Here is a 143,108-nt window from a genome sequence, read left to right on the forward strand (position 1 = left end):
AAATTAAGATTAGTTTACATTCTTAGATTAACATTCACACCCACACAAGAGGTAGAGTTAAGATTTTAGTTACATCTTGGTTAGTAATTACTGAGCTGTTAGATAGAAATCACACATCCTTCCAAACAGCTTGTCAAGGAAATAGTTCATATCTTGCCTTCATTACACAGCATATTAAAGAGGTAAAAAAAAAGAAATCAAACCTTAGAAGTAAGTTTAATTCCACTCAACACTTTCAAGAATGGGTAAAATACCACCAATTATATACTCTGCTGTTGCCTGTAAAATACCAGTTTTATGCACTGCCGTTGTTTTAAAACATGAACTATATTCAAGTTAATTAACACATAAAAAAGAAAATGAGGTACCAAAAGTACAAGAGAGAAGAACTGAAGTGTTTTTCAGTACTCTTATTTATACATCTAGATGTGCCACATCAAAAAAAGAAATCCATGGATTTTCAACAGTCATTAGTGAGCATATGGTAAAAATCAGCAACAAAAGAGGGAAAAGAAATTTAAATTAGTAACATTTTGCTTTGCATTTAGCCATTTTCTAAAGAAGTAACTGTTAGAATTTTAAAAACAACTTTTTAAATCAAAGTTTAGTGGCAGAGTATTTAATTGAAAACACAAACAGATGTTCATAATCAAGGGGTACTTTATACTAGCTAAATCAAGGTCTTGGGAGCACTCTTATAAAATAATTGTTGGTCTCTTCTACCAGAAGAAGATGCCTCTCCCAGTCAGAAGAGACTTAAACTACATGAGCAGCTCTAGAGACTGGTGAGGGATGCAGCAACCCTGGGGGCTTGAATGAGATTTTAGCTAGGCAGTTGGAAGTTATGTTAGAGCCTAGGGCCAGCCAGACCTGCAGCAAGCCTGTGCTAATAAACGCTTCCCGAATTTAGGTAGTGAGCATCTCGGTTGGTGGCTGGGAATGCTGCCTACCCATTCAACACTAGCTGGGGCCTTGGGTTTGCATGCCAATCAACAGTGCTGTTGTGGTAAGCCTTCTCCTGGTTCCTGCACTTTGGTTGCCCTGGTTTTGGCTTATTTCTGGATTTTGGTTTTGGATTTCCCTGTGGATCTGTTTCTTGGGTCCTGACCCTGATTTGGCTCTGCAGTTGGACCTTGTCCTATGAATTATCATTTGGACTGGTACATGGCATCTGATTTTCTGAGTCCTGACCCTGGGCTGTGTTGTGGTCTGTGCCCCTGGACTTCCCTCTGGTTTTGGTAATATGGCTCCCACCCTCTGAGCCAGCCCCAGGCCCCTGCTTTCCATCAGTGGTCTAACCATTAGGTAAGACCATCTATACCCCCAGTCCCTTATATCAGAGTTGCACTGATTTGCTGTATTTGGGGTCAAGAAGGAATTTTACCTCATGGTACAGACTGGGGGGGTTTGCCTTTTTCTGTAGCGTGGGGAGTGAGCCTCTTCCTTGGATCTCGAGTGTATTTTAACAATCCTTGCAGTCGCAGGATGCTGGCTGTCACTGTCTTCCTGCCTTACATGTGGCAGGTTAGGGCATCATGCCCTGTAGTTGTTACTAAAATTACACAATCAACCATGTCACACAAGTTAGACAAGGATTTATAGACGGCGGTTCGGACAGGGATAAACCTAACTAAGCAGGGGGTTGGTCCAGATCAGTGGCTTTCAAACTTTTCTGTACCAGGACTCATTTGTAAACATGAATGGGCAGTCCTGACCCAGTGCCCTTCACTCCTGACCTGCTGCCTCCTGCCCCGCTTTGTGTAGGGCAGTGGGAGGGGGGTGGGGCCTGGGGGAGCTCCAAGCAGTCCCTTGTAGGCTGGAACTCTGCCAGCCTGCAAAAAAAAAGCCACCATTTCCCACATTTTTCTCCTTTTAAAGAATCCATTTTTAAAGTTTGTTGATCTATTTATAAAGTTTGTTCGTGACCCTTTCATGTATTTGTGTGACCCACTTTTGGTTCATGACCCACGGGTTGGGAAACACTGGTCCAAATAATCTCCAGAGGTCCTTTCCAACTCTACTATTTGATATATCTCTGATCATCTTGCTGCTGAGATCTTAAATGAGGTCTAGCAGCTCTATTTTGTGGAAGTTTCTCTGGGCTGCCTGCAGACTGCAAACCAGACAGAATCTCCTGTATTTCTTGGCACTGCACCACTGCTCATCTTGTCTCCCACAGACTTCTATGGGGGACTGTGATAGGCCTATTCAGCTGCTGTGCCAGTTTCCCTTGGCCACTGCAGCTTCTTTACAGAAGGGATAGAATCAATGTAGAATTTCTGAAGTGCAATGGCTTGTGAATATGAAATGTTTAATGATGGTAGGCAAGGGGGAGGGGTTTCACTCCTTCCTCCCCACCCCCCAATGCTTCTCTCTGCCTTTCAAATAGGTCAGTAACTTTGGAGTACAGTTGTTTCACTTTTAATCCAGCACCATTTTTACATTAACTCAATGCAATGTTGTGTAGAGTTTGCTGTGCAAGAGCCAAATCCTGCTGTTCTTGTTGCCTGTTTTAGCAATCCACAGGCAGGCAAGTAAATCCATTGACTTGGGTGGAAATACTGGAGAAAGCACTTTGCTTCTGATGAAAGGCTCACAGGTTGGTTTTCAACAGTTATACAAATACTCTGGATGATTTCTTGTTTGCCCATCACCTTGGATGTACAGTATTCCTTCTAGCAGTGTTCTCATGACAAGTGTACTGCCAGCAGCCTTCCCATACTGACAACAATCAAGCACCACTGGTGCAGATATTAGATTCATAGATGCTAGGGTCGGAAGGGACCTCAACAGATCATCGAGTCCGACCCCCTGCCTAGGCGGGAAAGAGTGCTGGGGTCGGATGACCCTAGCCAGATGCCTATCCAGCCTTCTTCTAAAGATCCCAAAGGTAGTGGAAAGCACCACCTCCCTTGGAAACCCATTCCACGTGTGCGAAAAATCTGACTAAGAGATTAAACTGAAAACTCAAGGTCAATTGATGGAATCTGAGAAGACACCAGAGGGCCTTCTGTCTAAAGCTATGGTCTGACCTAGTGTCCATATGGAAGAGTAGTAACAACAGTCAAGAGAAAAAAAATGCCCTCGCTTTCTGGTTTACATGAAACTAAAGTGGGGGGAAGGTCAGGAGAAAAAGAGAAGGTACTCTTTTGTCTTTCCCCATTTTGAAGCTAGAATTTGAATTGCATTTAACTTCCCCTCCATAACAAACATGGATTTGGTGAGTAAATCACTGTGTTACCCCAACGTTGAGTTCCTGTCTGAAGGCTTCATTTTAATAAGCCACAGCAGTTTTATTGAGTGTACTGCCATAGTCAGTTCTACAAGAAAGGGAAGGAATATTGATATCCTAGCTGAATGGCTCCTGAGAAAATTTAAGAGATGTCATAAACTTAGACAGTGATGCTTGCATATTGGCATGGAACTGGGAGAGGAAAAGTGAACTGTGCAAAGCGATTTTTTTTTTTTTTTTAAGAGAGAGCTTCAACAAAATCAAAGGGCTTTTTACACATCAGAATCTGCCCTAAGTGGAAAAGATGCCAAAGCAGCCCTCTCCTCTGCTGCAATAGCAGCACTGATGAGTGGTTTCTCCTCTAGAATTTCCACTGAATCGCGCAGGAGGGGGAAGTTTGTTCTCATTGTCCTGAGAAGAGACTGGTAGATAACTGGATGGGACATGGGTTGCCCATATCTTGTCTGGCACCATGAGTAATTTACTCATCCTGATGGCATTATTTTTAATATACTATTTGTTTTCAGAATGTTTCCACACTGTATGACTAAAACAATCCCTATCTTTACTGTCAGCTATAAACAGCACAATGAGTTTAGGGACAGAGATGGGGCAGGGTGTTGCCTGAACTGCTTGCAGACAAGCTACTTCCTGGGCTTAGCATGGGGTACTAGAAATACGGGGATTGGAGGAAGGAGAGGTAGAACCAGTTCCACCTGCTTCCAGAAACACAATCCCAGCCTGCCCCCAGTTCAGAGGGTCCAGAATATCTCCTCCCCACCAAAATGTAATTTAGCCCTTCCTTCCCCAATACCAGAAGTTTAGGCCCTAGCCTTACGCAACTGAGCCAGCTCTTCTTGCCTACATCTACACCATCTCCCTGTCCCTCAACTCCACACTCCCCGTGGTGTAGTACAGTTCACTTGCTGCCAGCACAATGCAGTGAAGCCTGGTCCAGCCCTGCCTCTCTGAAGGGCAAATGGGGCTCCTGCAGCACTCTTTCCCAGCTCTGAGCTGGCGTTGAGTTCCCAAGTGTGGGGCTGGAGGATGCTGGCTGGCATATGCCTTTTGAACGGGGAGGACCAAAGTGTCCCAGGCTGTGAAGAGTTCAGCAACTCAAGGCCTTCTCTGCTCCCCACTGGAAAATTATGCAAAACATCTTTTTTTAAAGGAAAAAAAGGCTAGATGTTTTGCAAAGCCCTAAACCTGCCGCCTCCTCATTTCCAATGAAAACAAGCGACTCTCCAGGAAGCTCCTATAACAATGAAAACAAAGAAATACAGTGAAATGCTGAAGCAGCCATATAAAAATCATCAATACTAGCCCTTCTTCCTCTTTGAGTTTCTCTTTCCAAAGAACTCAACTCCTTTGGGTGCCAAAATGACTACCCACATTACTCCAAAAGCTTCACCTCTTGGAGACTGAACTCAAGAGGGAACTCTAGCTATGAGTGTGACAATGGAGGCCAGAGGCAGCAAGATATTCAGGAGAATCTAAGTTTTCTTTGAGAGTTGAGTTCTCTCCTTCTCTCCTTCCCACTATCTACTTCTCCCGTCCCACAGCCATCTTCCTGTTCCTCCCTGATGCCTTTTCTCCCTTCCTTTTCCCACTCAAATTCTCCCTTTATGGTCCCAATAGTGTGAGAGCAGCATATTTCTCATACCCAAGACTCCACTTCTCAAGCACTTCCTTATAAACAGGCTCTGTTCCTGCACTGCAGCTGTGTTACTTGGTGAGGGCCCACGGATTAGGGGCAGCTGAGAGAGAGCACTGCTGCACTGGACCTTTGTGATCAGACTCCCACACTATCAACAGGCAGTATCAATGTGCAAACCAGCTTTGGAGTCTGGGAAACTTCCTGCATCCCCAGATGGTGCTTAGCCCTATAGAACGAATAGAAAATGATTTTTCTCTGTCTAGACAAAATCCAGTCCAGAAACAAAGTCCCTGGACAAACCTAGAGGCAGTTTATGAATTATTTTTACACTTAGATTTCATGGGTTATATTGCCACTAAAGGAAGTGAACTTTCAAGGAAAGCTTGAAAAGTGCTGAAAGAACATGTTTGGTGAATCTTAATTTACCAAACATCTATATTTTATATTGGACCAGCAGGTAAGTTTTAACTTGCAGATTTGCAGACTGAATATTTTCCATTTTCAGGTGTGAGACCAAAATGTAGAGTACATAACTGACCATATTACATATTACATTACATACAGAGTACATAACCTATTCATCATGCTTTGCATTGATACAATGCAAAGTCCTGCATTGCCTGGCAAATCTGAGGAGCATCTGAAAGGAGGTCAGGTAAGTCCTCACCTGTAGTAATATGAGGTATGTAATGATGGTGGAGTGAGGCCACAAAGATGTTTTGCTGGTGACACAAAATAAAATATGAAAGAGGGTGTTTTTGTTTCATAGTTTTATAGTTGGTAGGGTCGGAAGGGACCTGAGCAGATCATCAAGTCCGACCCCTTGCTATGGCAGGAAAGAGTACTGGGGTCAAACAACCCCGGCAAGGTGTCTATCTAACCTCCTTTGGAGCGAGCACCACTTCCCTCGGAAGTTGGTTCCAGATCCCAGCCACCCTGATAGTGAAGTAGTGCCTTCTGATATCTAGCCTGAATCTACTCTCAATCAACCTATGGCCACTATTCCATGTTACTCCCGGTAGTGCTCAGGGGAACAGGGACTCTCGCACTGTCTGCCGTTGGCCAGTTTATAGACAGCCACCAGATCCCCTCTCAGCCTTCTCTTGCGGAGGCTGAACAGGTTCAGGTCCCACAGCTTCCCCTCACAGGGGGCCTTGCTGTCCCTGGATCATGCAAGTGGCCCTCCTCTGGACCCTCTCGATGCTGTCCACATCCCTCCTGAAATGAGGCACCCAGAACTGGATGCTGTACTCCAACTGCAGCCTAACCGGTGTTGGACAGAGGGAGAGTATCACCTTGGACCTGCTCATGATGCATCTGTGGATGCATGACAAGGTGCAGTTAGCTTTCCTGACTATGTCCTCACATTAGTGGCCCATGTCCATCTTGGAATTGATAATGACTCCAAGATCCTTTTCTGCCTCTGCACTGATGAGAAGGGAGTTCCTCAGCCTGTAGGTGTGCTGCTGGTTCTTCCTCCCCAGGTGCAGCACCTTGCACTTGTCAGTGTTGAAACCCATCCTGTTCTCATCTGCCCACCCCTGTAACCTGTCCAGATCCAATTGCAGCTTGTCCCTCCCTTCTAGCATACCCACTTCTCCCCAAATCTTAGTGTCATCTGCGAATTTAAGCAAGGTGCTTTTCACCCCCTCGTCCAAATCGTTGATGATGTTGAATGGTGCAGGCCTAAGGACCGAGCCCTGGGGGACCTCACTGCCTACATCCCTCCAGGTCAAAAATGACCCATCCACCACCACTCTCTGGGTGCAGCGCTGCAGCCAATTTGTGACTCATCTGACTGTGTAGGTATTGACATCAGTCACCTAATTTTTTAATGAGAATGGTGTGAGAGACAGTGTCGAAAGCCTTCCTAAAGTCCAGAAAGACTATTTCCACTGTGACACCTAAGTCCAAGGATTTTGTGATCTGGTCGTAGAAGGCCACCACGTTAGTCTGACAGGACCTGCCTCAAATGAACCCGTGTTTGCCCCTAAGCATAATCTCCCCTGCTGGTCCCTTGCAGACGTGCTCCTGGATAATTTTCTCAAAGAACTTCCCCAGAACCAAGGTAAAACTAATGGGTCTATAGTTTCCTGGGTCCTTCTTCCTCCATTTTTTGAAAACAGGGACCACAGTGGCCCTTCTTCAGTCCTCTGGTACCTTGCCAGAGCACCATGAGTACACGTAAAGCTGTGCCAGGGGTCCCACAATGACCTCAGCTAATTCTCTCACCACTCTGGGGTGGAGATCATCAGGACCTGCTGATATGAACATGTCCAGTCTCTGCAGAAGTTCCCTGACTAGGTTGTCACTGACCCCGGGCCTGGCTGCGCCTCCCCTGGGTCCGTCTGGGATCCCAGTGTGGGGGGGATGACCCGGTCCCTGCTTAGAAAAATGGAGGCAAAGAAATTGTTAAAGAGATTAGCTTTGACATCTGGTGCAACCACCAGATTTCCTAGCGAGTTCTGCAGAGGCCTTACATTGCCCAGTACCTTCTTTTTACCCACTATGTATTTAAAAAAAGGTCTTCTTGTTATCTTTGATCTGGGTTGCTAGTTCCGGTCCCGTTTCCGCTTTAGCCTTCCTAACAGCCCCCCTACAATCTCGAGCAATGTTGGTATAATCCTCCTTGGTGATGGCCCCTCCCTTCCATTGGGTATACACCTCCTTTTTGGCTTTGAGACGTTCCTGGATGCTTTTGGTGAGCCATGGGGGCTTTTGAGCACTCTTGCCCCTTTGATCCACGTTGGGATTGTCACTCTGGGCTTGGAGGATCATCTCCTTAAGGAACGACTATCTTCCTGGACTCCCAACTCCCCTTCCCTTCGGGACCTCAGTGCCTCCCCGACTAATCTCCTTACCTCATTGAAATCTACCCTCCTGAAGTCCAGGGCTGGTCCCTGGATATACTGTAACATCTGTGACCATTATAGGTCCAGAGATTGTAAGATCATAAGGGCCATTTTCATCACACAGTCTGACCCCTGGCCATTGAAATGCCCTGAATTAATTCCTGTTTGATTGAGAATGTGTCTTATGAAAACATCCCCTCTTGATTTAAAAACCACTGCCAGACATTACTCACCCCAGCAGAAGCAGCCTCTGCTTATGACAGGCATTACGCGAGGTAGGAAATCTTTATCCAGTAGTGACCTTACTTCCTCATGCCAAATGCTATTTCACTTTTATGTGCAGTGGGCTTCTTCACACACTGAGATCAGGGCTGCAGGGTGAGTCCCACAGACTAGGAGAGAGACAAGAGTGGTGTGAAAAAAACATTAAAAAGACATGGTAAGAGTAAATAAAGACAGTTTTAGGTTATCTAGCAATCTTCCTAAAATTCTTAGAGCAGTGATTCTCAAACCTTTTAAATGCAAGGTACCCCTTATTAGATTCAAGGCACCCCTTGGACAATGACAGCTCTTAGCTTTCACTCATGACTACAGAAAAATAATAAAGTAATTCTTCTCTTGCAAAGATCTCAGAAAGAGGACAATAAGGCAGAATGTTTTTGATACTATGGATTCCTATTTGAAATCTCTGGCCATGTCCAGACGAGTGCTGATGTTTGATTCACTGAGGACAAGTAGCAGCTGTGTACCTTGCACCACAGATGCTTGTCCCCAGAGAACACCCATGCCACATATGCTTTAGCATGTGGCAAGTTACCCCGGGGTGGTGGGGAAGGCTGAGGCCAGCACTGTGCTGGCCCCAGCAGCTTTACCTGGGATCCTGGGGGCCTTCCAGGGCTGCAGTAGCGGCAATCCTGCCAAGCAGTCTGGCTGACAGCCACAGTACAACCTCAGGCAGCCCAGCTCTGCTTTTCAGCAGCACATGCTGCCCATACATACGCTGCTCTGTTTTTTTGACAGCATGCCTGTGCAGTGTGAAGAACGCTTGATTGTGCAGTATGTGGCGCTTCAGACGTGTCTGCAGCACCACATGCCACACAGCCATGCTCATCTGGATGCACCCTCTGTGTTTATCTTGTGAATCATGGGTAAGTGCTTTCACACCTACCTCACAACTACCTAACAGCACTAATACTGTGCAGCTCCCTGGGGCAGCTTTAAAAGGATCTTGTAGCAGCCCAGGGTACCCTACCACCCTTGATGAGAGTCACTGGCTTAGACTTACAAGACTGGAATAGCGAGAGGAGCATTTACAACTAGACTGAAAAATATACTTGTCAATAAGAGCCTTGTCCTTAGTCCAAGAACACACTTTTCCATCACTAGTATCTGCTTTTCTGAAGCTCTGACCACTTATCTGTTTCTTTGTTGGTGCATTTTGTGTCAGTTTTCAAAGAGCTTGGGTAAAGTATTTATTAAAAGACCTTGTTTCCTCTACATGCCAGAATGAACATGATGTACAGTATATGGAAGAAAAGGCAGATCCTTTTTTTCCTTTCCTATGTTTTTACCATATTTTAAAGATGGTTTTTAACTAAAACAAACCAGCTGAAATAGCAAGAAGCCCAGCAGCAGTTCAGGATATGGTGCAAGTGATGCCCTCTCGCTGATTAAAAGCACTGTGAGATGTTTCCCCTCAGTTTGCTGTGAAGGGTGATGCCCATTATGAAGCTCTGAGCTGCCAGGCTGGTACTTCCTACTAGGTTATGCACTTAACTCCCCAAGTGGACGCTAGGTTGTGTTAAGTCTTCCTGGACTTCCGGAAGGCTTTTGATACTGTCTCTCACCCTGTTCTCATTAAGAAACTGGGGGGCTGTGGTGTAGACACCCACACAGTCAAATGGGTCGCCAACTGGCTGGAGGGCCGCACCCAGAGGGTGGTGCTGGATGGGTCCTTCTCAACCTGGAAGGACGTGGGCAGTGGGGTCCCACAGGGCTCAGTCCTCGGGCCCACACTGTTCAATATGTTCATCAGCGATTTGGATGAGGGGGTAAAAAGCACCCTGTTCAAATTTGCTGATGACACCGAGATGTGGGGGGCGACGTGGGTACTTTGGAAGGATGCAACAGGAGGAACAACCAGCACCATACCTACAGGTTGGGGAACTCCCCTCTTGTCAGCACGGAGGCAGAAAGGGATCTGGGGGTCATCACTGACTCCAAAATGAACATGGGCCGGCAGTGTGGAGAGGCAGTCAGGAAGGCCAACCATACCTTGGCATGCATCCACAGATGCATCTCGAGCAGGTCCAAGGAGGTGATCCTCCCCGTCTATGCGGCACTGGTCAGGCCGCAGCTGGAGTACTATGTCCAGTTCTGGGCACCGCACTTCAAGAGGGATGTCGACAGCATGGAGAGGGTCCAGAGGAGGGCCACTCGTATGATCGGGGACAACAGGGCAGGCCCTATAAGGACAGGCTGCGGGACCTGAACCTGTTCAGCCTCCAAAAGAGAAGGCTAAGGGGGGATCTTGTGGCCTATTATAAACTAGTCAGGGGGGATCAGCAGGCATTGGGGAAGTCACTGTTTCCCCCAGCACCACCAGGAGTGACCAGGAATAACGGTCACAAGCTGGCAGAGGGTAGATTTAGGTTAGATATCAGGAGGCGCTACTTCACAGTCAGGGTGGCTAGGGTCTGGAACCAGCTTCCAAGAGAGGTGGTGCAGGCTCCTACCCTGGAGGTGTTTAAGAGGAGGTTAGATGAACATCTTGCTGGGGTCATTTGACCCCAGTATTCTTTCCTGCCATGGCAGGGGGTCAGACTAGATGATCTGTTCAGGTCCCTTCCGACCCTACAAACTATGAAACCTGGTTAAACAGAACAGCCAGTGACTGGTGCTTGGAACTGAGGTGAAAGCAAATGCATCCCCACCCAATGGCTCTATATAGGATCTGTACAGCAGGATCTGTATGGCTCTATATCTGTTTATGAAGTGAACTACAGATGCACTTTGACATGCCACTGAAACTGTGGGTCTGGGATAGCTTACCAGAGGCTGGGAAGCAGCAGAGGCTTTGAAGCTGCTGCTTCCCTACTTACCACTTGGGGCCAGTTTCTCCATTTGGAGGCTCTTGAATATACCAAGAGGCAGCCTCAAAAATATCTAAAGATACAGCATTCAGATTTAAAAATACAGAGGAAGGGTAAAAAAACCCTGAAGTTTATTGACTAAGCAGGGTGTTATTGAAGCACAAAAAGTGACTGCCTTTCCCACATATGAGTGGTGGCTGCATCCTGTTCCCTCCAGAAGCCTTTGTGCACTGCAGCCACCACTTTCTGGGACACCCCTGTATCACTTGGACCTGTGTGAGGCCAAGGCTGAGGAGTCACCACCTACTGAGGAAGCAAGACAATGCAATTGCTATGGCTAGGTGGGAGGCTGGAGGAAAGCTGGAGCTCTGGGTAGTTCTACTTCTAACCCAGAAAAAAATCCTTGAGCACTGATTCTCAGCCTTTTTAGATTCAAGGGCCCCCTTGGAAACTGCTAGCTCATCTCGCTCATTTTTTGGCTACAGAAATCAGGGCTGTCAAACTCATCTGTCTGGGTGAGTGGTGTAAAGCTAGTTCATGAGCTGGATCAGACCTACAGACCCCTCTTCCCCCTCTGCATGCCAGGTCCAGCACATGCAGCGTGCACTCCAGGCTCTGTACTGCATGTGACAGCTGCCCTGGCTACTCCAGGATCTGTCACATATGGAGCCTCCCTGCCTCCCTGCCATTGGTCTGGGATGTGCTCCAGCTGGTCCAGGGCCCACACCACATGCAGCACCCCAGACTGGCTGGTACAGGTGCTGTAGGCAGTGCACACTCCAAACCGGGTGGAGGGCAGGGGGTGCCATATGTTGTATAGATCCCAGACGGGCCAGAATGAGGGCTACATGCAGCATGGATCCCCCCCCCCACACACACACACACATTTCTGCGCTGCTGGCAGGGTGCAGGGCTACAGCCAGGCCAGAGCTAGCACTTGGCAGCAGCAGGGGTAATGGCATGGAGTTGTATGTGTCATCCCCCCCCTGCCCATCAACACTTACACATCAACAATGGTTGACCACCTGGGGTGGGAAGTTCACACTCCTGGGGGTGGGAGGGGGAGATGGCTTGGTGCCAAAACATCCTCCCCCCTCCCAGCAGAGTTCAAGGCATGGAAAATTTTTCCACACAGAACAGGAGAGTGGAGGAAGAGGACACTGGGATGCTGGGGGACTGCAGCTTGGGTGGCTCATCTGTGGAGGGTGTCCACACATTAATGGAACAGGAACTGGGTAACAGATCAGAGATAAACCTGCCCTGGAGTGGTGTAGCTCTAAGATGCCTAAAGTGCACTTAAAACTACTTTCCAGGTGTTAGTGTGTGAACAATACAGGGGTTAAGAGCCACCTGAAATTAATGTGTAAAAAGGGGGTTTCAGGTGTTTCCAAATCCTTTGGCAGCACGGGCGCCTGGTGCCTCCCGAGTCGGGGGGGGCACCCGGGGGGCCCCCCCAAAGGCTTCATGGCTGGCGCTTCCAGAGTGTGAACAGACGATCTCGGGGGGTGCACGCGCACCCCTTCCATGTCACCCATGTTTGGCAGGCATCCGTGATCTCTTGTATTAAGCAGATTTAGTTGCTCTGAGAAAAGAGAGCCCTCCTACCCAAAGACCCCCGTCTGCCCGCTGTGAGGGGTGCTGGTGGCAGCGGTCTCGGGTCAGGGAAAGGCACGGCTGTTTGGGTGCCGGGCTCTCTGTTCTTACACCAGCTGAACAGTCGATGTCTTTTATGAAACAGACTGAGCCGGCCTGAGACAGGCGCGCCCCGCTACCCGAAGAGCCTCGTCAGCGCGCCCGCCCTCCCTGGGCTGCCCTGGCCCCGCAGGGCCGGCGCGGCGCGGGGTGTGGCCCGGCCGGGAGCGGCTTTAAGGCGGGCGGGCGGCGCGGGCCGGCAGCACCATGCTGCTGCGCCTGCTGCTGGCTGCCGCGTGCGCGGGGCTGGCGCCGGGCTGGGCCGAGGCCCCGGCGGGCGCCGCGTGCGGGCCCTGCGAGGCGGCGCAGTGCCCGGCGCTGCCCGCCCGCGGCTGCCCGCTGGGCCGGCTGCGGGACGCGTGCGGCTGCTGCTGGCAGTGCGGGCGCGGCGAGGGCGAGGCGTGCGGCGGCGCCTGGGGCCGCTGCGCCGCGGGGCTGGAGTGCGCCCGCAGCCGCCCGCGCCGCAAGGGCCGCAGCCCGTCCCCGCCGCCGGCCGCAGCCGCCGCGAGCGGCGTGTGCGTGTGCAAGAGCCGCTACCCGGTGTGCGGCAGCGACGGGCTCACCTACGCCAGCGCCTGCCAGCTGCGCGCCGCCAGCCTGCGCGCCCAGAGCCGCGGCCAGCGCGCCCTCGCCCAGCGCAGCAAGGGGCCCTGCGAGCAAGGTGCGCGGGGCGGCGGGGGGGCGCGGCGGGCGCGGGGCCCCAGCCTCCCGGGCAGCGCTTCCCAACCCACAGTGGTGGCGAGAAGATGGGCAGGGGTCGGGAGCAAACTTGGGAAACGGATTTTTAAAAATGGATTCTCCTTGAAAGATGAAAAGAAGACGGCAGAGTCCCAGCCTGCCAGGGGCTGGCTGCTCGGGCCCCCACGCCCCCGCCTGCCTCGCACACCCGCCCCGTGCACCACACACTGAGGGCACTGGGTGGGGACTGGTGCTCGAAGCTTACAAATAGGTCCTGGTACAAACGAGGGTGGGAACCACTGCTCCAGGGCTCACACAAGTTCCTGCCCCCTGGCTCTCGAGAGCTGCTTGTGCTGTAGGGCAGCAGTTCTCAACACGTGGGTTGGGAACCAAAAGAATATATGAAAGGGTTGCAAACAAACTTTAAAATTGGATTTCCCTTTAAAGAAGAAAAATGTGGGAAACAGTGGCTTTTCCCTTTAAGGCTTGGGGCCTCTCATGCCCCACACCCACCCTTTGCCCCACACACTGTGGGGCCAGGGCCTGGTGGCATCAGGTAGGGAGCGAGAGGCACTGGGTGGGGACTGGCCACTGATGCTTACAGATGGGTCCTGGTACAAAAAAGGTTGAGAACTGCTGCTCTGCGTGTTCCTTCATGCACAGTAGTTACTGCATTCAGAACTCTTATCCATTATCTTACCAAGTAAATAGTTGCAAAAATTTTCTTTATTTGTAAGCTTTCAGACTCATGCACCTTTCGTCAAGCAAAGGCGAATGCACAGATTGTAACATTTCTCCCAGGTAGAAATGAAACTTCATATTGTACAGGAGATTAGAAAGATGTTATAGGTTCCCCTGGGTGCAAAAGTTCTTTGTAGTTACTGCATGTTTCAGACAGTACTTAACAGGTGTATCTGCATGTGTGCATTTACTCGCAGTTACCAGAATTACTGCACGTTGCGGGCACACATCTACACTTGTGCATACATACTGTGTAGTAAATATGGCGACTTATGCCGAGTTGAGCATAAATTTGATACCTGCATTATGCAGGCATCAGATTTATGCTGAGGTAGTTATTGTGCGCTAACGCATGTGTAGTTGCCTTACTGTGTAGTAACACTGTGTGTGTGTTAGTTCCAAGTCAGTGCACACACAACATTAATGTGCTTTGACACCTGCATGTGTAGATGCCGGCCTATTCCTGCTTACTGTGCAGTAAATTTAAGCTGGCATAAATGCACGTGCCCAATGAAGTACAAACTAAATGTGCAGTAACTCACACTACTGCGCAGTAGCTCCAATGCATGGGTTTTTTTGTGATGCTAACTGTGCAGTAGCCTAATAACACCTCACAGAGTATGGTTTTTTGACTGTTGTGCTGCTGCGCAGTGTTATTAGGCTACTCCACAGTTAGCATCTTGTGCAGACGTGCTTGAGGGCTCACAGAAGCTCGTGCTGTGTGGCTGGTAGAAGCCCACATGTCCTGTGGCCTGCTGAAGCCCAGGCTCTAGGCTTCACTGAAGCTCATGCTCCAAGGTCTCACAGAAGCCGGTGCTGTAGGGCAGCATTTCTGGACCCACAAATGGGTTGCAAGAAATGGTTGTGATGAAACTTTAAAAATGAAAGGGTTGCAAACAAACTTTAAAAATAGATTCTCCTTTAACAGAGGGAGAAGTGGGAAACCATGGCTTTTCCCTTGCAGGCTGTCAGAGTTCCAGCTTGCAACGGGCTGCTTGGAGTTCTGTGTTCCCCATGTGCACCCCACCCCACACAGTGAGGGGCTGGGGCCTGGGAACAAGGGGCAGCGGGTCGGGAGTGAGGGGCATTCGGTTGGGACTGGCCATCAATGTTTAAAATCGGGTCCTGGTACAACAAAAACTGAAGCTCATACTTCAGGGGCTCACAGAAGCCCATGCTCTAGGGCTCACAGGACCTCATGCCTTGTGGCTCTTGAAAGCCTGTGCTGCATGGGTGTGGAAGGTCATGAGCCGTTCATTATGCACTAGGTTCACAGGAGCTCTTGCTCACACTCTATAGTTCTTGAAAGCTTGTGCTTTAGTCTAGGGCTCAACAAAGGTTATGGTTCATGGCTGGTGGGAGCCCGCATGCTGTGGCCTGTGAAATCTCCTGCTCTACGGCCCACAGGAGCCCATGCACTGTGGTACACAGAAGCCCCCACACTGCCTTGCAGAAGCTCATGCTCTGTGGTTTGTGAGAACCCATACCCTGTGGTTCAAGGAAGCTCATGGTCTGTGGCTTTTGAAAGCTTGTGCTCTGACTAGCAGGAGCCCTTGTGCTGTGACTTATGAAGGCTCCTGCTCTAGGGCCTGTGGAAGCTTATGCTCCATGGCCTGCAGGAGCCTATTTGCTGGGGCCTACAAGAGCCTGTGCTCTCAGGCTCTGATTCGGGTAGTTGGTAAGGTGCAAGTCTTCCCTGCCTCCCACCTGACAGGGAGACAGTAGTTCACCCTGTGATTGTCAAGTCAGGCAGAAGGCAGGGTAGATTCCCATCTCATAGACCAGTGGTACCCTGTGTTTCGGTCCTTCCGGCTGAGTGAGTGGTGCAGGGTCAGGCTGTGGGCCAGGTTGAATGTGTCCCAGAACACAGCTACAGTGGGACAGGTGACACCTGGTGAAGCAGGAGCCACCTTGTAATTGAGCACAAGGTTTGAGCTGCATGTCCCAGGACTTGTGTCCTCTCTGGGTGGCTTTTGATGCAGCATTTTTCGGGCCTGGGGCTAACTCATTGCTAGAACATTGGTAGTGTCTGCAGAGATCCCCATGTGCCCAGTTCACCCCCTGGATAGCTCCACCTGTGGTACCATAGCCAGGGTCCTGGTCTACAACTACCTGAACCCACCAGAGACCTATCTACAGCACTTCTGATAATGAAGCACAGCAAGGGAGGCCCCTTCTTCTAACAAAACACACTGGCAGCTGAGCAGAGCCATGAAGTACATGGCTCTGTACTTGCCCCGTGGGCTACAGTGACATGTAGCACCCCCTGGCAGTGTGTAATGGAAACTGCCCTGGAGATGGTGTGGGGTGTGCAGGGAGGTTCAGATGAAAAAAAACTGGGGGCACAATGTTGAATCAGCCCATGTTTTGTGCATGTTCTATGTTACCTAGCTGTTCCTCTGGCAAAGGTGAAATTGTTCATGAAAGTCATGGTTTGGAGGAAGACTGAGATGAAAATATTCCATGTAACACCACGGTCCAAACAATTTAATTTAAACTATACTCATTCCTGGACATAAATCTTCATTATTTTTATGTGCCTGAAAAGTGATCCCTGTATAATCATTATTTTAAAAAATGAAGGAGGCATCGATACGCATGTCGGGATGCCTCTCCCCGAGGCAAGCTTGTTGTGGCAGGGTGGAGCACCCTCTCTACAGTCTTTCAAGAGCGGGCAATTTTTCTTCAGTAACCTCAGTAATTCATGACTGTTCTCTGCCCACAAAGCCAGAGGGAAACGCATTTTATTTCTCCTTCACGTTCATTTTTATAACTGTGGGTTATGGAATTTAATAATTTGATTGTCTGCTGCCTAATTTCCTTTTATACTCAAACTGTCCCCTGACACCTTCTGTGGTGCGCAAATGGCAGGGACAGAGTTACAATCATTCAGCTAGCTCATCTCTCTGATCGTTCTGTGTAACGAACTGTCAGTAACAAACGGAATGAAGTATTGCCACCTTAGCAGTGGGACCTCCAGATGTCCAGAGAAGAACATAAATAATTAAACTAGGTCAGCTGTACCAACACTGCAAGTGGCATTTTTTTGAACTATTACAATGACTTTAAGTGGAAAGCTAATCTCAGATAATTCATAGTTGAGGAGCAAAAAAAAATTTAGCTAAGAGCAGTAAACCTTTTTTGAGGGAATTTATTGCTTTGAAATGTGATGTGTAGTCAACTGTGTAATGTAGCATCAACTGCAAAGTATATGCTAGTGCTCCTGACAAATATTTCAGAAGGGGAATTTTTTTAAACAAGTTTGTTCAAGAAATCTGATGTTGCTAATATATCAAGGATTTAATGTCCCCAAATCAAAATCCAGAGATCAGCAGAGAAAATTGAAAAGCATCACATTGTAGCATGAATTATGTACTTTGTGGATGTCATCTAATTTCTCTTACTAACTTTATTAAAACAAATTGTGTGTTACATACTGAAGTGCCCACAACTTAATCTAAAAAAAAGAGAAAGTCATCTTCAAATCTTAGTTGCATACTGCAAGACCTAGAAGGAGAATTACACCTGCAGCTTGAAACCAGTCTCATTCCATATAAGTGAAGAGTAGACTGTAGCATTGTAGATGTCCATTGATACTTCATATAATTGCATGCTCCTTAGACCCAGTCCAGAGAAGTTAGATGGTGTCCATAGACTTTGGATCAAATCTAGTTGCGAGCAGTCTGGGATATATTCTCAAATGATAAAGCCTCATGAATTTATTTAACTTACTGAGTTGCTTATACATTAAGACCAAAACGTTTAAAAAAAAGACATGATTTTGAATACATGTATATTTGGAACGTATAAGCCGAGACACTGGAGCCTGATTTCTAGAGGTGCTGGGCACCGACAAATACAGTGTGCCTGAAAGCCACTGGAATTCTGATACAGCTTTATCTACAAACATAAATCCACCTGTCTAAATCTAAATTGGAGTATTTCAGTGAAATTATTTTGTACATTTTTAAAAATCCCTGGGAGCAGAGACTGCAGCCCTGCATAACTAGTGGCTTTCTCGCAAGTCCTGCAAGCATGCCTTGTTTTGCGTTTTACAGTGTTTGAAATCAGCCATAATAAGACTAGGGCTGCCCCATAAAGTGCTTGAAGCTTTTGTTTTGAGGAAGTGCTCTGAAAAAGGGATTGTCTTAAGCACGCGATTGATAGAAATGCCAGTTACTAAGCTGCCCCCAGGTTCTGTGGTCAGTGGAGTGTTTCTGATAGGGGAAAAAATGTACCAGCAATACTGTGCAAGGCACGTCCCAAGGACAGAACTGCAACTCTAATCCCATAGTGCTGGAAAGATGTTTTTGTAAGCAAAGTGTGTGAGGGTCATCAGCCTCCACCTACTCCTTCCCACAATCGAGGCCAAGAATCTCTTGCGAAACAGAATGTGTTTTTGGACTTGTGAATCCAGAAGAGAACAGGAAAGCAAGAGTAGCCATATGGTTATGCTGACTACTTTACTGTACTTGTATAGATTAGTAAAATGGTTCTTTACAACCCATGTAGAAAAGACCAAGTCACTGCCATTGGAGACCTTGCAGTCTATCCATCTTCCCCATGATACTGAGCATTAATCCCTCCCTGCACATCCTACCTCTCGCCAACTTCCAGTCTTCATGTGGCCTTTCATAAACATGCTGCTAAATGTACAGATCTCAGGGCATTGAGGGTTGTATTGTGTGTCAAAGCTCTTTTCACTTGGGATGCAGTGGATATCTGCTCTGCTGACCAGGCACCAAACTGGGGCAGACATGCCATCTTCCATTACAGAGGCTATCCTTATGCCACCACAGTGACACAGCCTGCCCCTGTGCCATCAGGGATGTCCTAAAAACATCCCTGCTGCAACCACACAAGTAGCTGATGGGACAGCCTGACAGCCTGTACAGGTTTCTTGGATGTTTTGCCATCAGCGCCAAGTAGGAGAGGACAAATCCAGGCAAATTCAGCTTTACCCTGCGTCCAAACGTTGCCCCCTCGTGTTGAAAAAGACCTTTTACTCTTTTGTAGAATCAGAAGCTGGCTGTAGCAGTTGGAGAAAACACCCTACTGTTGTCCAGTGACCTGACAACTTGCATGAAGTGAATAGATGTGTTTGGAAGATGATACTGAGACTACATTTTCTCAGCAATTTGCAACAGGTGGTTACACTCCAGTGTGAAATTACTGTGTTCTTTTTTACACTGGCTGAGCTCCTAAACAACAGATGCTATTTGGAGCCAAAAAAGCTGGGCTTGCTGAGGTTTTTCTGGCTAGCTAAGTATGTCCAGGAAGTGCTCTGCCTCTGACAGTTCTATGATGACACCCATCCCCCATGTCTGCAACATTTAAATGTCTTATCTCTGATGTACTGAGCGTCATGGTAACCTTGTGTGCATTCTCTCTCCTTGCAAATCAGCAAGCAGGCAGCATGAAAGGCCTTACCTAGAAAGTACTTAGCCAGCTAAACTGAGCTTAGCCAGAATGTAAATTGCCAAATCACAAATATCAGCCCAGAAAACTCCTGTCCCAGTGACCACGAAACCATCTAGATGCCCACATTTGTTCAGCACCTATGTTTTGATCTGTAATGTTCCTTAGATACTGAAATCGAGACTACTACATGCGGCAGGAACCACCCTGGTATGAGCAGCCCACTGGTCACTCCAGCCTAAATATTTCACTCCTTACCTTTTTTCAGCCCTGTAGACATGCTTAGAGCACAGCAACCAGGGTCATTTTTGTTCAAAAAAGGAGCGGTAATTGGTGTTGCTTCCCAGCTTTATGGCACAGTCCAATGGTTAGACTTGGTATCTAGGCTTTCCTCAGCCTACCTTTTCCATATCAGTCATCTTGGGAAGAACTGAAGGCTGATCATAGCCTGCTGTCAGCTCTGCTGCTGCTGCAGAGACAAAACCAGGAGTTGCCATGGAGAGATGAGCTGGGGAATTGGCTAAGGAGGAATAATGAAAGGCCAAAGATGACCCTTCAGGAAATGGCCCATGTTTGTAGAAGGGCAGACTCAGACATTTGTTTGCTGCTATGGAATGGGTGGCTTAAAAACTATATGGGAGCTTGTAGTGCTAATCAGTGCAACTGCTCTCTACTACCCAGCTTACAGAAGAACCTCTTATCTGGCATCCTGACTGCACTCTAAAGGAAGACTATCAACAACCAAGCATTGTGGATGATGGGAGCAAGGGAGGTGACTTTCTTGCCAGCTGTGGTGCTGCAAGGAACTGTGCTTGGCTGTCCTTCAGCCAGATGAGCTCCCCATGGGATCGTCACTCTCACCATGGAGTCCAGATGTTCATTTCTTTACAGCTCATGGTGGAGGTCTGGCATGCTAGAGTTGGGGTCCATCATACACTTGCAGAACACTGGAGCATCTGCCGGTGTTTTGCCAGCTATTGGGATGGCCTGCATGCTGTCAAACTGGTGATGGGGTGGATAGGCTGCCCGCAGTGTCTCAGTGATGCAAGCAGTGCTGGCTGGAGTAGCTAGAAGAGCCACAGAGGGATTTGTCTGTTCTAGGATTTTCACATGAGACAGTCCTTGTCCATGTTCCTGTGCCCACAAGGAAGGGAGACTTGTTTTTCCTGATTTTTGATGGGTTGATGTCAATGGCAAAGGCAAAAGTATGATGAGGAATTGCCACAACACAGATCCTGAGGCTCCTATCACAGGTAAACTGGAGCAAACTCTTCCTGTTGAAGCAAGGTGGAAGACTGCATACTACTGAGGAAACAGGCCAGAAAAAACTTCTGCCCGGGACGTGATACAGTGACTTCTCATGCCTTCAGGGTGGAGGCAGGCATTGCTGTGTATTTTCCACAGGAAGGGAGCGGTTGAAAAGTTCAGACATCCTCACGATAGCATGCTGAACCTTGTTGTGTTGGCTTCTTTGTCCATTTTCTGTGTTGGCTTCTTTGTCCATTTGCTGAGATGTTGTTGCCATGTCACAGAGTTCCCAGAACTGGGACATTAACAGGCGTCCCCTGAGTCTCAGAGTAGCACTCCAGAAAAGCACGTTTGCAGCAGAAAGGCTGGATTACAATTATTGCTATATGCAGTTTGAGATTTATTCTTTCTCTCTTGTTTATGTCAACATAGATTACATTTAAGAGCTAAAATAGGGGAAAAAGAAGAGGAAGTACAGGCTGTTGTCTTTGAAAAGGAGCTAATATTGTCATTAAAGGGAAGAGGCAGCTCTATAGATGTACTGTCTACACAGCATTGTTGGAGCCCCCAAAGCTTCATGTGTTATCTGGCAGGGGGACTTGCATTCTGAGGGTTTGATTCTTTGAGGTCCATAGTTTCTGTGATTTCAGTTAAAGTTAGGGCTGAGTGCATCAGTTTACAGGGTTTGTGCCCTGATTCTGCAAATGGAGAAGCTGTCTGAAAGGAGAAGGGGCTTTGCATGTGGCAGGGACATAAGGATTTGCCTAGTGTTGTGTTAATCAGTCACTTCCTGAGAGCATGCAGGTTTGTTCTGACCCTCTAGTGGTTTAGATGCAACTCCATGCCTGCACCAGCATTGCTGGGCTACTATCCACAATCACTGCTTGTATGCATAGTTCGCTCATGGAGGCAAAGTGGGGTATAAGGCTCAGAAATTGCTATCTGGCGGTGAGGGGGAGCACAGAGTTGCTTGCAGGGGAAAGATACAAAGGCAGGATGAAAGTGAAAGACTCGTAGACAGCCGATTGCAAGAGGGTGAGTGGGAAAGGCAAGAAGGGAGTTCTGGACTGTGAGTTGTGGAAGCAGAGCCATATTGAGGAGAAGTCTGTATCTGAGGAGCGTGCCAAGGATTCAGGAGTGGGCAGGAACACAGCTCTGCTGTGATAGTAGTAGAAAGGTTTGGGTTTCCAGAAGGAGCTGTTTATTGCTAAACAGCCAGCATGGGGTGAGATCGGTGGCATGATGAGAGATGGATGAGCGAGGATGTGACTTGCTCCCAGTTGCCTTAGGCACACATCTCCCATTCCCCCTGCCATTGAGCAGAGCCCACAGAGTTTCACTGAAACAGCCGTTGTGTGCCCAAACCTAGCCTTGGGACTGATGTGGAAGGAAAGAGGTTTTCCATCTAACCTCCCCCTACTCACCTGCCGCCTAACCTTAAGTAGCTTGTCCCCTCCTTCACTGCCTCCTGTCTTCAATTCTGCACCACCCCTGAAATATAGAAGTTACCCCTGTGAGCAATCAGTGACAGGGACCCTGCATTTGTTTAACTGCACAGGCATCTTGTGGACCCTCTAAATGCCCACAGGGTTGCATGGGGTGGGATACCCCTTTGGTTGCTGTGCAGGTTGAGGAAGGTTCAGTCCCAGTTGGCTTTACCTTGGGCAGCATGGCACTAACATGATAAGCAGATTAAATTACCTCCCCCACTCACACCACAGCAGGTACCGTGCATTTTCCTGCTTTGGGGAGATGTTCAGTTCCCCTCTCACCGAAGCAAAAGAGAAAAGTCTTGTATATGTACTTGCATTTTTGCTATATGGCCAGTTTTTTTGGTGATAAAGATCAATTTGCATAGTACTGTATATCAAAATAATCAGTGATTGAAAGGCATAGGCAATGTCACTTGACTACTTATGTTGGATTTCACAAGAGATTATTTTCAGGCCTGGTAAAGCAGCCTGGAAACAAAGAGCTTATTATAGAGGGGGTTACATAAGATTTAACATGCAAAATACTTCTTAAGATGCACATATTTTTCATTGTGGATTTACTTCCAGGAGAATAGAAGTTCATTAAAATGCTATTTGGCAAAATACATGCCCGATTGAACTTTCCATATTCATCACCATGCATATTGCAGCTATAGGTGCACAGTTTTCCAAAGCTTTTGCTTACAAAGATATTGTCTTCCACTTGGGGATGACTTGGGCATCTCCTACTTATTAAACAACCAAACAAAGGAGCCCAGCTCCCAAGTCTGCATAATTTGTCCTGACCTTGTCCTTGGGACTGTGTCTTTATGCAGCTGGTTTTCTAAAACCATCTAATCTGGACCTTGTATTCTCTATGCTAAAGCAGCTAAACTGTGCAGAAAATATATTTCCAGAGCAGCTGAAGTTTCCTGTTTTAAACAAAGGAAACTGGAAACTTTTGTGAGAAACAGGAGTGCTGAAACTGTGCTAAGTCAGTCTGGGCCGTATCATTCTTTCCTGGGATAAAACAGGCAAGCATGACACAAAGCTGAGGAACTAGAGTTCACTTCGCTGTGTTTCCACTTTGTTGAAGAGTTCGAGGGAACTGTGGGGGGTCATAATTCACTGAATCTTCGGAGTGGGAGTGTGTGTAGAGAATTGTGTTCCTCATTCCAAATCCCCACTCTGGACTACATGAGAGCCTCTTGGAGAGGCTCTGTGTAATGATAGGTTAGGGTGGATCATGAAATTCAGAGATACACAAGGCAGTTGGCCCCAACACCATACCTAGCTGGCACACGGACTTGTACAGCCTGGCTCTAGGCAGACACTGGAATTTACCCACATCCTGTCCCAGGGGAGTTGCTGCAAAGGGAGGTTTTATGCTGACTATGTTCACAAGAGAAGGTTGAGGGGGGATCTGGTGACCATCTATAAACTTAACAGGGAGGAGTAGGAGAGTCCCTGTTCCCCTGAGCACAACCAGGAGTAACTAGGAATAATGGCCACAAGTTGACTGAGAGTAGGTTCAGGCTGGACATCAGGAGGCAGTACTTCACTGTCAGGGTGGCTAGGATCTGGAACCAACTTCCAAGGGAAGTGGTACTCACTCCTACCCTGGGGGTCTTCAAAAGGAGGCTAGATAATCACCTAGCCAGGGTCGTTTGACCCCAGTACTCTTTCCTGCCATGGCAGGGGTTCGGATTTAATGATCTGCTCAGGTCCCTTCCGACCCTACCAACTATGAAACAGGCACAGACCTGTTATCAGACTGGGAAGGGTGGGGGACCCACACCCTGCTTCTTCCATTGGCTGCTTCACAGAGAAAGTGATGCTAGCACTAACCAGCATTCCTCTGTGTGGGCCAGTCCTGGTCCCTTCTTCATGGGTCTGTCCAGGCCCAATGCTGAGTGATGGAATTGCAGGTCATCAGCTTTCCCTTCATGCAGGGAGTTGAGGGTTTGTTGACCTCCCTCTGTGCCATCGCTATGGCTGGATGCCAGAGGGCCTCAGCCTTGAGGACAGATGGGAGCTAAGACCATGCACAAATCTGGACCCAGTGGTAGGTGCTGAGTTTCGAATTCTGGGCCTGACTTAAGAAGGGCCCTGCAAAGAACTAAGAAGTGATGATGAGAGGGGTGAAAGCCCAAGCAGCAAAGGGGTGGGGTGGGGATTTTTTTCACCACATAGTTTAAATTACATTGCTCCTTTCTCACCTCCCTTTGAGACAGAGAAGATAGTAAAATGTAGTGCTGATTCTTTGGAAAACTGAGGTAATGTGCACCAATTCTTTTGGTTCATTAGAACAAACACTGTTTTACTGTATCTGAGCCGGAGCCATTTTCTAATAAACTAGGATAACTGGGGGGAAATACGCAAGCTGCGTGGGCCGTTTGGTTAACAGGAGACTTTGCCAGCTTTGCTTGCCAAGCAGCCAGCTGGAAGTGTAATCCTTAGGGGTTCTCTCCTCTTGCCATCTCTAAAACACTTATCAAATAATGGGCCTTTCTTGGCTGACAGCAAAGTGAACGTTTGCATTCAGATTGGTGCTGCCCCTCTACTAGTACCCATGTTTCAGAGAACTTGCTTATGATGAGAGGCATGACTCTTGACCAGTGGAAACCCTAGCTCAGTACCTGTGTCCTTTGGCCCTGTGTTAATGCCTGCACTTCCAAAAACCATTAAATAGCAAGGGGCTTTGTGAACCCTCCCCCCAACCCCATGTATTTCTGCTGATACAGCCATCCTGAGGTGTCTCATTCCCCACTGAAGTCACCAGGGCACTTACAGGGATCAACCCCTCACCGGAGATACCCAGCACCTTGCAGGATCCTGCCCAGACAGTATTATTAATAAGGATGTGACTAACAGAGAAAATGACTTCAGGGCCTCTGCATTTAAGTTGCTCCTTGTAAATATTTGTACAGGGGTCACATCTGTTTTCTTTTGCAAAGGGGAAATATGCAGGGCCTGTGAAAGGGACACAGGTCAGTAATACAACCAAGCAGATGTTCCTTCCCTAACACAGGACCTAATTCTGACTTCATGGACAGTAGGTTTACAACTGTGTACTCACAACTGTCACTCTTGATTGACAGCACTGAGATCAGAATGAGGGCTCTGGTGCTACTTGCTTTCCTGTGCTGGGACATACTTCTTTCCTCTCTAGAAGCGAGAGCCTTCTGGGAACGGACAGGTTTTTGCAGGCAAGAGTTTTGTGTGTACAGCACCTAGTATACTGGGAGACCTGCTCAGAAACTAGGAACTTTTCTGCCGGCTGCTAACAAGTGGTGCTGCTACTACTACAGTATTGAAGTGTCCTCTGAAAAGGCAAGAAGATGTGACTGTGTGTGGATATGGCTTTGTCACCCTAATACAAGTCTAGTCTTTGTGCTGGCAGAGATGGATGTGCTTCAAACCTGCCTAGAACTAGGTGCTGATCTGAGTAGGAAAACACCTTTCTTCCTGGAAGCCCATGCAGAAGGAAACACTCTCTGTTTAAAAGCACTTCCCACCTCTTTGACATGACTAATATCTCATCCAAGGTGTTCTAGTCCCAGTTCAGCAATTCACTTAATCAAGAACTGAGTTGTAAAGGTGCTGACATTTGCCTCTGTTAACCTAAAGCATGAGCTAAGTAGGCCTTTGGTGGGACTTAAACATATGCATAAGTGCTTTGCCATCCCAGGCTTTTCTGCCCAGTTCATAGATTCTGAAGTGGGATGTGTATATCTATTTGTACAGTGCTGGACTCGCAGCCAGCTCCTAGTGACCAGCCAGTGGCTATACTGGTTTGAGGAGAATCTTGTTTCATTGGGCTAATGGTTAGGCACTCCCCTGAATTCCTTCACTTCTGCTCCTGTTGGCAGTTAGGTTTGACTGTCACAAAGTGCTTGTCTTCACATTTCATAAGGCTGGTCCTGGAATGTAAGAAACCATCAGTTCCTATAGGTCATTTTAAAATTAGACATAAATGCATATTTGCTAGTGTATTCTCTCTAAATGCAGCCACTGACAGTGCTTTGCCAAGGATTTTTTTTACCCATCCCCTGCGTTAAACAAAGGCTGAGATTCTTAGGCAAAGGCCTCTGACGGAGGCAGGCTTCTGCTAGTGCTCTTTTGTGTGTCTGTAGCAAATATCAATGATAGATCTTTAAAACTCTGGAGGGTTTGGTTCACATCAGACTGAAGCTTGCACTAACTGGACTCTCATTCTGGATGCATGTCCTTTAATTAAAGACATAGCTTTAAAATGCTTTAGCCATTTTTCTTCCCCTATCTCAGTGCAGGAGGTTTAACATTGTCCCTCCTTCCCCCCATCTTAGAAAGTTTCTTTTCCCACTTTTTACTTAAAAGCAAAGGATTAGGGCCTGCTTCAGTGTGTGGTCAGGAGGAAAGGATTGTATTTCTCCAGAAACTCCTGCCTCAGATCTTTACTTAAAAACAAAGCCAGCCTCACTGAGATCTGTGGCAGCTGATGGAAGCTCAGCACTTCTGAAAATCAGACTACTTTTAGCCACCTAAATACAGATTAGCCAATTAAATATATCGTATTCACAAAAGGGAATGTGCATCTCTACCCAGCCAGGCACAAAGCTAACAATGGATGTACTGCACTGATCAATGCGTGCTTATATTTCCCGTATTAACATTACATATATTCACTTGCTTGCATGCAGCTAAGATTAAGAATCTGACCACCAAATTGAAACATACTGCTAGCCACCTGTTAGAGCCAGACTACTCTATTGCATGTATTTTATTTGTTCTTCTGTATCCACTTGAAGTAAAGACATTTCTTCTTTTGCTTGCCTATCATCATGCTAATGATGGCTGTATACTGTGGACTAATCCTTTTGCCACAAAGGGGCATTCTGGTTTAACTGTATCATCTGTATGTGTGAATTCAGGGACAGGGTTTTTTTTTAATTGTCAGTTATACGTCACTGCATCAATCTGTTATCATTACTCCAGTTATTCTGTCTTTCACAACATAGGCTAAGGTATAATATCCAAGATTTCCTTCCTAGAAACAATTCCATACTTTTCCAATATATGACAAGCATGGATAGCTTCAAGAGCTGCAATCATGCACTTGCTGCTTTGTGTTTTTCCACTCTTATAAACTAGGTTCTTATCTACCCTCATGGCCATGCAGTTGTTTTGAAATGTTTTGGTTCACTGAAGCTCAGTCTGATTCAGGTTTTTACGGTTACCTTACTAAAATCTCATTAGAGGGGCTGTTTAATGTGTTCCCAGGCATTTCAGAGTCCAGGACATTTCTAGTTCATTACTCAGCATGGCTCCTCGAGCCCAGAGTAATGGCCATTCCTTAGTGTACACACAGTGCTTACAGAGCATTGAGTCATTTCCACTAACAGCATCTCCTTTTTTGTTTGTAACAATTTTCAGTATGCCAGCTTTTAAAAAACATTATGGAATAAAAATGACTCTGGATTCAGGTAATTCCCCTAGTGCTCGTTATTCCTACTGCTGGGAAGTGTGTGCTGTGTACAAGAATGTGTTTAATCCATTGTTGGGTGAAGGTTGGTTGAGGAACATACAAAACACAGATTACTGCGTAATGATTCTAATCAGGATGGACTTCTGAAAGCCACGCTCATTTCACCATGAATAAATATGATCAGATCTCATTCCTGGTCTCCACGTTCCAGCCCGCAAACTGCAAGCTTTACAAATTCTTTAAAGGTTTAGGCCTCTTTGACAAAAGGACTCTTAGAAGGGGATAGCTGCTTAGCAAATGGCATCTACCTGCTAGCAAAGCATTGCTATTTCTGCTGTAGTTTGCACAGTGCACAACAGGTGTATCAGCCTCAGAACCAGCAAAACAGAGTTAAGTTGTTAGCTGGCTTTCAATGGCAGGCCTCCAGGCACATGGAGTTACACTCCTCAGCAGTCTTAATACAGATGAGTCTTGTGGCCATCTCATCTCCTTCACTCTGTAAGCTGAAATGGTTTAGACCAGACAGGGTTTGCTGTCAAGCAGAAGCATCTTACCCCCTCAGACCTCACAGGAATTCAGAAGGCACATCAGTGCAACCTTTTCATAATCTTTCCTCCACCTGCCAAAAACCCCTTGCCCAGAGAAGGAGCAGTCCTAGATGCAGCAGGTAGCAGGGAAGTCCACCCTACCCTTCCAGCACAGTTACTGACAGCCAAGGGGGCTTGAGGTGTTATTGGGAGCAACATATATCAGCCACACTCATTTTGTGGGAGGGTAGCAAGTCCTACCTGGGAGGGTAGGAGACAGAAGCTGCTTAGAGGTCAGGCTCTGATGGTAGTAGCTGGTGTGGTGGAAACACACAACCTTTAGTGAGGAATAAATCTGAGCCAAATGTGACAGGATGGACATGTTCCACCCCCTTGCTATAGCTTCGTGGAATTAGGCCATAGCCTGTGATCTGCAGGCATTTCCTGTTCCATTAAAAATGACAATATTGAAGTAATAGATGGAATTAAACAACAGACAAGACTACTAATGCTTGCAGTATTGCAGATCACTTATGGTGAATGAGGCCAGCAGTCCAGTCCGTATCTCAGCCTGCAGACTCTGCATACTATGTAGGCAGCAACAGACTCTGGGAAAGAGCCTGCCAAAATTGAGATCCGTTGCTGCAAACACTTTGCTAGGAGGCCCCCCTCCAGCTTCTCTGAGAGTCCTTGGGTGTGGAAAGCCCAAGGTATCAGCCCTATCCACTGGAAGGCATGATCAAATTATTACCCGTAGAACTAGCAGGTGGCCCACCAAGTTTCCCTTTAAGAAAAATTAAATGAGGAAATTATGCCTATAAATGAAGCAAATTTGAATTTGATTTTTTAATGATATTCTGGAACAAATAACCTAGTTACATTGCCTAGACAAGTGTTAACTTCAGATGTCTGAAGCCTGGTTAACTCAAACTCTTTTACAGGAGTCAATTTTTATCAGTAAACGTTGATAAACGTTGATTTCATGTTGCACTTGCAGACTGATGAAAACATATTTCCATTGTTAATACTAAAAATTTATAGAAAGGGGACATAAGGAAAATGATGGCTGATGGAGCGTGTGATGACAGGAGGAGCAGTCCTACAGAACTGTGCTGACTGTAGTTTGGACTGCAACTCCCAGAAACCCCAGGGGACTGGAAGCTAAGGGAAAGGAAGTAAGCCAGGGTCTCCTTTGATACTCCAAGAGGAGAGACTGTGGTACCTCCTGTCTCTAGAGGAGAGAAAGGAAGCATTTTCCAAAGTTATGGTTTTTTTGACACTTGGCTGAAAGTTTCAACATTCAGATTTCTTTAAACACATATCCACACACAGAGACAGCACAATATTCTGCGGGGAAAAAATAAACTTTCAGTCAGGTCTGATTGCATTTCATCTAGTGCTCAGTCATTTCAGGGCCCCATTGTCCTAGATACTTAAGGTACATGGTACTGTAGATAGTTGGACACAGCTTCTCATCTGTGCATGCTGCATACCAAAGTGCACTTTTGGTGTGCACCATGCGGATGGTCGTTTTCAGTGTTTGGGCATGCACTTCTGACTGCGCACTTCTGCAAATTGGGCATGTCTTCACACTGGTGCTCCCGAGCACTGACATGCTACAGACACATTTGCACCAACGATCAGGAGCTAAGGATCTAAAACCCAGACAGAAGAGTAAGAGGCAAACCAAGGCACAGAAAGGAAAAGGGACTTGCTCATAGTTGCTCAGCAAGTAGTAGAAAATTAGGGCTGTCTGTGGAACCCCTACTTTGGTGTAGAGCCTCCCCCAAGAGTTTGCAGGCAAGAGCCAGCTGAGATGCCGTACACTGAAAGCATAGGGTACAATATCATTTCTGAAAGTGTACACAATCAACCCCTGACAGTAAAGGGAATTGCTAGAAGTGCCAGGCATGAAGCTGTAATCAGTGATGCATGAACAACTTTGTACTTTGTTAATTGAAGTAAATTAAATTGATTAATCTTTTCCATCATGTAAAATAGTAACACTCTTCTGATGACTGTCCATTCTCATGTTTGTGGCACTTCACAAACACTACTCAGCAAGCCTGCCACACAGCCCCTGGCACTAGCCATCAAACCAAGATATATTGGCTGTAACTTTTCTAAACAGAATAACAGTTTAAGTATCACGATCGTACGTGGCATGTGGTAAATGGAGCCTGATAATGATTCCTGTGTATCCTGTGACAGTTTGACCCAACTTGTCGCTGTGGCAGTTGTTTCCCTAAACACTGCAAAGAACAGAGGCTCACTATGATGTGTACAAAAAGGGCAGGAGTCTAATGTTTCTTCAGTAGATGCAGTACATGGGTTGAGCCTTCAGTCTTTGTACAGCAACAGCAGGAGGAGGAATGAGAGATGGAAATAAGGGGTCCCATTCATTGGCTGCTTAAGCTGTTTGGAAGGGGCAAGTTTTGCCACTGTGTAGAGGCCCTGTACCAGGACCATCTATGCAACAGCTCAACCTTACTTTCTCCTTTCAGAAGCCACAAGCAATTCAAATGTCTGTTGCTGGTTGGCGACAATTGAGTTTCATTGCAAGATTGCAGTGCCCCTGCTGAGTGTGCCCAATAGATCTGACTGGGTGATTACTTCCAGGAAATTTTAAAGCTGGGGTTAACCTGCAGGCCACACCACCTGCTGTGGGATTCAGCTTGTGGAGTGCGGGCAGGATCACTTTGACGCTAATATCTTGCAATTCACACAAACTGCAGCCATGCATCTCTCCTCCATTAAGTGTTGCAGACACGTTTTGTTAGTTGTTGGGGATTTTGTTTTATTTTATTTTTTGAAACTCCATCTGCTCCTAAACATAGTTTTGTTGCCCTCCTACACAGATCCCTGGCTTACAGTTGTAAACAGTTATATCAAGATCTGTAAGCAAGCCCAAATGATTCTAATCAGTTCCAGGACTGTCTGCCAGACTCATTATCCTCCCATGGAAATCAAAGCTGAAGACAGGCAGGGATTGGGAGGGATTTTAGTATGCGGTTTTGTTCTCTGTGCAAAGCACTGGACGTGCTTTAAGCCCTGTTGGCAGCCTGATGTGTGTGTATATGTGTGAGCTGTGTTGCAGGGCAGCAGGAAACACCTGTGTCCTTCCCTTTGTCCAAGGGAGAGAAATAACTGCCCCAGTCTGTGCAGCCAGTCTCACAAGTCATTCTTACCAGGTGTTTTTCCATCTGCCCCCAGTGTCACCAGACCTCATAGTCCCATCTGCAGAATGAAATTGACAGAATGGAGCCTGCCCTCCCCATCTCCTTCCAGCCTCACAAAATTCATTGGGATAAAAAGCCCCAAGTGTAAAAACAGATGTCGTCAGACAAAGCAGACCAAACTGATTTGGTTTATTGGGAGAAACACGTTGCCAATTGTCCCACATCAGAGCGGGGGTCTCAGTGCAGGACAACAAGCAATACATTCCCATTGCCTGTGAATTCCTTGCATCCCTCTCTGCCCGCACCTCCTCGTCGGGACTTGGATCCCACACTGACCTGTGCCTATGCAGAGAAACAGGATGGTGAACCCTTGGCACCCCAGGCCTCCACACTGGGACCTGCACTGACTTATTCATAAGTGTGGATGCAGGTCCCAGGGAATTCCCAGTGCCCCATGCCTCCATGCTTGTACCTGTGCCAGGTCCTGTGCTGACCAATGCTTCACATGGAAGCACAGGCCAGTGAGGGTCCCGGTGTAGAAGCACAAGAAGCCAGGGCTTCCCCCAGTTCTGTGCCGCCCTATGCCTCTACCCCATCCCACACTGAGACTTGCACCAACCTTTGCCTCTGTGAAACATAGGTTGGCACGAGTCCCGGTGTGGAGGCATGAGGCACTGGAGATTCCCTGGTCCTGCGCCTCCATGCCAGGATCCATGTGGGCTTTCCCTTCTTAATGGAGAGACACTCCTGGAGATCCTGGTGTGAGTTTCTGAAAGTGGGGAACCCCAATTTTCCCTGTCTATAAAGAGGTTCCGTGAGATTCCCAGGGACATGTCTCTACAGGAAGGGAAAGTTGGGCGGATGCTCCTGGACCTTGAGGGACCTGATCCTGCATTGGATTTCCCACAGTGCACAGAATTGGCCCCCTCAACCTCACTAGAGACTTTTTGACTTCCCTGAGCCCCCTGTTTCCCTGCCCCAGATTGGCCCGAGCAGCAGCAGCATCCACCCCAGCTGCTCCACCATCACTTCCCGTGCTGCAGACCAGGGTCCCAGCAGGACACGGTTGACTCCAGTCCCAAGTTCACCAGACTTCCCGCGTCCCATGGGAGCAGGTTGTCTGCCCCTCCCAGCCAGCTGTTGAGCGCTCTCTTACTTAAATCTAGCACCCACCAATGCAATGGGCAGGGCAAGTGAAACAGCTGGCCAGATCAGGGCCAGGCTGCCCTGTTACAGCTGCCCATGTGGCTGCAGTGGAGATAGATGAATGTACTCTCTCTCTGTCAACTATGGCCAGGACAAAGGCAGTGCAGCATCTTCTCTAGCACACTGTTCTTTTGGAAATAGCCTTTTTTTTGCAAGGCCTTCAGATGCCTGAGATACAGCCTGCTTATGGCCTGTGGCATCCCAAAATGCCTCCCTATGAATGCTTTTCTGCCTCTCAGCAGTTCATCTATTGCCACTGAAGGAAGTAGCACCTCTCCCCCTATGCAGAGAGAGGATCCCATGTGCTGGCCTGTCATGGTCATGGAGATGCAAAGCAAGCACCCCTGGCAGCTGACCTCTAGGACAACAGCAAGCTTCAGCTCATGCTTATCCCAGGCCCCATTGAGCTGTGAGTGCTGTGCTGAGTGGGGCTAAGGAGCAGGCTGGAAGGCAGAAGCGGCTTGGGGTGCCAAAGTGAGAAGGGTTCAGGGTCTATCACTGCACTCAGCACAGGACCCTGGGAATCCTACCTTTTCCCATGGCCCCCTCTCCACATGCAAAATCCCTGCTGGGGACAGTGGTGACAAGGCTGACCCTCAGCATTCGCTCCTGTCCCCAGTTGAGAGGTCAGCTGTGTCCTGTATTATAGACCCAAGGGCAGAGGAAAGCAGACGGGTCACCACAAAGGATCGTTGGTCATTTCCACAGTGTTCAAGTGATGCAGCCGCCTTGGAAACTGCTGGCCTGTTTGAAGGTCCCAGCAGATGTTATCAGGGACCCCCACAGTGTTTATGCCTCAGTGGGTGGCTGCCTGATGGGGCTGAGCAGATTCTGCTCGCCTTGCTCCTCCACTATGGGGCAGGAGTAAAGGTAGTCCATGCCTCGGCCATCCCCAAGTGATAGCCTATAGCTGCCCTGCTCTGCCATGGCTGAAACATAGCCTGGGTCCGGCCAGCTCCTTGCTGTGGAGGGAACAGCCTGTGCTAGTGCTCTTACCACCAGCAGTGACGTCCCCTGTATCCTGTTCTCTTCCCTGGTGAGTCAGAGCCGAGCTCTGCACACTGTAAACCCACCCATCCACCTCCGTCAGAAGGGCAGGACAGCCTGGCATTAGCTTCTCCTCCCTGCTTCCTCTGTAGAGGGAAGAGAGTAGAGGGCTTCCTCATACCACCTGTCTACCTTCCAGCCCTCATCCCCCTCTCCTGCCCCCAACAGGGTACACTGTAGAGATCTCAGTGGAGCTCAGTCCTGGTTGTGGAGGTCTTACATGGCCATGAGAGAGAGAAAATATCCTTGGAGATTGGGAAACAGGGTGGTAAAGCTTTCAATATAAGCAGGGGGTAGGAGGGCAGATGGACTCCAGGGGCAGGTCTGGAAACCACCTCACCCCACCTTTTTTAAGGCTGCCAGGGTTTGAGCTAATAGTGCCGCACTCCCCTGTTCTGAAGGGAAACAGTTGAATGCACATAAAATTAGCTGCCACTGTTTGCAAAAGATTCTCCTTCTCCATATAAAGCCATTTCCAAGTGAAAACAGCTTCTTGGCAGCTTGAGAAATACGAGAGTCTATTTTCAGATGCAGATTGTTGGGAGTGCACGGAGGAAAACAGAATCTAAATCCAGCCTGAGAACAAAGAGAATTCCCAGATTGCTTTTTTATTCCTTGATTTAATTTTAACTGATGCTGCCTGGAGCTGGGGAAGCTTGACTGGAGAGCAGGCTAAGGTCCCTGTGGCATTCAGTGTGTGGTAAATGATTTCCTCATTCTCTAGGTGAAGAGTCCAGAGGAGTTATGTTGAACTGCAGATGTGCTCTACTTGCCTGCAGCTCATGGAGTCCTTTACACACGTGCACAGTGGGTGTTACCAAACACAAATGTAGCATTTTATACCCACTTGGGGCTCACTTTGGAGAGGTGGAGAAGAACCCTTCAAGATACAAGGCAGGAGACAATTGGGCCTGTTCAACAGCTCCAGGGGGCACTGTTCAGAGTTATGCCATGGATGAATTTAGTCCAGAGGCCCAATTCTTCCCTTAATTACATGCTTACAATCCCACTGACTGCAGTAGCAAGCAGATGAATGTAAGATTTGCCTTTCCACAAACAGATTTGCCTACATAAACGGTATATATAGCCTCCAGCTGCATATTCTGTAGTCAGCTGTTTTCTTGACATGTTGTGTCTTTGGTTTCATCTGACTTCTAATGGCATTACTATTGATAGTGTTTTCATTCTTTTCAAACTCTGGGTTTAACCTGATACAGACTCAGTGTAGCAGATGGCATTCTTACTATCTCACTAGCAGGTTCAAAATGAATGGGGGAAAGGCAGGAGAGTTCAAACAATAAACTCTACTAAGTGACTAAGTTGCATCCAAGTGCTAGCCCTAAGGAAGCTAAGTGTCAAGCCGTTCATATCTTAGATGAAAGCTAATCTGTGCAATCATCCAGTCTCTCAGACATTGCTTATTGCCTGTTCAAATACTCTGTGTATTGCCAGCTCTCAGGATTTCATCGCATGCCTTCAAATATTTGATGGGTTTTTAGGCCCTAGCTCCTACAGTCCTGTGATGACCTGAGGACCTCAGTTTTTGTTTCTGTTGGTGCTTTCGTTTTTTGTTTCTCTTTTAAAGGGAGCTTCTAGCCCCCATTGCTACGATAAAAAAATGATCCCATTCTCCCTGGCCAGAACCAGGAAGAATGGCATAAGTTTGGCAGAAAATCAGGGGGAAGTTCCTAGCAAAATGGAGAGGAAGTCTGATTCACTGTATTGGGGAATGCAGGACATTTGAATTCCATTCCAAGCTCTGCTTCCTGACCTGGGGCAAGTCCATCTATTCTCTGTGTCCCCTCCCAACTTTGCTTAGGACGTCAGCCCTTTGGGACAGGATCTCCATTTATGTGCAGTAATCTAATACAGGGATGCGCAACACACAGGGCAGGTCCAGCCCACAGAGCCATGCCATCTAGCCTGCAGGAGTCCCCAAGGGTCTGAAATTTGGTTAGGGGGGAGTGGTAGCAGCAATTGCCACCTCCCTGATGCCAAATTTCTGGATCTGTGGGAAGCCTCATAGGCCAGATAGCATACTGGCTCCATAAGCAGAGGTGGCCCTGATCTGGGGACACAGGGGCCAGCCCCAGGAGACAACATGAGGCTGAAGGGGGCAGTGTGGAGCCCTAGGAGGCAGCACAGAGCCTGTCCTGGCTTATGGGGCCTTAGCTGGTCCACGGACCAGCTCTGAGTTGCTTGTCCCGCCCGTATGAGCAAAACATTGACCACCCTGCAAGAGGGCTGTGATGTAAATGGGTGGGAAGCAGTCTCCCCAGGATGAGTGGAAGGACCTCTTCTTGAGCTATTAAAACACTAGAGATATCCTGCTTCAGCAGAGGGATGAGCTAGGTGGCCTGTTAAGTTGTTTTCCATCTATTACTTCCACCCTAATGCAGTGTAGGCACGTAGATCTGGAGAAAGCTGAGCTGCAGGTGTCACCCAGGAAGGATTACCTCACCGGTGCCATCTGCTCTTCTCTCCCCACTACCAGCCCCACAAGGAACAAAGCTATCTGCAGTATGAAAAATCCAGTGCTGGTTTTAGAAAGAAATCTTTTCCAGGTGCCATGCTGCACTTTGTTGTGGAGAGCAACAAAAATGATTAGAGGCCTGGGAAGCAAGACTTATGAGGAAAGGCTGAAAGAGCCAGGGTTATGTTATTTAACAAAGAGAAGACTGAGGCCGGATTTGATACCAGCCTTCAAACACCTGAAGGATGATTATAGAGAGGATGCAGATGGGGTTTTCTCTGTGGCCACTGGGGACAGGACTAGGATCAATGACCTAGAGCCACTCTAGTTAATCAATGACCTAGAGCTACTCTGAGAGCCACTCTAATTAAAGTGCCACAGTGTCTCGTGTGTCAGTGTCCTCACACTTTAAAATGATGGTGAAGGCTCTTGAACTAAAGCTTGTTCAACAAGCTTTAGTTCAAGCTCCGCCATCACTTTTTTTAAGTGTGAAGACACTGATACACAATATGCAAGAGGCTGCTGGAGCACAGTAATTACCGTGCTCCAGTGGACTTGATTAATCATGTCTGCTAATACGCATTTTCCTAGTATCTCACAGTGGAGGTACTAGATTTAATATGCATTAACTAAAGCGTGTTAATGTATGTGTAGACATGTTGTTTAACAGATAAGAAAAGGCAACAATGAGGTGTGCTGTGCTCTTCTCTGCGTCAAACTTGTTCTCTGCAGCCAGACCTGTCATTCTTTCTGTGTGGCTTTTATACACCCAACATTTTTGTATACAACACACAAGGCAGATCACCAGGATCCTTTCAGAGAGGTCAGAAAGGGATGGTCTGGGTCTTCTCTGCCCCAGGAATTAGAGTTTCTGAAGCATTGCTGTACATTGTTAGCAAGCGGCTTGAATGACTCTTAGTCATGGCTGTGGCCCTGGGATCCAGACATTCAACAAGTGTGAGGGGAGGGTTGTGCTCACTGTTGTCCAGAGCCCACAGCCTGCCAGGCCTTGTGTATTGGAGTGATTTGACTCCAGTCCACAGTCATGTTGATGTCAGTGGGACTTCTTTCCAGAATAGAGTGATCTGTGTACCTAAGTCTTCCCAGGATTGAACCTTCACTGCCAACTCCATTGTGACATGAAGGGATAAATCATAACCTCAGCTGTATCAAGGAGGGGGCTGGAATAGATGTGGGGAGGGGAAGGGAAGGAGAGACACAAGGGGTGTCCATAAGGGGTAGAGGGATGCGAGGGAATGGGAAAAAGGGGATGAGACATGATAGTGAGAAGGGTGCTGTGAGGGGAATGGCTCTGGAAGGGGACAGGCAAGGAGAGGAGATGTAGGTGTGTGGAAGCAGGATGCAAAAGGGGTGGTGGTTGGCTGGAGAGGCCAGCAGAGCTCCTTCTCTCAATGAAGTGGCATGTGGTGCTTTATGCGCATGTGCAAGACTGGAGTTGGGTGACCTCAAGGCTTCCCATGCTGGATAAAAATCAAGCCAGACCCAGCGTGACTCACTGTCTTGAACACAGAGGTTTTCAGGCCAGTCATCAGTTTTTGGGGTAGGGATCTGACTCCCAAGTTCTGGGTGCCTGGGGCTGGCAATGCTCTTAGAGCAAGAGACCCTGGGAAGTATAAATTACTCTGGTGCAGAAGGGCTGATGCTTTTCACGCCATCTGTGAGTCTCCTGGGGATGCCCCCTCCACTCCCAGCTTCAGGACTGAAGCAAGTAACTGAGGATAAAGGGCAGTGACCTGCACAGATCCCATTCCCTAACAGGCTTCCCAGCCAAGGGCAGATGCCTCCTGAGAGCAGGCTTTCCTAGTAGACTAAACTCTGCATCTCAGCCGTAACGCCATTATGTAAAACAAAGTGATAAGGGCATCTGCCTGCTGGGGCTGGGGCTGGGGCTGAGCACCTAGATTTCACCACCAAGGTTGTTTTACCTAGGGTGCTGCGGCCATTGGAGGAATGGGACATAATCAAGGGGATCGTGATTTTCTCTGGGGGGATCAAAACTAGAATTCCCTCCCACCCTTATTCTGCCTGTGAGTGATGTCAAAAGCCCACGCTGGCCTTCTTGCAAAGTTATCATCACAGGTAGGAGTGTGGTGTCCTTCTACTTGGCTGTCTGCCAGCATCAGGCTGAAAGGCTGATGCTATAGGGTCAGGCAGGGCGGACAGGGCAAGCTGCTGGCCCTCTGCCCCCACTAGGGGAGAGAAACCAGTTCCAGGTCCTTCTGTTTGCAAAGACCTTGGATCTGTTTTTGTGCTCCCTGACCACAGTATGAGTTCTCCACTTGCTGACCACTTTGTGAGCTTAGATTGGCTAGGCTGTCAGCAATGGAGTTACATTGATGTAACCACCAATATTGCCATTCCCAAGCTTTCAAAATCACAGGTTGGGCCCTGGTGAAATCATAGTACTGGTTTAAAAATCATGAGATCTTCATTATTTTCATATGCCATTTGTATTTGCCTTTGGATTTTTCACTTGTCAAAAGGTTTTTCACCTTTGCAAGCTTTTCTCCCCACTCTGGAAAGTCCCCGCTTCAATTTTTTTATGAGAGCTGTAATTCCCAGGAACTGGCACTAAGAGAAACACCAAATACCGTAAGACTTATGATTAAACCATAAGGGGTAGTCTGGGACATGAGAATCTAACAAGCTGTTGGCCTGAATATGAGCCAGGGCAGTGCTAGGAATGCAAAGAAGCTGAAAGACCAGACCGTTTTCACCCCAGTGGCACTCCCACTTTAGGCTGGTATAAGACCAGTGACTGCCCTGGTGTACAGCTGGAGGAACACTGTGGGGAATCAGAGCCAAGAGCTCTAAAAGCCAAACAGCAACACCCCCACCCCTACATGCACACACTTTGATCCCAAAAGCCTTGCCTACTCTTGGCTCTGGGTGGGGAGGCAGGACACTAATTTGGTATTTTGTGGAGTGGCAAGGACAGTGCAAGAGAGCTCTCACTGGATCTGGTCCTGCTCAGAGCCAGAGAGCTGGACTCCCACCAGGGAATGCGGGGGGAGACTTAAGACCAGGAGCAGGGAGGGGAAGTGGCCATTGCTCTTCTGAGGAAGGGGTCAGGAGTGTCACCTGACAGGCAAGAGTGAAGATTTGTGCCTTGCAAGTAGGTCTTCTCCCTGCACTTGGAAATGCATGGGGTAAAAGCTGCTTGGACACTTCTCCTGGATCAGAGGAGGGGAGCTCCTGCAAGCCAGGCCCTCTCTGGTTACAGCCAAACCCATGGTGAAAAGCCCAGCACTTCTGAGAACAAGCCTTGCACCAAAGGGAAGCAGTGCCAAGAACTGAGTGTGACCAGGGGCCGTGACCACAAGAGGGTGGTGACCAGAGAAACTAAACTTAGCACAGATGGAAAATCCCTGTTGTGATGAGAGCCAGTTGCTGTAGGAGAGTCCTCCTGGGGACGTGCTGGGCGCCCTGTTGTTTGAGAGACCAAAGAACAACAAGAAATGGCCGTTTTCTGACCAGGAGCAGAACACACCACCCCATGGAGGATTTTCCATCCTCACTTCCTTGGGTCCACTCTGCAGCAGGTCAGGTCTGTGGGAACCCTAAATATTTTTTTCAGCTGCTCCTGGGCGATGCAGAGCCTTTGAGCAGCAAGCTGGGGGGAGGGGGGCACTCTTCTCCCACAGATAGGGACTACTGCAAGCCATCTCGTGATTCTCCTCTGCTCTCTTGTGCTCTGTGTGTGTGTGTGTGTATGTGTGTGTGTTTGTGCACGCGTGTGTGCGTATGCACACATGTATGCACACACACAAATGCATACATGCACTGCAGACTTAGCATTCTGTAGAAACCAGTTCCAGCGGCTGCACAGCTTCAGCTGAGGTCACAAAGGCATGCCCTTCCCACACTGGGGCTGAATTTGGGGTCCACGCCATGCTGAACCGAGGCAGATTATACTCATTTCACTTGCTGAAATGACTGGCATGCCATGTCATGGGTCACTGCTGTGTTTGCTCAAGAGATGCCTGTGGGAGTTGCCTTCTTTTTGAGATAGTCTGTAGTCAGAGAAAAAAGGTGCAAATCCAGTTCAGTTTCTCTAGAGCTGCTCAGAGACACCTGGGAATTATTGGTGGCAAACACTTGCCACCGGTGTTAACTATAAGGGAGTTCGAACACAGGAGCCCAGTGACCTGTTACGTAGGTAGGTCAGTGAGCACATACATACATACCACCCTGCTGTAACTCCTGTTGTAAACCAAAGGTCCAGTCCTCCCTTTCCTACCCTGCAACTTCTGTGAGCATATATCCCTGCACAGAGTTGATATAAAACAATCCCAGAGCAGAGGGGGTGCAGCTAACACCCATGTTGAAAAGCCACTGTGCTGGGGATCATAGCAGGGTCATTCAGACTGAAAGGACAGGCTGTGACAGCTGGAAGAGAAGCTGTGTACCAAGGATCAGCACAGAGAGAGCCTGAGGCACTCCCTGCATCCCCTCATCCCTGCACTTCAGAGGATCAAAACATGCATGTGGACACCGCACCCAGCCCCATCTCATTGCCAGGCCACTGCTTTGGTCATTCCATTAACATGCCCCCAGGATAAAGGACATCTGTGCCAGATCCCATGGTGGGGAGGAGAGAGGCCAGAGTGGGGCAAGAAAAGGAGAAAGACAAGAGACCCACTGTGGAGAAAGAACAGCTGAAGGGTGTTGGCACCCAGCAAAGCCACTGGAGCAGGAGAACTCCAGGCAGTTTGGTGATGACTTCAACAGCCCTTTCTGGTCCCATCCTTTGGGCATCGTCCCAGCAGTGCATGACACTTGCAGCCCATCCCTCTGCCACAGGGTAGCATTGTATCCCCCATCAAAGAGAGATGGAAAGATGGTGAAAAGAAACTTAGCCAGAGGCCTGGGTGTGACACATAGAAGACAACTGAGCTCACTGGCATGGGAGAAGAGTCTGAGGGGAAGCAAGGATGTCTCATTTCTGGACCCATTAAAGTGGTACCAGACAGGAGCAGAGAGCAACCCTGGCCTGGGTGGGATGGGCTAGCCCCACGCTGTCACTTCTCCCCACTGAAACAAGGGCCATCTGGGCCATCTAGGGGCAGCTATCACCAGTCATGGACTTCTGTGGGGCTCTGGCAGATGGCACTAGATGCAGACAGACTCCTGGATATTCAAGAGGGAAAAATAAGAAGCATTTTCCTTCTTAGTCAGTGTGCATCCCTGATGTGTTCAGCATCCACTATAAGTGGGGAAGAATGGGATCCCAGAGATGATGAGACCTGGAGCTAGGGCTAGAAAAGCAAATGTGAAAAACCCACACAAGTGCTTTAGTATGTCCCCTTGCTGCAAATGGGTGCAGCTCAGGGGACAGGCCAGTCTACAGCTGCCAGGTACAACCCTTTCTCCTGAGGAGCATCTTGCACTGGCCACTGACAGGAGCAGGCGACTGGTCCCAGTCTGGCTCCTGCCTTCCTACCAGGAACAACAGCACTTTATTTCAGGAAAATGAACATGACATTCTTATTGCTGTGCCTGCCTCTTACCAGGCACAGAAAGAAAAATCCTCTCAAGATGGAGTCTGTTAGTCTTGTCAGTGAATGGGAATGAACATGACACATTCATTTGGATTTCACTTTCTATTTTGAGATACTAATAGCTGGTTTACAGCGCAGTCCCTCCTAAAAGGGAATGAAACAGAAAGACCTATTCTTCCCCTCCCTGGGCACTGATTGTGCCTAAGACATTTCCAAGCCTGGGGGGTGAGCACTGAAAGCCAGATTTTCAAAGCAGCTCTAGACCCACGCACAGGCTCCCAGATAGGCCCAGGGTAATATTTTCCAGAGGGCTCAAGCACCCAGAAGCTTCTGTTGAGAGCCAACCAGGCACTTTTCTGCTGCCAACATGGGGGTCAAATTGTCGCAGGAAGCCAGCCCTCCTCCCCTGGTCCATTCTCAGAAGTGCACACTGCTGCCTCTCCCCTCCTCCCTTGCTCATTTTCTGGTTTGGACCCAAGCAGCAGAGCAGACACAGCAGGGCTCTGACCTGCCACAGGTCCTGTAGAGCTGAGAACACATTGTCTTGCAAGAGCCCAAAGACACCTGAAGAGACAGCTGTGATCTCTAAATATGCTGATTTAAATTCCCTCTTCCCCTCCAATTGCAGAGCAGAGGCTGTGGAGAAATCATGCCCCAGTCTGCCTCCCCGTGGTAAGCAGACAGCCCAAAGCCCACTGTGTTACCTGCCTGCACAACTAGCTGGGCTGTAAAACTTCCACCGGGAGGGGGGACCTGTAAGGGTGGGAACCTCCTCTTGTCTCAGGTTCCTGCCCTTGCAGGTCGTGTGATTAGTTAGCTCGCCTGGTCAGCCTGATGTCATTTGGAAGCACTGGTCAGCAGCCAGTGGGTCCATTTCTGGTGGGAACTTAGTGATGAGGTCACAACAGGTGCATAAAAGCCTCTCCATGAGGAAGGGAACACAGACATGCTTTGGGAACAAGCAAATGGCCTCTGGAGCTCTTTTAGACTCTAGATGAACATGTGAGTAACCTACCTGAAATGTAGCCAGTAACTTAGGATCAGATGTTCTAGAAGTGTATCAAAAGGTTATCAAGCCACTTTGATTTGCTCAGGGTATTCTTTTGATATTACTCTGACTTGTACCCCTCCCCATACCTATCCTCTCTACCCAATAAAGCCATCCATTATAGCAAGCCTTGTTGTACATGCATGAGGGGGATTGGGTAGGCCTTCTTGTTCCCTTTGCTTGGCAGACTAAGGGAGGCTACTTTCTATGCTTCTGGCTATAAGAAGCACCCAGATATATCCCACTGGGGCTAAGCAACCCCTAGGTCTACAGAGCCTGTGTACCCCAAGCAGCACAGGACCTAACAGACACCAGAGCTCAGGTGGTGGCACCAGTTACTCCAGGTTGGTGGGTGTGCTCCAGGAAGAGGGTTGGCCAAAAGTTGGCACCCCTGGGGAGGCATCCGTAGCTTGGTTTTGGTCAGGTTCAGTAAGCTGGGTGGGTCAGCGCAGGAGCACCCCCTACTGGCATACCACAGAGGCCCTCTCACATCACTGTAAGCCCAGAGTCCCAGCAGCCAGATCAGCAGCATCACTCCAGATTTACCATCCTAAAGCTAAGAGCCAAATCTGGCCTCAAGGAAGCTATGAGCCAACTATCCAGCTGCAGTGAGTCAGAGCAGCTGCTTTGAAGTCAAGGGAGACAATCCCCAGCTGGTGATGGGTCTCAACACAGCTGTCTTGCAACTGCAGCTGATCTAGCCCTCCTGAACTCAGTGAGTTTGTGGGGTCTCTCTGGTCACATAAACATTGCACCCTGCAGAACAGAGGGGAGCAGGGCAGCTCCCTCTGGGAATCAGCAGGATGGCAAGAAGAGGTGTATCAGGGCAGCTCTGTGGCAGCGCAGGCTACTGTGGTATGAATAGTAGCAGCTTAATCAGCTGCCATTGTGGTCACAGCTATTTTTGTGCACCCTTCTCCCCCAGCAAAGGTGGCCCCTGAGGCTGCTGCCCCAGTCATGCTACAGATTGTGAGCAAAGCTTTGCAAAACAACCGGACCACCCAGACAAGTGTTAGATTCACTACAGCTTTATTGCACTTGGCCAGATCTAGGATTTTGAAGAGGGAATTGCAGGTGGTGTGGTGCATCAGCACATAATCCAACACATTTTTATCCTAGTTAAAAAAACAAAACTAGAAGCTTTACTAACATGCCAGGGGCCTAGGACTGTATTATTCAGTTTAAGGTTGAAGCAAAAACAAACTACTTTATTGGAACATGCATTAATTTGCTGCATTATATATTCAGTATAATGAACTAAGCAAAAATAATCAAAAGGTTTTGTTTCATTAATCCTGTAATCATTAGAATTATATGTGCCTCTCTTATTCAGATTCATTAAAAAAATCTAACCTTCGTAAGCATCTTGACAGTGCCCCCCATATTTCACTGAGTTATTTCCACACCTGAGTTAATGTTCACTTGAGTTAATATTACCACACCTGAGTTAATGTTTTTAGCTAGAGCTAAAACAATCTGAAGGGCTGTGAAATAGGAGAACCTAACAGACAGCAACATTTCAGAAGAAAGGATAGCTTGATTAGAAGAATGTCAGGGCCATTAAAAAGGAGAGAGAGGGTTGTTAACACCTGTGGAGTGTAGAGACCTTAGCAGGAATCAGGTAGTTTATAATGAGCTATGAAATTAATTGACTCTCTGAGCACTGTGAATAGAAATGCCACTGTTGCTAGCACTGGGCAGTTGGTTTATACTTTGGGTGGAGCAGGAATCAAAGAGGGGTGCATCCATATCATTCCCCCCCACATCCAATCCACTCCTGCACTGTAACTCCATCAAAAACAATGATCATGTGTGAATGTGAAACCGGAGGAGCACAGTGATGAGTTAGACACATATATGCAGTGTTACGTATTCAAAACAGGAAAGGAACATGGTAAAAGTTTCCTAGTTGAGCACGCAGAAGCAGAGCTGACCCGAACAGGGTCTGGGCCCCAGGGCAAATCAGCCCATGCAGGGCCCTGCCCCCGCTCCGATCCCACAGGCCCCAGATCCAAAGAAGCTGCCACCACAGGGCAGGAGGAGGTGGTGAGTGGCTGGACGTAGAACCGCCTCTCCATCGGGCTCCACGCCTCCGCTGCTGTGCCCCAGTCCATGGGGCCCCCCAAACCACAGGGCCGGGGTGGTTGCCCCGATTTGCCCCCTACAGGGACGGCCCTGATCAGAAGTGCCAGAATTTATTCCCTGCTCATGCATTGGGACACAGTCTGTAATTACCTGACTGGTCCTAGGCTTTTTGCCCAGCCAGGGAAATAGCAAAAGGCACGTCCCTGACAGAGGTCACTCTGCTAACAAAGACAAAATGCCTGTTCCAGAGCATGGGGTGGAGGTGCTAGAGTGAAGACGAGTGGCCAGCACCCAAAGAAAGCATGGTGCCTGCACGTGTTCCCAGAAAAATCTGGGAAGTTTTGGCTAACATTTTTTTCCCCAGAAACAACCAGTTTCCCAGGTGCAATGCGGCTGGTCAACAAGCATGAGGGTATAACAGCTCTCTCTCCTTTCAGGACCCTCCATTGTGACTCCCCCCAAGGATATCTGGAATGTCACTGGAGCACAGATTTACCTGAGCTGTGAAGTCCTGGGAATCCCAACCCCGGTGCTTATCTGGAATAAGGTAGTTTGCTTGGGGAGCACAGTTAATGCCATGGTGACATATTCTAGACACCTGGGGCAGCAAGGCAAGGAACAGAGATAGACAGTCAGTAATACAGGAAGGAGTTTCATAAGCTCCTGGAGTGAGGAGGTCTGGCCTGGAAGCTGAGAAACATACCTGCTTTGTTACCAAAGCCAGTTCCCTTTGGGCCCTCCAGCAGTCCATGTGCAGAGATAAGGCATTCTGGGGCAGGTTGTGAAACAGCAGTTTGCAAGAAAAGATCTTGCAGCAAACATTGCCTCTGACAAGCATGCCTTAGAGGAGTGCGTTCTACCAGTGCAAACACAAGTTGAGAAAAATCTCTTTTCCTCCCTCTCCCACCCCCAAAACATCTGGCTTTGTTTAATTTTTCCTGCATAAATAATTTTTCTAAAGCTGATTTCCCCCCAGCGTTTTTTACATTGTTTATTCTGATAAAAGAACCGCCGTTAGGCTGCTTACAGCGTGACAGGCTGGTATTCAGAGCCTCCAAAGAATGTTCCTTGGTTATTTGTTTCAACCTTCAGGTCTGCAAGTAGCTTCGGAAACACTGAACGTGACCACACAGGTCACAGTCACGGTAGTCATGTACTGTTCTGTTTTGCCTTAGTAGCTTGGAGGCGGATGTTAGTGCTGCTTCTGAGCTGTGCAGTTAAAGAGTGTTGAAGTCCTGGGCTTTTTTTTTTTTCCTGCTCTTATGCTTATAAGAAAACCACCTTCAGCTGCAGAGCCTTCATGAGAACTCAGCCCTGGTACCTGTGAGGAGCCTGGTACCTTAGCAGGGAGATGATGATCCCAGCACTGTCAAAGAGAACAGCATCAGCCTTTGGGTGGATGTTCATGTCAGTGCCACTGTCTGTACCTCATCAAGGCTTCCCAAAGTTTCACAAGCCCAAGGTTATGTGGAGGTCTCTGAGGGTTTGCCCTCCTTTATGCAAATTCAAAACAGGCCTAAGACAACAGGTAGCTTACTGTAGCAATCTCTCTAAGACAAGCAGCTGGGGATATTTTCCCGTAACATACAAAGCCCTGGTGTTCCTCAGATGGCTAAGCCTGTGGGTGTTTTATTGGGCAGATCTCCCATGGAACTTGAAAGCCCCAGTGTCACCAACTGCAGTCTGGCATGGAGAAGTGACACTGCCTGCTTCCCAGAAGGCAACTGAGTCCCATTCCATCCCCTGCATCTACCAGTACACCCAGACAATTCCCAGAGTCCAGCTTGGGAGCAACATGCAGGAAGGACAGAATCAAGCCTCAGTTTTCAGTAAACAAAACAATCATGATGGTCATAACATTTATCAGTGTAACCCCAGAGTGCTGCAGGAAACACTAGCTGTGCAGCTGCTTAACACCAGTCACTAGTAGCTTAACGGGGCATGTGACTAACGGGGCAGATCTTCAGTCATCTTCCCCTCTCAGGGCTGGAAGAGCATGGACCACGTTTACTAACAAAAGCCCTTGGCTTTTTGGTCCCCGATGCAGTTTGCAGCTTTTTGTAAGACCTCTGCTAGGCATGTAGGTAAAGGCATGCTGAAACCTGATGCACAATTTACACTTCCTGCTATGCTGCATGTGCCTGGCAAAAGGCCTGATTGGGGGATCAAGCATCAGAACCCATCATGCCTTATTGCTGGTGCAGGAGGAGTCCAGGATCATGATCCCCGGCTCCCCCCACACTGGCAAGTAGCAAGCTCCCCTAGCTGGGAGTCCCCTCAGCTGCTGGGGCTTCCAGCTCTGGGGGTGCAGCATGTGCTTCCATGGCTGGGAGCCCCCTCAGTTGAGCTGGGCTCCCAGCTGCAGGAACACATAGAGTATCCCAGCAGCTAAAAGCTGAAATCGATTGGCAGTGCCCAGCCAAGGGCTGCACCTGGCCACACATTCAGTTAATGGCATGATAGAAATGGCTACAGAATTATTACTTTTTTTGGTAGAATAACTTTCTGGCTTATTCCTTGTTTTACAACTCCATTAATTGCTTCAATGTGTGGCCGGGCTGTGCCACTGCCTGCAAAAATGCCGCATTAGTCTTTGTCAAGGAAGCCTTTCCCTTGCCCATTCAGACACCACTTTTTTGAATACAGCAGAAGCCCAAGCAGCTGGGTTTTACTCTCCTGCTCCTTGCCCTCCCCCATACAGCCCTCTTGTTGGGAATGTCGCCAGGCCTGGACCCTGCTCTTGGAACAGCTTGTGCGCTGCAAGTCTTCTGCTGCTTCAGAGGCAGGCAGTTACATTTCCCAGAGGGCTCAGTACCTAGGGCAGCTCCCATGGAGAACTGTCTGTCCCCACTTCCCCATAAACCACCAATGAGGGCAGTGGGAGTCACTCTTGCTTTTAGAACAGGAAACATTACTGCACTCCGAGTAGCAACAGCTGTGGGAGCCCTGGGGAGCCCTTTCCCCTCTGTCCCTATACGAGCCTGGCACTGCCTCAAGCCATCAGAGTAGGATTCTTTTTCAAAGTACTCAGCAGTGAACTGAGTCTTCCCAGGAGTTTTACTTCGGGGGGAGACTGGAATCACTGTTGAGTGCCATGGGAAATCTCACCCTTAGCCAGGTCCACTCAGGAAAGTTGTACTGCTCTATCCCTTCCAGGAGAAAGAAATCAGCACCTCACCTCAGTGTGGAGGCAGTTTTATCAGGGTAAAGGTGCTCAACAAGGGGCAGCTAGTCTGGTAGGGGAAAGAGGATACCCTGTACCTATATAATCGGTGTCCAGACCGTAGACAAGGCAGTGGTAGAACTTGCATGGGTAGCTTAAATCTTTATGACTACAGTCCTGAAAACAACCCTCTGACCAAGCTGTTATCATTGTCTTGTGTTTCCCCAGATAATACGGGGTCAATATGGTGTCCAGCGGATGGAGCTCCTGCCTGGGGACCGTGAGAACTTGGCTATCCAGACCCGTGGTGGGCCTGAAAAGCATGAAGTGACCGGCTGGGTGCTGGTGAGTATTTGTGCAGAGACGACCATACACTTCTAGCAACACACAGGCAAGGCTTGAGAAATAAGACTTAGAAATCAAAATGGAGGCAACTCAGTAGTTTTCCTGAAGTTGGAAAAAAGTAAGCCCTGTGAATTTGAAGTGAAAGCAGTTAAAGTCCTGCATTTTACAAGATTAAATGCCTGTGTCAAGGCCCAGTCCTCAGCTGCTATGTGTTTCCTGCAGTTGTATACACCTGCACAAAGTCTGTGGAAGAAGAATGCAGAGGATAACCAGGTGCATACAAGGCTCAAGCTGTGAGAAACCCACACTTACATGAGAGACCATTCCTCCTGTATCATCCAAAGAATACTGCAGTCAGCAGGTAGAGCCCAGTCCAGCTGGTATCCGAGTAGGAGCTTGTCAGCCATGGGGACAAGGTGTCCTTAGAAGACAAGAGGACACACAGGAAAGGATCTTTTGAAATCAGGACCATGCTGCCCTACCTTATGAGGAGGCTATTGTGAAGGTATTAGAAGTAGCTAGGCCTCAAAAGCAGCATTTCCACTTTGGATCTCTCCTGTTGATTCATTCTCCCCAGCCAGACCAGCATACAACTCTTAAGAACATGCCTTACATGACCTGGAGAGATGCTCTCCACAAAGAACTTGGAATTGCGAGTGAAAGTTAACTTCGGAGGAAGGGACCAGAGACCTTTATCTCTGATTAGTTCTGTGTCCCCCAGCTCAAACTCAGGACTTAAATAGAATCAGAAGAAAGAGGGCTGGCAGGGACTGCAGGAAGTCATCCAGTCCAACCTCTCACTGAAGGCAGGAACATCGCATGCAACCATGCAAGATGCGTCCTAGGTGTTGCAGAAGGTCCCCACTCTTCCTCTGGTGTGCGCCTTCAAGAAATGTAATCTTTCAAGAAGCATCCCCAAACATTTAGTCATTAAGACTTAAAAGAAATCCTTGCCCTTTTGAGATGAGAAGTTTCTTAAGTGGGAGTACACAAAAATTTTAGTTATCTGTGGAGATGAGAAGCAAGCAGCAGGGAGATCAGAGGAGAGGAGGTTACAACGTATCAGACAAAAGAAGATCTGTTTTGATTTTCAAGTAGATGATCTTTGGCAGTAACAGACCACACCAAGTGATTGCTTCGAGCCGCAGAATGAGGTGGACTAGGGAATGCAGCTCAAGGGCACTGCATGCCAAAACAGATAGAGGCTTTGGAGAGGTGCCAGCAGACTGACAATACACTTTTATGGAAAGGAGCATTTGAACAAATGTGCTTTCTGCCTCCCTCAATAATGGAAGGTTTTAACACATTCCAAAACCAGGCAAATACTAATGTCTGGCTAGCCAGGATAAAGCAACTTCTTACTGATATGTTGTAAAAGCCGTAAAGGAGGCAGGATGAGGCCAGGACTAGATTGGATGCACTCCAAGACAGGTGCTAAACAGCATCCTGTCAGGGTACAGGGTGCTTGGATCCAAAGTGAGTTAAGACAACCTACTGCTCACTTAAATCCAGCCAGCTTTGGCTCAGCTGGGATAAATCAGTGTTGTTCGTACTGCTTGCTAATAGCAAATGTGTTATGTTAAAAGCCATCATTATGCAGAATTTAAAGTTGTACCACTGCAAGCATGAGCTTTTTTCCATACTGTTGAATATTCTTGGTATGTGCTTCTTGATTGGTAGAGGTCAATTATCACTCAAGTATTCATAATACTATTCCCATTAGGTCTGTGTAACATATAGTTTAATGCTATTACACAGGCCAACAGTGATGCAAATTAACATGAAAAGTCCAAGCTAAACAAAGAATGTGTTCTGATTGTTTTGACAGATATCTCCTTTGAGTAAAGATGATGCTGGGGAATATGAGTGTCATGCATCAAACTCAAAGGGAGAAGCTACAGCCTCTGCAAAAATCACTGTTGTTGATGCCCTACATGAAATACCTATAACGAAAGGTGGGTGTTGTTTGAAGGTGCAGAATTTTTTTTGTTCTCATTGGGTGTTTATACACACTTCTTGTCCTGCAATACGCTGGAGATCTGCCACTTCGGAGCAAACTCAGGTTTGCTCTACACATGAGCCAATGCACATATACAAATGCATGCAATACAGTGCAAAGTGGCAAAAATGCATGCTAGCGTGTAGAAAATGGCAGTGGTGCACTTTTGAACTAAAACAACTTCCGTGTGTTTTAGTTCAAAAGTGCACCACCACTTTCTCAGTGCTGACATACATTTCGCCCAAAGGGGCGGAGCATTTTCCAAGTGGGTTTAGTCCCTTCACAAAGTAAAAAGACACTGAAAAGGCTGCATTTATGTTTTCTGCAGGAGTTTAGTATTAGAAATAGCAGGAACATCAAATCCAACCTTACTTGGTTTCCATATAGGACTTTTTGCAGATCTTAACTGTTTAAACTCTCATAATAGAGGCTGCAGTGGAGTTGAATCTTTAAGATAAGTGGGGGGAAGAGAGGGGAGGGAGTACATTGAGTAATGGAAAGTAAGATTTAGAACATAACTAAAAGTACATTCCCATCCCCAATAGCTTAAATATGGGCTTTTTCTAACTAATTCCAGTAGTTCTCCAGTTAGCATGCTAAATCAAAGAAGACCTACAGTTTGGGGTTTTTTTCCCTTTAGAATTGTATGAGAGGGCTTCAAAAAACACTTTCAAAAACTGCACAATGCTGTTTTACCAATAGATTTAATCCCAATAGCCTTGCTCCTCCTCTTTGCCAGGCCTTATCACTGTTGCACACACCAGTTATTTCATTGAGTTTCTGAATCTCAGTTCACCCAAATGAAGTGGCCCTGAGCAGCTGGAAGATGTGTTTAAAAAAAAAAAAAAAAAGAGAAGTTCCCAGCAGTGGAACAAGAGAATAAAACAAGTCCCAGTGTCAATTATGTACTGAAGAGGTTCAAGTCAAATATTAACATAACTTACATACTTTGGCTAAAGAGGCTGGTTTTTAGCCACAGTGCATGTCCCCTGTTGTGAATGTTAAAACACACGCTAAGGGCATGTGCGCTCAATTTTTCACTCTTAAAGAAGTACAGAATTGCAAACACTCATGCAGGTCAAGGATGTGATAAGCATTTACTTCTTTTTGAGGGAAATGCTACTGCTAGATTATGGCCTCAAAGCAGACACTGGGCATTTTAATTTCTCCTCACATAACATGCCAAAAATACGGCAACCCCTTACCTTGTAAGTAGAAAGAACTTAAAACAGGAGCAAAAAATATTTCATTATGTTAGCAATAAGCTATGAGCTGACAACATCTACAAATACTGAAAAGGAAGTAAATAAGGGCTATTGACTTTGACAGGGTATCTGATAGTTCATGACCAATAACACCCAAGTAGTCTAAATGCCCAAATACTTAAGTCATTGGGAAATATTCTAATAATCTCAACAATGAGTTACTTCCCCATTTAAGTCTATCAGTCCAATATCAATAGTAGTGCCTTTATTCTCTTGTAATTATGACACAGCATAACTGTTGTTTCTCTTTTTGCAGCTGATGGTGCAGAGCTGTGACACAGAGGACTGTATCATTGATGCACAGTTTACGTTAGCATTTTGGAAAGCTGCAGTCACTAGGCTTTTCCAGCCCAATAATCAGTTCCCTGTCCCCATTCATTCAGCCTTCTAATATTGTTTTGCTTTCACACTTTTTGCAAACATACAAATAAACAGGATTCACAATGGACTACAAATCTTTTTATTTCTATTTACAAAAAGTAAAGCTCAACATCATTAAACAAGGCATTAGGAAATACAAACCAGGCTCTCACACAAAACATGCACCATTTTAAAACATTTTGGATGCTGAACGTCAAGTACATTAGAACAACAGCTTCCACGTATGCCATGTCAATTAAAACAAAACCTTTTGAAGGCTAAACACTCATCATACGAGGTGCAATACTCATTGACATTAGCTCTTGGAAGAGGAGTTTACAGGCATATGGCATTCGCACCAAGGAAATCTGGAAAGAAAATAAATAAGTTTACTATAGAGTAGTCAAGTGAAGACCAACTAACTGGGTAAATCATAATGTAGCAGGAACAATTTACAAATTATTGGTCCAGTGCTTCATACAAAGTTAAATTTGACCACTCTTCAGTGACAAATCTGAAACCTCAACTCTTCAAACTCCATGGCAAGAAGTGAAACACTCCTTTAAGTGTCTACAGAGTTCAGACTAATACAGGAACAGTGTTTGTAATTTATTTTTCAAGAGGTTAAAATCTATCGAGTAAGAAATCTCCTATCTTACATTCTTAAGATAGTTTAATTTGGTATATTGCTGAAAATTAAGCTCTGTTTAACAGCTGCAAGAAAAAACAGGCAAGGTAAACAACTGTCTAAAATTTATGCTTAAGTACAAGATTTCATATTTAAAATTCAAAGCTTGTGATTATTTTTTAAGAACCACCGTGTTATAAAACTTAATTGTCTCCATAAACATTTAACAAGAAGGAAATATGAGTATACACAAATGTTGCCTTATCAACTACATTAAAATGTAGTTAAGATTTTCTGCATGCAACTCATTAGTAGCAACAAAAGCAATAGCTTGCACTTCAGAAGTCAGCAGTATATACAAAAATAACTGCCTTCAATAATTTTACTCATCTGTTCCATCACTCCGTTAAGAAAATAGCTCTAAATAATAACAAAGCACATTAATTTAGATTTACAAGAGCAGTATGTAAGTAACTCCAACCAGAAATTAGCACCTTAAATATGACATTTATGTAAGTTATTTCCTCATAACCCAAACTTAATAGGCTGCTCTGAATGGATATAGCAGAGTGGCCAACCAATAGAATTAACGTTCTTCCTGAGTTTTACTGTATCAGTTATTTTTCTCCAAGAAGCTGAGATTTAGTTCTCTTTTAGGTAAGTTATATGAAAACAACAACCCCTGCTCAGCGCAACATTGGCTGGAAATTTCATTTAAGGATTTTATAAACAGTCAGAACTCCCTAGGACAGAGGGAAGCATCCAAGTCAACTGAAACTCGTGGACTGCCCCATCATTATTTAAACAAGCCTGCATTTATTGCACATTTAACTGTTACTCTGTCTTCTACCCCACCAATCACCGTATTTTTTTTAAACATTTGCTCAACTGCTAGCAATCTTAGCAGATGAAATCCATACATACCTGTGTTTTATTACGACATCCCCTGCACTCATAGGTGTGCGTCCTGGTGTTGGCTATTGCCATTATTCCACAGAGATTGCAAACATGAACTTGGTATGGATCTGAAGCTTCAAACAACCTCTCTCTCAAAAACTGAGCTGCTCCATGAGCAATCTGACAATCACGCTCCATTTCTCCAAAACGAAGGCCACCATCACTGTGGGGGGGGGAAGTGATAGGACATTTTGCCATGAAGTTAAAAAGCAGAGCTTCCAGTTACAAATACAGCAACCATTCAGTAGATAAACATCTACAGTGTAATAGGCAGTTAGTGGGGGGAAATGTACTCAGAAAGTTAGGCATATATCACCTTCTCTCCAAGACTACTGGGGGGACATCAAGAGGCATTTATAAACTGCTGAGGCCCCCAGCCACATGGCTAAAAAAAGACTTCTTAAACAGATGTCAGCAGTGCTCAGGCAATCATCAGCCAAAGCATAACTCCACATTGATATTCTGTTACAAATGACTTAAGTCATGCCATACTTGTCCAAACTCAAGTACACCAAAATCTGATTTACACAGACAGCTACTCGATAAGCCAATTAAGTCATAGGTGCACAGCTGACACAGCCAATTTCCTCCCATCTGAGCAACACAGACATGTGACTTTGTGGAAGCTAATCAAATCAAAACCCAATAAATATTCTTACCGTGATCTACCTTCCATGGGCTGTCTGTTAAGAATCTGAATTGGCCCTCTGGCACGAGAATGGATTTTATCATCTACCATATGTTTCAGCCGCTGGTAGTAAGTAGGACCAATGAAGATTTGTGATGTGATTTTGCGACCAGTGAAACCATTATAAAGAACCTGAAAGCAAGCATAAGCAGAACTACTGAAGCATATGTTTAACTATACATACTAAGAACAAAATTTATCAAAAGGAATGAAAGATGCAGAATTGGCATTTTGAGCATTATACCTCGTTTCCTCTCAGATGATAGCCATAATCTGATAACAAATTGGAAATCTTCTGCACATTGACAGCATCATTAAAAGGTGTAGCATCACCAATTTCTCCCTTGTTTGCTGATACCTATGGGAGGAAAAAACAGGAAACTTTACAGAGATCTTTGCTCACGTTATGTGTACCTAAAGTGATCAAACTGGACACAAAACTACTTGAAAAGGCAAACTTTTCACTGTTGAAATACAAGGACTCAATGCTCAGAACAGTATCTAACTTAACTTTAAAGTTACGTATATGTTTATATAAAAACAAAAAAAGGTTTGCAGATACAGTTTTTAAAAATACTCCCATTAACCTAACTGCTACCCATTTTTGTTTCATGGGTAAAGGAACATCCACAGGACTTCTTAGGGTTAGTTATACTTGTAAAGTGGTTCTGTAAATAAAAGCCACAAAGAACTACTATGAAAAAGCACACTATTTTAACCCACTGAATTTGCCACCAGGGTGTTCCCTGAAGACATTACTATATTTTTGGTTTTATACTGGGAACTCAACCAGCATCCTTTGAAGCATTAACAAACAACAAGGACCACAAGCTTTTCCAAGAGATAAAGGAAATTTAGTTGAGGTTCCTCATATTTTACTTCATGCAGCAAATCATTCTCCTTACCTTCCCTTGAAGGCATTCAATCAAGTGACCAATTGTCATACGAGAAGGAATGGCATGGGGGTTGATGATGATGTCAGGTGTGATACCTTCACACGTGAAAGGCATATCCTAAAGTAGAAGAGAATGGTACTCAGTACCCCTAGTTTTTCAACAAATGCTGTTCAGACTGAATATATCTAAGATGTGTATTTAAGAAATGCATACAGATTGAAGGAGCATGTGTTTGGAAGGATGTAAAATTCAAACTAAATTTTAAAGCTCTATGTTAAGGATAAGTAACCACAAGCAATTCACTCTTGCAAGGAGGGCCCAGTGTAAAAATCAAAAATACAAGTACAGGAGTGGAAAAAAAAAGTCACTACCTCTTGTCTATACTGGATACCACAGGTTCCTTTCTGACCATGTCTACTAGCAAATTTATCACCAATTTGCGGGATTCTAACAGAACGCACCTAGAGGTGATGAAAGACAGCAATTCAATAACAAAAAGACCCACAAGGAAAAAAAGTGTTAGCCAGAAGACATGCAGACCAGCACTTACCCTAATTTTGCAAAACTTGTATCCTTCCTGATTGAGAGTAACCATGACCTGATCTACAATACCAGTCTCACTAGTTCGTAGGAAAGTGCTACAGTCTCTTTTTGTGAAACGTCTGTTAGTGCTTTCCAGTTCATCTTCATTCTCTGGCAGAGTTACTGTTTTGCCTATGATGACGTCATCTCCTGACACACGTACACCAGGTGCTATCAAACCATCATCATCTAATTTGTCATAGATGGCATGCCTCATACCTGAAGAAAGACAACTAAATTCAGATTGCACCACCCTTCAAAACAGTTCCACACAAGAGTAAGTATTGTGTTCTCAGACTAGCAGACTTCACATTTGTATTTTGTCCCAGCCTCTAGTGTTGTGAACTCATAACATGTTATCAACTGTAGACTTCAATATAGATGCTCTGGAAGTACTCAAAACATACCAGTTGATAAAAAACACACACTGTGCTGAGAAATTTCATCCATTTTATTCTTTTTGGTGCAATAAAGGGTCAAATAATGTTAACAAACAACTCTACCTAGTGAAGTCCGAGTACTAATCACAGCCTTTTCTATCTGTCAGCATGTCTTACCCTGGCAAGTTTCACGTGTAGGTTTTTCAAAAACTTCTTCTTGGTCAAAGCCTTTCTTGGACTCTTGTTCTTTGTATGACCGATAAAACACAGACCTGAAATAAAGTTTTATAAAGAATCTTGAGTACTGAGACCAGCACTGCTTTTTCAAGTTGTGTAATCTCAACAGCACCAGAACCACACGCAAGTCTCACAAGACCATACAACCAAAGTTACCAATAATGACGCACAAAGCAAGAAAGAATGCTTTGGTCCCAAGCATCAACTTGCTATTGATAAACCACACCTCTCCAGGGGTTACTGATTAATGCAGAACCCTACAATGACTTCTATAATCTTTTCCCAGGTGGTGCCAAGCTGCCTACAAGTATGTGCTGGCCCCTGGGACCTCAGCATTCCCTATATACACCTTTAAAAAAAAAGCCCCTGTTATTCCTATAGATCAGTGGTTTTCAACCCATCATTTGGCGGCCTCAAAAATTTTAAATGAAGGTATGGACACCTCTGAATTGTAAGTGTGGGTATTCACATACTTCTGATTGATCACAGTCATCTTTCACAGACCCCTTAACTCTGCAGACCCTGAGGGGTCTGCAGGTCACACGTTGAAGAACTACTGCAACAGATCACAACCACCTTGATAACAAGTCAAGGTGCATCTCTTTCCTTGCCTTTTACTCGCAAGTGGCAAGGGCATGGGCTGTGCCTTTATTTATATGTTTCAGAGACACCAAGCACACAAGTGCTACTGTAACAAATGTACGCTCCCAATCTTATCTTCAAAGATGTCATTCGTATTTGGCAAGGGTTCAGCTAGCGCCAGCACGTGCCAGAGTGCGACACAAAGGCATTTTGCTGGCCATGTGCGGTTCAAGACTGACAGTAGGGAAGAAGCTTAAGCTGCACTGCCACAACATGGATCAGGCCCATCACAGTTCCCCCACCATCTGCCTCTTGGCATGCCAACATCTTCCAAGTAGAGGTTGGGTTTTTTGGCACTATGCCCAAAATTATTGCCAACTCCTGGTCTATGGGTACTAGACCCACTCATCACCTCTTCCCCCTCGATCCTTCCTGCCTCCTACCTGCTCTACCACATTCCTGTTCCTGCTAGGGCACTACATGGATTCCCTTTTCCCCCCACTTCCCTGCCAGACTGCATCTCACCCCGGCACTAAACAATAACTAGTTTGATAACCAGTTATCACTGCACTTAAATGGATTTAACCAGGGGTGGTCAAAATGCAACCCATGGGCCAGATGTGGCCTGCCAGGCCATTCTATCCAGCCTGCGGGGCCCCTAAAAAATTTAGAAAATTAATATTTATCTGCCCCTGGCTGCCTGTCATGTGGCCCTCAATCGCTTGCCCAAACTCAGTAAGCAACCTTCCACCTGAAGTAATTGCCCACCCCTGAGTTAAACAGTTAATTGTTTAACCTTTTACATCCCTAAAAGTTATGTCATTTTTAACCACGTGGAAGAGTAGCCAGTCAAGAATGTGCATCAGTTAGTACGTTACAAGATGTAGTTGCATGTACCCTTAGCAAAAGTGAGTTAAATAACTGACTTTAATGCTAAATGAAACAACATTAAAGCTACTACAATTTCACTGAAGCAGCATGCAGATGCAAGTTATAGCACAGAAAGCTTATACTCCTATCAATTATTATATTGGTCTATAACTGATGTTGCTTGTCTGAAAACTTGGTTTAAACAATCCTCCATACAGGCCTGTAACTGAATTATATCATGAAGTCATAATGGCTAGAATCAAAGCAGTCAAATCCAAATTATCTTGCATTTAAATGCACTTATAAGAAGATTCAAATACAGTGGGTACATCTACATGAAACACTAACTGCATAGTAGCGTGCTGGGCAAAGCCAGTGCTAATATGCTACTGCGCAGTAGGATTAAGCTACTGTACAGTTACCATCTGAAAAACCCCATGTGCCAGTGCTACTGAACAACAGTGCATGTTACTGCGCATTGATTTAGCAGCAACTGCAGCACATTAATGAATGTGTAGACATACCCAGAGAATAAGAGTAGGAAAAAGGCTGGTTGGGAAAGCATGTCATTGAAGAACATCCCTGTTTATTTACTGAGGTTATTTTTGCATCTTGTGGTAGTTTTAACATTGGAAAAGTCTTTTTAGGGAAAAAAGGGTTACTGTGCATTTTGAATAGGCTATCACCCCTTTTTGGCAGTATGTCAAAAAGTACAACTCTGCCCTTTAACAGTAAACATGTGTCCAGAGGCTTTGGAAAGATATGCACATCTGTTACATAGCCGAATAAAAACGGTGAAAAAAAAAAAAAAAACAACTGGTCTTCAATTTAGGAAAATCAAATAGAGAAATTTTCTACAGTTCAAAGTTATACCTGAAAAACCCTCTATCAACAGCTGATCGATTCATAATGACTGAGTCTTCTTGATTATATCCAGTGTACGAGGCAATAGCCACAATGGAGTTGATACCTGTAAATACATTAGGACAATTAGGACCCGCAGACCATACAGGAATAATTTCTTCACTCAAGATTAGTTGCATTCCACAGATTTACAATGCTTTCCCAGTTATTAAGGAAAAGCTTCATGACAAATGCACAAAACAAGATTTGATATTGAATAGATGCAAACTTAAGTACACAGCAAATTAGAGCCTTCATCGATACAACAGTGACCCCTTGTGGATGATCTAGCAAATACCAATATAAAACATCCTTCTCAAGAGCTGATTGTTTCTGGTTTGATTTTGTTCAAGATGCTGTACACCTGGTCTTCAGCATCTATGCTACTACCTCATTAGTACTGCCTTCAAGTTTATGGTAACTAAAGACAGTATGAATCACCAGAAGTTATACTGAAGCCTTTAAATAGTGTTATTCTTGTAAATTTTATGTTTTAGGTCTACCTAACATTATACAACATACCTGCTGGCAGCTCTCTAAATCGCAAGTACTCCATAGAACGTGTAGTCACAAGTGGTTTTTGAGGATAATATAGTACATGGGCTAGCGTATCCATACGAACGTGAAAATTTGTGATATAAACTCCCATTGCCTGTTTACCCATAGCAGACTGGTATGTGTTCCTAGGAGACTATAAAGGACAAGAAAAGTAGTAGTAAAAATATACCCATTAAAAACTCTTCATGGACATACATGTCTGCGTGTGCAATAGGTACCTTTAATTTCTATTTCTAGTATATTACACCAATTATTATTTATTCTACTTAATTTCAAAACCAAGACAACCAAAACAGTGGTGTTACTAACCTGGTTGTGATCTGGAAAAGGAATAATGGATGCACATACTCCCAGTATCATGGATGGGTGAATTTCACAGTGGGTGTAAGTTGAACAATATGCAACTCCTTTCTCTTGTAAATCATCCGGAGTCATTGCCAGCATCACAGTTTCTTCTTCCAGAGTATCAATGTATTCTACTACACCACTGGCCACAAGATCCTGCCAACTAAACAATCAAGTTACACTGATGTTCAATACCTTAAATCCCAAATACAGTGCAATACAGATTTCACTGGCACCATCAAAAAACAAGACTTATTTGAGAAGTTATACTACTGGCTCTGGTTTAAATAATAAATCACAGTGCCTTGCAAAAAGCAACATGCTGCAGAAAGAATACTCTGCAGAGTCCTCCAGTTTGACCCAAAAGAGGTTACAGCTTCAACTAGTTTCTTTCAAACTTCTCAAAGCTTGTTTGAAAACCAGAGGTGCTTACCTCTCTTCTTGTATTTCTGGAGATTTCCTACCTGTAGTTGTTATACTCCCGTTCTTTCAGTTGGTCAATATGCCTCTTCTTCAACAGCAACTTCTGCTTTTCCACAATTAAAAGCGGCCGGCAGATTCTGCCGGCATCAGTATAGATACGAATTTCTCGCTCTCTAATATCCCGAATCATGGAGACCTATGGGAGCAAGATGCAAAACAATGGGTATACACAGTGGAGCCTTTCAATAAACCATGCAATGGGTAAAAGTCAAAAGCACATGCAAGTGGGATTTCTTACAAAAATGTTCTCCAAACTGGAAGCCTTTCTGCTTTTGTCAAGCAATGGAGTTTAAGGTCACGGTATCAGGGGTCCAACATGAAAAAGGGCACTTTTTTTAAGCTGATCCCTCCTTAAAATGTGAACTGGCTTCCCAATCACTAAGAATTTCTGATACATGTATTTGACACCTTCAAAAAGGGTATCATGCCTATTATGCACCATTTTTGCAGCCAGAACTTCAGAATTAACGTGGAAATTTTACCTCTGACACAATGATGTCCATCTGACGACGCAGTTTTCTCAGTGTATTCATAAGCTGTTCTGGATCTTTGTGTATTCCTACCCAGCAGCCATTAACAAATATCTTGGTGGCACTATGAAATAAAAAAGCCGAAGGATACTTAGAAAAGCTCTTTTTGGATGAAAAGTTTAATTTAGAAACCCAAATTCATACATACTCTGCAATGGCTGCTGGAGAGATTTCTTCCAGATTTTCCATACTCCATTCTTCTAAAAATTCCAGAATTGGGGATGGCTGAGACCCCACAGAAATGTAAGCCATAAGGGCTAAATTTTTCACAAGTCCTACTGCATGGCCCTAAACAAAGAGAATGTTTTTTGTTTTTCAAGCCAACATGTCTTCAAAAAAAAAAAAAAAAAAAAAAAAGATCGGAGTTTCCAAAAACCTTATACAAAGAAGTTCTAGTGGACTTGTAACTAGGAGTGCACCAATAAAGATTTTTTTGGCCAATATTAACCAGCCATATCTGCCAATACCAATTTGACTGCCCGTATGCAGCCACACAGCTTGGAAAGCAGCAACCAGCTGTTAAGTCTTGTGGGGGGGAAATCAAGGCCCCCTCCCCCACAGCGAGGGAGGGAACAGGGCTGGGGCAGGCAATGCCCAGCCAGGGTGGGATGGGGCAGGGGACAGAGCCATAGGTGGCTCCCACTACTACATGCACCCCTGGGGGCTGTGTGCCCCCCTGGATCTGTGCATGGGGCAAGGGTGGGCTGGCTACATCCACCCCAAAATTCACTGTAGCTCCCCTCCTACTGCTGCTGCCACCCACCCCAAACACAGCCCCAGCCCAGCCCTCCTGCCAGGAAGAGGCCAGAGCAGTCCCAAGCCCCAACCCACCCTTGCCCCACACACAAATCCAGGGGGCACATGCTCCCTATGCCTCCCCCAGTGGTGCATGCAGCAGCCAGAACTTCTCCTCCGCTCTAGGCCCCTCACACCCCCTGGACAAGCTGCCCAAGGCTCCATCCTACACCCCTGCCCCAGCCAAGCAGCACCTGCCCCTGTCCCACTCCCCTCCTTCACTGTGGGGGGCCTTGATCTGCCCCCCGACCAAGCCCCTTCCTCCCACAAACTTACTGGCCGGACACTGCTCTCCAAGCTGCCGCGCTACATTCCTGGTCATGCACATGCTGCAGCTGCGCATATGCATGCGGCATACATCAGTGATATTATTGGCCACAATAATGTCAATTTTCCTTTCATCGGTGCCAATACAATATGAACTGCTATATCGGTGCACCTCTACTTGCAACTACTTTATTACAAATTCTTATGATGTCACTACAGATTATCCATAATATATGAAATCTTAAAAAAACATTAAAAATAACTCAAGTGATCTATCACAAGAAAACTAGCTATTAAATGACATACACAAATGAAAGCAAATATACTTTATATTAGTTTGAATGACGTTACCTCTGGTGTCTCAGCAGGGCACACCATTCCCCACAGCGTGTTGTGTAGTTGCCTGGGCTTTGCTAATTTACCGTCTCTGCCAATAGGAGAATTCAAGCGTCGCAAGTGGGAAAGTGTGGATGCAAAGGTCAGGCGATTTAACACCTGCATACAATAGTGAGTTGTTAAAAATCAGACACCCAAGCAGTATTCTTCATTTCCAAACTCATCTCTAATTACTCTGCCTTATCCATTACTGAATGACTATTGAAACAATGGGTTGACTGCTATTTAAACTGACAGCCATCTTTATCTTTATGCCTTTCAAAGAAAAAATGAAAGACAGAGGGCAAGTCTTTCAGCTCATCATACTCATTTCAGGTCAGGGTTTACACTTTTGCTGGTATTATTGCTTAGAAATCTAAGTTTTTACATTTTCATACCAGCACAAACCCTATAGTATAGGAGGAGTTACCCCAGCCTAGACAACACCTGCCTAACTACATTACCTGAGATACTCCTGCTCGGGCCTGGTGAGCTTTCTTTTGATCACCCCAATTTCCAGTTGCTAATGAATACTTCAGACCATCTGAAATGATCCTGGTTTTAATTGCCAGTTCCAAGTTGAAATCTTTTCCTCTGTCAATAAATTTTTGTGCATATATCCGCACCTCTTTCAGTAAGTTCTTAAACATTCTGTTAAAGAAACAACCAGAAAATGTAATTGTAGCAACCAATACTACAGCAGTTCAATAGCATATTTACTCAAATCCAAAATAAAGTTTTTTCCCCCCCATTCAACATGGGGAGCCTCCTCTTGGATTTGAGTACAAGCTGGGGGAGCCAAGTAGCTGCTGTGGGTTAGACTCCAGCTCTGACCTGCAGCCTCTGCACACCCCCTGGTCCCATAGCTACAGGTTGTGAGGGGAAATACTGGGGGCATGCAGGTACCATGCAGGGGGGAGGGAGTGTCAGGACACAGGCACCAGGGGGCAAGGAGTAGGGGATTAAGCCACCTATATCCCATTGCCTGCCCACTTCCCTCCCCACTTCCCACCACCTGCCTCACTGCAGCAGCAAGGGGAACAAATCTAAGATGACTTCCAAAAATTAGATTCTATACATGGACAAATTTAACAAATTTATGTTTTCCATGTACAGAATCTCATTACTGAGGGGTCTTCTTAAATTCAAAGTCATCTTGCATTCAAGTAAATACAGTATTATAAAAAAAAGTTAGCTTAGAAAAATATTCTAAAGAATGCCTCAAAATAGAATACAGGAAAATAAGGCAAATCCTGCTTAGCCAGATTCTTAAAAAGGATTCAAGTTTTTTATATGGATAACAGATGCTGTCTGGTTACTGTAGACAACATAAATAGAAATCTCAACCCTCATGTTTCAGGGCATATGGCAATCAAGATGTGCCTTCTGCTGAGATCTTTCATATGCAAGGTTTACTCCGTAAGTGTCCCTCCAAAGAAACTTCTTGCACCTTCTGAGGAATCTGTTACCTTGCCTCAGTCAATTGTTCGCATCTGCCTTGACAAACCAATGGTTTGCTCTAGTCTGGGCAATTTTTATGCTTCCAATAATTATTATATGAGATTAAAAACCCCCACAAAAATGCTTTTTCAGTATTAGGATACTCTTAAATACAAAGAAGGAATTTGTTTGGTTTACCCTCTGAACAAAAAAGCTAACAAAGGCCCAGCAAGATCCAGTCTTTTGTTGCCATAATGATCTCTGTCATCAAGTTCTCTTCTGCCCAGAGCTGCCAGTAATAATCTATGAACCATGTACCTAATAAAAATAAAGATGTTTTAATTAGGCAGACATTCATCACCAAGAACAGTTGTTTTATCAAACACAAAAAAGACCATATGCTATAATTTTCAATTCCAGACCAAATGACCTACTACAGTTCTAAATTTAATAAACACAAGCCCTAAAAATCCATGCTAGTTTAGATAATTACAGCTAAAATTAGAATTAAAAAAACCTCTGCACCTTGACCTAGACAACCAGTATACTGGCCCAAATAAACTGAGCATAGCTGCACATGAGCACAGAATAAAGTCTCTTGGGTTAGGGACTCCTCTTCCACACCAATATGCAGGGAACAAGATGGCAGCACCCAAATAGTTTTAAGATATTCAAATATACTACATGGTCTTTTGGTAATCCTCTGCATAAGTAGTACACTGTCAATCCAAAAAAAGTGAAGCATCTACCTCTTTTATCACTAATACCAGAAGCAGATTTTCACTACTTGTGTCATTTATGTTTTACTCGCTTATTAGCTTGAAATGTGTAGTTGAACCAAAGGACACTGGTAAGGATCTACTGCCACAAGTTTGGAACTGCAAACGTACAGAAGAATCTGTCAACCAGTTCTTGTATTTCATAAATATGTAAACTAAACTTTGAACCAATCTGAGTTGCCCATGTTCCTTTCAGTTGGGTGACAGAACGTTTAAGACAAACTGACATACCCCAGAAAATAGGCCTTTTTCGTTTCACAGAAGTCACTGACGCCAACATGTGGAAGCATTTCTTTCTGTAAGACTTCTTTTGCATACTTAATTCTTTTCTCTTTGGTAACACCGGGCTTTGCACCTCTTGAGCCAATGAAATTTAATGCAACATTCTGTTCCTGGATGACAAATGCTTCGTCCAAGGAAGGTTTGACCTAAAAGCACACAAATCAGTAAAACCATGAAGCATCCATTGATGGTTCAAAGTGTCAATTACATAAGCACAGTTTGTGAATTCTATTCAGAGATTTTTAGCTCTGAAGCAAGCTCAAATACAACTTCTAAATATTTTTCAGTTTTAACTATAGCATTATGACACCTTTCTTTGGGGAGCGGGGACAGCAAGTTATTCATATATTCAAGAGTAAGACCTCAATACATTGCTATGTCCACAGAATAATTTTGGTCACAAGAAAAAATGTTAAATTCCACTGGTAAAGGGAAGATGTTTTAATGTAACAAAGCTGTACTGGCTTAAGTGAGGGGTGAGAAACTGTGGCCCCAGGCCAGATCCAGACTACAGGATTCCTCATGGGCTGGACACTGCACCACCCTGGGGGAAGTACAGCAGGCATCTTCAAGTCAGTTGGTCACTTGTCATGGCAGGAGCATATGAACAGTGGTAGGCCAGGCACACACAGGGCAACTCAGGGCTGCTTTACACAGCTTGTGCGTGCTCCCTGCCACCGATGCCCATATCTACTAGGCCCCCAGGGCTCTGGATTCTGAAGCAGGCCATACCCACCAACAGCCATGCCCCCAAAAGTTTCTGGCCTGCCAATAGCTTGGCAGGCCAGATAAAGCAACTTCACAAGCCAGATCCAGCCCATTAGCTACCCTGACAAGAGTCACTATAAACATTAGCCTCTCTTATGATACTTCTAGCACAATCAATGACGGAACTTTAAAAGCAATGTTTTCATTACTGAATTTAAGTATAGCTTTTCAGTCGTCTTCATAACTGAAAGAGGCACATATAGATTTTCACCTGTCACAAAGATACCTAGACTACTCCATACTTCAAAATACACATGGAGTTTGTAGCTGTTTCACCTTAAAGCAGGAGTTTAGCCACTGATTTCAGACTAAGTGAAGATAAGCCAGGTCTCTTCTAGTCTCCAACAAGTGCTTTGTTCGCTTACATAAGCACCAGAATTGTTTTTGGCAGATAACTGATTTTACCCAATATAATAAAAGAAAAAACAAGTAAGGTCCAAACAGTAAAAGTCCAGGTGTGAACAAGACATTGTTACCACAGTAAAAGGACTCACACTTCAAACAAACATACTTTAATGTTAAGTGATCCCACATCTATTTCATTATGTAATGTACATTACCATTTCCATCATCTCAGGATCTTCAAAATCATAAATGATGTGCTCTAAAATGTCTCTGTCAGATACAAAACCTAATGCACGGAAGACAATGATAATGGGCACTTCCTGCTTGATATAGGGTAATGTTGCAACAATGCGCTGACCTATAGCACTCTTCTTAGCACCCTAAATGGTAGAAAAAAAACAGATCAACCTTGAATACATTTATCATGAAAATCTTAAAACTTTTTCTGTCATTTCAAATGATTCACTTATTCATGCTAATCTTAAAATGATGCTGAGAATGCCTTCCCTTATGCCCATTGAACACTGGTTAGGGAACTCATTTGAGGGGAGGAAATTCCAGGCTCGTATCCCTTCTCCACCTGATCTAGAACGCAGGTTTGAACTGAGGTCTCTCCCACTTCCTAGGAACAGTGCCCTAACCAAGCTGGAGTATCAAAAGGAATACAGGACTGGAAGAACCTCCTAGGTTCAAGTCAAGCTGCTTATCACAGCTCCACTTAAAAATCCAGCTTCCTTTTTTTGCCTCCTACTATTGAAAAGAAGTTGCAGAATTTCATTTCTCTGATAAAAAAAACCTTCTAATTTCCAGCATAAACTGAATTGTGGCCTGTTTACACATACTTGCACCCAAGCAAACATTTTTCTTTTGCCTTAGTAGCTGTTCTCCCTTATGCTGACCCATTATGCATTTACAAAAAACAATCATGTTTTCCCACCTCAACCTTCATTTTGCTTTTTATTAGATAGGTAACTCAACTCCCTTGATCATCCTTCTCTCTCCTTGCCCAATTTGTAACATACTTCGGTATTTGTTTGTGGGCAAGAGACACTCTGCAGCATGCTGATTATGGCATCTTCCTGTCCTTAATTAGGTCTCTCATCTCAGGTAGGCATTCCATTAACTAAGCTACAGCTACTGGGGCATCATCTCAGTTCTGCATATGGCACCCAAGTCCCCTTAGGGATCTAGTCATTATCTTTTTTTAAAGAAAGCTTCCAAAACCCAAAATGTAAATTTGTCTGTGTACAAGCAAAGTGTCACTAGATTCTCCACAGATTCCTGTTTCAGACTAACCTGAAATAATTCCCCTTCCACCTCACCATACCCTTCTTTCATCTATCTGGCAACTGAATTCAGTATTTTTCCAACTATTCCTAATGCAAAACCCATTCATTTGAACTTTTAGTAACTTGTTGTCAGATAAGGGTTGGTGGGTGTCAATATGTTACATCCAACACAATTTTTGCAAAACCCAAATGTAAACAGCACGAGCTATTACACAGTAAAAATAACTCCTAAAAACTGTGAGAAAATATAAGCCCAAGCAACAAAAAAAGTTATTAAACTGTTGGTTATGCATACCTGCCCACCTCTGGCCAGCATGCTAACCCATATTGTACTTGTTGGTCGAGAAGAATTCTCTAGACAGGATCTACACTCTCCCGTGTAAGCATATTTTGAGTCTTTTTTTGCAAACACATACACTGTGTTCGTAGCCATTTTCTCTTGAGCAATCAGAACCTATATGGAAAACAAAATGCTAGTAAGTAACCAAAGAAAAATTATGCTTAATTACCAGCCCTAACAGTGAAATTAGATTATTTTTGTCATCACACAAGAAGGAAAAGTTCTGCAAACCAAAATTATATCCACGACAACAGCTGTATGGGGTCTTCAGGGGATCTGCACAGGTGCAGAGAAAACAAAACTGACAATAACTGATGGATGAGACAGAAAGGAACAGATCCTCCTGTAAGTTGGTTCTTCAGAGCTGGAGCAAATAACTTTTTCCATCACTAAAGCAGATGCATAAAACTAAACAACAAGGAAGTTAGTTGGCCACCTTCTGAAGCAGACTCACCTCCATCAAAAAGGGGGTGGAAAAAAAAAGAGAAAAAAGCACAAGGCCCGGATCCAGTTGTGCAGGCACATGCAGTTTGTGGTGCCGCAAGCTGCACATGTTGCATGTTAATTGTGCACGGTGCTGCTAATTTGCAGTGCTGGGGCAAAATTTGCACACCAGGATTTCCTGGTAGCAAAATAAAAAAAAAAAAAAAATAAAAGAAACTATGGAAGAAAAGTGGTGCAAAGCATGCCAAATGGCATGCGCTAGAACAAATGCAGAAACAGGGAGGCAGGCAGCCCATCTCTGCCTGCTGCAGAGCCCCTGTGCTGCAGCACTCTGCTCGTCAGCTGGCTGGGTTGCACTGTGCCTCAAGACAGGAGACCAGGCAGCCCTAGGCTGGCTCCTCCCCCATCTTGAGGCACACTATGCCCCAACCAGCTGTTCTGTGGCTAATTGGGGTACAGGGTGCCTCAACATGGTGGCTCCACATGTCTCAGTGTGGGGGCTCTGCAGCAGAGCCCGTGCTGAGGCATGCAGAGACACACTACACCCCAGCCAGCCAGGAAGCAGCTAGCTGGAGCACAAGGTGCCACACCACAGGGGCTTCACAGCATATAGGGACAAGAGAGGACGCAGCCCTGGGTTGCCTGCTCTCCCATCTCTATGTGCCACCCCCTGACTGGCTGAGGCACAGGGTGCCTCACTATGGTTGTGCACTGCAACAAAAAGTAGCAGCACAAAATTTTTGCTGCTGTAAGCACACACCCCTGCTTGTGTGTGCATGGCCAAGATATTCAGTAGTATTCCAGGTAAAAGAGTTTCAAAAACTGATGGCAGAGAGGAACGGGTCTTGTAGCAGACAAAAATGGTGGATCAGCAGGACTTCATGAGGGTCTACAGAAGTAAATAAGAGTTCAGGGATTTTTACAGGAGAATAAAACCTCTACACTACAGCTGGAGTACACTGAGAGAAAAATGTTTATGCCTAGAGCAGAAGCCCCTTCAGTATACAATACCAATTTATTTTTTTCCCCACTCAAACTTTTCATGCAAAATATTATTCTTTACCTTTTCTGATCCATTAATAATGAAGTAGCCACCAGGGTCAAGAGGACATTCATTCAACTCACAAAGATCACGATCAGTCAAGCCATTCAATAAGCAGTATGTTGAACGCAACATAATGGGAATTTTTCCAATAAATGTTTTCTGATGCTGTGTCTGTAACTGGTCCTCTCCTTCTTTAATAACTGTTTTAGTTATGTCCACATACAAGGGGGCAGAATACCTATTAAAAAGAAATTTTAGTGTTTCCACACCAAGATTACATAATCTAGAACAGTGGTTCTCAACTACTCTATACTCAAGGCACCCCTCCATAACTTTTCTGAATTTAGCAGCACACCATTTCAAAAAAAAATTTCACTCAGGTTTCTGACTGCAGAAAAATAATCTAGCAATTTTTCTGTTGCAACAAACTCAGGAAGGCCACAACAGGTCAGGTTATATTTGACGCTATGAAATGCTATTTGAAATTCCTGGTATTATTGCATGAATTGTCTAGATGTCTGCATAACCATCAGTTGTAATACTGCACAGCACACCACAGCACCCAAGTGCTCTGTCAGCTCAGTTGAGAATCACTGCTCTAAAAAGGATTAAACAAGGAATTGATAAAAAGTTATTCCAAATACTCACTGTTAGTGTTATGTACTCTCATGAATTTGAAACATCTTTTGTATTTAAAAATATCTTGAGCTAGATTTTAGGTAAGACAGCAATTCCTAGATTTACAGAATATGCTTAAAATTCAAAAAAAAAAAAAAAAAAAAAAATCAATAAGAGACAGACACAATATCTATCATCTGGCAAGTCATTTTCTCTTACGTAAGGTTTCTCAGTCTGGCTTCATTGGGCATCATGGGTGAAGGTGCACCATCTCTTTCCCAGTGCGTAGGTTTGGAGAGGTAAATCTGTTCAAACTTCAGAAGATATCGGGGCTGAAAAATAAAACAATCTGAATCAGTATGGTAAGCCACATTACAAGTGCAGGAGCTCAAGAGTTCATTTAATACACATACAATATGGAAGCACTTCACACTCGGAAGAACTAGTGCTTCTAAATCATGATACACAAAGTTACAGTTTTAACAGCTCCTTAGCCTCAGTAACACAAAGATGTAGGGCACACTCATAGCTGGGATTAACGGGGAACTCTGGACAGGTTTATTTATAGGGAAAGATTCAACATAGTTTGCCTTAACCATGATTCAGTTATTGGGAGGAAGGGAAATCCAGGTAAAAAGACATAACCACCAACAAATAAACTGAAGAGTTAAAATAGTAAAAGGATCTGGCATAAGAGGTTATTTACTCAAACTAATAGGATAACAAAAGGGAAAAATGAGGAAGCAAAAGAGATGTTTTCTGACAATTTAATACATTTAAACATGCATTAGTGTCAGAACTGATGGGGGCAGAGATATTTATGAATGATAAACTGACAAATCACAGGAAAAACAGTGTGGGAAACAATCCTACACTAGTTTGGGTTGAGAACACTAATGGGAGAAAAGCAGGCTTGGCCTAAAAGTAGGGATGCAAAAGGTTAAACATTTAAACAAAAAGTATATTTATACCACTAATGCATTACTGGTTAATGTTTAGTGCAGGGTGCAGTCTGGCAGAGAAGGGAAGTGGTACCTGGTGCCTCAGGAACACGAAGGTGGCAGGACAGGCAGAGGGGAGGGAAACTAGTACCCAAAGCTAGTCTGCTCCCTCCCTCCCTGCATGCTGGGATAGATCCTGGCTTGCTGCTGCTGCCTGTGGCTTCACATAGGCTGTGTTGTCTGGCAGGGATTACCTCCGCCTCCTCCCCTCCCTGTCAAAGGCCCTGGGGAGTGGCTCCCAGCAGCAGCCGTGTTCCTGCGCTACTCTGGACAGATGGCTGCAGTCCCATGGCAAGGTGGGGTGGCACAGAGCAGGCACTGACCCAGGGCTCTGCACTCCACAGCCACGACTAGGTATGCTGTTGGTTAACCATTTAAGCTATATCATTGAAGGAGGTTAAAAAGATTTTTTTTAATCAATATTTATATCCCTACCTAAGGAGGTCATCTGCATCTCTAGATTCTGCTTATGGATTGGTATACATTTGCTAAATGATATATTTTACTGCCTGGTACTGTATAATGAAGAAGTCACATAATTAAATTTGTGGAAACAAAATCATTTCCTAAAGAGTATCAATGTTTATTGGGCCAGAAAGGAAACAAAGTTTAAAAATCTGAGCTGAGGCACACAGTATCGTGAATTCTACCACTGCTTGACCAGCTGCAAAAAATTCCAAATCAAAAGCAAGATTCCTGGGAGTCCTCAACACCACAAAGCCAGTAACATTCTAATCATACTTGTATTCTTCTTCTAAGGCTTACCGCTTCAGCATCTGAGGACACTACATACTATCAAGTTTGGACAAAAATTTGAAACACCTTAACATCTTGCAGGCAAGGACAGCGACACATTAGGAGCGTGGTCAGAGTGACAAAACTCCAAGGGGTTTCCTCTATGCAGCAGCATCCTCTTCCAATTTCCTCCCCATATAAATCCCTCATATGAACTATCCTACCTATTTAGTACTAAGATATAGCAAAGTTCCTTGGCAAGATAAACTGGGGGGGGGAAGAGATGACAAAATACAGCTTTCAAAAAGATGTAAGCTGTTCTTCATGCCTAAAGTAACAACTCTCCTTATTTGTTTGCCCATGCCAAAGTCAGATGTGTATTCAACTGACCTGGGAATACAGACAAGGCAGAAAAGACACCATTCCAAAAATATGTTAAGTACTGTATTTAAAATCATAAGCTGTTCAGTTTTCACATTGTGACCTTGTTTCAGAAATGATTTAACAGTTTCTAAGTCTGTTAAATGCAAAAATCTATTAAACAACAGAATGTAATGATTCTTTTAAATGTATATCTTGTTCACATCGATTTTCTATAGCTGAGCAGTAGCAAATTTATGAATGAAGAAGATTTATATATTCCAATTCTTACTAATTGATACAATTTTCCTTTTGGAAAAAGGTATCTGTATAACATACATCCCAATCGTATTTAAAAGCTTTGCTTTCCACAGAAGTCTTCACCTGTTACTCTGAATGAAATTATGAGAAAATACAAGTCTTTCAGCAATTAAAATTTTTTTGAAAATCATTCTACTCAGTTTTATTTTAAACTTCATAGAAATAAGATCCTGAAGCAATACATTCCTTTCCCCTCAACTGAGAGTCATGTTTCTCAAATTAAGCTCCAGTCATTCAAGGACAATATCATCAACCTCCACATTAAGTTAGGCAATGGTTGCTTGGATTAATTTAGCTTTGATTAGTCAACTAATTCTTCAAGATGTTCCGTGTACAGACTTCACTCATGGTGAACATACAACTAGCCACAAAAAATTGTTAGATGCGACATTTACTGCATACCCTCAAGAGCATCACTCTTCAGACACAAAGATTGGGCTAATGATCACCACTCAGCTTCTTTCTGGATTAGAATGCAGAAAACAAGGACTCCAAGCTTTAGAGGATTTTCATGTACAAGACATCCCAAAGAATGAGTTACTGAAGAAAAAGTTGTTTTGTACAAGCGTCCATGTGGCCCCGTTGCCAGACACACATTTTTTGAATTACACTAGGGGCAGCAGAAAGGACTAATTCAGGGGGTGGCAACGTTTTTGAGCAGAGTGCCAAAAACACCCACAACCTGGACTTGCAAGATGTTGGCATGCCGGAGCAGACAGCAGGGGAACCATGAAGGACCTAATCCTTATTGTGGCAGTGCGGCCCCAGCTGATCTTCCCTGTCGCACATCCCGAGGCATGCATACACCTGCCACCTGCAACTAGCTGCATCTGGCTCCACAGACCCTGGTGCAGCTGCCTGCAGCCTCCTGGCTGCCTGCCAAAGCCAACCCAGATTCTGGTGAGGCCCTTGCCACCTGCCACAGAGCCACCATCTGCTGCAAGCAGTTGGAAGGAGGCTGCAAGCAGCTGCATGGGGGTCCACAGAGCCCTAGCCCAGCTTGGTGCTGGTGGTGGATGCATGTGTGCCTTGGGGCTGACAGCAGGGATGGGATTGAGGCTGCGCTGCCACAACAAGGATCTGGCCTCTCATGGCTCCCCCACCATTTGCCCAGAGGTGTGCATGCCAACCAAAATGGCTTCACATGCCACACACATGCCTGGGGTTGCCTACCCCTGGTCTAAGTGGAGCATTTTGAAACTCGGTAATGACTTTCAGATGCCAGGAAGTGAAGGCTGATGTACTTCCTGGCAGTGGATTCACTGACACACAGAAATTGGTTATGCAAGTCAAGCATAACAAACCAACACAAAGGATCACTGTGAGGAATCTGGTGAGATGTGGTGAGCAATACTGACTAGGTATAATCCCCCTTTCTTTTCCGATACCACGCCCTAATTCCATTTTTAAAGTGGTATTGTATTTACATATGAATATACCCACCTAACTGTGGGTATTTTTTCCTGAGAAACAAAACTGCACTCCTTGGGCATCACTAGAACTTGCAGGGGGTTGGACCAGATGATCTCCTGAGGTCCTTTCCAACCCTAATTTTCTGATTCTATAACTTTTCTGTAACAGTACACAGGGCAAAATGTACATGCAGAGGAGCCCAGCCACTTGCCTTTGGTAGAAAACCCAAAGGCTATTTAGTTCCACAGGCTTAAAACTAGGACTGCCCTTCTACATATTACAGCTTACTCTGCTACATCAGAAAGTGCTTTGGCAGCATTCTATGGCAGATTTCCAATAGGTGAAATATTTAAGGCAGTTAACAGTGGCTCAATTTAAACGTCACTAACTAGCCTCTAGTGTCAGCTTTCTAGGTCAAACACTTAGCTTGATTTGCCAGTTCTAAAGTCTTTACTTAAATGAGCTTTTAGCTACCACGAGTGGGATCCACATGTACACATACAAAACCTCTTGATATCTGTTTTAACATCCTTTGCAACACCTAACTCAAACTGACTTTGGCAATTTGTAATTTATCCCTATAGCACTTAACCTTTAAGAGAAAACCTTCTTTACTAATTAGATCTTGTTTCTGTTCCTCATAGGCTTTCTACTCACAGGGGAAATTGAGATGCACCTCACCTAAGAGGAAAAAGAAAGTTTGATTGGCTTGCTTGATTTAGCAAAATAACAGTCCGATTCCCATTCAGCCTTCATCTAAAAATACTAAACTAAAGGATAATGTTGGCACAGGAACACACAGGCATGAATTATCCATGAATAAGTGTAGGCTGTTAATTAGAAGGTTCCTAACCAACAGAATATCGAGATTCTGGACCAGCCTTTCAACCTTGCGTTCGACTACTTGCTCATTCCGATTGTCCTCTGTCAATAACGCATTTCCTTGCAATTGTATGACCTTGCAGTAACGGAGATCCTGCTGCTACAGTCATTTAACTGTATTCTTGGTCTTGTGATTGAAGAAAAAAAAAGTAGTGGGACACAGTAACTTTCCAAGTGGCAGGAGACTTTATGCACTGCAGAAATACACAGTTAAAAGATTAAACAGAACTGGTAGTTCCATTCTTGTGAAACAAGAGTAATATCAGCTTATTGAGGTAAATACCATTTTAGTCAGTACACCTGAAAAGTGATTTGACTCTACAAGGTTTCCTCTTACCGGCTCTTCCACTTCTCCTGTAGCATGCTGCGCTTCAGCTTGCAGATCAATAGGCGGTGCATCTTCAACAATTCTCTGTACAGACATCTGGATGAACTCATCAAAAGAATCCAGCTGCTGTCGGACCAAGCCCTTCTCATCAAAGTAGGAGCTTAGGGAAAAAACAATGTACATTCAGTTACTGAACAAGACTTATTATTTTTTAAAATAAAATGATACTTTGGAAGCCATGTTTAAAAATCCATAGAATATGTACGGTCTTCAAAACCAATCACTGAAATATGAAATGAATTGGTTTGTTTTCTTCTCCTAACAGAATATTCAAATATGGCCCTTCCAAAAGGAATTGCCATGACACAGGATAGGATCTAATGCGTAAACTAAGTGTATCCTAAGGAAAAAAAATGCACTGAGTTCCCACAACTACTTTCCCCATTAACCAGACACAAAGGCTTGCAAAACAACTAATCTTTGGGAATTTACAGGTAAAGCAGCTGTGTACCACTTTTCATCTGGTCTTATATTTTTAAAGTGACAGCATTTATGATTCTAGACACACAGTTTTGGAATTTCCATCCAATTCCAGATTCAATGCATCACATCAGAAGGTATATAACTACTACCAAAATGCCTTATTATGTTTCAGAGAGTTACCTAATAACAATCCAGCATGCTTCTTGCCACAAGTCAGGAGTGATTTCATCATCGTCTTCATCATATTGCATATCTGACAAGAAAGCAAAACCCTGAACTCAGACTAAGAACTATCATGTAACCATGCACTGGATATCCATTAGCAGAAAAATAACTTATTTACATACAGCTTTCCAATGAGCTTAGTACAACAGGCAAGGCTACATTGCACTGTATTTCAAGTAAAATACAGAAATCTTTATTTGTCCATGGGTCCTTAACAGAGAAGAGGAAAAGGCAGGGGCAGCAGTGAAGGGCACAACCCTGCACTGCTGCCCACACTGCTCCCATACACACACGGGAAGGGTGGCAGGGCAGTGGGGAGCTGGGAGCAGGCAGCTTTCTGCACCTCCCGTTGTGCCCTGCTGGGTTTCAAAGCTGGAGGGCAGCACAGCAGGGAGCACTGCTGGTATGTGCTGCCTCCCTGGAGCCCAGGGCCAGGTCTGGGGGGCAGCTGGGGCTGGGGCCAAGAGGCTACAAACAACTGCTGACCTCCCGGCCTGGCCCTGGCCGCAGCTGTCTCCCAGCCCCAGGTTCTGGGACAGTAGCAGGTACTAGCACTAGCACTGGGGCCGGGGCCAGGGAGGCAGTAGCTGTTTGTAGCCTCCCAGCTGCAGGTGGCCACAGCTCTGGGTAGCTGCTGATAGCCACGAAGCCTGGGCTGCTCCCAGCAGGGCTTGCAGCATGCATGTTGGGAGCAGCCCAGGCTCCCAGCTGGCAGCAGCTACCCAGAGCCGGAGCCAGCTGCAGCCAGAAGGCTGCAAGCAGCTGCTGCCTCCCTAGCCCCATGAGGCATGCTGGCATTAAAACATTAAGTTTTAATTTACTTTGCTTCTTACAGTTAAGCAACAGTTCTCATTACTCTCAATATCCTCTGAATACAACCTACACCCCTGGAATATTCTTAACAGCACTTCAAAGTTGTGCAGCTCTGGGTACAGTGAATACCAGTAAAGGCAAATACCAGTAAATAAGTTGGTCTGAACTCAATACAAAGACTGAGGGAAGGGGCTGGAGGCTCCCTGCTTCCAACAGCTAGGATGCCACTTCAGGGGCTCACTTCCAAAAAAAACTCTGCAAGCCCTGGCAACCCACTCAACATCACCAACTCTCCACCTTTTGGCCTTTCTTCTGATGCCACAGCCCCTCAGAAAACACCGGCTCCTTGCTGCCACTGGTTCTTGACCAAGGAAAAAACACTAGGCCGGTCCTGTGTGGCCCCGACTTGCAGGAGCACCCCCCACCCCCGGGTGGCTTTGGATAGTGGGGAGCCCCTACTGCATCTGGCACACTACATGTGTCAGCTCCCTGAAGCTAAGCAGGTACAGCTCTGCTCTACTCCTGCTTGGGAGGCTGCCCTTTGACAGCCTTGAAGGTGCAGGAGGTCGAACCTCCCCCCCAAAGTCGCCGCGTCCTGCACAGGTTTGCGGGCGCACGATGGGCGGAGGGGAGGGGCGCAAAGCGAACCCACGTTCTCTTCCCCGCCCCGGAATGGAACAGGCCTCCCCCAGCTAAGGCAGGAGTGGGCCCTGGTGTTCCCCCGGCCCGCGGCGCGGCGCTGCGCACTCACCCTCGTCTGCGTCGTACATGGCGGCGATTGAGGCGAGCGGACAGCTCAGAACAAGACCGGGAAAGAAAGCAGCGGCACGCCACCAGCTCCAGAAACAGCAGAGCAGCGAACGGGCCGGGCGCGCTAGGGCTGCGCCGAGTCCTCGGTCACTGTTTCGCGGGTTACGTTACGTCCTTGCGTCACTTCCGGGTCGGTACTACGGCTGCGCAAGAAACCGAGCCTCTGAGCTCCACCCACCAGCTTCCACCAAAGAAAGAAAGAGAGGGGAGGGAGAGGCTTTGCTATGCGCGCATGCGCTGTGCTCACTTTCCGTGCTGGTTAGCGCATACCATTCTCTATGAGGGAGGGGGGTGTAAATTTGGGCTGCGCCACTCGGAGCTCTGCGGGCAGACAAGCTTCGGTCCCTTGGGGCTCCTTTTGCTCCGTCTGCTGCCGCACTAGTTACGTCTGTTGGCGGGGGCTCCGCTGCGAGCTCCCTCCGGCGTGTGCAGCTCCCTGCATCTCTGGCCGCAGCCCCGTGCGCTGTGCCCCTGCCAGCCGGGGGACACTCGGGATTCCCATCTGAAACCTCCGCTTTTATCCCGAACGTTGGAGACACTCAAGATTCTCATTTAGAACCTCCACCTTTGTCCCGAACGTTGGGGACACTCGGGATTCCAACTTGGAACCTCCACCTTTACTGCGTGCCAGGCAGGGCAAGCGGCGGGAAATCAGCGCCCTCAAAGGCGGCTTCAGCCGCTGCGGAGCCTTCCCCCCGCGGGAGCCGGGCACAGAGCCCGTGGCCCGCCCCCGAGCGGCTGCGCCCCGCCCCGCGCTGCGTGCTCCGCACGCCCCACGCGGGTGGCAGCCACCGCCGCGGCCATGCACCGCCTGTGCCTGAGACGTTTGCTGCTGGCCGGGGCCCAGGCCCGGGCCCGAGCTCTTGGTGCCCCGCTTAAACTGCGGCCCGGACTGCGCTGCCCGTCACTGCCTGCCGGGCTGGCCTCCGTGCCGTGGGACCACCTGGGGGCTGCCAGCAACGAGGAGGAGTTTTTCGTGATCTCAGAGTACCTGCCCGAGGAACTGGAGGAACCATGGGGCATTGAGGTGGCGCCGAAGAAGCCCCCCCGGAAGAGGCGGTACCAGGAGCGGAGGGAGCACAGGCCGGTGGGGCAGCCGGATCCATCCGTACCAACCAGTGACGTGAGCTGCTCAGGCTGTGGGGCAGAGCTGCACTGCCAGGACCCTGCCATGCCAGGCTACATGCCCAGTGAGAAATACCTCTCCCTGCTGGGGGAGCCTGAGGGCCAGGGAGGGCTGCGGGATGCTGTGTGCCAGCGCTGCTGGCTCCTGGTGCATCACCAGAAGGCGCTGCGCCTGGAGGTGTCACGGGACCAGTACCGCAGCCTGGTGAGCACTGCCCTGCGCCAGCCACCCCGCCACAGCCGTGCCCCGCTGGTGCTCTATGTGGCCGATGTACTGGATCTGCCTGACACAGTGCTGCCCAACCTACCCGAGCTGCTGGGCCCCACCGTCAACGTAATGGTCCTGGGCAACAAGGTGGACCTGCTGCCCCCGGACTCGCGTGACTACCTGAAGCACTTTCGAAAGCAGCTGCTGCACAGCTGTGCCCAGGCAGGCATCCACCCCGTCGTCAAAGGTGTCAGCAATTTGGCAGGCAGGCAGCACCTGGTGGACATGCACCTGATCAGCGCCAAGACGGGCTATGGGGTGGAGGAGCTGATCTCCAAGCTGCAGCGCTCCTGGAAGTGCAATGGGGATGTGTATCTTGTGGGTGCCACCAACTCAGGCAAGTCCACCCTCTTCAACACCCTGCTCCAGTCCGACTACTGCAAATCCAGAGCCTCAGAAGTGATCAACAGAGCCACCATCTCTCCCTGGCCAGGTCAGAGCTGAGGACTTGTGTCAGTTGTCCCATTGCGCTGCACGCTTTTCTGGGCCAAGTTGGCTTTGGGTTTTATTTTCTATTTGTTTTGTTGTTACTTGCCTCCCTGAATCAATGATGGATGCATTGGAGGGTATGATGGGATAGGTCACTCTAGATATACTCTGTTCAGTGCTCTCCTTCTAAAGCAGGGGTGTCAAACTCATAGGGCCCCACAGGCTAGATGAGCATCCCTGAGCTAGTCTATGGGCCAGGCTGGGACCAACCAACCACCTGTGGAGTGGCTGTAGCACCAGGTCCAGCCCCACACAACATGCACCAGCCACTGGGGTTGGATTGTGGCACATGCTGAAGGAAGCATGGGAGGTCAGTTTGGGGTGCTACTGGGCTAGATAGACCACTAGTCTGATCCAATGTGGCACTTACTTATGTTGAAGGACCAGTCACCCAAGATGCTGCACGAACTCAGAACATAAAGTCAGCCCAGTAATATGGCCCAGCCTATGGTCTGTCTTTTATCCTGACTCTCCTTATGTTTGTCTCCTATTATGTGGTTTGTTTGTTTTTTGCCAGTGGACCCCTTCCTTGTGCAGTGCACAGGAAGGAAAGCAGTGCTGCAAGAATTGTGTAGCAGTGATGCAGGTGGCTGTGTGATTTCTGGGTCCCTTGTTTCAGAAATTGGAAGGTATCCAATTAGTGAAGCAGAAGAAAAGGAACAGCTTAGTGGTTCTGGCAGTTGAAAACTGGATCCCATCTAAGGACTTCCTCTGTGATACTAGTACTGATATTTAAACCAAGATGTTCACTGTTGAACACAAATCATGCATCACTCCTGGTTGAGTTACCTGGACCTTGATATGCAGAATTGTTGGGCACTCCTTTTAGTTAGCTATAACTTTGCATGTAATGCTACAGACGGAAAAAAGCTGGACCCTTCTCAAAGTAGACATCCATAGTAGTAGACGCTTGGTTACTTTTCCTTCATCTCTGCCTCAGGTTCTGATCTGTAAATTGGAAATAATACTACCCTCTTTTTTCATAGAGTTGTTGTGAAGATAGATTCACAAATGTTTGCAAAATACCTTTGGAAGTGCCCAAGAGAAAATGTGTAACTCTGATCAGTGCAGGCTTTAGATGCTGTGTAATAAAATAAATAAAGGTTACAGCTGCACAAGTAACCAAAGAAACATACAGCTACCCATTCAGTGGGTATCATCTAACATGGACAGTGAATGAGGCAAGGGACCAGTGGAAAGAACAGGATGAGATAGATATGACGTACTGCATACACACTGGGGAATAAATTAAGGTTGGTCAAGAAACCTTAATTCTGGCACTTCCTAATATTTTAGTGTTCCTGGCCTGTCATTCAGTATTCAGTCTCTTCCTGTCCTGTCCCTTTGTACCTGTGTGCGTGTGTCTGACTTACAGTGCTGAAGGCAGAGGGTGGAGATGCACCCTATAGACTAACTAAATCAGAGATGTATAAGCTTTAGTAAGGTGCCTGTGACTTGCTGCAGGAGTTTTTGCTGAAGGGCCTTGCCTGAGATTGGGTTACAAACTTATGTGAAATGCTGCCTGCTTGTGTGAAGCTTTCAGCTTCTCCAGAAATTCACAAGAAAAGATTCTGTACTTTGCAGCTCCCACGTTGAGCAGTCAGCACCTCCTGCATCTCCAGGAATTGTTCACATGCATTCCTCTCCCAGGCAGTGTCACCAGAGCCCCCACCTCCCTCATCCCAGGCCTTCATGGGAAGCAGCGCTTGGGGATCCATCACCGCCACTTTTCCTTTTCCCAGGCCCGCTGTGGCATGGAAGGGTACGGAGGGAAGAAAGATGACCTGTAGAGCTTTAGAAATGGAGTATTCCATTTAACTTTTAAGCCTGGTAGTTTTAAGTCAGGATAGAGACCCTTAAATATGTATCTGGTCCTTCAGTGATGTGGATTTTTTTGGCATTGGCCTAGACTTGAGCATATTATATATAACTTTGCCAAACACATGATGCTGTCTACTTGGGAGAAAGCAATGTTTGCCTGCATTATCCAATAATAAGCAGTGTGAATTGAAACAGAGCTCCCCCACTTTTGATTTTGTTACTGAGTGGATTTGGCCCTTGTGAAGAAAAGTATTCTGATGTGTTAGGGCCAGAGCTCAAGGCACTTTATATAGGGTAGATGAGAGAGGTGCAGAAGTGACTGTGCCAACTCAGCAGATTGTCTCATATCTACTTATTCCTAGTGTGAAGATAGTTCAGTTCCTAGGCACATTCAGACCTTTGCCTTCATGCTAAGGCTGTCAGCAGTGATTTCAGAGACCAGACCTTGGTAGGGAATACTGTTTTCATTTCAGAGACTACTGGTTTGCTATCCATCCGTCATATCTTGGTCAGTGTTATTTACCTCCAAAAATGTTGACCTCCCCTCCTCCCCAGCTTCTTTCAAAATGTCACTTTGCAATTTTATTTTAATACATGTTAATATATATATGGCTGTCTACGCTGGGCTTTTAAAACATGTTGGCTAATGAATATAAAAAAAACCAGTCTTCTGTTCCTAGTCTCAACAAACCTACAGTGCTTTTCAGAAAAAAGTAACTGGAAGCAAAATATGTGTTTCTTAAGAAACGTCACATTTTACTTTTTATAAACTTGATCCATTACTTCTTCAAAAATCTTTATAGGCCATTTTGGAAAAATAAATACCCATAAATAATAAGTATGATAATAGCAGGAGAAGTAAGCTTTTAATGGTTAAGTACACATCTTAGAATTCTGCCCTTTTTTTTGCATTTGTACCATGGTCCCACACACAGGTAATTCTTCTTGCTAAAATGTCAGGTTCTTGGGTGCTATCTGTATATGACATGCACCAGAGTATGAAAGGGTTCAAAACTAATCTGTAGTTCCAGGATTCCCTTTCTTCTAGTCCCACTAACACATTCCTGCACTAATAACAGAAGTCAGCACAGAATTTGCTGGAGCCATTGGTATATGCCACAGTAGTTGTTGCAGAGAGAGGTGTGTGCAACTCTTACCTGTGATTTTTGAATGAGATTTGTTTTATATCCAGCTCTTCAACAGCCCTTGTCCCTAAAAATCCACAAGAGTTTTGGTTTGACTTAAAGATTTGTTTGTAGTGGCCTTGTCTACGTTACACAAATTTATTGAAGATGGCTTCTAGCAATCACGTTAAGTGACTTGGTACTAAATATGTTTTGGCAGCATTTAATCATGGTGAGCTAATATGATGGTAACTGAAGAGCGTTATCTGTCTATGGTATTTGCTAACAGTCCAACTAACATGATTGCTGAAAACGACTGTCAAACATGGTAAAATTTCACTGAGCTGATCCTGGCCAGTGTGACTGGTCATTTCTGAGCACAGCTATTAGCTGTTCTGTTAGCTGACTTTAATTTTTTCATTGTATGCCTGTTCCTTTTTGTGCAGAAAATTGAAGCAGTTACATAACCTGCAAACATTTATGGTCAGGAGGCTTTTTTCCCCTCTTTCAGGCATAATATAAAAGTGTGTTTTTTCTGCTGAACTCGCATTGTGTTGGTGTAGTCATATAGTTGGATGGTGTGGACTTTGTTTTTTAGGAACGACCTTAAACCTCCTGAAGTTTCCACTTATCAACCCTACTTCTGACAGAATATTCAAAAGGAAGGCGAGACTAAAAGCAGAAGCAGAAAAAGATGAAGAGCAACTTAGTAGTGATGAAAAAAAAACTTTGAATTACTTTAAAAAGCAAGGCTACTTAATAGGTGAGTATTATTTATGGGAAAGGTATTGATACTTTATCTCAGATGCAAATGATGCATTACTTCACTGTATAGTAGATTAGACAGGGGTTCTAAGACCTATGATCATGTTCTGTAACTCAGCTAATATTTGAAAGACTCCTAGTAAGACTGCTTGTGCAAGTAAAGGGACATAAATGAGGCATGGCCTCAAAATATCATAGCTGCATTAGCAGTCTTGAACTACAGACCACTTTTCCATAGAGAGAGTTCAGTGTGGAAAGTAGAATCTTTCTTGAAATCTCTTACAAATGCATGTGGAGTTTGTAATAGCTGCAAAAAGAAGGCTTTATTCTGCAAAGATGCACATCCTCAAATACACATGAGCAGCTCTGTCAAATACTTGTTTAGAAGGGCTCTAAATATTAAAGACTATCTGGATTACAAGTATTGGTACCATGCTGAGTGTAATGGAACTCCTCACGTTGGCTCCCCTGTAGGTAGCTGTAACACACAGTGGGCAAATCTACATGAGACCTTTACTGCAGAGCTGACTAATTAGCTCCGTAGTAAAATGTCACCATCTACACATGTAGTGCTTTTAGGATGGATTAAACTAATTAATTCCTCTGGAAAGTACTGCCAGATACAAGTACTATCATACAGCAGAGTTATTTACTCCACCACAACACACATGTAGATACTAATGGAGCTGGCTGGGGCATGAGGGTGCTTCAATGCAGGGGTTGCCTGGTGGCTAGCCCCACAGTGAAGCACACTTGTGTCCCAGCCAGCCCCACTGCAGTATATTAAGCCAGGCCAGAGCAGCCCTGGGCTGGCAGCCTGAGCCTCAGGACTCCCTGCCAAATCGCACACCTGCGAACAATAAACTCAGTGCAAACTGTGCCAAGGTTTATTCAGGCACGCTAATTGCACATGTAGATGCATTCAGTATTGCCAAAATCAAGTTATGGCAATAATAATAATGTCTGTCCTCTTTTTACTGAACAAGGAAAATATTAAAATGCAGAAATATGAAATAATTTAAATATTCTGGCTTGGGAGTATTTAAAATTGTAATCACTAATCACATAATATTGAAATTACTTTCTTACATAGTATATAGTTATTCTTTAGGTCTGTACGGAAGAAAGAATGCAAAGAATGAAGCTTTTAAAATATATTTTTCCTTTTAATTTAGGAAGAGTAGGGCAAACATTTGAACAAAAAGCTGAACCTGTCATTGACTTCGACCCCGATACACTCTCTTTTACCATGGAAGAGGAGCCTGTGGTTTCAATTACCAAGCCCAAAGAGAGAGAGGAATTTACATACAGTGAAGTGAAAGATGCTCGCTGGTGTTTTGATACGCCAGGGATTGTAAAGGAAAACTGTGTAAGTACTCTGTTAACATTTGGGAAAGTCTGTATTTGCAAGAGAAGAGTGCCGTCCTAGCCAACTTTGATTACAAGAGATTTTTCATACTGTAATGGACTAAAATAGTCTTACTTTCAGATATTTATTTAGGGCATCTTTATACATGCTCCAGGGTGGGGGGCAGTTGCTGAATTGGACAGGCCCCATCCCCTGCCCTGCCCAGTCCCAGCCTCCCAGCTCTTTAAAAAAAAGAGCCCCCACTCACTGGCTGCTGCTAGACGGGGGGGATCCCCGCTGCCCCACACTGCGTGGGGGTCTTTGCCATGAGCCCCCAGAAGTCCTGATGGCTGTGGCATCAGCGAGTGCAGGGTTTCTTTTTCTTTTAAAGAACCAGGAGCTGGGTCCGAGTGGGGCAGCTATTGACGGGGCTGGGAGAGTGGGCGGGGGGTGGGGGCTCATAGCAGAGCCCCCATGCAGCATGGGGCAGTGGGGGGCAGCGGGATTCACCCCCTTGCCTGGCAGCAGCCAGTGAGTGTGGGGCTTTTTTAAATTCAGAGCTGGGAGTTAGGGCTGGGCGGGGCAGCTATGGGGGGTGTGGGCTGGGAGAGCAGGCAGGGGTCAGGGAGCACTCAGGGGGGCTAGGGGAGCAGGCATGGGATGGGGCCTGGCTGGGGGTCCCTCCATGGTTCTCTCCCCACTCCTTCAGCACTCCCTCCCCTGCCTCTTACTTACCAGTGCAGAGTCCGGATGCAGTTCCCTGCAGCTGCAAGCAGGGACTGCCCAAATCACCAAAGCTCTCCAAATCTTTTCCAAATCAATTTGGAGAGCTTTGAATCAATTCAGACCTTTTTATTGGTCTCCTGATTCAATTTGGATTCAGAGTTTCAGCCACCAAATCGGGCTGAATCTCCTCTGAATCAAGTCAGCAGCCAAAGCTTTACACAGCCCTATTATATTGCTGTGTGCAGAATGAACAAGTTGGAGGATTGGTCATAGGTAGGGGTCTACCCAACTTAGAGGCAGCCATCCAATTTCACAACCAGATTGCTGGACCAGCTGCCATTTTCAAGGATTTATAGCCAGGGCCCCCCACACCTCTGATTGCCTGAGAGGCCCCCAGTGGCCCCACCCCTCACAGCTGATTGTTTGGGAGTTCTGTCCATCATGTGGCCCTGCCCCTTGCTGCAAAACCGGAAGTGTTGGCAGCTTCTCTGCACTGCTGCCAAGGTGCGGCCGGGGGTCTGCATACCCCTAGTTGACAACCCTGAATTAAGCAATTAGCTGCTCCTTCACAGATGCTCCCTCCCTCCCTGTGCAAGGTTTCACCTGGGCTCTGCAGTCTGGCTGGGCTTGCAATACTTATATCCCTCCTCCATAGAGACCCATGCAGTCAAGGTGCACTCAGACAGGCAGATGGGATGGGGCAGCAGTCAGGTGGGGAGCAGCATCCAGGAGTGGGATGGCGGGGTCATGGCCAGGATCAGGGCTGGGATCAGAATTGTGGGGCAGTGACAGCACGGGGCCAGGACCCAGGCCTGGCACAGAGTCACAATACACTGCCTGCACATCTCTGTGACAGGCACTGGGTCTACAGGTAGGAGCGTGTGGAGATTGATTGGATCGCAGCTCTGCCCTGGGCTCTGGCCCTGCACTGTCACTGCCTCCCAGCCCTGGCCCTGCCCATCCATCCTGTTCCCAGGCACCGTTCTCTCCTGCCTAAAGCTCCATCCCATCTGCCTGGCCGAGCGTGCCGTGCCTGCATGGGTCTCGCAGGGCCTCTGGCAGCTTTCTGTAGACCACGGGATCACCAGGTTTTGATAGCGTGGGTCCAGGCCCTGGGCAGAGCCACTCAAGGAGGTCTGGTGAGCTGTTGAGGGGGTGCTGTCTCAGCCTGCACTAGCTCACCAAAACTCCCTAAGTGGCCCTCTGGCCCAAATAATTGCCCACACCTGGAGTGACAGCTGGATCAATAACAATAGTGAGTAAGGCTTTTGTATGTTTTAAAAAGCTGCATTGGTTTAACGGAATCACTTTAAAATATGTCTAGTTAAATCAGTGCAGACCCATTATGTAGATGTAGGTAAACCTGTTTAATTGGCTCATAGATTTCACAGACATTAGGGCTGGAAGGGACCTCGCAAGATTGTCAGGTCCAGCCCCCTGCACAAGGGGCAGGAAGTCAGCTAGGGTCAAAGGATCCCAGCAAGATAAGCATCCAACTGTTTCTTAATAGTGTCCAGAGTAGTTGGTTGTACTACATCTAGGGGGAGTCTATTCTAGGCCCTGGGGACTCTGACAGTAAAGAAATTTTTCCTTATGTCCAGCCTAAAACAATCTTCCAGGAATTTGTGACCACTGGACCTTGTCTTCTCATGGGGTGCCCTGGTGAACAGTTGTTCTCCCAGTTCCTGGCTCATTTGCAGTTGTAAAGCTAATGCTAATTAACATGTCTACATTCAAATTTGCACAGATATAATTAGCTATTTTTAAACATATTTAGGCTTTTAGCCAGACGAAACTTTTTTATTATTAGACAAAGTCTAGAAACTGGAGTATTTAGCATAACATATTCCCATTTCAATTCAGCTAATCAAATCTCCAATTCAGAATAGCCAGGCATTAAAAATGTTTAAGTCATTTTTTTTAATTAAGACTTCAGAAAATTGTTTCCATGGAATTTATTCTTTCATTTTAATAAAAATGCTTTCTGTTTGGAAGCTTATTGTACCCACAGATTTTGTACTGGCAGAAATGTTTGGCTTAGTTCATCTGTTTCCTGAAATAGTTATACCAGTACAGCCTGTTATGCAGATACACTCGTCAATATTAAAATGCCTCAGGCTTCCTTGTACTACAAAGGATTGAAGCCTACAGAGCTGTGCTGGTAGACCTGTGCCAGAAATCTTCTTAGTGGAGACACCATCTATACTTGTTTGAACAAAATAAAGACAATTTTTATGCCTAGATTGGGCCTTAGATAGGGATCATTCTTTCCTCCAAGGCTCAATGTGCTCCAGAAAGCATTGCCAGCATGGGTCTGGTTAAGAGAAAAAAGATCATGTGGCTCTTTGGCAAAGCCCCTAGCCTAGGTTCACTTAGGCTAGCAAAAAAGTCTTTAAGTGGTGTTAGCATGCGTCACTGGGGGAGTGGAATTGAAAGTCTATTGTCAGAAAATTATTTGACTGGCATAAAGTGCCTCTGCTAGAAGGGATGTAGGTTGCAGGTACACAGGCCCTTTTGAAGTATCCAAGCCTCAAATGTAGGTTAACAAGCTATGCTGTTATAAGTGCCTTTAGGCCATTACCCCAGAGACCATTACCCATATGGTATAAACACATGGGAGAAAACCCTTCCAACTAACGTTAGTTGGATGTGGAAATGTGAGCAAGTTACCATGAGATGAAGGAGGGTGGGCCTTTACTACACATCAGCTGCTCTGTGATAACTGTCCAGATGCACACTCTTACACTGCTGTAAGTGAAGGAATAATGTAAAAGAGCTATGCTGCCACAGCATAGTTTCCACTTACTATGGGGCAAAGATATACCCATAGGTAGGTACTGTGGAGCTGCTAACACATGATGCCCCCTCACTCCTTTACCCCGTGGTAACTTCTGTGTCCTGGAATAGATGTGAACTACCACAGTCATGAATTGTTGCGCTGTCTAACAAGTTACTGTTTCAGTCGGGCTCCAGTTCTACATAATAACTGGGGATGAATGCCCTGCCACATTTAACTCAACAGGATGAATAGTGTTGATGCCTCGTTGACTTTCTATAAATCTCAGTATTAACTGTTATACAGACTGATGCAATCAACTGTGAATGTAGGGGTAGGGGATGAAAACCATTTTGAGGTGGAATAAAAAAAATCATAGGAAAATTTTGATTCAAAGGGTGAAATAAAAGTTAATTGTAGGTGACTAAATGTAAAGGTGACTAAATGTAATAACTCATCAGCTCATTAGCGTGGAATTAAACTGCTTTCTTTGCAAAAAAATGCTTCAACATTTTTTTTAATTCTCTTAGGCTCTGTTAAGAAAAATTGTGAGAGATTTTTCAGTGGCCTGGGTAATGACACTTCAAATAACTATTTGTGTCCTGTGTGAATGGGATCAGTGCCTTTGGGCTACCTCATAGTGAATAGCTAATGATTACATTTTGTACTTCTCCACCCCACCCCCCAGAAGACTGCAGTAAGAGGCCAGGGTGTGAATAGGCTTTTTTGTGTGCAGTAACTTTCTACAGCCATTTTTGAGTTTCATTACCCCTGCTCTCCCTCTGGGACAGGGCAGGCATGACACATGCCAAGTTTCAGATAACATTGTCTCTTTACATTCACTGTTCCTTTTAGCTGCAGAAGAGGTCTGATTGTCTGCCCACCAGATATTTTTCTTTGGGAGAGGGAGAAATTCTGTTTTTACTTCCTATGTACTTTTGTGCGGGGAGGTTTTGGCAGCCACGTTGCCAGCAGATCTCTTCTCAGAATTATTGATGATGATCAGGCTTTTCAAGAGAACAAGAGGAAAGAGTTACATTTCTGCAAACTGTAGCAAGGGGTTAATAACTCTCAAATTTTGTGCCTTATATTGGCAGATACTGCAAAGTATCTGCAGAGCTTGCAGTGTTAAGCTTTGAGTTTTATGGAGGCTGTAAAGATCTTTCAAACTGAAGTTGGTCCCATCTGTACTAAAGAAGGAGTACTTAGAAACCAAGCTTCGCTCAAATAGTGGCTGGTTCAAGTAAAAGATCCTTCAGTTCTTCAGTACAGATTTGCAGGAAAACCAGGCATTAACCACATTACCAAACCATACTGCAAGCAAGGGTCTTAGCAAGATCGAGGTGCACTTTGCGAACTTGTTTAGAAGTTTCATTCTTTCTATACAGCAGCCTCTAAGCCCATATAAGCAAAAGTCATAGACAGCTTGAAATGCAGGTGGCTTTTTCACACTGGCAGTCACTTAGGGTTGCTCAGCTCAGTTCCTTCCATACAGAGGTTTCTACCTCGAGTCATGGCCTGTCGAAGGAGCTCAGTGGGAGTCCATGGCTGCTAATTGTGTTGAGCTAGGAATATAGCATGGATCTAGGCACTCTGTTCTGCTACCCCAGGGTGTCAAACATATAGTCTGCGGGCTAGATATGACTCACACAGTGCTTCCTTCTGGCCTGGTGGGCAAGCCAAGGAATTTGGGAGCATGGCTAGCAAGGGGCAGAGCATACAACAGAAACCACAGCCCCATTAGACATGGTACCAACACAGCCCTGCTCACCTTGCAGATGCTTGCTCTGGTGTTACCACCAGTTGCCTGGCCTTGGCCACAGCAAGCAGCTACTTGGCTGCAGTTGCTTGCCTGACAACCTCCACTGCTGACTCCACCGCAATTGCTGTCCCTGCTACCACTTCCACTGTGGATCTGGTCCACAGGGAGCCCTGTGGTCCTGCTCTGGGGCCTGGGGCACTGGGTGAGTTTGACACCCCTGTGCAAACCTAGCCACTGTGCAACTCAGGCAGTGTTTTGCGGTGCAGCGTGTCAGGAATTGGGATGCTCTGATTCAAGCTGTTTGAGCATCATTGGTAATTTGTGGAAAATGGAATAAGGGGCTAGGCTGTACAAATGAAATTTAACTCAGATGTACTGACTGGAGCTCAGCATACACAGTAAGCACAGAATGTTTCTGTCGCTCAAAATCCTCCTTGCTCTTACAAGTAGAGCCAGGTGAAAATTTTCATTGAGAAGCAGCAGGTTCACACACAAATAAAAGAGTTTTGGGGTAACTTCAACTCCTCACTAATTCAGATCAAATCAGCACCCATAGTTTTGCCAAAAAAATAATGGGGCCAATTGTTGGAACTTTGAAAAGTGTGAAGGTTACTTTCAGAAATGCCAATATGCTTCATTTCAAAATTTTCAGAACAGGTTTTAGGGGGTGGTTCATTTTTTTTTTTGCTCCTTTGACTACATTTAAAAGTCTCCTTTAGTGTTAAGCAAAAAAGGTTAATCAAAAAAGTTAAAATAATCCAAAATTGAAAAAGCCAGTTAATTTTCCAGTCATACAAAATGTTTCAGATGGGCACAGGGTGATTTTTGTCAAAAAACAAAACGAAATACAAAGCTAAAGACAAGGATTTTTGTGGGTGATATGTTTGTAATGGATCAATTGCATGTTTGGAAGAGATTTAGATACAAAACACCCTTCTTCAGGTCTGAGAAAAGATTTAATTTTGACCTGAACCATTTTTTTTCCAATTTTTCAAATTGGACATTAGATAGAATAATCATCATTCACCATTCATCCCATTCTAGATAATTGTAACAACAGAAAGTAAGCACAGCTCTAAGAGAGCTATGAGTTTTAAAAAGGAATATTGTGCCATGTGTGGGGAACTAGTGTCCTGAAAACAATCATTCTCTGTAGCTTACAAACACATGCTGATCAACTAGCTACAGTTATCATTTCAGAAAGGATAATCCCAGCGTATGTTGTGATGGCAGGAATGGGTCAAGAGGCCCTTCAAGCTTTTAATCAGTTTTAAACTATTTTAAATGTTTGTATTCTGCAGTAGAAAGCCAGTTAGTATCTAAAATACCCTCCTGTAGCCCAGAATCAGCATAAGGCTGTTAATCACTACTGAATTTTAATATGAAATGTTATTTGATATACCTCCAGCTGCAGGCTCATCACATTAACAAAGTTTGATGTGGGTGAGCAGGAAACATGGCAGATAATACTGGACTCATCTAAACATGCTTTTTAATATGCATTAGCCTACTTTAATGCACATTAAAGTGTCACAAAAACCCTGTATGTTTTTGCTAAAGCACATTAAAATAAGCTAATGTGCCTTTTCCTGGTACCTCACAATGGAGGTACTAAATTTAATGCACATTAGCAAAAGTGCATTAATGAATGTGTAGATGTACCCAGTGACTTCATTATCCAAGAAATTAACAAAGATCCCTGGGCAGAGGCAGTGAGAGCTCTGTGCACTGCAGCTTTTTACTTCTGAGATCTAACTGCCACTGCAGATTTTTTTTTTCTTTTTTTACCAGCAGTGGCGTTTGTGTTGAAACATACTGGGGACCTTCCACTGTCTTTGGTATTAGACAAAGTCACTGCAACATGATTCCAGTAGCAGTACACGCTTGATCTGAGCTAAAAGGCCAAAAAGCAATACAGTTGGTGCAAGACCAGTCCATTAACTATGAAGTCGTGACTGAACCATGTTTTTAGTTTGTGCTGTCCATTGTGCAGACTGACTATTATATCCTAGAGTGTGGGAATGTTTAAGAAAGATACAAGCTACATTCTTGCCATGGGTGAGCGGTATACTTAGTACCACTTGTCTATAAACTTGTGAGAGATCATTTTGCCTAGACTGTCTGCATTCAGCTGTATTTGGTCTCCCCTCTTATCCATAAAGACAGTCTTGGTTTCATTGATTTTGTGAAAACATCCAGCATGAGTAACGGCTATACAATTTGCTTTGCAGGTTTTAAATCTTCTGACAGAGAAAGAAGTAAATCTTGTTTTGCCAACACAGGCCATTGTTCCAAGGACATTTGTGCTTAAGCCTGGAATGGTTTTGTTTTTAGGTGCTTTGGGGCGCATAGATTACCTACAGGTAAGGAAAAAATGGGTTCTTTATGTTCTGTTAATAAGATCCTGCATATACTTTGTTAATATATATAAACTAGCCTCATCAATAGGCTGTTTTTGTAAGGCCTTCTGTGTTTCTTTGGTAATTTCTGCTCTTGGCTGTAAAAAAAAAAAAAAAAAATTAAATTTCTGTCAGGATCCATTGTCCTGTTTTTAAGTACCTTTGAAGGCTATGAGATGATATATGCTAACACTTCCTCCAGAGGGCTTCATTAACACCGTGTGTCTGTAAGTTAATTACCAGGCATTCAAGTTAACAATAAGTTGTTCTAGGGAAGGGGCGGGCAATTTCTGCTGGCAGGCTGCTTAAGTTTTGGTGAGCTGTCAAGGGTCACGCACACAGTCTTTCAGAAGGTATCATTTTGAAAATTTTAGGTAAAAATATAAATCACATACTTAAAAAATCAAACCTACAATAACATTTTAATTTGTTTTTTAATTCTTTCCTGGTTTATGTGTGTTTTGAGTAGTGTATAAGCAATTGCATAATAGCTCAAAATAAAGTCTTACTCCTGTATATTGTGTGGAGGGGTAAGGTGTGTATGGGAGGGCCTGCCCATGCGCTAGGTCCCAGGAGCCAGCCGGGGATGGTGGGAAAGAGGTGGAGAGGAGGGGGAAGCATGGGGCTGCGTGCAATAGAACTTGCTTAGACAATGCAATTTGCTTCCTCTCCATGCCCCCCCGCAACCCTGTCCCATGCGGCCCACAGCTGCCCATGTGGTGCTCCACATGGAGCCAAGCCCCACCTGCTCTTGCCCGGGGCAACCCATGCTGTCCTCCTGCTGATGGCCCCAGCACTGACCAGTGTGCACAGCTTCCCAGCGGGGCTGCTTCTGGTGCAGCTGCAGCCACATGAGTACTGCTCAGCTCCTCTACATCCAGCAGCTCCTTCTCTTCCTCCTGCCCTTGCTGTGCCACTCAGGGTGGGAGGGAAACTGCGTCTGGGCAAGTGCTGCCCCAGCGCACATGGTTTCAGCTCCCGGCTGGCAGAGGAGCAATCATGTAGCTTGGAAGAGCTATGTGTGTAGGTGGCTGTCACTCCTTTTCTGATCCAAGTCAAAATCCAGGACAATCAGAATCACCTCAAATGAGACATCTATTTGCAGTCCATAAGATTACTAGCTCATTAATGAAACATTTTAAAGAAAAGTGCCTTGGAGGAAAAAACGCACAGTAACCCAGAGCTAGGAATGTTGTAGCCCAATATAGTACCTTTAATCAGTTTCATTCAGAGTAATCTTGAGTAAAACATCTTATGTAGAAGTGTGATTATTATAGGTGGCTTCACTTAGTTCTTCCTGGAGTATGGTTTTGCAGTGGCATTAAATATTTATGCTAATTTGCATCCTTTTGCAAAAAAAGGACCTAAGTATCATAGAAATAGCAAACAGAAATAAATTTGGTTTAGAATTTCCTCAGATAAAGAAATAACTACTGGTTGGTGGCAACACAGGATGGGGGTAGTGGTGTATGTTGCAGGAATACTTTCTCTGCAAGTGTCTTAATGGACATTTTTATTTATTCAGCTTTGTAAAAAAAAAAAAAAAAACACCAGTTGTCAGTGTTCTTATGGCATTGCGCACCTATTCCAGAAATTAAACATAACCATAAAAAGGATTTCCCATAATAAATATATTATTATATTTACGTGCATTTTACCTGCACCTTTTGCCAAAAATTAGCCACCCAAAATTGGCTTGTGTGTTTTAAGTGAGGGAGCTGATTTCTGTGCTGGAAGGGAGGCCTGAGGACTTGCTAATGGCTGCTGTGGGCTGTGCTTCCTGCCCTTTTCTTCCCAGCTACATGGAGGAGGGGCAGTCTGCTGCTCTATTCTCACTCTTCTTGCAAACATTGCAGATCAAGCTTTAACCCCATCACAGCCATTTCTGGTTTTGGAGAAGTTGGGATCACACCTAACAGAGTTAAACCAAGTGTGAACAAGGGGGCCAGGAAGGAATTTTTCCCTGGGTCAGTGTGGCATGGACCAGTTTTTTTGCCACTGTCTGAGGCATGGAGTAGGATTCTTCTCCTAAGATCATCTGAATATACCTTCACCTAACTCACTTCCTGCCACTGCTACAGTTGGCAAGGCTTGGTGATGCCCTTGACTCTCCTGCACTTTGCTAGTGGCACACTGTAGGGCTTTTTTAGAGGGCGCTTTGTGGCTGCGGTGTGCAAGAAGTGTTGAAATAAACCTTTTCGTTGATCCTTTTGGACATGTTTGCCTGCAAATGTGGGGAACTGGTCTCTAGCCCAGAAGCCTCCGTTCAGCCCTGTGTACCTCCAGGTGTGGGAGATTTCTGTGGGATCTGGAGAGTGGGCTGAGAAAGAGGTATGGGTCAGGCAAGCCATTAAATAAGAGTGCTGACTGCAGGAGCTCCAGGCGGCAGAGGGCTCTCTTTAGCGCTGGAGACTCAGCTCCACCCTTTGCAAGGAAGCTGTGGTATGTTATAACAGTGTTACTGATGCATTTTAAAAGTGATGGCCCTGCCTGTGTACGTAGAGAGGAAAACCATGTTAGCATGGCAGGGTTTCAGCACAGTGAAGGGGAAAAGTGGGTGTGGGAGAAGGGGTAAATATCCTGGAACTATCCTTGCAGTATTCATTATAGTCAACAAGAACCCCTCTATTACATCTTAGGGAGAACAGTCTTCCTGGTTTTCTGTTATGGCTTCTCGCCTGCTGCCAGTTCATGTTACTTCCCTGGAGAAAGCAGATGCCTTCTATCAGAAGCATGCCGGTAACGATTTATTGAAGGTAAGAGGACATCTGTGTTGTGTCCAAGTATGCAGAGGGAGGTTTCCTCATGTGGTCTGTTCTGTAGTTTGACAGGCAGCCATTATGGGCTTCCTAGGCCTAGCACAACAGAAGTTTTGCCATGCCTTCAACCCACATCGTCTATACATAGTCTGTTCAGTGATTCTTCCTAATTAACATTCTTCTGCTTCTGAGGGGGAATGAACTAGCACTTGCCTTATTTCTACTCTGACTTGGGGAGACAGGAGTGAAAACAAGAATCTTATGATTGGTCACAACACAGTATTTTTCCCCTTTTAAAATTAAAATAATTCAGAACCTGGGGCTACTTGTGTTTATAGTCCCAGGCATGGCATGAGGGGTTGGGATACCTGGTGAACTTGGAGTCAGTTCCCTGCTCTGCTGTCCCATGGGAGCCCATTGAAATACATTAGCCACGTAGTCTTGCAGCTAGGGATAGAACAAATTCTACCACTGTCATTTAGAAGTTTGCAAACTGGGGAGCAGTGCCCCCCAAACAGGAAATACATGGCAAATAGGATTTGGCTTACACTTGCCAAGGCATTGCATCACAGCTGATAGAGAGAGACCCTTTCTCTGAAGCTCTGGTGAAGCACCTTGTGAAACTGCATCCTGTGCTATGCAAGTACATACCAGAAAGGACTGATGAACTCAGACAGAACATCAGAGGGCAGAAGGAAAAACTGGGCACTCACAGCTGTCTGTGAAGCACAATGGAAGAGGAATTTGCAGGGTGCAGGAGGGAGAGGGCTATAAATAGGAGCAATGGGATGGAATTGAGAGACAGGAAAAACTGAGGATAATGGCAGTCCCATTGTTCAAGCGTTCCAGAACTAAACTTGGGAGAGATCAGAAAAGACTGTATAATGCGATCCCATGCTGTGGGGAGGAGGACTGGATGGCTGCATTGTTGTTTGTAGTTTTCTCTAAGATTTGTAATTAATGCTGGGTTCCTTACTCATAACAAGTTTTAGTTGCATGTCTTTTAGGAGAGAAAATTAACCTTTGATGAATTGCCTTTCACTTCAGATGCGGAGTTTAAAAGTTGGATTCAGAGTTTGTTTTAATCAGATATGGTCTGGTGTGTGGTGTGAATAGGATTTTTTTTAAAAGGATAATATCCTCATGGGTTAGGCTTTCTCTGGAAAAGTATGAAGTTTGTCTGTGTTAGTCTTACTACGCTAATTGACAATCTAGGCATCTAGCAAAGACAAGGCAGTGTCTGCTTTAGTACAAACGTCTGCTCCTCACTTGAGTTTACCAGTTTCTAGAGCATACTACATTATAAAAGGTCCCCTTTCGTCCTCTGTGTACATGCGTTGCTGTTTTTTAACTCATTTTATTGGTGCGTTGCCACTAACATTATAACAAATGCTCCAGAGAATGAGTATTCAAAATCCCTTAATTATAACCATTTCTGCTTTCCTGAAAAATAGTTTGTGAATTGGAAGCAGGACTGTTAACACATGCCAAACTCCTGAATTATCAGCTGGTTTCTGTAGAGAACACTTAGTTTTTGTTGCTGGCCTGTGAGCTCTTCCAGTTGTCGGTGTGCTGCTGGTATTGACATATCTGACACAATGCACAATGATTTTGCCTTGCCTTTATGAAAATATATGTCATTCTGGAGGATGACCACTAAACATAAACTTCAGTACTCTTATAGAAATCAGTAACTTAAAGTATCTTTCTTGAGGTAGGCCAGAACTGAATCTTAACATCCAAATAAGACAGTTGCTGTTATTACTGTAATAACGATTTCTCGGGGTATGTAGGTCATATGTGACTTTGATATCCCAGTGATATGTTTATTACTTTGACATCCATTTCTGGAGAACACAACCTTTAACTGTACAAGTGCCATTTTAACAAAAATGTTACTCGGGAGCCCTTATTCGTGTAACTTGTCCATTATGTAAGGAGATTGGAATGGGAAGGACTAACCTGCTGTATTTTGCCTTGTTTCTGCTCAGAGGTCCTTAAGGAGCCTCTCTCTTTCCATTTTTAAACCCCTTCTCCTTTGTTCGAATATTAGGTTCCTATGGGAGGTGAAGAACGCATGAAAGAATTCCCACCACTTGTTCCTCAGGACATTATGCTGGAAGGAATTGGTGCTGATGAGGCAGTGGCTGACATAAAGCTTTCCTCTGCTGGTAACTTTGCATTTCCTCATAACATATACCTATACAAAGTAGCCACCTTAGCCATGCACATTTGCCTAGAATGAAGACTTCTTTCGGGTGTAACTTGGCAAGGGGTGCATCATATGACTTTGAACCTAAGAAAGGTCTTTAGACCAACTGTGCCAGGTGGGGCATTTCTCAAAGCACCTGCTGCCTTGTAGTTATACATGAGGCATTTGGGGACAAAGATGTTCCAAGAGCCTTGCATTCAGTGGCTCCTATTATCCTTGGTTAGCTTTAATAGAACTGCTGGGTGCTTAGCTCTCATGGGGGGGAAAAAACCCATCCTTTGACTTGTTTCAGCAAGCAGACATTTTTAGTGGGGGTTGAGGATGGGGTGCTTGGGGATTTTTAAGTTTGCTTTTAGTCAGTTATCCCTTTGTTTCTCAGAGATGGTAACTCACTGCTGTTGGTCTCCGTGTCTGTCTAGGTTGGGTTGCAGTAACAGCTCAGTTGGAAGACAAAGTGCACCTACGAGCTTATGTGCCAGAAGGGACAGGGCTGACCGTGCGCAGGCCGCCTCTTCTGCCCTATGTAGTTCACATCAAAGGAAAACGCATCAAGGGAAGTGTGGCCTATAGAACTAAAAAGCTACCACCCTTAGTGGAAAAATTCAAGAGAACTAAGCAGTAGAAGAAAAGGACATCTGATCTCTAAGCACAGAAGACAGGAAGCCCTTGGATGTTTTTGTTGCTCATTCATGTACAGGAGCATTCATTTTGCTCATTCATGTGCACTATGTATAGACTTTTCAAAAAAAAAAAAGTCGGTTTTCAGACTGGCTCTTGAGGAACCTTTTCAAGACCTTTCACATAAGCTTGTAGTTTGCATAGGACTGTGTATAGTCCTACTGATAGTATTGCATGTTTTGCCATCTAAACTTCCCATTGAGATGTCCTGCCTTACTGATTACAGTTCTGTTTTCCACAGACAGGCCTGTGCCACTTGACCTCCTACTTGTTTCCCTAACTTGGGTGGAGGAAAGCTGGTGTCAGGATGGGAAGAATGACTATAGTGGCAGCAGCAGCAGGGTGTTTGTGTCACTCTTTCCATGCTGTAGACAGATATTTGACTGGGAGATGTGTGGCATGTTAGGGCTTGCAGCAAGAAATGAGTGACTAACATAGATGCCTCATACCTGGAACCAGTAACTATAACTGAAAGAAAGACGTTGAGCCTTCAACCACGTTTCATTGAAAACTCTTGGTTTTAGTGGATCAGTGAACCTTCAGGTGCCCTTGTAAGATGTTGTATTGAAATGACATCATTCATTCACTGCAGGATCCTCCCAGCTGTCAGATTACATCCCCTGTAGTGCTGCATAGTCGGCTCAAGAAAGGAAAAGAATGTGGCTCCTATTTAAGAGAAGAAAGAGCCTGTGGAAAGCTGTAGTCTGGGATCCTGGAGGACAGAAGGTTCCATGGCACTTGAGAAGTTAACTGGATGAAGAGGGCATTGTTGGGAAGATGATGTGGATGTTGTGGAAGGAGAGGAAGTGCCTGATTTAGACATAACCTCTACCAGATTAAACAGTAAATCAGTCATCAGCAGTTTACAAAAACTTTAGGTGCTGAGTCATTCAGGATGTACATGAGGCCTCCAGTCAAGAGAAAGGAACATTGGAAGTCACCAGTTAGTGTGTGACTAAAGTACAAGATGCTAGCCTGGCAGTCTAGTACCCAGTGCTTCTGTGGCTACTTCAGCCTTGTGCCCCATTAGCACCAGCCATAGGTAAAAATGCAGTGAAGCCACTATGGTGTTAAATAAGAAACAATAATGAAAACATGGTCGCCCTCAAACATAAAGGGTAGATGCTAACCTTTGTGATTATGAATACTTTGATTCCTTTCCTATGCTTGATTTGTGAAAGTGTGTTCGCATAATAAAAATCTGGTTTCTAGGACTTTATTAGCTTCCTTTTGAAAATTCTGGTAAGAGATCTTATCCATCTGTCAATTAATACAATTACAGTATAAGATATCACACCTGATAAATATATGAATAGACCATCAGGTTGTCAGGGTTTGGAAAAATGCATATGGAAAACTTTAAATGTCAGGTGCCCTTGTAAGATGCTGGCATCCACAGGCATCTTTCTTCTCTTAAATAGGAGCCACATTCTTTTCCTTTCTTGGGCTGACTATGCAGCACTACAGGGGACGTAATCTGACAGCTGGGAGGACCCTGCAGTGAGTGAATGACACCATTTCAATACAGAACCTTACAAGGGCACCTGAAGGTTCACTGATTCAGTAAAACCAAAGAGTTTTCAATGAAACTTGGTTGAAGGCTCAAACGCTCATAGTGTGGGAAACAAGTAGGAGGAACTTACCCTCCTGCTAGCTGACACCAACCCAGACTTAGTGGGGCTCACAGAAATGTGGTGGGACCCAAAGCACAACTGGGTGGTGACTATCAAGGGCTATAGGCTGTACAGGAGGGATAGGACAGGGAGGAAAGGCGGGGGTGTGGCGCTTTGTCAAGGAGGAATACACATCCTCAACAAGTAGCACAAGGTCAGAGGAGGGGCACACTGAAGTTAGAATACAAGGAAGTTGAGGGGAAAGGGACTTAATGGTGGGGGTCTACTACAGAACTCCCAACCAAGGGGAAGAGATAGACTGGGAATTCTTAAGTCAGCTCATGGAGGTAGTTAAGTCAAAGGATGTGGTCATCATGGGTGACCTGAACTTTCCAAATATCTGCTGGGAAGAGCAGTCAGCTAGGTCCGACCGCTCACGTAGGTTCCTAGCCAAGATACAGGACCTCCATCTAACCCAGGAGGTGCACAGCCCCACCAAGGGAGACACCTTGTTGGACCTGGTCCTGGCCACGCAGGCGACAATCTGGCGAGGAGTCTGCAGGTGCTTGACCCCCTGGGTGACAGTGATCATCACCTGCTGGAATTCACCATCCAGCGCAAGGTGGCAAAGGCCTGCAGCAAGGCAGCAGCCCTGGACTTCAGGAGGGTGGACTTCAATGAGCTAAGGAGAATAGTTGGGGAGGCACTGAGGTCCTGGAGGGGAGTGGAGTCAGGTGTCCAAGAAGAGTGGTCATTCCTTAAGGAGACGATCCTCCAAGCCCAAAGGGAGGTACTCCCAACACGGATCAAAGGGGGTAGGAGGGTGCAAAAGCCCCCAGGTTCAGGTCCTGTAGCCTCTCATAGGGCCTGCCCTGCTGTCCCCAGATCATGCGAGTGGCCCTCCTCTGGACCCTCTTGATGCTAGCCATATCCCTCCTAAAGTGCGGTGCCCAGAACTGGACACAATACTCCAACTGTGGCCTGACCAGTGTCGCATAGAGGGGGAGGATCACCTCCTTGGACCTGCTCAAGATGCATCTGTGGATGCATGACAAAGTGCGGTTGGCCTTACTGATTGTGTCCTCACATTGGCGGCCCATGTTCATTTTGGAATCGGTAATGACTCCAAGATCTCTTTCTGCCGCTGTGCTTTTGAGAAGGGAGTTCCCCAACCTGTAGGTATGCTGCTGGTTCCTACTGCCCAAGTGCAGTACCCTGCACCCTCAGAAGCATCTACATGGCTGTTATGGCTCAGTAAACTTACCTAATATGGAAAACAGAAAAATGGGGTGGCAAGATCCTTCTGCTGGAACTAGTTTAATAAATGAAAAACAGATACCTTTTACAACATTTCTTAAAGGCTGCAAGTCTGGTAAAAATGTAATGATCCAAAGGGCCCCTTCTTCATGTGCTGGACTCATCACGGTGAGGCTTGCCTGAAACTTAATGTTGGCACTTATCCCCATGCTGCCCAGGACGTGTTTGCTGATTTAAGTTGTTTCATATCAGATTTGAGACTTTTGTGTAGCTAGTTTATTTCCTTTCAAAATACAGCCTTACTTTACAACCACCAGCACGGAAACAACATATTCAAAGGAAAAGAAAAGGCTTTCCATTCGTTAAGAAGGTATTCTACAGATTTTGAGTAACTTTGATTCCTGGTCACTGAGTTTTGGAAAGGAAGTTACTAGGAGTTAGAAGAAATGAAACCTGATGGGTGCATCTACAGCTTCATTAATGCACAGTAGTTACTGCACATTTAGTTTAGTACTTGCTTAATGAAGCACTAACTGAATGAGCAGTAACTACAGTTACTGGGCAGTAGCGCTGGTGCACTTTTTTGTGACATTTACTGCACAGTAGCCTAGTAGCACTGTGCAGTAGCATAGTAGCACGGTTTTTGACCAGCACGCTACTGAACAGCGTTATTAGGCTACTGTGTAGTAAGCATCTTGTGTATACATGCCCAATGTTGCTTAGAGTAGGTGAATTTTTCAAAAGCCCTTAGGTGCTACTGCTTTTCAATAAGATGCAGGCATTAAAGCATCTAGACCTCACCCACTGGATGTTTTAGCCACTGTGGGCTGAAGTTACTCAGCTACCTTTCCGAAAGAGATGTTCCAAATCTTTGCCCATTGTTGCCCTTTTTGGCCACATCCAGAAGACCGTGGCTGTGCGGTATGTGGTACTGCAAACATGTCTGCAGCACCACATACTGCACATTCAGATGTTCTCTATGATGAAAAGGAATGCTGCCCATGTGTGCGCTGCTCCACCTTTTTTTCCCCATAGGTTCTGTTGACCCTTAGATATCCAGGGATCAAAAAAACCCATGGAAAAAAAGCAGAACAGTGCATGCACAGGCAGCATGTGCTGTTCACAAGCAGAGCCAGGCTGCCCGGAGCGACACTGCAGCTGCTAGCCAGGCTCTGTGTGGCAGAATCACCACTGCTGCAGCCCCAGAACCCCAGGAAAGGCTGCTGAGGCCAGCCCAGTGCTGGGCCCAGCCTCCCCTACCCCACCCAGGCTAACTTGCCACACACCAAAGCGCAAGTGGCACAGGCGTTCCCCAAGGACAAGTAGTGGCTTCCCAGGGAGCCAAGCATCCATGCTCATGTGCACATGGCCTTTGAGATTCAAAAAATGATAAAAGAAGCCTCTTGCTGCCAGATTTTCCCAAATGCGTTCAGTAACCACAAGGAGAGACTTGGGCCAGCACAGCCTTCAAAGGTCCCACAGTGGCTGAGGCTACAGACTGCACTGAACCAGTGACCCAGAGCTGAAATGTTTTGCAGTCCATCACCATTCCCCTAAGGTCACCAGCCCTCAGGCAGCAGAGGTTTTCCTTCCCTTGCAAGAGTGGCACTTCCTCTGGAGACTGCAAATGGATGAGCAGGAAGCAGAGGGGTGCTCTCAGGCTCTTCCTCTTTCCTCAAAATGGAGTTAGCAGCCAGACCCTGGGAAATGGGCCCTGCAAGGGGGGGCCGAGAGCGAGAATGCCTGCGTGCATGCATATGTTTGTGTGTGTTTCAACCGCCCTACAATCAGAGCCTATTGTTTCAGAGGGCAGCCTGGGAATGTTTGCTTGTGGAAAATGTATCCAACTTGGCACTGGCAATCCAGAAGCCCAGGGAACTGGTTCCTGTCGCCTTCCTGAGTAGCAGAATCTGCCCCAGCCATGATAGCCACAGGATCATTTTTTCAACACTGACTCCTAGGAAAATCCTGGCAGACACAAGACTTTTCTCTCAAGATTAAAGCAAATCAGGCTTCCAGCTTGCATTCCCGGTATGCAAGCGGGCAGTGCTTAAATCAGTGGGAGCCGTTAGGAGGAAGCATGTTGCTGATTGACAAGGATTGGTGAATCGACCTGCTTTCTGACACTAGTAGCTGTCTGAGTGATCCCAGTCCTGGCATTAATGCATCTTTCTCTCAGTGCCTCTGTGAGGAAAGGAAGAAGATGGGATGTGGAGGGAGGAAAGCAGCAGAGGGAGAATGTTAAAGGCTTATAGACAGCAAGCTCTCCCAAAATCTGGGTCAGATCAATTGAGGAGAGAAAAAGACTAGAGACTAGATTTGGGGGAGAATTTTTCTCCCCCTCTAGATTGGGTGGGGGGGAGACTAGGTTTTTTTCAATGGCATGGTAGCAGGGTTCAGTGAGACCTCCACTTAGACCTAGCAAAGATGGAGTTTAACCCCTGCCACTCTGGCTGCAGTGGAGTCTAATGGTGGCAAGCTGGGGTGATGGGCACAAGCCTGATGGGTGACTGCAGTCCTGAAAATAGGACATGACACCCTGTTAACTATATACTCATTTTCCTAGCTAAGGAAAGAACCAAAGGCAGCTCCCTGGAGTCTTATACCAGTATTGTGTAACATAGAAATGTCTGGGCACGGACCTATATGCAGAACTCTTGGCAGAGGTGATATCTTTTATTAGGCCAACTAAATAGTCACAAAAAACATTCTTTATGTGTAAGCTTTCAGGCTCACATACCTGTCCTCAGGCAAAGGAGAATGCACAGATTGTAACATTTCTTCCAGGTAGAAATGAAGATGCGTATTGCACAGGAGAATAGAAAGTTGTTATAGATTCCCCTGAAGTTTATTTTATGCAAATTAGGTTCAAATAAAAATTCAAGCAGTCTGGGCTGGGAACTCACACACTGAGAATTCAAGTATCCAGTGAATGGATGTTCATGTTTGTGTTTCAAGGCTGTTACTTATTGGTGAAGGCTTCACTTTCCTGCCTAAGCAGTTTTCTCTCTCACTTTTTGCACACAAGAAAACACAAAGCCTCTTCCACTAGAACTGAGAACAGAAACCTGGTTTCTCCAGGAGCAACTCCAACCCATGGGCTGCAGAGAGGGATTTGCTCCAGTGAGCAGCCACACAGCATGGTTTTCTCAGTGTCACAAATAAGGCAGAGGCTGCAAGAATGTAAAGACACAAAGCACTGGGACTTGGGAGGCCTGAGTTCTGGGTGGACCCTGACACAGGTGCTTCCAGCAAAGGTCAAGGCACTTATCCAGAATCTTTGGAAAGATGATAGGTCCCAAATGCCATTCCTCACTCAGGAGGATTCCCCATGCAAGCACAGCCAAATCACTTTGGATGTCTGTGCTTCGGTTTCCAAACCCTTCCCCTTCCCCAGCCCCATTTTGGTTTGCCTATAACTGAGAAATTTCTGACTTAATAACCTCCTAAATCACATGCTGTTTGTGAGCCCAGGAACCACAAGGCATGGAGGTTAAGGGCATATCAGTGGGGGACAAGCAGGGCAGATGCAGAAGTAGGACCCATTGCTGTACTCAGCATAGCTTATTTTTTGATTGTCAGGATGGACTGGACTCCCTCCTAGGAGATGGTGTCTCTGAATTAGGTATACAGCTGAGTTTTACAGCCCTTTCATACCCCACACAGCAATATCCTCACTGACTGTCCCCTTTCCACTGTAGGAGTGATCTCTCTCCAGAGCTGGAGGAGCAATGAGCACAGATGCGTACATTTTTATTTAAAGAAGAAAAATCACAGTTGGTGTTGGGGGAGTGAGTGGTGGGTGCCAGCTCTGGGCCCTGACTGCCCAGCCTCAAGGAACAACACACAATCTCAACTTCTGGGGCAACAAACACCCTCTGGAAAAAATCCTGTCATTTCATGGATCACTCTGTAACTGGCAACATGTGAATGCTTCTAATAGGCTCTTGTTTGGAACAAGAAATAAGCCCCCAGATCTGGAATGCAGCGGAGCAGACAGAGTTTGGGGCACAGAGGGGGAAAAACATGAAACACGTGTTAAAAATAGCGCTCCTCCTCCTCCTACAGCAGACAGTCTGCACCTCAGATAATAGGACATGTCACAAATTCTTTGGATTGCAATAAGCCTTTTGGTAGCTGTGACATCACATGCAGAAATATGTTCAGTGACACAGGCAGGACCCAGAGGATTTAAGAGGAACAGGGATTAAAAAAAGTTAAGTGTCAATATGCTAAGAGCCTAACCCTGTCTTGCCTCAGCTTGCATATGACACAGCTTAGCCAGCTAAACTGTTCAGCTCAGAGATCCGGGCTGGTATCAGCTTCCTTTCCTGCTTTGCAATTCATCCATAGAGACTGGGTCTATAAATGAGTACAGCAAGTACCACGGACAGATCATAGAACAAGCAAGTCTGCACTAGACCATGTGGGGAGGGTAAACAAAAACAATGTTAGAAATGAAGTAAATAAATTACTGGGTAGATTGCGAGGGGTTTCAGCGTTGCAGCTGTTAGGTGACAGCTGTGTATCTCCCATTAGTGATCACAGAGATCTCTAACAGCTTCATACCCAACCCCTGACACCCACCGTTTTGCAAAAAGAATAGCTGAACTGCTAAAGCTTTCTTTGCATAGGAATGTTTAGAAAGAGGTGTTGACAGCGTCACAATAATCTCCAGACTTGAGTAACTATTACACCCAATGGCAGAACATGTCCTGGAAGCAAAAAACAAATGTTTAGTAGGTTGTGTATACAGCTGTCAGCTTAATCATCTCCCCTGAATAAAGTAAAACGAAAAACAAAACAAACCACAAGTGTGTCTTTTAGCAAAAAATGTGATTCATCAGCAGAGTAATGAGGCCTAGCACCCACCAGAAGCAGAGCCAGGCCTAATATGGACAACAGAAATTCAGGAAAACAAGCAATCTCAATGCTTGAAAACTCAAAACAGGCCGTGTCCCGAGGCTAAAGGAACAGCATGAAGCATCCAAGGACAGAAAGCAGTCATGTGAAATAACAGACACTCAAGACCAATAACACAGAGAACAGGAGAATTTCAGCATGACTGAATCTGTGCAGTGAGCAGGCAGTTAAACCATGCAGATGATATCAGCTTGAAATGCAATGCTAATTCAGATCTGATCCTTCTGATATATGCGACTGTATTGAATGTGCTCATTAGAATCTAAGCTAACTTTTGTTGTGCTGAATCTATTGGTGGCAATTAATGTCTAGCTTTACTTGATGTTCCAAATATACTCGGTGCTGGCTAACATGGTAGCACTCTTACCCATACCTTTCACTCGAGTGACTTTATTAATGGCTGCATTCAGACAAACACAAGAATCATGACCAGCACTACAGGGAATCAAGATGCCTTTTTGTTAAGTTAGTTTATGCAGCTGCCCAGGCATCATTCCACAGCACTCAAAGACACATTTTTTCATTGAAACTTTTCTACGGGGCTTTCAGATTTTTGGTTTCAGCAAGATTTCATAGTTTCATAGTTAGTAGGGTCAGAAGGGACCTGAGCAGATCATCAAGTCTGACCCCCTGCCATGGCAGGAAAGAGTACTGGGGTCAAACGACCCCAGCAAGGTGATTGTCTAGCCTTGTCTAAAAGACCCCCAGGGTAGGAGCCAGCACCACTTCACTTGGAAGTTGGTTCCTGATCCTAGCCACCCTGACAGTGAAGTAGTGCCTCCTGATGGCTAATCCGAATTTACCCTCTGCCAGCTTGTGACCATTATTTCTAGTCACTCCTGGTAGTGCTCAGAGGAATAGTGACTCCCCCAATGCCTGCTGGTCCCCCCTGACTAGTTTGTAACAGGCCACTAGATCCCCCCTCAGCCTTCTCTTGTGGAGGCTGAACAGGTTCAGGTCCCGCAGCCACTCCTCGTAGGGCCTGCCCTGCTGTCCCCTGATCATGTGAGTGGCCCTCCTCTGGACCCTCTCCATGCTGTCCACATCCCTCTTGAAGTGTGGTGCCCAGAACTGGATGCAGTACTCCAGCTGCGGCCTGACCAGTGCCGCATAGAGGGGGAGGATCACCTTCTTGGACCTGCTTGAGATGCATCTGTGGATGCATGACAAGGTGCGGTTGGCCTTCCTGACTGCATCCCCATGCTGCCGGCCCATGTTCATCTTGGAGTCAATGATGACTCCAAGATCCTTTTCTGCCTCTGCACTGACGAGAAGGAAGTTCCCCAGCCTGTAGGTATGGTGCCGGTTGTTCCTCCCCAGGTGCATCACCTTGAACTTGTCGGTGTTGAATCCCATCCTATTCTCGTCCACCCACCCCTGTAACCTGTCTAGGTCTGATTGTAACCTATTCCTCCCTTCTAGCGTGCCTACATCCCCCCACATCTTAGTGTCATCAGCAAATTTGAACAGGGTGCTTTTTACCCCCTCGTCCAAGTCACTGATGAAGATGTTGAACAGTGTGGGCCCGAGGACCGAGCCCTGGGGCACCCCACTGCTCACATCCCTCCAGGCTGAAAATGACCCGTGCACCACCACTCCCTGGGTGCGGCCCTCCAGCCAGTTGGCGACCCAATTGACTGTGTAGGTGTCAACACCACAGTGCCCCAGTTTCTTAATGAGAACGGGGTGAGAGACAGTGTCAAAAGCCTTCCGAAAGTCCAGAAAGACTACATTCACTGCTACCCCTGCGTCTAAGGATTTGGTGACCTGGTCATAGAAGGCTACCAGGTTGATCTGACAGGACCTGCAGCTAATGAACCCGTGTCGGTTGCCCCTAAGCATAACCTCCCCCGCTGGCCCCTCGTGGATATGTGCCAGAATAATTCTCTCAAAAAGCTTACCCAGGATCGAGGTAAGACTAACTGGCCTATAGTTCCCCGGCTCGTCCTTCCCCACTTTTTTGAAGATGGTAACCACATTGGCCCTCTTCCAGTCCTCTGGCACCATACCAGAGCACCACAAGTGCTCGTAAATCCATACCAGGGGTCCCGCAATGACCTCGGCCAATTTCCTCAGCACTCTGGGATGGAGATCATCTGGACCAGCTGATTTGAATACATCCAGTCCCTCCAGAAGTTCCCTGGCTAGATCCTCATTGACCCTTGGCCTAGGTGCACCTCCCCTGGGGCCTGAGTGGGGCCCAGTGCGGGGGGCTGATCCTGTCCCTGCTCAGGAAAATGGAGGCAAAGAAGTCATTAAATAGGTTCACTTTGTCATCTGGGGTGACGATCAAATTTCCTAGAGTGTCTTGCAGAGGCCCCACGTTACCCAGTACCTTTTTTTTGCCCTCTATATATTTAAAAAAGGACTTAATATTGTCCTTGATTTTGTGTGTGCCTGGCTAAGATTTTTCAGTGTTCTGTTACTGAGCCTTCCCTTCCCCCTGCGAAAAAAAAAAAAAACTGTTTCAAAACCATCCTAAAAACCCTGCTGAGAAACAGGCATTCCCTGTTGGAATTTCTTTTTCAACTAAATAGCTGCTTCCCCTCCAAAACAATTTTTTTAGACTGGCTTCAGTGTTCTAGTTCAAGATAGCTCAGACAGTAGTAGGTTCCCTGGTGCTGGGAATTATCCACTGGTGCAGAACTTTGTGGGGGCTCTGCCTCATCCTTTGCTAGCAAAGGTCCTTGAGAGATTTCACACCTAGGGTCTAAGCTAGAATTGTCTATATCTAGCTTAACTTGCACCAGACCTAGGCAGTTCTGATTTATGGAGCCACAGCCAACTGTCCAGCTAAACCTAAATGGAGCCCACCCAGGTGGAAAGTATGGGCCCATTTTTGCCAACTCCAGGAATGGCTTATTTCTGTGCTGCATCTACAAGCAGTCTATCTTTCACCCTCTGGAAATGACATTTCCCATGAACGATACCATTTGCTTCCTGAGCCAGCATATGTTGTGCGCAAGTTAAAGGTACAATTAGGCACTCAATGCCAAAACTGGGGGAAAAAAAAATCAGCCATACAGAATCACAACTCCCCACCCTTATTTATGCTTATAAATAACTAATCTGATAGGAAGTGCACAACACACTTACAGTGCCTTTTTCAGATAGCCAGTCCCACAAACTGAGGGGCTAGAGTCTATCCAGCTGTTGTGGAAAGAGACCTGCCTTCGAGCACGTGAACTGAAAGTGCTGTCTAATAAGCATACAACCAAGGTTCTGTCTGACATCTCTCCAACATGATGCAAACAAGCAGTCCATGGGTGCAAATTTATTTTGTGGAGGTTAATGTAAATATGTGAAGCAGGTGCTGGAGCCCCCACTTGTCCCTCTATGGCATGGACCTGTGGGCAGACAAGTATCAGAAAAGGCTTCTGTGTCCCCACTGATCTCCTGATGAATAGGTCAGCTGGCAGCAAGTCTGCAATTCTGCAGGCAGACACAGCATCCAGACTTGAGTGGTTTGACATAAATACAATACTTCACTTTCTATGAGTTTGAAACCATTGTAACCTTCAGCACACAAGCCTGAGCCTGCTATCATCTGGATCTAGATGCTCACTCAGCACATCGATGTATTAGTCACTAATTTCCCAAAAATGCTGTAACATTTTGCATAAGGTCGGTTTAGTCACCAGAATATCAGCAGCAAGTTTTAGTCTGCCAGAACAGAGCAGGGCTACGAGGGGAAAAAAGATTATGAATGGTATGCAGGTGCTAGGGACGAATGCAGAGTTAATTTTTAACCTAGTTGAGTTATATTGAGTGAATGTACAATCAACCTGGCCCAGGACCCTGTCAGAGGGGAGACAACACAGATCCTGCTGCTGCATCTATTGATCAGATGTTAGCTCATTCTGTTTGTGAGTGGGTGGGAGAAGAGGCACAAAGCTATCAACTCCCTGTGGCCACTGCCATTTTGGAAGATGTCACCACTTAATTAGGGCACCCCTCTTATCACAGCTCTCTGCCCTGGCAGTCTGTGGCAGGGATTGTGGCTCTGAGAGCTCCCTCTGGTGGCACTTTTTTATACCCTCTCACACAGGACAATTACAGCATCTGCTGCAATGGAAAACCACTGTCTCAAGCCTTCAAATCTTGGGAGCTTTTTAACTAGAGGCCCCAGATCTGTTCCTTACCTGCCCTCTCAGCTCACTATCCCCATAGACTGCATGAAGGGAAAGCAGAGTCAGCCTCTCCTGGGAAAACTGCTTCTGGACAGTGGCTGAGCTGTCCTGGCCCTGAGAGGCTGTTACAGCATAGTTGAAGTGATCCTAGCCACACCCCTGTAACAAATCTCAAGCTGGCAGTGAGACAGGAAGAGTAATTCACTGTAGTCACACATGGGCAGGGAAGCTGCCTGCTTCTCTAGTTGGCTGAGTGAAGGTAGTCAGGCAAGGCCTTAGCAGTCTGGGGTACTCAAAGAGGGGTAGCTTTCCCTTCCCCTTGTTCTTCTCTGGTGCTGACCCACCAGTTCCCTGTAATTCCAATAGCTGGTTCAAAGCCAGCCCTGATGCTGGGCTTGCCCCATCTGGAACAGCTTCTCTGGCAGTTTCTCCAATGCTAAGCCTCTCTCTCTCTCTGGGGACAATAAAGCTGTGTTCTTCTTCAGCCACGCTCCCTGTGATGGCTTCCTTTCATCCTCTGTATCCTCACAGATCTTTTCTGACACCCTGGCAGATCCAGTGATGCTACCCAAATATTGGCAGTTCTGTGGGTGGCACATTGGCTCAGTTGAAGACTCTTACCTTCATCCCAGTTCAGCACCTTATTCTGAGCTATTCATTTATTTACTTGAATTGTATTGATTGCAGTCTTCCAGATGCAGTGAGCCAGCAGCTCCACCACCCCAGCCGTGTACTGTATCCTTCACGGGGGCTCACTGAGACAGCAGGACTTCAGAGTCAGCCACTTCCTTGAACAGAGGCTTTCAGGATAGCTTTGCTTAAGCAACACATGGAAATGGTTTGGGAAGGCCCAAACTGCCATATGTCAGTGATAGCGCTGCATTTGAACACTGTAAGGGACTTCATTCCTAGACACTAGATTTTTATCTAAGTGCATGTTCTTTTTCTGGGTGTGTAGGCTATCAGGACTTTGACTAAAACACCATGTGCATCAATACAGCTCCAAGTAAGTATGTTTCAGAGTCCATACAGACACATATTAGAGGGATAGTCCATAATAATGGTATTAATGTGTAAAAAAAACATACCTTGAAGGAAAACATTATTTTCAAAGGTTTAAAAAAAAATCCACTTTGCACTTTATTATGTCAGTTTCTCATGTGCATATGATCCCATTTGTATATTGTTCCCCAAAACTTACAATACAGCCATTTTTAGCTTTGAAAAGTCCCAAAATATTGCACATGTAATGCAAATGAAGCCCGTTTAGGTTTGTCCTGGTACCTTCCACTCAGATCCCTTTGTTCTACAGCAGATGCTGACAGAGTGCTTGTTCCCTTCTGAACTTCTGACTCCTTGAAGCTCTCAGCAGGGGGGCTGCCTGTCTTCCTTAGGCCTCCCCCAAGGCACCAGGCTTACAGGAATGTGCATATAACTTCAGGCAATCTTGTATATATCTGATGTCCCATATAGCTCTAACAGCACTACCCTCAGTTAGTGGTACAAAGAGCCTCAATAGACAATGAACAGTGCTGCTTATGTGAGATTTTTTTTTTTACTAATTTTAAATTATTTGAAACTAAGCCTTAAATTATTTGAGACTATTGATGCTAGCTGTTTATTGTTAATAATGCCAAAAGGTCAACCTAGTCAAAGGGTATTAAACCAGTGATTTGCAAAGGACTATGACTTCACATCTAATAAGAAAAATATTTGTTTCTAGTTTCCATGTGAGAAAAAATTCTACATCCAGCAACATACAATGACTAGCACCCATTTAGCTGCTAAGCAAAGAAAAGGAAAAAGTATACGCTTGTCTTGGCCAAAAGCCTAGGTATGCAGAGCCTAATAATATTGCTGCTGACCTCTGTAGAGTTACAGCGTGCAGCACCAATCCCCAGCACGGACTAAATAAACCATCTTTTTGTGGTTTCTTGGAAAACACTGCTTAAACCAGCATGTTTCAGATGACCCAACTACAAGGACACACTATCTTGCCACAGTTTAAAATTCTTCAGTTGTGGACATTCGTGACAATACAAGGGAAAGTCACGTTGTGATTGCTGTAGGTGTGACAACAGACAATCTGGCTGTTATATATATCAGCCGGTTTGATGACTGGGAAACTCAACTGAACCTAGTAAACCTCCCCTTTCAACATATGAGAATAGCACATTTTACAAATGGTATAAACCAGTACTAAATGCCTGTACAGAAATCAGAGTTACTGTGCGGTAGCATTGATGAACCGTTTTATCATGACACTGACTGTGCAGTAGCTCATTACTACTGTCCTGCAGCACTGCATTATGCTTCCTGCCACGTGATGCTACTGCGCAGTAGTAACAAACTACAGCACAATCAATGTCTCATGTAGATGCAGCTACAGTAGCCTAATTCTACTGCAAACAATGAAAACAAGTTGCATCTACTTTCAGATGCTGCAGCCTACACACTGAAAGCAGCAACAGCCCCATTTGCATTCCACCCACACCTACTGCACTTCATGTGTTTGGTACATGGCCTCAGTCAGGTTACTGAACAAAGTGCACTTGAGTTTCCAGCTGTCAGCTCTATCATATCAAGTGTGAAAAAGGTATTTATAAGGATACCACTGACAGTTCAGCATGCCAAAGAAGTTCAGCCTGACATTTCCCTAACACCAGAGCCTGTACTGACACATTGGGGAACTTGGCTAATCCAGCCTATTTGACATTCATGATTTTGAGGCTCTAAAAAAATGCCTCAGAAGTTCTGAAGCAAGACAGCCTCCATCAGTGCTTTTGACAGCCCTATAGGCAGGAGGATCTGGCAATGACCAAGCCATCCTTTTCTGCTCTACTGTAAGCAATCAAGAAACTCAAAATTTGGAGCCCTCTTGATCCACAATTCTCTTGACCAAATTAAGGAGTTTGAAGAAAAACTCAACTCTGCTCCACATGATGTATGCAAGTGGTGCTCAACCTTTTTTTACAAACGGGCTGAACCTTAAAATCAGAAGTGGGCTGAGGGCCAGGGGAGGGGCAAGGGGTCTGCAGACACACCCCCTTCAGCTGTGCACTGAAGTCTCTGAGTTCACCAGAATGTCAATGCAGGCTCTGGCTAGAGCCACACTTTCATGTGGCTTCAGAGTCCAAGGCATGAATACCACCAATGTTCATCTCATCTTGTCATCTGTTGCTGAACTCAGCAAGGGGGGGACAAGAGGTAGGACCTCCAACAGGAGTCGCACTGACATGCTGGGGAACTCATGCTGGCAATGGGCTGTTCACACAGGCTTCATAGGCTGCATCTGACTCACAGGCCAAAGTTTGAGCACCACTGACATACATTGATGGCAAGCTGCAGAGACTTCTGAAAAAGAAGCCTGGGTAGGAAGCACTGTTAGCTGGGAACAGTTCCTTGGACAACACTGGTCCAGAATTACCAACACAAATACCAGCTATGCCAGCTTCTGCTGAGAAGTCTTTCTCTGGGTATAAACTCACCCTGACTGAAAAGCACCACAAATTAACACCAAAAAGCTTAGGAAAATATAAGTTACCTGTTATGAAATCAAGCTATTGGACAAGCAAGTAAAAGAACATAATATACAGCTACTCCTCACTTAACATCATAGTTACGTTCTTGAAAAATGCCACTTTAAGCAAAACAATGTTAGGCGAATCCAATTACGTCACAGTAATTATCTACTAGCAGGCAGTGGCCAAACAATGTTATAACTGAACATTGCGCGACTTTAAATAAGTATGTTCTCTAATAGACCAGCAACGTAATAACAAAACAATGTTAACTGGGTTGAGGTTAAGTGAGGAGTACCTGTAAGTGTTTCTTAAAAGGGACACAAATGTGTTTTGGACACAAGTTTACTAGTTACATGGATGGTTACCTGTGTGAGAACTTTGAAATTTTTATTTTATAGTTTTATTTTCTGTACATTTTGAAGCTAGCATAATGAAGTTTAAAGTGCGTATACTATTTTAAGTGCATATTTCACTATTTTAGAGTACAAATGCATGCATATTTAGGGGAGGGGTGCATCTCAATCCTATATCTACTCATTACATATGTGTTCAAAATCCCCGAGGCATATTACAATGATAGTGCTTCTCAAACATAACAGAACTGTGAAGCTGGTAACTGGAATACTTGGGGAGCCCCATCAAACCCCATCTGTAATCACAATGATACAAGGATATGGAATATATATAGCGAGAATCGAAAGCATGTTTTCTACCATTAAAATCAAGTCCAAATATAAGAGCAATTGACATAGCTGCATCCTTTAAACTACCGCATTTACTCTCATACAACATGCATCTTTTCCAAAGAAAAAAAGAAAATTAGCCCTTCAAAAAAGCTGATTTTCTGCACCAGAACTGAAGCAGGCAACAGTTGCTAAGCAGCTGTTATGGCTACCAGGACTGTCCTTCTTTTCCCAGTGTGAGAGGGAAGGGTAGAGTGTATGACACAGTTTTAACTCTTTTGCAGCCACTGCCAAATTGGCAGCGCTGTAGTTTTTGGCTCAGCTGCTACCTATTTGGCAGTGACTGTAAGAGGGTTAAATTTTAAATTTTACTTGAGTAGGGAGGTTCAGGAATCAGCCATAGGGTCAGAATTCAGCCATGACTCTGGAAAAATTAATTTGTTCTACATTCTGCCTTCCCTAAGCAAAGTGTGTGCCTTATCTGGGGGAATGCATATGAGAGAAACACAGTAGTTCGCTCTTCATTTAAGAACAAATCACAGCCTGAGCAAGTGCACCCCTATCTCCGGGAATTCATCAAGGACATCCTCTGAACTGCTCCCCAACACTAAAGTAAACTTCTGGTCCTGAGCCCTTTATACTTTCTGTAGTGGGGGAGATGAGGGAAGGGCAATGGCTGAAGGAACTGGATGGCTGTGGAACACTACCAGCCATGCATAAAATGAGGCTAACCTCATACAGCTATTGCTAACAGCATTAGGGTTATTACAGAAGTTTTCACAGACAGCAAAATTATGTACTAGCCATTAATGAGAGGTAAAGAAAAGTCACAAGTTCCTTAATAAAGTTTATTTAATCATAACTATGCTTAGGAAAATACACTTGTAAGGGTTAATATAATGCAATTTAGTTCAACTTTACACTACATTTTGAACAGAAGACTTGTACATATTTTAAGTAAAAACAGGACTTGTGATCTGGTTTGTTTTACATCTATTACAAATGTATAAAAGGTTGTCATGCACTATAGTAGACAGAGAGCATGAAAAAATTACCTTTGGTTTAATTCAGAAAAAAATACAAGTATTGCACTGTAAAAGCTTCAAACATGGTGCAACAAAACATCATAAAAATGTTTCTGTGCCAGCTTACAAAAGTTTGTTAGCTAGTGTAATTTTAGGAAAAAGCATATGTACATGTGAAACAATTCCATTAGCTACCCGAATGAGTTAATATTGTATATAAACTGGGTATCTATAAAACCAACATTCTTGATTTTGGTTAACGTTTTTCAGTTACATTACTCAGTAGAAATAAACATTATTGGGTGCTAAATGACCTGTCAGGGCTTTTTTGCTTATTTTTTTTTTTAAAGGATTTAAATTCCAGTCTAGATCATCAAAATCCAGAAACAGCAACTATAGCACAATGGATTACAAGTTCCCGGTTGTCCACTTTTGAGATTATTTCATGTGGCAGTCAGTCTGAGCATGTATTTTCACAAACATTAAGGGCCTAAACACCATGTTGCTCTATATGGGATTGGCAGTGTGGGATACTGCTGTATGGGAAGCCTGCAGCAATCCCTCCAATCTCATCTTAAAGGCTGAATACTGGTATAGGCACTGTTGCCAAGAGAAGACTTTTGACAGGGAAGAAGCTAGTACTGGCATAACTGTATATAAAATAATTTAAAGTTCTTGGAAAAGAAACACAATGTTGTACATATGTTTAAAGGGAGAGTTGAGAAATACATATTCAGAACACACAAGATTGGTTAACTATGTCTTACAGCCTATTTCAAATATTCATTAGCAATGTCTAAGCATATTGTTAGATATGAATGACACATTACATCTTTTTCTGATTTACTTTAACATACTCTCACATTCCTATCTTTATCTCTATTAAAATCAAAACAGAAAAATGGGAATTCCAACATGGTTACATACTGCTATCTAAGGTATTTCAGGACAGAAAGATCACATCTCTAATATATGTAATCAACATTTTATTTTTTCATCCTTAAACACATTTTTAGTTTCAAATTTTATGAGAAGGAATACTGCCTAATATAGGCATTATCCTTTTCAAACAGTTCTTGTGAGGGTCAAGTGTTTATGCTTGCCCATTCTCCAGCAATGTAGAGCATTTTAACTTGGAGAAACAGATTAGCTTTTATGTAACGGCAGATCATTTAATTTGCATTGAGGTTACTGCTATGTTTTTACTTTTATCTCAAAAACCAAGTTAACCCAAAAACTGTATCTGCACATTGCTAAAGTCCTTGACACCTCTCACAAGACAGCAACCACTCTTTTTTAAAAAATATGAAGTGATCTTTTAAAACCACAACACAGCACTGGAATTCCCAGCCTCTGTTCAAATCTCTTACAAAAGATGCCAACAACTTTATATATAAGAAAACATACTGTTAACAAGAAAACTGCATCTAAGACTATTACAACATGTTGTTTAGGAAGAAAGACAATTCAACTAGATTTATTTTCTTAATGTTTTAACATAAATATAGTTGCAACTTGATCTTCAGTTGACAATGATTGTCACAGCCAAGGTAAAAATTGAATGCTATCTAATCAAACACAAACTCACTATACATTATACAATTGATTTCTGCCTGGCGGGATTTTCCCCACCTCAAATCTTTGGCCTCCCAATACCAATCTCCCTCATAAGCAGAAGCAGTGTATTCACTCTGTTCTCTATTCAATCAAGTTATAATACTGCATACTATGAAATGCAGATCCCAGAACGGGCTAAAACAAGAAGCAAACAAAACAAATGCAAATTCTGCAATCCTGTCCCTCCCCATACCCGAGGTCATATTGAGAATCCTTGCCACAAAATATCCAGGCAGATATCACCATCCAGGGGCTCTACTTGCCTGCATGACATTTTCCTCCACAACTGCTGTAGAAAAGCAGGGCAGTGAGCAGTCAGGGTTATAAAGCTTGAGTAGCTGTTGCTTACCCCAAAAGCCAGTTTCCCCTTGGAAATGAACATAAAATGCTCATTCACTTGCTGCAAAGATGAGGGTTTTTGCTTGTTTGGGTGTTTTTGGCAGCTGGCTGGCACTTAGCCAGCTTAGTGCTTGTGTGCCCCAGAAAATAATCTGCATCTTAATCTGGATGGATCTCTGCAGTCAGAATTTCTTTATATGACTCTCTTTGCATATGGGAATGAGTTTATAATCCAGCTACCAATTTATTTTCTCTTTAAACAACTTTAGCAGGTCAGGTGACTTTAGTTAATTAAACTTGAATGAATAAGGAACAGGAATTTCTACAGTTTTTCTAACTCCAGGTTTGTTGTTTACTAGCCTTTTTGATGCATGGGATTATGGATGATCCACACTTATGCCCGTGCTACAATTTGTTCTCTTCAGGAAGACTGAGTTACCCACATTAAAATGAGAAGGAAAAAATGAATCAAGGTTTGCAGAAGTATGCAAGCCATTTCCCCCTACACTGAATATTTCACTTTATGGTAATCCAAAGTTATAAATGAATTAAAATTAATACTCAATTTACGTATTACAATACCAAAAGTGGCACTTCCATGAAAAAATACAATGAAAATATTATGAGTATGATTAATGAAAATAGTGTTTTGAACTTGTATCAACATCCTTTTGCCACCAAACTACACAATTTTAAAGCTACTTAAAAATAACCAAACTGTTCATAATTTTATCAACTTCATGCACAATCAATAATATACCCCATGAAAACAAGAAAAACAACAGCAAAGATTATCACAAAAACTGGCCCAGGGTAAGCAACGAATCTGAAAGTTTTGAAAAAAGGGGAAAAAAGAGACATGTACAAAACCAAACGTGTGTGTGTGTGTATGTATGTGTGTGTGTGAATACACACACACACACACACACACACACACACACACACCCACCCCCCCCCGCACACCGCACAAACTCTATTCCTAAAGAATTAAAAAATGCATAGGTAAGAATCAAAAACAATGTGCAATATATTAAGCCCTTAAAGCACAATCAAAAGAAGAAAAACAATCCCGCAACTTGCTCTCCCACAACAATGCCAATGACACGCTACAGTTACTACTTTATATATTTACCAAGATACAAGTTCTCCAATCAAAAACTGGAAATATTCCTTCCAAATTTTGGCTTACTGCTCACGATTAGGGGATCTGAAATGCATGTTCAGAATTATAATTATCTTCAAATGATTACATTTCTCTCTAACCAACTTGGATTTGTTTATCAAAGTGCTCTCTTTATGAAACAGAACCTGTCTGTAAAAAAAAAACAAAAAAACCCGAGTAGCTTAAACACTTAGCATACCACCATATCTTCAGATAATGAAAAAACTAAAACTTAAAAAAAATCTGGCTGCACAAATAAAAAGAAACTAATGCCTACTGTTCTAGAAAGATCTGACTTACTTTGGGGTAGCTATAGTCTGTTGCTAATACTCCATTTATAAAACAATTGCATGAACTAACAAACTGGAGGCTTACACTGATTTAATACAATACAGCCTCACACACCCTACTCACCTTCTCTACTCAAGAGATACAACTGTTAATGAATTCAATATTACATAAAAGTTGGCAAAAATATTTTCAACTTTAAAAAAGTCATTAAGCCAGATACTAATTAAAGCAGACGGCATCTCAAAAAAGATTCTACAGTAACTGTACATAAGCTGTATAAGATCTTACAGAAAAAAGGATAAACTTGCTACCCAACTGCAGTTCGGTTATTCCTGCTCCTTTGTTGCCTTCTCAAGGTAATACACGTTCACCAAGTGGCGATTGAGGTGCTTACTGTATTCACCTTCTTTTTTAAACGAACGATCACAAAAAATACACACATAGTTCTCCTTTGCAACTGTAGCTTCCACAGCTTCCTGTGATGATTTTCTACTCGTTTCTTCCTGTACAGACCGAGCACCGTTTAACCCAGAATCATCGCTCCCTTCAGATATGTTGTCACTTATATCACTGCCGTCATGACTGTGGATGCCTTCGTCCTCATCGATTTCCTGAGATTCACTTACTGCTGTGTTGTCTGGAGATGATAAAGCCAAGGCTTCTTTAGGACCCTGCTCACACTTTTCTGGTGCTGGCAGCGTTGGGGCTGGCTCTTCCGCAGGCAAGTCTGCCTTTGCCGAATCAGATGAATCTGGATGTGTCACAGGTTCTGTCTCGCAGGCTTGTTCTGGCTCCAACAGAGGTGTCAGGTCTGTAACTGCATCATTTGGCACATCTAGGATTTTTTCTAGGCTTTGTTCAGATGTGCTGGGACACTCCTCAGGGCAGGTGGCTTGCTTTTGGTCAGGTTTATTCTCAACTTCCTTCTCATTAACAGCTTCTTTGTTCTCCTCCTCTGCAACAGGTGCTTCCTGAACTTTCACCTCTAGCTCCACATTTTCCTCTAGAGGCTGTGGGGGAGGGAATACCTGGTCCTGGACAGACTCTCCATCAGGAATCCGGCTTTCTCCATCAGGGATCTGGCTGTCAGCATCAGCCAGGGCTGGAGCAACAGGGTCTTGCTCTGGCTGCTGGTCATCACTAGGGCTGTCAGACTTCCTGTTTCCATCCTCTTCTGTGATGGAAGGCTTTTCAGGGGCTGCTTCATCTGGGATCTTTTCCTGATCAGATTTACTGCTTTTTTTGCTATGCTTATTCTTTATAGCCTTCTTTTTCCTGTTTTTCTTAAGGCAAGAGTTTAGCTTTTTAGGTGCCTCTGATGTGACTTCGCCCTTTTGGGCTTCCTGACTGCTTCGTGATTTATTTTCTACCTTCTTTTTCTTTTTTGCAATTGTTTGTGTGTCATTTGCAGGATCTTGCTTTAAGGAAACTGATTCAACCTCTGCCTTTCTTTTAGTCTTCTTTGTTTTACATGATTTCTCTGCACTTTTCTCACTTTTAACATCCGCCTCCTTGTTTTCAGCAGCTGATTTACGACTTCTGGTGGTCACCTGACCTACACAAACATTGCTGGCTGACTTCTTGTCCTTTAATAAGCTCTCCTTTTTCTCCACTTTTACAGCTTTTTCATTTTTCTTTTCAGCTGACTCGCCTTTTGTTTGTTCTTTTTCTGTCTTGTCCTTGGCACTTTCAGAAAGTTCTGCTTCACTCTTTTTAGTCCGTAGCTTCACTTTGGAAACATCCATTGTGATGTCAGAACAATCAGAATGCCTGGATTTGATGTGATACTGCAGGTTGCATTTCTTGGATGCAGCATAATCACAGACAGGACAGAGGAACTGACGTGGATTGACATGAAGCTCTACATGCTTTTTGAAGTTACTTCGGTCAGCTGTCTTGTAATCACAGTGCGGGCAGGTCAGAGGTTTGGGCCCATTGTGAACCTGCCTTGCATGACGAGTTACTTCATGCTGGTTTGAGGCAACATAGCTGCACTGATCACATTTAAATGGCTTCTCACCTGAGGAAGGAAAGGGGGTAGGAGGGTGATTTTGATTAATAAACTTGGAAAAACAAACACTTAATGCTATACAGAGATAGATGTGAATTAAAAATAACTTGGCCATGCTTATTTTTGAAAAGCCATTTTAGGAAATTCAAAATCACAATTTTATACTCACAAACACATTCACAAAAACACCAACAACAGTACAAAGAAAAGAGAGGAGGAAAAAACAGCAAAAACAAAAAGGTGGCAAGCAGCAAAAAGATTGCACATTCTGTCCATGGATACATACCCGAAGAGCTCACTCTATAGTAATTTTAGCAAATGGAATCCATACCCAACCGGTCCATTGAATGCATAGCAGAAAAATGGAAATTGACAGTTGATGAACAGTAGTTTTATATAAACATTTTCAAAAACAAAGTCCAACTTTACAAAGATTTAGTAAGCTTCATCTGCATTGAAAGTAAAATGGAAGAAAACACATACTTATCCATGTCTAGCCAAGCAATAAAACACACATTAAAAGGCAGTTTTCTGAAAAAAACCAAACTATTTAGATGTTGATTAAAAATTGCTTTGCATTGAATATAATGTGCAGCACTGTATTTCATTTAATATCTTGACCACTCTTCAGAACAGGAGGCCAATTATTTTCACTGTGCATCTATCCTATTACTAGGGTATTTGTATGCTTGTAGCATTTCTTGTATAATGTTCTAGAAAATACCTTGTCTGCTAAGTGTTATCAGCACAGTTAACTTTACCATTTATATACAGGAGGCAAATGTGTAAAAATATTTCAATGTAACAATTAAAAAGCATTTTGAAAAAAAAAAAAACCCAAAATAATTACACTAATAAATGGCTAGGCCTTTGTATTCTGAACTAGTATCCAAAAACATCTGTGTAATTAAATACATTGGTTACTTTACTTCCTACAAGTCTTTCCTACACTACATTTTCACCAGTCATTTGAGGTATCTTGACTTAACGGGAGTCACTTCCAGCTACTGATCCCAAGCATAATAAAGGCACAACATCAACAAATCACATGTACCCAGGACTCGGCCTCAGGCAGGGGACATGTTGAACACTTGACCCAGAAGGAGCTCCAGAAATTAACTGTGGCTGAGAAACACCTCTCTGAGGCATATTTCCCAAAGAAGCCTCCTTTCCTGCCTTGCACTGGGGCTAGAGGCCAATGCAATGTCAGTCTTCTATAACAGGGGTGGACAATTATTTCATCTGGAGGGCTGCTTAATGAGTTTTAGTAAGCTGACAGTTACCCCACCCCCTGGTTGCTATCTTGGGACCAGAAGTCCCACCTCTAATCCCTGACCTTTGCCACCAGAAGTCCCTCCCCTTGCCCCAGAAGTATTCCTTTTGGGAGTGGGGGTTGTCATCTTGAAAGTGGGGAAAAAAAATCATACACTAAAAAAAAAAAAAAAAAAAAAAATCAAACATCTACTATAACTTATTTTATTTAAAACATATTTTGTCCTGATTTATGTTGTTTGCATAGTGTATCTAGAGATAATTGCATAACAGCTCAAAATACATTCTTACTGTTGTACATTGTGTGCGGGGAGGTAAAGGGGTGTATGTGGGGGCTGTGTGGTTGGGGAGTGAGTGTAACGGTATAGTGGGATGTGTATGCAGGGCATAGGTATGGTGAGTGGGGTATGTGGGGGAGGGTGGAAGGTAGGTGTGAAGGGGTATGGTAGAAGTGGATGTGTGTGGGGGGGCTGTGGGAGGGTGTGTTTTGGGGTATGGTGGGGGTGTCAGTGTGTGTGTGGGTATGGTTCTCTCTCACACTGCTATCCATTCAACAACACTACCAGAGATGAGAAGCTATATTTCCTCCTACTTTCTGCCCACTTGCTTAATTGCAGATAATAAAGGTCATGGCAGCCCCCACTGCAACCACACCCGGACTTAAGATCCAAGTTGTTCTTAAGGACTGAGCAGGATGGTCTTTATAACTTGTACAGCTACACAAGACCTGTAGATAATACAGACAATAAAATGTAGCCATGAGGTAGAGTGATAAAAACAGGTGGCCATGTGAGACGATACAATCCTCCTGATGAAGGCTGTTAAATAAAAGGTAAACTTCAAACAGCTGACTACTGTGGAAAAGCCATTGGGCACAGCAGCAATGGCAATGGTGGAACATGATTCTAATGATACTCATTTTGGAAATGCTTAGTTTCCTTCCACAGGTGAATGTATAATAAAAATTGCAAAGCTAACTCCATCTATCCACAGCATCCTGCTGACATGCTTGGAGGCTCCTTAGATTTATAGGTCATCCCTGGAAATTCACTGACTGATGGAGGGCAAGTCAATGTGAGTCAGCCACTGAGGGGCCAGAACTAAAAAGAAGTCTCCCATCCCCTGGACTCTGACATATAGTAAGAAACAGCTCCCTCCTGGTGCCAGGGAAAGTCACGCCTGGCTTCTGCCAGGCACTGCAGCTGGAGGGCTAGGGTTACAGTGCTGAGGGAAAGCAAAATAACTAACAGTGAGTGACTAACCACCAGCACACCAACTGATCAAATGCGAGAGGCAAAGTTTAGAGAAACAATTCTCAAACCCTTGAACAGCTTCTTGGAACTACACGAGAGGGATTTATTCTCAACTTGGCTCTGGGCAGCACAAAGAGGTTGGCTCAAGAAGTGACTGTAATCAGACCACTTGAGTAAGAGTTACCACAATATTAATTCAGCACCACAGCCTCAGGGGACAGTTTACTTTTGTTACCCTTTTCTTTACTTGATCAATTCATCAAAGTCATTCCTTTCTAGGCACTTCAACCTCTGGAAGTACCTTGTCTGTAGTATTGGACAAAATGTTTGTTTCTTTCAAACATCTGCGATGAGAAGGATAAGGATATTAGAATTTACCTCAGTTCTCAAAGACTCTATTTGCTTTCTAGTAACTCATGGAATCGCTTCAGAGGCCTACTGCTTCTGAACTGCTTCAGGAATATTCTGGTCTGTTTATATCTTTGGTGCTCTGTTTTTTAAGCACTGTAGCCTTCCTAACATCTATCTTACATTTTACCTACCAGGGTTTCAATTCTGTTCTATTGGCCCACCTGGGTTAAATTTCAGTTTGCAGAGGAATATGGATTTGGCTGTGATAACCTCCAAACAACTTTATTATTTAATTCATATAATGGCATGTATCTTGAGAGGAGACTGTTCACATGCTTTGGGTTTTTTGTGCTTTTCAATTTCTGTCTTTAGAGGTCTGTATTTTTCCCTGTTATTGTTTCACAGCACTAAATAGATTCCCACCCTGAGGTTAAAAATTCCCTCACTTACAACTTGAGAATTTTATCATCATCGTTATCCTCATCGTGGTGCCTTTTTTAAAATATTTTCCTCATTTTTTATCTCCTCTTACCCTTCATCATCCATACAAAATTAATATCACAGTACTAGTACTAGTTCTGGTGACACAATCCCTATACTCAGGAAACTGAACTTAATGGTCACTAACTATTCCCATTATTTAAGGATCCGAGAGACTGCTTCTTGTGCCATGTCATAGCATGACTTACAACCAGGTATGTGAAAATAATTGAAGTCTATTGCTGGTTTAATATATTTGGTTGTGTTTTATCTCCCTAAACACTAGATGATTAGAACATTTTTCTCTCATTTGAAGGATGCGGTAACATAATCTTATTCTCATATTTATATTCCTCTGATTTAGGATTTGGATCCTGCTCTTCTTATGGAGGCTAGAGTAAAAAAGAAATCAATACCAGGTTTGGGCAACATTTTTTTCAACAAATACTTTATGTGCCACAGCATGAATGGACCAATCAAAACAATTCCTGAATGTTCCCCAAATTCAAATAACTCTGTCCAAAACAAATTAGATTAAGATTATTTTAATATTAAAATATTTAAAAAATTCAAAACACTTCATTCTGATAATTTCATTTTGAAATGTTAACCATCTTCAAAAGGTTGTAAGTGCCCATAAATGACAAACCCCCCTAACATTTTAGGTCCAACCAAAAGTTTCATTCGACCCAAAAAGCAAACTAAACATTTAGTTTAGGATAGAATGAAATGTTCTGATTTCACTTGAAGCCATTTTGTTTTTTTTAGTTTTGTCAAGAAAAGAGCAAACCAAAATAAAACATCAGCTAGTTCACAGAACTACAGGCAAGTAGGGCTGGAACAGACCTCAGGAGGTCATTCAGTCCAAACCCTTGTTCAAAGCAGGAATCATTGCTGACTAAACCATTCTAGACAGGGATTTTTCTAACCTGTTCTTAAAAACTTCCAAGATGGAGATTCCACAACTTCTCTGGGTAACCGGTTCCAATGTTTAACTACCCTTAAAAAGGAGAAAGTTCTTTCTAATATCCAAACTAAATTTCTCTTGCATCACTCTAGCTAACATAGGTTCTAACAGAGTAAGTTGTGTAGGTAAAGCTCCACTGGGGTTTTCTATTATGCTTTTGACTATTATCTCAATACAACAACAGCCATGTAACAGAGATATTACCACTTAATTCAAGCAGGATTTGAAAGAGAAAGAGACCAGGACACAAGTATAAAAAGTTTCTGAGAATGCAAAGATGACTTTGCCAACAAACAGTGGATTGAAATGAATATTAATGAAGATTGCTAACTTTTTTTTAGTCCTACAAAAATATGAGTAATCATTCCAAGGGATTACTGGCTCTTCTTTTTGCAATACTGTAAATCAGGGGTGTTGAACATCTGGCCCATGGGCTGGATCTGGCCCACAGAACCAGGTTCTCCAGCCCACAGCTTTGAGCGAGGACTTTTCCTGGGCAGCAACCAAGTGCTTAGGTAAGACCCACAGTACTGCAGGGAGCCCCAGGAGCCCTGCACCATTTTCCCATGGCAGCAGCCAAGAGTCCCCAATGCTGGGCTTCTTCCTGCAATGTTGCTGGGGCTCCAGCACTGCTGCTTTTGCCTGGGTGCTTGGCACCTAAGCCAGCAAGAGCTGCAGTGCAGGAGCCCCAGCAATACCACAGGGTAAAACCTGGCATTTCAACTTATTTCTGTGGCTGTAGCCAAGTGTCCAGATGAGACCTACAGAGCTAGTGGCCTGTCAGCTTCATAGAAAGAAGCCTACCATGGTGGGTGCTTGGTTGCCACCATGGTACAATCCTCAGTGTCAGGCTTTTCCTGACAGCACTGATGGGGATTCAGTGCTGGAGATCTTGCCTGGGTGCTTGGCTGCAGCCACAGAAAAAAGCTGCTGTGTCAGGGTTCTTCCCACAGTACTATAGGACTCTGGTGGCGTAGCTCTCACCTGGGCATTTGGTTGTATTGTGGGAAGGAGCTTCTGGGTGGCTGGGCCATCAGCACCCCCTGGCTTGGCTGCCATGCACCCAGGCAAGAGCAGCAACACTGTGGAAAGCCCAGCATCTCAACTTGTTCCTGCAGCAGCAGCCAAATGCCTCTTTTCACCAGGTCCTGGACTGGCTGGAGCAGGTGCCACATGCTCTGGATGTGGCATGGGGGGTCCACAGCCATGATCTGACCCACAGGCCGGACCCACACAATTCATCTGACTTACAGACTGGTCCCACACCACTGATCCAGCCCTCAGGGCCAGATAAGTTACACACCCCTGACATACATAAAAAATATCTTCATACAGTGAGAGCAACTATGATAGTTTTATGTTAAGCCCTTAAAAAAAAAAACCACAGTTAACTGCTTTCTTTGAATTCCAGAAAGAAAACTACATATTGGACCTCCTGGCCTAGATCCTGTGATGCTGTAAACTATCATTGATTCACTGACTTCAAGATCTGTTCTCACATCCTGTGCTTACATGCCACTTTAAAAAGTACAGCGGACAAAAAGTAGTTTACTAAACTTTGAATTATATCTTGGAAAGCAAGGGGAAAAAAGTCTACTCCTCCACTGTGACTTTAGTAGTCATGTTCTGCACTTGCCCAGCCCACTCTGTCTACATCAAATTACTTTAACAATAAGGGATTACGCTTGCCAGCACCTCCTTTAAGCTTGGCATTTTGCTATCAGCTATGGTATTGGACAGCTGTAATTCAGTCTCTTGTTCTGAAATATCAATTCACTGTAACACAAATACTTGTAACTTTGTTTTCCCCTTCCCAAAGTCAACTTTTTTATATACGATTTCAAAGTAAAAAAATTGACCTAAACTTTCTTGTCTAACCTAAAATGTTTCTACAGAACAAGACATTAAATAAAAAATAACAACAACAACAGTAATAATCTGTATCCGCGTGTCGCAGAGCGCTCTGCTCCTATAAAGAGGGGAGGTGTGTCACAGAGCATGCATGTGCCCTGCTCCTTAGAGCAGAAACCACTAGAGAGAGAGCCCTAGCAGTGAGGGGGAGCCCAGCTGCTAGTTACCAGGGCAGCCAGAGTCACAGGTGCTGGTTGCTAGGACAACCACTGGGGAGTCAGCTGACAGGAAGGGGCAGGACGTGGCACATATAAACCTCAGGAGCAAGGCCAGGAGGGCAGTGCTCTGCTGGCAGCCAAGGGAGAGGGAGCTCTGCTGGAGCAAGCAGAGTAGAGAAGCCTGATGGCACAAGCAGCTTCTGTTTGTGGATAATTCCCTGGTGTGGATTTGAATAATGGTTGGCCAGATGGCTTAGATTTTATGTTATAGCCCAGGGGCTTGAGTTTTCGGTTTGTAGTTTTATAACACTGGAGGACTGGGTGAGGCTATTAGTGGTTGGAGGAAGCCTCACAGGGGCTCCACGGTAGCGTGGGGACCCCGGCGCCAGAGAGGGTACAGCATTCGGGGGTGCACTGACCCCAGCCCCGAGAAGGGGAGTGGAGAATTGGAGGCCAGGTAAGGCCAAGGCCGCCTGAGCCCTGCAGGGGGTTTGAGACCCCAAGGAGGAGATTGGGAGCCAGGCACAGCTACGGCCACCTGAGCCCCAAGGCTACAGTAACCACAGAGCAGGGGCCAGCGATTGACGGGTGCCTGTGGGGCTGTGGTTGAGAGAACAAGCCCAAGCGCCTATGGGGCTGCAGTTGCGAGACAAGCCCAAGCAATGTCTGGGATATCTGTGAGGCTTGGGATGTGGTACAGAGGTGGTTGGAGCCACATGTAGCCCATAAGGCTGGGGTGCACTGAGTCACACATACAGAACAGGGACCAGGATACAACAGAGCACCATGTCCAAGGGGACAAAAGGCAGCCTCCCTTATACATATAAAAGATCAAGACGTGGCGGGCGAGAACAAGGGTGCTTTAATGCGAACTTGACAAGGTAGCGGGTGCTAGGGGAGATCACGGCCGCCCCTAGGACCCCGTGCCATGACAACTGATGCATTGGCCTGGAAGCTGGCCATGCACAGGGAGGGAACCCTGTGTCCCTAAGTAGGGAGACAAACTCATGGGCTAGAGTAGGGTGATGGATGGTTTGGCAGGAAGGCACTGGGACCACAGCTCACTAGGTGGGGCTGAATGAAGGATACCTATTGCCCAGAATTTTGGGAGCAAGACTGAGGCTGACCTGAGAAGGCTGGACCAAGATAAAGACCATGCAGGCAAGAAACAGGGGAGGTCGGAGACCTGACAACTTTGCCAAGCAAAGAAAGAGAGAGGAACTGGAAGAAGAGGTAATCCAGTTAGAATGGGAGCTAGAAGTAGCAGCAGCCATGAAAGTACGTGCAGAGGACCAAATCCAGGAAATGGAAGATAGGATAATGGAGAGCCATACTCAGGCAGTAGAGACAGATAAGAGGTTCTGGCAGGAGGTGGAAAAGATGAAAGCCTATATGGCGGATTATAAGACCTTGGGTGAACAGAGGCTGTCCCTGGAAGAGAATCTAAGAGCCAGGGAGAGTGAGAACACTTGGCTGCGAGCCCAGTTACAGAATGTGAAGGAGGAAAGAGAGTGACTTGAGGAGCAGGTACAATCACTTAAAATCCTCCTGGACTAAGGAAGTAGGTAAAAATGCAAAAAAGAACAGTTACAGATTGAAGTACAGACTAGGCAGAAAGAGATCCAGGGGTTGGAAGCTGAAAATAAGATACTACAAGAGGCAAACGATCAGATGGCTATAAAAATCCAAGACCTGTGGAAGGTTGAGAGGCCAGAAGAGAAGGTAGTGAACCTGGTAGAAGCAGGACAGAGACCACAAACCATAAACACCACAGATACAATGAGGGGAAGGTTGGAGGTACTGGGGAATCAATCAACTAGCGGAGTATGTGGTGGCTGCCAAGTCAGAACGCCAGGGCCAATACCAGGAGTTAGAAGTATTGAAGGAGGCTTTGAAGGGAGTAGAGATTCTCCTAGAAATCACCCGGGCTAGGATGCTGCACCATCCAGAGCCAGCAAAGTTCCCCAGAGACCGAGACTCAGAGGATTCATGAGAGGAGAATATCAGCCCACCAGGTAGGGCCCGAGGGTAAGAAAGCAGAGCGCTCAAAGGCATCTTGAGAGGGGGGTTGTGCCCTGGGGGTACAGGATCAGAAAATGGGGAAGCCTTGTTCAGAGGCAGATCCCAGACTAAGGTGGAGGAAGGAAAAAACTTACCTGTCACAGAGGCCTGGAGAAATGAGGAAGCGCATGGTGAAAAACCGCCAGCGTGGTTTGTCAGGTGTGCACATATCCAGCTGGGAAAATTAATCAGGTTACAAACCAAGGGAGAAAGTGTAGCACCAAGTGAGGGGCACCCAAGGGAAGTATGCCTGACAGATGTAGGACAAGCAAGGAAGGAAGAACGGACTTCCTCAAGGACCAAGACCTCCTGCTCAATCTACCAGGACTGTGCACAGACAGTCCAGGGCCTAGGGCAACACGGGTCAAAGACAGGCTCCACAAAAAGGGGAGCAATTCAGCCCAGAAAGGAAGATAGAGCCAAAGCATGTGAGATGAGGAGGGAACAACCAAGAGGGGATCAGAGCTTGAGTAAATGACATCCCTAGGCAGGTCATGTGGTGGAAGCTGAGAAACACTGTCGAAGAGAGGGTTGGAAGAGTGGCATACGTTAAGATCTACAAGGGACCGGTAGGAAGACTCACTGTCTGGGGAAAGATAGAATTTTGGAAAGAAGTACATGTCCAGAATGTATTAAGGAGACAGTGGGAGATATGGGTAAGTCTCCAAGACCTTCAGAGAGCCAGGGATAGACAAGAAACCCTACAATCTCCCTGGAGAAAGAGACCCAGGTGTGTAGGAAGGGAACATGGATAGGCAGAGAAGAGCGGGAGAAAAAACCCCCAAAAAGTAGGCAGGAGCTTGGCCAGCAAAGGGTGCAATTTACCAAGGTTGGCTAATGTGCGGGGACTACCTGTGGTGGGTAACTCCCAACAAATCCCACACAGTACACCTTGGGTAAAAGGCAAGTAGGAGGCACCTGAAAATCTCCGCCTCCTGTACCTGAGTTGCCGGGTGCCTGAAGGAAGGCCAAGAGAAGAGCCCCAGATGGATGGAACACCTGGCAAGAATGAAGACTTGGCTCAGTGAGTCTGGAGTTAAAGGGGGGAGGTGTGTTGCAGAGCACGCAGGTGCCCTGGTCCTTAGAGCACGCAGGTGCCCTGCTCCTTAGAGCAGAAACCACTAGGGAGAGAGCCCTAGCAGTTAGGGGGGAGCCCAGCTGCTAGTTACCAGGGCAGCCAGAGTCACAGGTGCTGGTTGCTAGGACAACTGCTGGGGAGTCAGCTGACATGAAGGGGCAGGACCTGGCACATATAAACCCCAGGAGCGAGGCCAGGAGGGCAGTGCTCTGCTGGCAGCCAAGGGAGAGGGAGCTCTGCCAGAGCAAGCAGAGTAGAGAAGCCTGATGGCATGAGCAGCTTCTGTTCGTGGATACAGCGCAAGGAGGGCCCAAGGCAAAGGGGACAGCAACCGATGAGTGTCAGAGGGCGTGGAGAGCCTGAGAGCCTGTGAGGCGCAGTTGCAAGACAAGAGCTGCAGACAGCCTGGGTGCCAGAGAGGGTGCAGAGAGCCAGACAGACCAAACAACGTCCGGGATATCTGCGAGGCTTGGGGTGTGGTACAGAGGCGGTTGGAGCCACATATAGCCCATAAGGCTGGGGTGCACCAAGTCACACAATACAGAACAGGGGCCAGGATACAACAGAGCACCATGTCCAAGGGGACAAAAGGCAGCCTCCCTTATGCATATAAAAGATCAAGACGTGGCGGGCGAGAATGAGGGTGCTTTAAGGCGAGCTTGGCACGGTAGGGGGCACTAGGGGAGATCACGGCCGCCCCTAGAACCATGGCCAAATTAGCCAAAACTAACTCCAAATCCAAGTGCTCAGAACCATAAGTGGCCCTACTACCAGTAAACATCCTCTACCTGCACCTGGGGCTTCAGATGTTTCCAAAACCTTTGGCGCACATCCTACTTGCAGGCCCAAGACCAGAGGCTTGGGGTTCAGATGCCCCCTGAGTGTTGCTTGCCCTTAGCCATAAGGCCTTCGGAGCAAACAAGGGAGTAAACTCCCATTTCCATAAACTGGGCTTAAAGCAGCTGCACCTTGGCAGTTAGTGAACCACGCCAGAAGAGCAGTTCTCCCAGGATGTGGTTCAGGAAAACTGCCTTCTTGGACACAGATGCATGGTATTTTCCCTGCCAGGTTAAGAACCCTCTACACTTGTCCTGAGCCTTCAAGAGGCCGAGAAGCATTCTTAGCATATGAAAGGCAATACTTTTTGCATGTCAGAAGTCTGCACAAAATGGAAGTGGAGTAAGAACAACTGAGAATTTGAGAAACTGCTCAGTCACATGACCTAATGCTGCCTACCTCAAATAAAAGACTTTATCTAAGGTGGGAGGTACTTTTTTGTCAATGCTACCTGTTAGAACCTCACAAGATTAACAAGTGGCTAACTAAAAAGCTAGATAATTTCAATGAGCATAGTCTAAACTTGGGCAGCAGTAAATAAATCTACTAAATATATTACAAGCAAGAAAACCTGAAATATCACTAACTTTTCCCCACGTTATTATTGTGAGATTGCCTTTTTACCAACCTGAATGAGTACGCATATGCCTGGTTAAATGGGTCTTCTGAGAACTTGAATAAGGACACATAGCACATTGATAGGGACGCTCCCCTGTAAAAACCAAACAAACAGAGTTAGAAACAAAACATGGCAGAAAATCTTAGGTATCAAATCTTAGCATCTGAAGAAGTTAAGTTTCTAAGGCAGAGGGGTTATCAACCTTTTCAGATATAAGGCACCCCTCCATAACATTTCTAAATTGAGCAGCACCCTATTTCAAAAACTATTTATTACACAGCAATTCTTTTGTTGCAAAGAACTCAGAAAGATCACAATCGGTCAGAATGTTTTTGACTCTATAAGAATTATGAATTCTTATTTGAAATCTCTGGGTTTATCTTGTGAATCATGCATAGGTGTTTGCATACCTAACACTGCCAATACTCTCCTGTACTCCACAGCACCCTCAGAAGTATCTCATGATGCCCTTGCTTAGACTCACTGATCTAAAGTGCTTCCCTGGCCTGATTTCTATCAAACTTTGTCTACCACACCAAAAGAAAGCCTTTACTGCACCTAGGCAGGACGTACTAAGACCCAAATTATCATCTGAGGACCGAGGAAACAGAAGGATGTGTGATCTCTGGGCATAAAGTGGCTTCTTACCTTATCTGAGTTAAGCATGTAATAGCAATGTCAAGTTTGATGATGGTGGGGCACAGTACTTATTCCAAAATAAGCCCATCTACAGATAAACTCTAACACAAGGTAAGACAGAAGGTTTGCTCTATACTTAAAAAGATGAGTTGATGTAGTTATATCAGTCAGAAGGGAAAAAACTGCTACCCCTCACCTACAGGACTACACAGCCTCCACTAGTGCATTTGCTGATATGGCTTTACCAATACAGTAACCCAACAAATACTTCTAAGCCTAGACAAGTCCCAAGTGAAGAGACAGCAGCTTTTAGTATTCACATGTGCTAGACAGGTTGAGACAAATCCTTTGCTGCCAACTGGTACTTATCCTGACCTCTTATTGCTTATGAAATGCCAAGGTAAACATTCAATGACATTAAAACACACATCTATATTCTTGCTGTAAAAGCACCCAGTGGGGAGGAGACTGGAGGGGGGGAAGGAGAGGAACATAACTGCTTAGTATTAGAGTCAAGATTGCTACAGAATCACAAAATCAAGACCAGTTTTATATGCAGCATAAGAGACACTGAACCCCAATCAGGTAGCATAATCCCCTGTGCAAATGTGACTTATGCTAGTAAAAGAATCTTTTGTCAATGTAACTCATACTGAACATTAAGCCAGCAACAAAACTTCTTCCACTAGAGTCAACTGTGTCTCCATTCTTTGTCAAGAGAGTGACACAAGCAAAGCCTTTTCTACTGTAGACTAGCTCTAAATTTCTTCCTCCAACCAACCCAATTATCCAATCACTGTTCATCAGCTCAGCAGCCAAAAGGTAAATTCATGCCTGCAACGCTGTAATCCCCCTCCCACTTAAAACAATGGGAGATTGTTGCCAGAGGCATAATGAAATTAAGTCACCTATAAAGAGAGGGGTGGGTCTTAGGTTGTAAAGTGTTGTTTTTAAATGTAAAGTATAGGATCAAAGGTTCTAGCCTGTCTAGGTAACTGTTTATCAGTGCTTCACTGTTTCACATTCCTGCTTTTATTACAAATTAACCCCCTCACCCCCCCCCAAAAAAAACCCCTCCACATTTTATGCAGGCTGCAGCAATTTAAAATGATTCAAGTAGGTTATTTTAACATTCATATACAAAAACAGCAACGAAAATTTAAATTACATATTATGATTAACTAGACTTTAAAGGCTCCTTTTATCAACTACTGCTAATGACAGGGCTTCTATTTGAATTGTAAATCCCATTATAAAAATAAAATCCTGAAAATTAAACCCCTGGTCTGCAAACATTTAGGCAGATCCATGACTTCTTGCACATGAAGAGCCTCACTGCCATCAATAGGACTGCTCATGTGCATAAATGCAGAAAGGGCTACAGTCATACTTTTACGTAAAGCTTTTCTTTCAGTAGTACAAAATATTAGTCTCTTCACAGAAACAGTTGTGCTTTGAAAGTACTTCAGATGTTTAATACAGCAGCACAGGTGCTGGAAAATTCTATAAATACAGGTAAACTTTTTCTTTAAATAATATAGTTTAGTTCCATACCTAAGGATGGGGTTTCCATAAGCACATATGTGACCCAGCAGCCCAGGTCTCGCTGGACTTCACTGAAGAATTAACTCATTAACTCAAACCCTTTATTGGGTATTGCCCCAGAGTGGCAACCCAAGTGTGGTTGGATGTTAGACTCAAGCTAGCTGAACAGCCAACATACTACCCACACTCAGGCCACATACAGGCATTATGTTTCTACCAGAAGAAAAACTGCTCTTTTCTGGTAGAAACTAGGAGCCTACAAGTATTCATTCAATTTCTCCTTGAGAAAATGTGTCCCCTTCAGGAGAAAGATCTTCCAGGTTGACGCCTGGAAGGTCTCCCCTGAGAGAGATTGTTTCACAAGAATGAATGCCTATATATTGTTCAACTCCTCTGTGATCTGGAGTAGAGTAGGGAGGAGTTGAGCAGTAGTGTTCCCTATTTTGCAGCTTCCCCTGCGCTTTTCCCAGACTAGGGACTCTGGTTTGGGGTGGTGGGCAGTGCATTTTCCTGTAGCTTGACTCCTCTTGATCATAGAGGAGTTGAGCTGCTGCTGCTCCCCACCTCCCAGCAAGTTTTCCTGAGAAGACACCCCATTGCCCCACTACTCCTCTCCCCTCCTGGTCCAATCTACAAGAGGGAAGAGGAGTTACAGGAAAAAGACTCCCCAGTCTGGGGGAAGTATGATGAGTCTTTCCTCACTGACCCATTCCCACCCTGTCCCTTCTCCCAAACCCAGAACAAAAGGAGTAGAGTAGCTACTTGTCCCCATGCCTTCCCCAGATTGGGATCATACCCTCAGACTGTTCAACCCATGCACTTTACATCTTAGTTGATAAAGGTATCCCACCTGAAATGCTGCGAGTTCTCTACTGACTTCCCACAATCTACCCTTCCCACACCCAAAAAGACAAATTGTTTAATAATTCACTGAGAAAAATCAGAGTGGCTTATTCTACGGCAAAGGATATGTCCCATGCCCTTCTGCCCATGGACAAGTAGCATACTACTGTGAAGACCATACTTCTAGTACAGTTTTACAGCATGAACGTTCAAACTAAAGTTAGGTCAGCCCAAGGCTTACATACCAGATAATTTTGCAATGAAGACATACCCACTGCAAACCTAGAGAAAGATGTCTAATCCAATTAAAATATTTCAGATTTCTAACCATGTGCAGGCTGAATATATCAGAAGGCTATTCTGGTTCAGTCTATTTTCCATGAGTTTGTGTTGCTCTTGCAATAAAGATGCTAATGAATTCCTACACGTGCCTTTCTCAGTACATGAAGGCACGTCAAGTCTCTGAGAAACTCTTCCACCTGAAATTTTAATTTCTAGTAATCACCAGAAAATGAAAGTACCAACTACAAATCATCCACTCCAGCAACATAAAACGATATATGGGAAGAAATTACAGAATCAATAATGTGCAAATAAAGAAAAATCCAGTTAAAAGTTTAAGATGGATCCTCTTAAGTTCTTATACTGTTAATAGAGACAGTAGTCCAAACATAGGTAGACTATCATAAGTCAAAGTTAAAAAGAAAATATAAAACAAATACATAGCAATCAGCATAAACTATTTAACCTGGCAGGCAACAAATCAAGGAATAATTTACTCATTTTTTAAAACTACTTCCTTTAACCTCATACATGCACATGCATGCACAAATCAGGCATGCTTAAATATCTGAAAAATCCAAAAAGGAACAGTGTGTGCAAAAAGCATAGTTCAGGTTTCTTGCTTACATTTTAAGAGTTAAGACCCTGTGAAGAAAGCAACCAGCTAGGTTAGATGTAATTACAAGGTTAAGTTTTAATCAGTAACTAAGAATACTGGCAACTGAACAACTCCACATGGGGTTTTATTTGATTTTTTTTTAATAATAGTTTCTCTAGTTCATTTATTGATGAACCAAAGCAAACGCGTGTCAGTCTAAAACACAATGACTCATAATTACAACATACTGTTTGTCAGAGACAGGAACACTGGAAAATGGGGCTTAGCTTGACTAACCACAGCATGAAAAACGACTGAGGCTTCTTTTTTATTATTCCTTTCTTGTGTTCCTTCTTTCCCCTCCCTGTGTTCTGCTGCTGCTGTAGAATGAGGTGCTGAAAGGCATTTGCTCACTTTTACTTAGAAACCATAAAAAGCTTGGTCTTTAATTCAATGAGAGCTTTTGAGAGCTTAGAGCCAGGGCCTACATTGAGTGCAGCCTCAGAATGGGAGTAGGCAAACACTTTATTTTACATACATGAAAGGGCATGTATGTAAAATAAAGACAGTTTGGTGCATTCTGTACTCATATTTCCCAATTTCTACAAAGTCCTCTTCTCCTGGTGACCTAGCAAAGATCCACACAAAGCAGAGACTTTGACAAAACAAGCAAGCTGAAAGGTAAGTTATTAAAAAAGATTATTTTTAAAAAATAAAAAGGTTATTTTTTTTCTTCCTAATCTCTCAGTTATAATCATTTTAGTTGTGCTCTTTGAAACAGTAAGTGGAATATTTTCAGAGAGAAGTGCAATATGGGAGATGATGGTGTCCTCTAAACCCACCCTCCACCCATTTTAAAAACATGAGCACATTTTAACAAGACACATAATGGCAGGTCAGCACCGCAAAGCTTCCTCACGTAGCTTCACCAGTCCACCTAGCACTGATCCACAGCATTCAGGAGTCCAATCCCAAACTTATAAACAAGATTTCTAACCCTGATGAACCATGAAGGGGATTAAGATGAAACAAATTAGACCATTTTATTTTACCTGAGTCACCAGCAGTGACTTTAAAGGAGAAATTCTCTATGCTTTTTGTTCACCCAGCACTGCCCCCAGTAATAGGAACCAGGTAAAAAGAAAAGGGGTCAAGCCAATGGGATATACCAGAGGGCCCCGCCCCATGAACCTAGAACCTAAAGCTGCTCCTGGGAAGACTCTCCAGGGCATAATGAGAAGACCACCAACTAGGCTAGCCGGCTGTGAACCCCCTTCCATGAGAGAGCAGCAGAGGAGGAAGACCTATCCCCAAACTCCCCAGAACTGAATCTGAAACTATTAAGTGACCCTATATTTGAAACCAACGCCAGCAGTGTCCATCCTGCTAAATAGTGTAATAAACAGCATCTACAGTTGGTTAGAGTGTGGTGCTAATAACACTACCATTGTAGGGTCGATCCCTAGTTGGACCAGTTGATCTTTCAAGGTCCCTTCCAGCCTTACTTCTCTAAGATCTATCGGACAGATGTGGCAAGCTACCTCAGAGCTAACTGGTGCATAGCTGTTGATAATTAGGAGCCACTTCTAAAAGTGAAGTATTTCAGATCAGCTTCTATTTTGACTTGTGTTGGAAGGCACTCCATGAACACTCTGCCTCTCCAGTAACTTGTGGCCCCCTTCTCTCCTTTTCAAATCAGTGGAATATTATAAATTGGCTCCAAATCCCGTAAGTAAGACACCTACTTGACAAAAATATATGTATTTTTATATTAAAGAGATTCATGTATAGTGAACGCTGCTCAGACTTGGTACTGGGCACAAGGTCTAAGGATAGGGTTTCTTGCATAGGTATGCATCAGTTCACATCTTCCATTAATACACCCTACTGTGAAAACAGTCAAGCTTTATCTGGTAAAATTTTCCAAAGTATGTAATCAACTTGCACGCATTTGAAAAAATTATTATCAATTTTGTTTGAAAGAAAAATGGCTTTCACTCAGCAGGCCCAGAAATGTCTATTAAAATAAAACATTTTACTCTTACATATTCACATCCTAGTCATCATGAAGTATTACTGAACAAATCAGATACAGTGCTCTTACTCTCCCCTGGGATTCCTGATACTGGATATGCTTCCCGAGTCTTCCATGATTACAAAGTACAAGTCATATCGGATACAGGCTTCCATGTAGATAGAAGCTAACCTGGTAATGTTACAGAAGTGGAATTCAGAACAAAGAGCTTATTCGGGTGGAGCAAACTTTGCAAACACAAGCCTCACTTTCTTTCATTCATCAGGTTTCTTAATACTTGCATTGGGTTTAAACCAAACAGGGGTGAAAGACTTACCTGTATGAGTTCGAATGTGTTGAATATAATTATTCTTCCTGTCTGAAAAATAGGAGCACTGTGAGCATGTGTACACTTTCCTAGGAAAATGATTTCTTAGATGTTTCTTCCAGTGATATTCACTGACTGTTGTATAAGTGCATATGGTGCACTTATAGACTCTCTCGTTTTCACCAGCTTTGTTGTGGTGTTTTAAGTGAGCCAAATAGTGATCATATCTGTTAGTGTTATAGCCACAGCGATCACATCGAATAGGCCCCTTGGAGAAATCTGCCTCTTCTGTGGTGCAAGAATCAGACTCTTTCACCTGGGCTTGCTTCTCTGCATTCTCTCCTACGATGAATTTCTTAGCACTGTGAACCCTGATGTGATGCACAAATTCCTCCTCAGACTCAGCCTCATACTGGCATGGCTTGCAACGAAACGGTTTGCTCTTCAAGTTTTTGCATTTGTCCTCTGTGCCTTCTGGAGTACTTGGTGCTTCCAATGACTGGTCCTTGTCTAGGCTACAAGTCTCAGGAGGTGGGCAAGCTGCTGGATCCTGGGTTTCCACGCTAGGCATTTCAAGAGTTTCTAATTCCATGTTCTCCGGTCCATCAGGGTCACTCTCCATTTCCTGTGCATCTTCCATGCCCTCTCCATCGCTGTCTGAAAAGTTGCTTTCCCCCACTGTTGTCAGTTCAGCCATTTGCCTCTCCTCTCCAACCAGGTAATCACAGCAGCTGCCATTGACTTCTCCTGTCAAGGCCACATTTGCCAACATAATGAGCTGAGGAGCTGCCAGCTCAGCCTTAGAAAGGTCGTGCAAGTCGTACATGTCGTTAGACAATGCCATACCAATGTTAGCATTGCCAGGAAACAAGCCATTGCCACCAGACTGGCCAAGCACTTGAGTTGCCATAACAGCAATTCTGATAAAAAAGAGAAGAAAAGAAAAAAAGAGCACCAATAAAAATCTGACCATTAAAAATACACTTTACCCCATTTTGTAATCAGCAATAAGTACTTCAGGAGACATGCACAAACCAAAATCTGAACCAAATCTTACCTCAATTAAGTACAACAGTAAAGTAAAAACTAAAAGATCTACCAGCAGTTATTTCTTTCCTAAATTAAAATGTTCTTATTAACCAACCAAAACAGGTTTCCCATGAGAACCCATCCTTTTCTTTCCCTTAAAACCTGCCTTTCATGTTTTTCTCATCATTTTGTTGATTGTCTAAAGCAACTAGGGGCCTCCTCAGCTTTATAAATTACTCACTGTTGACATAAATTTAGAATATGCCCAGAGATGCAATTCTGAATCATTTCCCTTGCTCCATGCAGTCTATGCTGGAAATCACACATGCTCTCTCACACATGCTAAACTTCCCTCTCTTGTCTTTTTGTATCTGTTTTTGTGAAAGAGCAGACAAAACAAAATCTTTGGAGACGTGTGCTCAAACACTTGCTCACTGGTTTGCTTTTCTCTCTCCCCTTCTCTCCTCCCCCCCTCCTCTCTTCTCTATGCAATTTATAAGAAATCAGGACAGAGCTGTCTCCCCAAAGGTCCCAAGGACTGGAAAGCCACGATGCACACAGACTCCTCTCACAGCCCGGAAGAGCAAAAGGCACTAATCAGTCCACCTGGATTCGCTGCACTCTCAGCACCACTTCCAGGTGACCAGCGCTCCTCACAATATCACCCACCGGGTGCTCTTCTAACCAGAAAACCCCCCCAAACCCTCAGTGGAGTGGCATGGAGGGGAAGGAAAGAAGGAGGAACAGATCTGCCTGATATGGGGGGGAGGACCAGAGGACAACTGAGAGTGAGGAAAACACCCTCAGCACAAGAAGCCACCTCCCTGCTGCGAGGCCTACTGGAATCACAGCCGCGGAGGGCTGGAGAGGAGGGCTGGAGGGGACCTCAGGAGGTTGGCTAGGCCAATTCCCTGCTCAAAACAGTACTGTCCCCCACTACATTACAGAAAACACAGGGATCACGGGGACCCCGCAGGCCTTTCCCAGCCAGGCTGTGTGCATGGGGGTGTTGACAGACCCCTCTTAGCTACCCACGCCGGGCCGGGGAGACTAGGCTCCTGCTGCCACCCGCCCTCCCGGGCAAGGGGCTTTCCACAGCGCCCGGCTCGGTCTCCCTTCAGAACCAGCGCGGGGACGGCTCTCCGGGCCGCCTGCCAGCCCCCCGCCACGGAGCCCAAGCAGGGGCCGCCGTCCCTCACAACCCCCGCGCGGGACCCCAGTCGCCCGAGACAGACCCCGTTTCCCTGGGGGAGGGGAAGCACCTCAGCGGGAGACCCCTCGGGCCCCGCTCCCGCACAGCCGGGGGCACCTCGGGGTGCGGAGGGGCCGCGCCGCATTCCTGCCGCCATCGGCCATTTTCTCCCCTCCCTCCTCCTCCTCTTTCTCCCTCCCCGCCGCGGCGGCACAAAGCCGGGCCCGGCCCGCCCGGAGTGGGGGCACCGGCACAGGGAGGGGGACCCGGCCCAGCCCGGCTCGGCCCAGCCCGGCCCGGCCGCACTCACGCGGAGCGGCGGGAGCAGGCGGTCGCTGCCCAGGCTCGGCGCAGGCCCGGGGCTCCCGGCGCCTGCTCCGCCCGGCCCCTTCCGGGGGCGCCCCCTCCCCGCGCCGCCGGGGAGGAGCGGGGGGCGCCATGCGCTGCCGCTCCCGGCCCCAGCCTGCCACGCCCCGCCGCGCCGCCCGGCCCAGATCAGCCCTGGACAGCGCCCGGCGCGCAGCGCTTCCCTCCCCCCCACCGGCGCGGCCCGGCCCGGCCCGAGCACTCACCGGCGCGCCGGGGGCGCGGGGCTGGCGGACGGTGAGGGGGGCGCGGCGCATTCCAGCACGGCCGCCCCGCACGGCCGCCCGCGCCGCGCCGCGCCGGGGGAGGGGCGGGGCGGGGCGGGCAGGGCAGGGCAGGCGGGGGTCAGGACACAATGGGCGCCATGTTGGGGCAGGCCCGGGGGCCTCTAGGCCAGCCCGCGGTGGGCGGGGGGTCCCCTCGGCCTGGCAGCCTGCGAGAGGCAGGGAGGGAGCCGACCTCTAGGCCAGTAGGGTGCGAGGGGCAGGGCATGGGCCCCCCCCCAGCCTAGTCGGTTGTTAGTGGCCAGGGAGATGCCACCTCTAGCCCAGGCAGCTGTCGCTGGGCAGGTGAATGCCACCCCTCGCCTGGCAGGCTGTTGGTGGCCAAGGGGATGCCGCCCCTAGCCCAGCAGGCTGTTGGCGGCAGGGGAGGAGGCTCCTGAAGGATACAGACAGGCACCCAAGGACAGATCTTTGGAGCAGTGGTTCCCAACCTGCAGTCCACAGACCCCTGGGGGTCAGCAGCCTGTGTCTAGGGCAGGGGTGGGCAAAATGCGGCCTGCCAGGCCATTCTATCCAGCCCATGGGACCCCTAAAAAATTTAGAAAATTAACGTTTATCTGCCCCGGGCTACCTGTCATGCAGCCCTTGTTGGCTTGCCAAAACTCAGTAAGTGGCCCTTCACCCAGAATAATTGCCTGCCCCTGGTCTAGGGGGTCTGTAAGAGATGGCTGGGATCAGTCAGAAGTAGGTGAGCGCCCCCAGTTACAATCCAGAGGGGGCTGCACCTCCGTTCAAAATTGGTAGGTGTCCACAAATGAAAAGTAAGATTGAAAACCAGTACCCTCCCTGGCATCTGCTCTTTACGGGGCATGTCTGCATGTGCATTAATACACCATAATTACACCGTGACGCGCTAACACGCAGTAGAATTGTCTGCTGCGTTTCTAGTTTCTCATGTAGATGGGCCCACCGAGTTGGAGATGCCCAAGGAAATGTCTCCAACCCTTTGTGTTCAACAGGCAAAAACAGGTCCATCAGCCCTGCATTTAGCTTGTCCCTCCTTGAGCCTGGCCACATTACCTGCCTCCATCAGCTCCTGTGGCAATGAGTTCCACACATTAACAGTGCCTTGCATGTGGGGAGAGGGGGGTGTGATGGGGGGGTAGTGGGGGCTGGGTGTCATGGCGGATGGAGCAGTGAAGGTGCAGGGACTGGGTGTCATGAGGTTGATGGAGGGGGAGTGCTATAGGGAGGAGGTAGGTGTTCAGAGTTGTGATGAGATGATTTGGAGGTGTGGGTTGTGAGGGATGCAGGGCTGATTGTGAGAAGGGACTGAGGGTGTGACTGAGATGTGAACGAACACACTGTGAAGTGGGATCTGTTTTGGGGATGAGTCTTGGGGAGATATTAGTTGTGGCGTTTCGGAGCTGAGGGAGCTGTGAGGAGATGAGTGGGAGGTCCTGTGGTGGGTCATTGTGGGGTTTGTGAGGGGACAAGTGAATTGGAGGGAACCACAAAGTGGGTTGGAGTCCTGGAAGGTCATGGTAGGAGGTGGGATGCCACCAGAGGGTGGACATAAGGCAATGACAACTCAAAAGGGTGCTTGCTAGGGTGTTGATGGTGGGAATCGTCAGTTCAGGAAATGTCAGGGATGACTGTGACGATACTGGGGGGGATTGGTAGTCTTGGGGGCAGTTGTGAGGGGGGCGGGGAGCTGTATGTAAGAGTAATTTTTGGGAGGCTCAAGCTGGGGAAGGAACTGAAGCATGGAGGATTATGAGGAGGAAACCCTTGTGAGGAGAGGTCTTGTGCTTTCAAGGTGATGATGAAACTGGGCTGTGAAGAGTCTAATATTAGTTTCAGGGATATTGGAGGGTTGAGGCAAGGGCTGTAAGCTGCAGATAATTTATGAATGCTGCTGTTCTTGTGTCACTTTGTGCAGTTGTGGAGCAGGGGTGGTAGTGTGGTGCTGTGTTTCCGTGTCTGTGCAGCAAGTGGACTATCTGTAAAAGACGGTCTGTGATGTGCTAGCTAGGCTTCCACACCCTTCCCAGGAGCCAAGCCTGTTAGAGAGAGGAAGAGCACAGCATAGGAAGGGTCATGCTAGGGGATTCAGTTATATCATGCTGATCATCAGGGGACCTGCATTGGAACTGGGTCCTCCACCTTGCTGCCCTAATGCAGTAACCCTTTTGCTCACAAATGTGTGTTGTGGGGCTGCTCACATGATTAAGAACAATGCATATGTCAGGAAAAAAGGAATTGACAACAAAGCAGAAAGCATCATTACCTTTATACAAAGCCCTGGTGTGCCCACATCTTGAATTCTGCTTGCAGTTGTGGTGATCCCAGCTCTAAAAGGATATAGAAGAACTAGAATGGGGAAGGCCATCATGCAGGATCATGGGTATGGAATGGTTACTGTCTAAGAAGAGGTTGAAAAGACTCAAACTCATCAGCTTGGAAAAAGGAGAAGTGAAGAAGTGATGTGAGTGAGGTTAAAATCATAAAGGGGCTGGAAAAAGTGAATAGAGAACTGAATAGAACTATTAAATAGAGAACTTAATAATAGAACTGTTTGGTTCTCTATTCAGTTTTTCCAGTCCATTTATTATACACTGTCTCATAATACACAAGTCAAGGGGCACCAAAAGAAATAACCAGGTAGCAGGTTTAAATCAAATCAAAGGAAGGACTTTTTACATAAGACATAACTTGTGAAACACATTGCCACAGGGCAGTTTGGAGGCCAAGAGTATCACCTGGTTTAAAAAGGAGATGACAAATTTAAGAAGGACAGGTATATCCAGAGCTGTTGAACACAGCAGTCAGGGGTATCATCTCTGGCTCAGGACATGCCTAACCCTGTGGCTGCTGGTAACTGGGAGTGTCTGGCAGGGAATGGATCACTACACATGCCCTGCTTCTAATACTCTTCTTCTGAAGCAATGTTTCTCAACCCAGGGGTCATGACCCAAAAGTGGGTCACAAGAATATATGAAAGGGTTGCAGGCAAACTTTAAAAATGGATCAACAAACTTTAAAAATAGATTCTCCTTTAAAGGAGAAATGTAGTTTTTCCTTTGCAGGCTGGCAGAGTTCCAGTTTACAAGGGGCTGCTTGCCCCCCCCCCCTCCATAACTACACCCACCCTTTGCCCCACACACTGGGGGGCTGGGACCTGGGGGCAGGGTGGGAATTGAGGGGCACTGGGTCAGGGCTGGCCACTGATGTTTACAAATGCGTCCTGGTACAAAAAAGGCTGAGAACCACTGCTTTAAAGCATCCACTAAACAGGATGCCAGATGGGATGGATATTTGGCCTAACCCAATATGGTGATTGCTGTGTTTACAGAGGTCTTCCCATGTTTCTGCCATGTAGGTGGGTTCTTAATCAGGAGGGAGTCCTGCACCAGAGTTACCACCACTGTGCTACTGGGGAATGCTGCTAAGATACATACGTTGCTGAATTTAAGTCCCATTGATTTATGGGACTTTGCAAAATATAGTCACTTAAAGGTAATTATTGAAAAAACATATAACTTTTGAAATATACAAGTTTTCTTGACCTATTTTTCATTAAATCTGTTGGCAGATATTTACACCTTTAATGGTAACAGAGTGTTTTTTTAACATTGAATTCTCTTAGTTTTTAAAAGAATTGTTCAT

The 143,108-nt window shown here is 45.4% G+C and overlaps 4 protein-coding genes across 6 annotated transcripts; 2 read left to right on the plus strand and 2 right to left on the minus strand.

The window, feature by feature from the left end:
* Positions 1-12,704: 12,704 nt before the first annotated feature.
* Positions 12,705-51,856, plus strand: IGFBP7 (insulin like growth factor binding protein 7). The gene is made up of 5 exons (XM_090036875.1): positions 12,705-13,186; positions 45,074-45,183; positions 48,028-48,144; positions 49,973-50,099; positions 51,665-51,856. Exons 1-5 carry the CDS (start codon positions 12,733-12,735, stop codon positions 51,682-51,684), a joined length of 828 nt encoding a protein of 275 aa, XP_089893001.1. The 5' UTR covers positions 12,705-12,732; the 3' UTR covers positions 51,685-51,856.
* POLR2B (RNA polymerase II subunit B) lies at positions 51,846-76,671 on the minus strand. Its single transcript, XM_090036873.1, has 25 exons — positions 76,507-76,671; positions 74,898-74,970; positions 74,244-74,394; positions 69,414-69,526; positions 68,595-68,814; positions 67,043-67,201; positions 65,674-65,838; positions 64,295-64,491; positions 63,483-63,602; positions 62,309-62,495; positions 61,821-61,964; positions 60,556-60,695; positions 60,360-60,471; positions 59,859-60,013; positions 59,359-59,557; positions 59,014-59,182; positions 58,462-58,558; positions 56,077-56,171; positions 55,488-55,738; positions 55,309-55,398; positions 54,947-55,054; positions 54,286-54,399; positions 54,013-54,173; positions 53,321-53,516; positions 51,846-52,136 (listed from the first exon to the last, which is right to left on the minus strand). Exons 1-25 carry the CDS (start codon positions 76,523-76,525, stop codon positions 52,047-52,049), a joined length of 3,525 nt encoding a protein of 1,174 aa, XP_089892999.1. The 5' UTR covers positions 76,526-76,671; the 3' UTR covers positions 51,846-52,046.
* Positions 76,672-76,835: 164 nt separating this feature from the next.
* Positions 76,836-104,976, plus strand: NOA1 (nitric oxide associated 1). Its single transcript, XM_090036874.1, has 7 exons — positions 76,836-78,391; positions 81,991-82,155; positions 83,333-83,526; positions 91,001-91,132; positions 93,808-93,924; positions 95,981-96,098; positions 96,559-104,976. Exons 1-7 carry the CDS (start codon positions 77,368-77,370, stop codon positions 96,759-96,761), a joined length of 1,953 nt encoding a protein of 650 aa, XP_089893000.1. The 5' UTR covers positions 76,836-77,367; the 3' UTR covers positions 96,762-104,976.
* An 8,800-nt stretch (positions 104,977-113,776) lies between these two features.
* REST (RE1 silencing transcription factor) lies at positions 113,777-139,559 on the minus strand. Of its 3 annotated transcripts, none has more exons than XM_090036877.1 (4): positions 139,422-139,559; positions 136,638-137,548; positions 130,389-130,472; positions 113,777-119,401 (listed from the first exon to the last, which is right to left on the minus strand). In XM_090036877.1, exons 2-4 carry the CDS (start codon positions 137,536-137,538, stop codon positions 117,708-117,710), a joined length of 2,679 nt encoding a protein of 892 aa, XP_089893003.1. In that variant the 5' UTR covers positions 137,539-137,548; positions 139,422-139,559; the 3' UTR covers positions 113,777-117,707. The 3 variants fall into 3 exon arrangements, with proteins under 3 accessions (XP_089893003.1, XP_089893002.1, XP_089893004.1); XM_090036876.1 differs by lacking the exon at positions 139,422-139,559 and adding an exon at positions 139,160-139,317; XM_090036878.1 differs by lacking the exon at positions 139,422-139,559 and adding an exon at positions 138,920-139,073.
* Between the last annotated feature and the right edge of the window lie 3,549 nt (positions 139,560-143,108).

The sequence above is a fragment of the Crocodylus siamensis genome, chromosome 2, assembly GCF_052110815.1.
Source record: "Crocodylus siamensis isolate JL-2025a chromosome 2, ASM5211081v1, whole genome shotgun sequence".
Classification (NCBI taxonomy): domain Eukaryota; kingdom Metazoa; phylum Chordata; order Crocodylia; family Crocodylidae; genus Crocodylus; species Crocodylus siamensis.

What these genes read in the sequence shown, in the direction of transcription:
- NOA1 (XM_090036874.1), top strand. Translation starts at nt 77,368, where the DNA reads ATGCACCGCCTGTGCCTGAGACGTTTGCTGCTGGCCGGGGCCCAGGCC. An exon ending in AAAGCAAGGCTACTTAATAG is followed by an intron (nt 82,156 to 83,332) that starts GTGAGTATTATT and finishes CTTTTAATTTAG; the next exon opens with GAAGAGTAGGGCAAACATTT. An exon ending in CATAAAGCTTTCCTCTGCTG is followed by an intron (nt 96,099 to 96,558) that starts GTAACTTTGCAT and finishes GTGTCTGTCTAG; the next exon opens with GTTGGGTTGCAGTAACAGCT.
- POLR2B (XM_090036873.1), bottom strand. An exon ending in CAGGAGAAGTGGAAGAGCCG is followed by an intron (nt 69,527 to 74,243) that starts GTAAGAGGAAAC and finishes TTTATTTTTCAG; the next exon opens with CCCCGATATCTTCTGAAGTT. An exon ending in CGGGAGTATAACAACTACAG is followed by an intron (nt 59,558 to 59,858) that starts GTAGGAAATCTC and finishes TTGATTGTTTAG; the next exon opens with TTGGCAGGATCTTGTGGCCA.
- REST (XM_090036877.1), bottom strand. Translation starts at nt 137,538, where the DNA reads ATGGCAACTCAAGTGCTTGGCCAGTCTGGTGGCAATGGCTTGTTTCCT. An exon ending in ACACATTCGAACTCATACAG is followed by an intron (nt 130,473 to 136,637) that starts GTAAGTCTTTCA and finishes TGGTTTTTACAG; the next exon opens with GGGAGCGTCCCTATCAATGT. An exon ending in GCATATGCGTACTCATTCAG is followed by an intron (nt 119,402 to 130,388) that starts GTTGGTAAAAAG and finishes TTCCTTCCTCAG; the next exon opens with GTGAGAAGCCATTTAAATGT.
- IGFBP7 (XM_090036875.1), top strand. Translation starts at nt 12,733, where the DNA reads ATGCTGCTGCGCCTGCTGCTGGCTGCCGCGTGCGCGGGGCTGGCGCCG. An exon ending in AAGTGACCGGCTGGGTGCTG is followed by an intron (nt 48,145 to 49,972) that starts GTGAGTATTTGT and finishes TTGTTTTGACAG; the next exon opens with ATATCTCCTTTGAGTAAAGA. An exon ending in TGAAATACCTATAACGAAAG is followed by an intron (nt 50,100 to 51,664) that starts GTGGGTGTTGTT and finishes CTCTTTTTGCAG; the next exon opens with CTGATGGTGCAGAGCTGTGA.